This window comes from Crocodylus siamensis, chromosome 12 (assembly GCF_052110815.1).
Source record: "Crocodylus siamensis isolate JL-2025a chromosome 12, ASM5211081v1, whole genome shotgun sequence".
Classification (NCBI taxonomy): Eukaryota; Metazoa; Chordata; order Crocodylia; family Crocodylidae; genus Crocodylus; species Crocodylus siamensis.
Window position 1 is genome coordinate 20470651 of NC_143406.1, and position 142719 is coordinate 20613369.

A 142719-nucleotide genomic window follows, 5' to 3' on the forward strand; every position below is an offset into this window, starting at 1 on the left:
CATATTAACTGAACTTGGGACTAACCAGCTGAATCAGAGGGATGAAATGATTGGATATGTTAATGAAAGGTGATAAAGGAGACAAATGGACAATGCTTAAAGTAAGACACCGGAAAAAGACCAAATTAAGAGGCATGCTTGTAATGGGACTGTTGAACAAAGGAATATGCTGACAGCATTAAATATGAACAGTATGCTGACTGCAGACAGACCGATCCAAAAGCATGGAGTCATCAAAGGAGTCAAGTTAAAGAAAAGCATAAAAGGGTGAAGCAAGGAAGTTAAGCGTGCTGTCATCATTGTCATCATCATTTACATCATGAATCCAGCTTTCAACACCTGTTTGGATCATCCCAACCAATGACGCACCCTTTGCTTCAGGAACTGAGTGGCCGTCTTTTCTGAGCCAAAGTAACATCTGGAATTGGGTGAGATCATTGTACTGTGTTTTCTCTCTCTGAATATAGAAACTGCTGGGATAATACTTGTAGTACTAATAAAGTAAGACTTTGATTTTAGGACACTGAGTTGTCTGTGTTTCTATTTTACATTCCATTTAAGAGTTAATTGTGCTTTAAGAATCCCTAAGCACTATCTGCTGATCAGTGGTGTGAATAGGGGGAGTGAGGGGCACCAGCAGAGCTGGGGGGGAGGGGCAGTGGGGGCCTTTGATTTTTATCATGGATTTGGGGTTTTTTATGTGGGAATTTGTGACTTTTTACCAGAGAAAACCAGGATCCTTGGTGATCAGCGGGGTTATGGTGCCAAGAGGAGGGGAATTAAAAATCCTCTTACACTTGGACAACATGTTGTGCATGGTGAGGGATGAGGTGTTGCTGGAGAGGGTGATGAAGCATGGGAATGAGTTTGGGGAGGTATCTGGGGTGAGGGTGAATGTGGAGAAGAGTGTTGTCTTGGTGGTAGGGAATTGGGGGGACTTGGGGAAATTCGGATTGTGGGTGGAAAGATTTCATAGATTTTATAGACATTTGGGCTGGAAGGGACCCCGGAGGATCATTGAGTCCAGCCCCCTGCCCCAGGGGCAGGAAGTCAGCAGGGATCATAGGATTCCAGCAAGATAAGCATCCAAATGTGTCTTGAAGGCATTCAAAGCGGGTGCTTGAACTGCCTCCGGCAGCAGCCTATTTCAAACCTTGGGGGCTCGGACAGTGAAGAAGTTCTTTTTCATGTCCAGCCTGCATCGGACACAGCGGAGTTTGTGACCGTTTGACCTTGTCATCCCTTGGGGCACCCTGGTGAACAGACATTCCCCCAGATCCTGATGACCACCCCTGATAAATGTATATCAGATCACCCCTGAGCCTGAGCTTTTCCAGGCTGACAAGCCCCATGGCTCTGAACCTCTCATCATAAGGTCTGTTTTCCTGACCTCTGATCATGCGCATGGCTCTCCTCTGCACCCTCTCAAGCTTCTCCACATCCTTCTTGAATTGTGGAGCCCAAAACTGGACGCAGTACTCCAGCTGCAGCCTCACCAAGGCCGAGTACAATGGGAGAATGATGTCCTGGGATTTGCCTGAGAAGCATATCTGGATGCAAGCCAGTGTTTTGCTCACTTTAATAGCAGCAGCATCACACTGAAGGCTCATGTTCATCTTGTGGTCAACCATGACCCCCAAGTCCCTTTCATCTGTAGCGCTAGCCAGCGTAGCACTGCCGAGCCTATAAGTATTCTGCAGGTTTTTTCTCCCAAGGTAGAGAACCTTGCATTTATCAGTGTTAAACACCATCCAGTTCTTGTCCGCCCATTTCCTGAGCCTGTCAAGATCTGCCTGGATCACTCTCCTGTCCTCAGGTGTGGATGCTTTACCCCAGAGTTTGGTGTCATCGGCAAACTTGGCCAGTCTGCTTCTGACACCAATGTCCACATCATTGATGAAGATGTTAAATAGTATAGGACCTAGGACAGAGCCCTGAGGGACACTGGTCACAGCGCACCAAGATGATTGGCTCCCATTGACCACCACCCTCTGGGTCCTACCACGGAGCCAATTCCCCAGCCAAAGGATCGTGGTAAGGTCGAGGCCACAGTTGGCCAGTTTAGCTAAGAGGTGATCATGGGATACCAGATCCAAGGCTTTTTTAAAGTCAAGATATATGACATCGATCTCTTCCCCCTTGTCCAGGTGATAGGTCACCTGGTCATAAAAGGAAATGAGATTGGTCAAGCAAGACCTACCCGCAACAAACCCATGCTGGGTATCCCTCAGGATATTGCCATCAGCTAGTCTGTTAAAGATGGCCTCTTTGATAATCAAAGAGAGGGTGGAGAGGGAGGAACTTAAGGTACTGGGTGTATGGATGAATACCCAGGGGAAAGGGAAGTGCGCATGGGAGGTATTGGAGGGGAGGGTGAAACAGACGGTAGGGTTGTGGGGCTTATAGTTTCATAGTTTCATAGTTTCTAGGGTCGGAAGGAACCTGAGCAGATCATCGAGTCCGACCCCCTGCCATGGCAGGAAAGAGTACTGGGTTCAAACGACCCCAGCAAGATGTACATCTAGCCTCCTCTTAAAGACCCCCAGGGTAGGAGCCAGCACCACTTCTCTTGGAAGTTGGTTCCAGATCCTAGCCACCCTGACCGTGAAGTAGCACCTCCTGATGTCTAATCTGAATTTACCCTCTGCCAGCTTGTGACTATTATTTCTAGTCACTCCTGGTAGTACTTGGGGGAACAGGGACTCCCCCAGTGCCTGCTGGTCCCCTCTGACTAGTTTGTAACAGGCCACTAGATCCCACCTCAGCCTTCTCTTGTGGAGGCTGAACAGGCTCAGGTCCTGTAGCCTCCCCTCATAGAGCCTGCCCTGCTGTCCCTTGATCATGCGAGTGGCCCTCCTCTGGACCCTCTCCATGCTGTTCACATCCCTCTTGAAATGCGGCGCCCAGAATTGAACGCAGTACTCCAGCTGCAGCCTGACCAGTGCCGCATAGAGGGGGAGGATCACCTCCTTGGACCTGCTTGAGATGCATCTGTGGATGCATGAAAAGGTATGGTTGGCCTTCCTGACTGCATTCCCACACTGTCGGCCCATGTTCATCTTGGCATCAATGATGACTCCAAGATCCTTTTCTGCCTCTGTACTGATGAGAAGGGAGTTCCCCAGCCTGTAGGTATGCTGCTGGTTCTTCCTCCCCAGGCGCAGCACCTTGCACTTGTCAGTGTTGAAACCCATCCTGTTCTCATCTGCCCACCCCAGTAACCTGTCTAGGTCTGATTGCAGCCTATTCCTCCCTTCTAACGTGCCCACATCCCCCCACATCTTTGTGTCGTCAGCAAATTTGAACAGGGTGCTTTTTACACCCTCATCTAAGTCACTAATGAAGATGTTGAACAGTGCAGGCCCGAGGACCAAGCCCTAGGGGACCCCACTGCCCACATCACTCTAGGTTGAAAATGCCCCATCTACCACCACTCTCTGGGTGCAGCCCTCCAGCCAGTTGGCGACCCATTTGACTGTGTAGGTGTTGACACCACAGTTGCCCAGTTTTTTAATGAGAATGGGGTGAAAGACAGTGTTGAAGGCCTTCCAAAAGTCCAGAAAGACTACATCCACTGCTATCCCTGCATCTAAGGATTTGGTGACCTGGTCGTAGAAGGCCACCTGGTTGGTCTGACAGGACCTGCCTCTAATGAACCTGTGTTGGTTGCCCCTAAGCATAATCTCCTCCGCTGGGCCCTCATGGACATGTGCCAGGATAATTCTCTCAAAAGCTTTCCCAGGATCGAGGTAAGACTAACTGGCCTATAGTTTCCCGGGTCCTCCTTCCTCCCTTTTTTGAAGATGGGAATCATGTTGGCTCTCTTCCAGTCCTCTGACACCACACCAGAGTACCATGAGTGCTTGTAAAGCCGTACCAGGGGTCCTGCAATGACCTCAGCTAATTCCCTCAGCACTCTGAGGTAGAGATCGTCCAGACCAGCTGATTTAAATACATCCAGTCCCTCCAGAAGTTCCCTGAGTAGATCCTCACTGACCCTTGGCCTAGGTGCACCTTCCCTGGGGCCTGAGGTGGGTCCAGTGCGGGGGCTGATCCAGTCTTTGCTCAGGAAAATGGAGGCAAAGAAATTGTTAAATAGGTTAGCTTTGTCGTCTGGTGTGACGACCAAATTACGTAGCATGTCTTGCAGGGGCCCCACGTTATCCGGAACCTTCTTTTTGTCCCTTATGTATTTAAAAGAGGACTTCTTGTTGTCCTTGATCCAGGAAGTTAGTCTCAGTTCCATCCCTGCCTTGGCCTCCCTGACCGCCCCCCTGCAGCCCCGAGCAAGCGCAGTATAGTCCTCCCTGGTGATGGCCCCTCCCTTCCATTGGGTGTATGCCTCTCTTTTTGCTAGGAGATGTTCCCGGATGCTTTTGGTGAGTCATGGGGGTTTTGCACCCTCCTGCTCTTTTTGATTCATGTTGGGATTACCTCCCTTTGGGTTTGGAGGATCATCTCCTTAAGGAGCCACCACTCTTCTTGGACATCCGGCTCCCCTCTCTTCCAGGACCTTAGTGCTTCCCCGACTATTCTCTTTAGCTCATTGAAGTTTGCCCTCCTGAAATCTAGGACTGCTGCCTTGCTGCAGGCCTTTGCCACCTTGCGCTGGATGGTGAATTCCAGCAGGCAATGATCGCTGTCACCCAGGTGGTCGAGCACCTGCAGCCCCCTCACCAGGTCATCACCCATGGCCAGCACCAGGTCCAACAAGGTGTCTCCCCTGGTGGGGCTGTGCACCTCCTGGGTTAGATGGAGGTCCTGCATTCTGGCTAGGAACCTACAGGAGCGGTCAGACCTGGCTGACTGCTCTTCCCAGCAGATGTCTGGAAAGTTCAGGTCACCCATGATGACCACGTCCTTTGACCTAACTACCTCTGTGAGCTGACTTAAGAATTCCTGGTCTAGCTCTTCCCCTTGGTTGGGTGGTCTGTAGTAGACCCCCACCATTAAGTCTCTTTCCCCTTGACTGCCTTGTATTCTAATGCACAGCACTTCCGAGTGCCCTTCCTCTGACTCTGCTACCTGGTGAGGATGTGTATTCCTCCTTAATGTAGAGCACCACACCCCTGCCTTTCCTCCCTGTCCTATCCCTCCTGTACAGCCTGTAGCCCTTGATATTCACTGCCCAGTCATGTGTTGGGTCCCACCACATTTCAGTGAGCCCCACTATGTCTGGGCTGGTGTCAGCTAGCAGGAGGGTAAGTTCCTCCTGCTTGTTTCCCATACTACGTGTGTCTGTGTAGAGGCATCTGAGGCCTCCTGAAGATGTGTGCACTGGCCTCTTAATCTCAGCATTACCCTGGCCCCTGTTGCTTACCTGTGTATATGTTCCGCTTGCCAGTCTAGGCTGGGCTGTACTTGTGGGAGCTGCTTGGTTTAGCGGTCCAAGGCTTCCTCCGCCCTCGTCTTTGCCTTCCCCCAACGAGCCTAGTTTAAAGCCCACCGGAGGAGATCCACCAACCTACAAGAGAACACACTCTTACCTTTAGGGGAAAGATGGAGCCCATCTCATCTGAGCATGTCTCTTGTCGTGATGTGCAGGTCATTGTCAAGGAAGCCAAAGCCCGCCCCAAGACACCATTCCCGAAGCTGCCAGTTGGTTTCTGTGATGCATGTCTCATGTCATGTTCCACGTCCACTCACTGGTAGAACAGAAGAGAATACCACCTGTGTACCTACCTCCTTCAGCACGCCCCCCAGATCATGGCAGTCCGCCATCAGGTGAACAGGGCTTCTCTTGGCTGCATCATTAGTACCCACATGGATTAGGACCATGGGGTAGTAATTGGTGGGCTGGATCACGGCTTGGATCATCCCCATCACGTCCTGAATCTTTACTTTGGGTAGGAAGTAGACCTTGTGTGTCGAGGGGTCCTGGTGACAGATGGGGCCCTCTGTACTTCTCAGGATGGAGTGACTTATGATGATCACTCGATGCTTTCTCCTCCGGGACTGCTTAGCTCCTTCGGCCTGTTTGGAGCATGGAGAGTGTGGAGTTGCCTCCTCTCTGGTTGCCTCCTCTCCTTCTTTCTCCTTTAGTGTTGCCAGGGCCTCGTACCTGTTCTCCAGCCGGACTGGAGGAAGTGGTACTGTTGTGTTGCGGGCAGCCCTGGTTCTGGAGGTGACCGTCTGCCACTCTGCAGTGGAGGGCACTTCCCGAGGTGCTTCTTCCTTGGGTGTGTGGCCCTGCAGGGAAAGGAAATAGCCATCAATTTTGTCCTCCACCTCTCTGATTCCCCTCAGCCTGCTAACCTCCTCCTGGAGCTCCCTCACCTACACCTCCAGGACCCTAAGGTGGGTGCCTGCAGGACAGGTGGGGGGGCCCCAATACCTGCCCCTCCGGGCCTTGCTGGGCAACCCCCGCAGGCCAGGGGGTGGGGGGACACCAGCCACCCCATGGGCTCTGTCTGGGTGGAGGCCTCAGACAAGCCCCAGGTAGACTGCACCCCCCGGCAGGGGCCCTGGCAGCACTCCACATTGACACCATCGTAGGAGTTGCTGTTTATTTATAGTTTAGTGCAGTGCCTTCACCCTGCCCTAGCAGGAGTCTCCCTCCTGGCCCTTCCTGCTCTGTTCGCGCGGCGCGGCTCAGGAGCACGGCTCCCTACTGGCTCAGCTAAGAGGGATCTGGGGGGCTTCCCCACCGGACCTGGCTCAGCTGTGTCCAGTCCCTCTGCCCACTTAGCTTAGGGGGATCAGCTGATGCTGCCCCCGCTGCTGGCTCCACTGCTGCTGCATCCGCCTCAGGTCAGGTAATGGGGCACACGTGTGTGCGGGACACACGTGTGCCTGGATCCCTCCTCTCCTCCCTGCTTCTGGCTCCTGAGTGTTATCATCTAGGGGGAAGGTGAAGGTTATCAAACAGTGCTTGTTGCCAATGATTTTGTACATGGGTACGGTGTACTCCTCATCCTGGCTACAGGCCTGGTGAGTGGGCTTTGTGCCTTTTCTTTTTTGAGGTGGGGGAGCGGGGCGGGGGAAGACAAAAAAGGATGGAGTTGTGTAAGGAGGAAGGTTGTGGGGGATGGGGTTTCCCTAACATAGTTTTTATGTTCATTTCTTGAAAATGGTGGTGAAGGAAGTGCAGGGGGGCACCGTGGATGGTTTTGAATTTCTGTAGGTTTTTTGGGGGAAGACTATTAAGAAGGTTGGGGCTGTTTGGGAGTAGGTGAAGAGGGGTGTGGGCCTGGCAGATGTTGCTCCCTTATGCGCAACTGGGAAATTTTGTTACGGGGCAGGGTTTGGCAGGGCTGTGTAACTATCTTATAGTTTTTAGCAAAGACTTTATATTATTTTTCCTTTTCTGTATAACTGCCGCACAGCACTCTCACATTTATGTAACCTTGAAGTCGACTGTTAATCAAAATGAACGCTTTGTACTTTTCTCCACTGGCATTAAGCTACACATGTGCATTCTGTAAATTTCATTTCTTATCTAGAAGTGTCATTTCTGCAGAAATCAAACTTATGTAGAAAGTCTGCCTAGCAATAATTATGTAAAAGAAAATTATCCTATCTCTATATACGATAGTTAGTGTCATAGAGGCAGTCCAACAAACATCTATAAAAGAAGCAAAAAAGCAGGAAGCAGCAGAGACGACAACTGGAAAACTCTGTGGGCCTGATCACCCCGCAGACCGGTTCTCAGCCTCCCCGCCTGGGCGTATCCCAGCGAAGATAAAGGCCTCAGAAATCCGACAACTGACAACGATTCACCGTGTTACAGTATTGCTTTGTATTTCCCATTCATGAGCCGTTGACCAGTTCTGGGACTTAAGGAGTCGGCAGCCGCACCTAGCTTTGGACTAGTTCCACTGTTCGAACGCAAGGGCTGGCTCTGGAACCTCGTGAACCAACGGACACCCTATAGATTAAGAGACACTAACAACTTACTCTAAGTCGTCTACTTGTGCCAACTCGGCGAACCTCGAGGGCGGCTAAGAGCTACCTCAATTCCGCCCCACAAGCTGCGCGCTCGCACAACTCCGCAAAGCCCGCGGCTCCCCTAAGCGGTGCCAGAGCCGCTAGCCCGGCATTTCGCCACAGGCTGGGCCTCGAAGGGCTGGGGGCTCTAAGAGGTGGGGCGTTGAAATCAGAGCAGGTAAGTAGGGTGTGGAAAGGGGTGGTGGAGAAGGAATGGAAAGGAGAACATGAGGAACTGGTGTTGAGGGCAGTGTGGAACATCTTGCCAGTGCAACAGGTGCTCTATTGTTGGGGGCTGTTGCAGTGCCTGAAGTGCCCAAGGGAGCTTTGTGATGAGCCCAAGTCAGTGCCACAAGTGCTGTAGGACTGTTTTTATGTTCAACGGGTGTGGGGACAAGTAGCAATGTATTTGAAAGATATGGGAAGGGGAATGGGGGTCAAGTTTGAAAAAGTCTTATACGGGTTATCAGAGGGGATGGATGGGATGCGGGGGTTAAGGGTGTTGACCACATGTATGAAAGCACTATGGAAGGTATGCTGCTGTTAGTGCTAAAGGGGTTGTGTTTTTCCACACTGGAGTGCTTGCAGTTATAGAGGTAGGGACAGGGACAAGAGTGAAAAAGGGGATGCAAGGCTGCGGCAAGGGCTGGACTTCAAGGGGTTGGCTTTGGTTAAGTCAGGTAGGTATTGGTTAAGCTGTGGTAAGGCACCTGTGCAGGAGTGGGTGGGTGAGGATTTTGCATGTGGGATATGGAGGGTAGGAGTTATTGCACCTCACATTTTGTTTTTGGCATATGTACCATATGACTGAAGATGTATGTAAAGAAACATGATTTATTTTGTTGTTGGGATATCACCACTGTGTCTGATTCTGGCTATTTTATATGTTTAAGTGGTAAGTGATTTTAGTTATCATGTTTGTGCTATGTAATCCTTGACAGCTGTCTGTTGTAACTTGCTCTGGGAGGCCTCTGTTGCAGTCATTTTTAGAGTGCCTGGATGTGTTTTCTAATTAAAAAAAATAAAAATCTCTGTTGCTCCCACCTCACACGTCCTGCAATCCCCTGGGTAGAGTGTGTATTTAGATTTAAACTGAGGGCCACACGGTGCTCCTCCCCTTTGCTCTTTGGGGATGAGGATAAGGGAATCCCAGGGGGAAGGAGGATCTGGGAGTCACAGACAGGGCCGCGGCAGAGCTGAGTGCGGATGGCGTTCCATTATCCCCGTGCACCTCCCCCTGGGCCTGCGGCTGGCGTGGGCGCTGGGTACCGTGGGGGCTGCTCCGGACTGGAGGCTGAGGGGCGCTGGGACCAGAGGCGCTGTCTTGCGAGAATCCCGCTCCCAAGCCGCCCTCCCCGCAGCAGCCGCTGGCGCAGGGACGAGTGGTTCGGCCTCCAGGAGGGGGCGGGGCGGGGCGGGCGCAGGAAAGCGGAAGCGAGCGGCTTGCGGAGCCGCTGGCTATGATGGGCGGCCAGGCCGGCGGCCCAGGGCGGCGAGGCCGAGGTAGCTGCGGTCATGCGCGGCGCGGGGTCGGGGCTCGGGCTCGGGCTCTTCTTGCTGCAGCTTTTTTCGCTCCGCGCCGCTCGCAGCGGCTGGACCAGTGGCCGCGCCGGTGAGTGCCCGCCCGGGCCGGCTGGGTCCCTTGCTCGCCGCCGCGGGGCCTGGAGCCCACAGCCCGCGCGCCGGAGCAGGCAGCCAGAGGCCGTGCGGGCCGTGCGCCCCGTTGGCCGTTGGGGGCACGTCTCGTGGGGGGCGAGGGCGACCGGACCGGCGGGCTGCGGGCAGGTCCCCTCGGCCACGGGGCGGGGCGGGGCGTCTCGGCTGGTACCAGCGGGCCGGGCCGGCCGGGAGCTCCGGCCGAAGCGGCTTCTTCAGGGCTGGCTGCGGCTTCCCTGGCGGCTTGGTGCAGCGGGAGCCCGGGCCGCCGGGGAGGTGCAGCCTGCTGCGTGGGCTGGGGGCCGAGCGCGGCTCTGGCGGGCCTTGGCCCCGCGCTCGCCTCGGCGTGGGGCTGTCTGGAGAGACACCAGCACGGCACCGAGTGTGGGCCGGGCGGTCGCGAGCCGTGGCAGGAGAGGTGATGTTAACCTTTCTGTGTGCCGGGGCTGACACTGCTGCCTCGCCTGCTTCCAGCTCTTGGGGCCAGTCCTTTCCTCTTGATTTGCAGTGCCTGCTCCCATATTGTGCCATCCCTGGAAGTGTGTGTAATTCTGGACATTGATTCCTTTGTGACCAGTCGCTTCCATAACATTTCTGTGAGTCTTAGTGTAACTTGGTAAAGGAAACTATTTGTGTCACTTGCCTATTGCCCTTTTAATCCTTGTACGTGTCTTCTCCCCTCCCAGTTCTTGCATGTGCTAGCAAATTCTCTAATGCAGGCAGCAGAATTTGTCCACTAAATAGGTTAGACTGAATGCCCAGCCCAGGCAGATTATTCAGATTGCAGATAGCTCTAATTAACGCAAGCTCCAAATTATTTACATAAAGTACAGTCTCCTTACACTTACAGATAGGACTATATGACATAGTTGCCTACAATATTAGGGAACTGGATTCAGTGACCCTGGAGGTCACTTTTAGTCCCTTGTTCAGAGAACTGCAGATTTCTTCCAATGTAAGAAGACTGTGTGAGAGCAGTCTTCTAGTTTGATGCTTACTTTCAGCTCTCCATCTAATGCTGTCTAGCAAACTTAAAAAAACCGAAAAACCAAGAAACAGTGGCCCCTAGCTATCTAGGAAGGAGCACTTCCTAGATGCCAAGACCAAGCATCAGTTAAAGCTTTGAGTAGTAACATGGTGAGCATGGAGCATGGAGCAGCATGGTGAGCAAGTCATGCTTTTTTACCTTTAACCGTTCATAGGGATGGATGTAGGACAAAAGGGGTGTTAGTACCTAGCCCAAAGAGCACTAAGCTTGAAGTGGTCCAACTAACAGCTTTTTATCCCGGTGGATAAGAAGTTATAAAGTGATTTATATAGGCTAGTTCCTACTGAAAGAACCAATTAGTTGGTCTGTGCCAGTTTCTTTGGGGTGGAGATAGGATGGAACTGAGTCTTTTCATATTTGTTCTTACTGCTTTCTGTCAAAACTTGTGTATTCTTAAGAAGTTGAAACAGAATAGAGTACTTGGATCTTCTTCGCTGGTCTGTCCATGTTAAAGAGACAGCTGTTGGCTCCACTAAAAGCAGTTTTCTGCCTTGAACTCCCACTGATTATTCTTTCAGCAGAATTTGCATGGTAGCTCTAGCCCAGTGGTCACCAACCAGTGGATCTTGATTGACCAGTCAATCTTGGAGCCTCTTGAAGTTGATCTGAAGCTGGGGTGTGCTGAGCATGCATGTGCGTGCACCCTACCCCCAGCCCAGCAGGTCAGTCCATGGGGGAGGGAAGGGGCAGGGACCAGATTGAGGCCCCCCACGGTGAGGGACAGAGCCCCACAGAGTGGGGGTATGGGTGGAGGGGGTGCTACAGGCACCTGAAAATTCACTGTAGCCCCCCACATAGCCTCCCCTCCCAGTGCCACCACCGTTTGGAACGCAACACACCCCAGCTCCTTGCTGTGAACAGTGCAGCACTGTCTTTCTTTTCCTCTGCCCCCCCACACTGGGATTTCCATGGGGGGAGGGTGGGCTGGGGCTGGAAGGCAGTGCTGCACTCTTCACCACAGGGAGCTGGGCTGTGCTGCATTCAGGCTGGGTGGTGGTACCTGGAGAGAGGGCTGTGGGGGGTGCTACAGCAAATTTGGGAGGCCTGCAGTCCCCCTGTAGCCCTGCTCCCAGTGCTGCCACAGCCCAGCCTGCAGCCAGCCTGGCTGGCATGTGGCTCCAGGGGTCCCCCATGCCTGTGCCTCCCCATCCTCATGCTGCCCAGATAAGCCACTTGCAGCTCCATCACGTGCTCTGGCTGTGTAAGGCCTGCCACTGCTCCAGCCCCACTTTCTTCCTTACTGCCTTGGGGGGTGGGGGGGGAGCAGGGCCTGGAAGATCAAGGCATTGAGTGAGGAAGTGAGGCTAGGGCTGGGGCCTTGATCTGCCCTGCCCCCACCCCCATGCTCCTTTCCCCTCCCTCCCCCACCCCTTCCCCCACAGACTTACCTGTTGGGGGGCATGCCCCCAAATATTTTTTTCTCTCCCTGCCTTGATCTGCCCCTCTTCCCCCCCCAGATTTACCTGCTGGGTAGCGGGTGTTGGCACACAGTAGATCTTGGGTTGCTTTTAAATGCCAAAGGTGATCTCCTACTTAAAAAGGTTGGAGACCACTGCTCTAACCTTTATGACCACCCTGCCTCTCTCTACCCCTACCCCACATATTTATGTTTAAACTTGGTTAATCTTTGACAGCTATTCTTCCCTCTGCTGAGCTATTTCCTCATTGCTTGCGCTCTGTGATTCAGCTTTGGTTTTGCATTTTGACAACACCTTAATGAAGCTGCAATTCTTTGGCACGTGGTGTTTGCTTTCAGTATGTTACTGATACCTGTATAGGGCACAGAGGTTACCTCAGCATTAAAACATGAAACTGGAGAACAGGCCTTGTTCTGAGAGCCAGTGGGGAATTTCTTAGGACCCAATAAGAGAGCTTTTACAGATGGATTCTTCTGTTTATGGGGCCAGTATTTCTGGAAAGTAACTCCTTAAGGCACTGTGATTTTTTAGCAGTTCATATCTGTTGCTCTCTGTCAGAAGTTACAGCCATCATGGCACTGAATGTCTGGACTCGGTCTGACCTTTGGATTCTGTCTCAGTGATCTAAAGGGGGAATGGTAGGTCTTAGGCAACCTCCATTCCTCCATACTCTTATCTAGATGTGTAGTTGCAGGACTCTGTACAAGCAGATTCACCTCTGACTAGACCTCTTACATGTGCACCAAGATCCAGAGGATCAATAGTTGCCTACAGAAATAACTAAACAACCCACTAGAAAGCAGCATGTTTTTCCTGAGCCAGACCAGCTCTGGGTGACTACCCTGTTTTTTGTCCCACCATTCACTGATGAACTGCGGGGGAGAATTGCCCTTGTCACTACTGTATCCCACTTAACTGGGCTAGGAGGTGGGAAGGATCTTGCTGCCCTATAAACTTTTCACTCTTTCCAGCTGCTTCTATAAATAACCCTAAGTTCACTCTAGTTTTGCTGAAAACAGTGCAAATGGTTTACTCTTTTCTTTTTGTCCTCTTTATCTCTCTTTTGAATGCCTTTTGCTTGGTCTTTTGCTCACAGTCCACAGCTAGGCAGATTCTGAGCTGGACTGTACATAAAGCTAGACTACATGAAAACATGCTTTTATTTCAGTTATCTCAATCTTAGGGTGACCATATATCCAGTTTGGCCAGGACAGTCCCAGATTTCATAGGCTATCCTGGTTAGTTAGTGAAAATTCAAACAAAAGTCCTGGATTGGAGCAACCCCCCTAGCACTGCCCAGCCCAGCTCCTCCTGAGAAACAGGCTGGAGGTGGGGAGGGGGCTGCTGGGCTGAGCACCACTCTTCCTTCTGGGGTGGGGATCAGTTGGGTTGCAGCTGGGGGAGAGCAGTGTGGGCAGCTCATGTATCCCCATTCAGCTCATGTGCACCCATTCACAGTCCAGCAAAGTCAGAGCGAGGAAGCAGCTGCCATTGTGGGGCTTCATTGGGAGGGGAAGCGGAAGGAGGCAGGGCAGCTCGGACCCCTGCCCTGAGGGGAGATGCGTTCCTTCCCTATCTTCCAGCCCCCCCAGATGCTGGGACCCATATTTGAGGTGGTGGCTCTGGGCTTTGAGGTCCGGGCTTTGAGCTCCAGACTTTGTGCTGCGACTGGCTCTGTCCCGCTGTGTGTGTGTGTTGTGGTAGGTGGTGGGGGGTGTGGAGAAGACAAGCTGGAGAGGTGGGGAGATCTGGGGAGCAGGGAAACAGGGAGGAGGACTGATAGGAGGAGAGAGGAGGTGAGGGAGGAGAAGAGTGAATGGGGGCATGAGGAAATAGACATGGAAAGAAACCAAAGGGGGAGCTGGGTTCGGGTGGGGGCACTATAGCGGGGGGTCAGAGGGAGGCAAGAACAGGCTGCCTAGGTTCAGCCTCTCACTGACATGATGGTCAAGCAACTGATGTGCATGGATTGCGCCATGTACTATACAGCAACCTGGTTTTGGAGCAGCTGCAAATGCAGAGACAGACGTATATACACCAAACTCATACTTCCCACTGAAAAGGTCAACTTTCTGCCTGCTGAGGTGCAGCCTTCTGCTCCTGATCTTGTGCCTAGCAAAGCAAGCCCCAGTCACTTCTTTCCTGACCCTGACCTTGTTTACCCCATTTCCCCACGGGCAGAGATCCTCCCCCTGAGCTGGCCAGTAGCGGGGTGGTAGAGGGGCATGATGGGGGGAAGAGGGGGGAACAGTGTCTCAGATTTCCTTAAAAAACAATATGGTCACTCTAGTCAATCTCCACCCAACCACCATTCCCTCTCTGCTTCTGGCTTCATTCACCTGTTGCATCTTATCATTAACCAAAACTGTGGGCACTTCAGGGCAAAGATTGGTTTATCTTGTATCTGTAGAGTACGTGGCACACCTAAGTGCTCCCCACCCCAGGATCTACAGTATTACTGTAATAGTCATCTTAACATGAAGCCCTTGACAGGTGGGCTTTGTCTATGTTCTGGTTGCGCTAGCTTAATTTTTATTGTATTTAAAATTTGATGTAGTAGAACCATAGAAAAATTGAGCTAGAAGGGTTGCCAGGAGGTCGTATCTAGTTCAGTCCCCTGCTTCAGGTCGGTTCATCCTTGCCCGAGCCGTTCCTAGACAAGTATTTATCTAATTTGCTCTTAAAAACTTTCAAAAGATGAAGATTCCACAGCTACTCCAGCTAATTTGTTCCAATGTTCATAGTGAAAGTTCTTCCTAATATCCAACCTAAATTCCTGTTATTTCTTGTTCTGTGACCTGCAGTCACAGAGAACAGAGTATTATCAAATCCCTCCCTGCCCCTCGACCCCTGATGTTGTCTGAGTGGGATAGAGGAGGCTGGGGCCAGCACCTAGGCTGCCCTCAGCAGAGATCCGGGTGTGTGGAGCCTGGCCGGCAGCTGGATCATGGCTCTGGCTGGCTAGGCTCCAGTTTCAGGCGGTGCATACTGCCACTACATGTGCCACCCCACTTTTTTCTGTCATGGGTTTTTTGATACTGGGATCTCCCACTGCACTACAAATTAGCGGTGCGGCAGATGAGTCTGCATGTGTGGCAGATGGGTCTGCAGCACCGCAAACTGCACTTGCACATTCATCTAGTTGCACCCATTTAGGACCTTAGATCTAAATCAGCACCTTGAATTGTACCTAGAAAGCTACTGGAAGCCAGTAGGTTGCTGTCACACCAGGTCACAGGCACCCACATCTAGGACTATGTGGGGACTGTGGTACCATTTGGGGTCAGGAGGAGTGAGGAGAATCCAGCGAAAAGCCAGGTCAGGAAGCCAGGAGAGCAATCCAAAAAGTAGGATCTAGGAACAAGCCAAGGTAGGAAGCCAGAATGGCCAGCAAAGTAGTTTCAGATCAATCCAAGCCCTCTTGTTCAGATACTTCCTCTTTTGGGTCAGGGGTTTATATGGGGTAAATGAAAGGTCAGATGACCCCCAACAGGGCTAATCTGGTGACTGGGATTGGATGGAGGGTTAGATCCTACTGGAGGCTTCACATCAGCTTTACCCAGCTTGGGTAGCTAGCCATAAGGTGGCAGGCTAAGATGAGCTGTGGTGCTGTCAGGCCAAGGCCCCTTGTTTGAGGCTGCAGATGGACAGCTGCTGTGTTTTGCACTAGCTACAGTTTCCAGGCAGTCCCATGCATAGTGCATTGCAGTAATCTAGGCCTGAGGTTACAATGGTGGCCAGATCTGAACCAGAAAGGGTCACAGCCTTCCTATATGAAGTCACTGAAAGGTACTCTTAGCCACAGCTGTCACTTGAAGTGCTGGTGCAGCAAAGGATCCAAGGTTATTCCAAAGCTGCAAACCTAAGTGATAAGGGAAAGCTGAACCCCATCAATGATAAGTGTCCTCATCTTTTCTAAGAATGTTTTTTTCCAACTAAGTTGGTCTAATAAAAGATATCGCATCTACCCAAAGAAGCTTGCCTGCTCACTTCCTGAGCGAGGGGGCTGAACACCTAGCTTGCAAGACTCCAGCTGAACTTGGTGGGAGATGCTAGTATATGCTAGGCCAGGGGTGGGCAAAATGTGGCCCACAGGCCAAATGTAGGCTGCCAGGCCATTCTATCCGGCCTGCGGGGCCCCTAAAAAATTTAGAAAATTAATATTTATCTGCCTCTGGCTACCTGTCATGCGGCCCTCAATGGCTTTCCAAAACCCAGTATGCAGCCCTCTGCCTGAAATAAATGCCCTCCCCTGCTCTAGGCTCTGTCCATAGTCTATCCCCTTCCCCTGTGACCCTTAGGTCATCAAGTTCCTGAACCTTGAACTCACTCTGCAAGACCAGATTAAGCCAGCCTACTACTTATCCTTAGGTATAGCCTCCGGAAGATTTGGCTCTGAATAGGAAGGTAGGTGACTGTGCTGCTCTTTGCTGATGTGCTGCCTGACAAACAGGGCTACAGCATCCCTTTATTAAGTTGCTTGCGTCAGGGCTGAGAATTAGGTGAAGCAAGGGCTCCTTTCCAGTGACATCAAAGTGCCTCCACATAATTTTTGGTATGAATAGGATTATCCTTGCTGGATGCTGCCTGTGTGGCCCCTAACCTGCTAACTCTGCTCTCACTCTTCCAGACCTGCTCTACAGCTCTGAGTATTTCTCCCAGAGTGCTCAGAAGCTGTCCTTCTACAGCTGGTATGGGAATGCCAAGCTCTTCCAATTTCATGTGCCAGAGGACACTGTTCTGCTGCGCTGGCTTCTTCAGGCATCCAAAGGGAATGAACCTGAGTGCAGCAACACAGAAATCACTATGTATGTATGACTTGGTATCTGTGGGCAGCAGGGCCCAGTTATGATGCTGTTCTATGGGAACGTGAACTGATCTTTCCTGACCTCCTGACTCTTAATGTTGCATGGGTGTAACTTTAAAAAAACTTAAAGTAGATAATTTTTAAACATATTAGAAACACATTTCTAATTTGCTCCTTACCAGAGAGTCTTGGGCATTGAGTATTGGCTCTAATATCAAGATGAAAGTGACATAAGACTACCTGAGCACTACACAGTGAAGGCTGCTGCCCCACTGTCCCAAAGTGACAGTGCTTCCCGCCCTCCTTTTGTCTGCAAGTACCTCAGGCCTGTGGGTAAGGCTGACTACTTTGTGTAGTGCCAGTTACCCTGCATAGCATCTCAAGGGAACTTGGAGAATGGAAACAGTGATTGAAGGCCTAGACAAATTCTTTTTTGAGTGACAGGACAGATTGAATGTGGTACCTCAGGAAGGAGATGAATATAAAGACACGTGGTAAACATAAAAAATGAGTGGGGGGATTTGGAGCTTTTTTCCTCCTCTTTTAACAAGACAAGAAGAAATAGGCAAGGGGAGTGTTTACATGTGCAATTAATGTGAAGCAGTGAACTCCAGAATTTATTGCTCCTGGGTGTACTGTTGGAATGTGTGCCTGGGAGCAATACATTTTAGAGTTTATTGCTGTTTGAATGTGTACTCGGGAATGCAGCATGTTGAGCTTGAGCAGAGCAGCTCTGGCTGACAGGGGGACCTGGAGGTCAGCCTGACAGTCCGGGGTGGCTCCCCACCAGCTCATGCTGCAGATAGGCTGGCTGGGGCGCAAGGATGCTTCAGTACAGAGCTAGCCAGCAGGCAGCCTCTACACTGAAGCACCCTCATGCCCCAGCCAGCCAGGGCAGCATCTACACATGTGCTGCTGTGTAGTAAATTAGTTTACTTCAGCCTAATAGGGATGCACATGTAGATGTTGAGATGTTTAATGCATAGCTAATTAGCATACTGTTCATTAAACATCTCGTGTAGACATACCCAAGCAATGTCATTTAAAGTAGGGGTGGACAATTATTTTGACTGGAGGGCCAGTTAATGAGTTTTGGTGAGCTGTCAAGGGCCAAAAAAGTAGCTCCGTCCCTTGACAGGTGCCCTGCCCCCTGGTCACCATTTTGGGACCGGGTGTCCTGCCCCACCCCTGAGCTTTGCAACTTGAAGTTCTTCCCCTTGCCCCCCAAAGTACTCCTTGTGAGGGGGGGAGAGTTTGTCGTCTTAGGATCAGAAAAAAACCAAATCATATACTAAAAGACCAATGCATGGGTTCAGCAACCAAGGTCTTTATTGAGTGACGCACATAGATCAAGGGGGGAAAAACAATGCTCTATCTAAAATCATTCATACTCGCGCGCGCACACATGCACACCTTTTGACATGATGAGTTTATGGGAGGGACTCCAGTAGTTTTCACCCAAGCTGATGTGGATGACATACAGCGTCGTTGGGGCCCAGTCTTCACTGTCCTTTTATACTTAGTTTAGGCAGACATTGTTGCAGTGCCTCTAACAATGTACTTAGCCAGTCACCTTGTTGCTGTTGAGCTGGCTCTAGCCATACCTCATGGCTTAGATATGCAGATGGAAAGAAGGATGGTAAGGAGTTAGTCTGATTTACAACATCCTGAGACGGGGGAGACAGTGTCTCTGCTTTGCTCCTTATCTTCTTGTAGATTGTTTGTTTGTTCTTCTCAAGGCTGCTTTCTCATCCAAAATTAATTCTTAACACTAAAAATCAAACATCTACTATAACATATTTTAATTTGATTAAAAAATGTATTTTTGCCCTGATTTACATGCGTTTGTACAGTGTATAGAGAAGTGCCGGCATAATAGCTCCAAATAAAGTTACTCTTGTATATTTGGATGTGTGGGGGCATGTGGGTGGGGTGCAGTGTGTGGGTGGCTGTGGGGTTTGTGGGAGGGTATGGGGAAGTGTGGGTCTAGGGTGGGCGGTGTGGATATGGGGTTTGTGGGAGGTGTGGGTGTCCATGTGGAGGCCTTCCCCTTTCCCCCCCCACCAAATGGTACACAGCCACCACAGTGCTGGCAGCACCAGGTGGTGGATCCACAGGGTGCTCAAAGCCTGTGTAGGTGGAGCCCCCCAGTGGCATGTGACTTCAGCCACTTTCAGGAGCTGCAGGTGGCAGCAGGGCCAGGCCAGCCCGGCTTTATCGCATGGCATTCTCTACAGCTCGTGCAGCTCCTGGGACCCAGCAAGAGCCATACACTATGAGGAGAGAGCCCTGCACGATGGAGCTGGTGGCCTGGCCTTGCTCTCTGCCACCATGTGCAACTCCCAGGACTCCACAAGGGAGCAGGGCCAAAGTGGCCCTAGTTCTGTCATGTGTGGCTCCTGCCCCACCACTTCTGGTAGAGTTCCAGGAGCTGCACATAGTGCCAGTGAGTGGGCAAAGCTGCTGGCTCTATCAAAGCTCCAAGAGCACCAGCCATAACCCTCCTCACCACCACCCTGACAACAAGCAGTGGTATCAGCACCAGCATGAAGAGTCTCATCCACCCCCATTTCACTTCCCATGCTGAGCCTTCCAGTGCCAGAGGATCTTGGGATCTGGATCTGAGTGCCATAGCAAGGGAAATTCTGGGGAAGGAGGGGGAATCATCTCAGTTTGTGTTCCACACCCCTCAAGTTTCACCTAGAGCCAGGTCTCCTTCCCCAGAAGGCACTTCAGAGGAGGTTGAGGTAGAGGTTGTGGAGGCAAGTGGCTCAGGTATGTCCGTGCCTTCTGTTGTTGTGCCTCTGCCTGCTGAGGAGGGGGAAAAGGCAGCATCCGCACATGCACCTTCACCCCAAAAGCGAGCAGGTAGGGTGGTCTGGAATAATTCTGAGGTGGCACATGGTCCCATGTATGTTATCTGCTTGCACTGCTGAGCCAAAACCGGCTGGAGCAAGGGAACAAAACATATGAGCATCACAGGGATGCTGATTTATCTCTGCAGGCACCACCCCGTTGCCATTGTTCTGCCCCAGTCTGCCACCAGTGAGAGCATGGCCAAAGAGAAGTCCCCCCCTTCTCCAAAACCCCTGTCCCCGCATTTAGAGGCAGGCCATCCTGGTACAGCAGGGGAAAGGCGGACAGAAACCAGGGTACGTTGCAAGTGTCAGCAGTATCACCCAAAGCATTGGGGAGATGCTTGCTGTGGATGTCTGGCCCTTCTCCTTAGTTCCTTAGCTGAGTGGCCAGAGTTCAGGTGGCTCATGGCGCTGGTGGCCCCATTGTACCAAGCAGGATAGTGGGTGCCCTCCTTGTATGAGGCATGCAAAGAGTACTTGAGGGAGGAACTGTGTAAGGCAGGTCTGCAGGTGGCCTTACACTTCACTTCGGACATCTGGAGCAGCCGGGGTGGAGATCATGCCTACCTTTCCCTCACAGGGCACTAGTGTGACCAGTCAGGCCGTTGGTGTGCTCTCCTTCATGCTGAGGTGATGGATGAGTGCCATGTGGCAACCAAGATCTTGGGGGCCGTGAAACACTTGGTGCAGGGGTGGCTCATTTGGTGGGGTGAGCTCACCCACAGGTTCATGGTCGCCAACAATGAGGCCAATATAGTCAAGGCGGTCCGTGATGCCAACTTCATTGGCATGTGCTGTGTGGCACAGAATTTCCACTTCATTATCAGGGACATCTTGGAAGGGGACAGGGCTGCCGGTGCTGGTGCCAGCACCACTAGCAGCTCATTTCCGAATGCAAGACGGTGGCAGGCTGCTTCCACTGGAACATCAAGGTGGGCAAGATGCTGCAAGACAAACAAACAGAGCTGTACATCCCACAACACAAAATCACGCAGGATGTGGAGACTCGGTGGAACTCCACATACAGGATGCTGGAGATGCTGGTGGAACAACAGAAGGCCATTCATGAGGTGGCTTCACTCAGGGAGATTGGGATCAGTGGCCCCCTTAACAGAGCTGAGTGGGATACCATCTCCCAGACCTTGGTGGTCCCCAAGCTCTTCCTCAAGGCCACAAAGACCCTCAGCGCTGGCGATTGTCCTTCTTAGCCAGGTGATCCCTATAGTGAGGGAACTTCAGAGCCAAATGGAGAGCTTCCAGGGGATCAGCATTCCTGGCTGGGGCAAACCGCTGTCACCAGATGTCCGAGCACTAGTGAGACGGCTGAAGGAGGGCATCAGGAAATGGCTTGATTCCTTGCAGTCCAGTACAGTCCACGTGCTGGCCACCATCTGTGACCTGAGGATGAAGGGCAGTGTATGCAGCAGCCAAAGCCTAAGACAGTGAGCAGAGGTGCTAGTGAAGAGTCAGGGAGGCAGAATGGTGGAGGCAGGGGGACGTGGAAGAGGGGGAATCCACTGTCCCATGGTAGCACACCATCCACCAGCCAGTCTCCTCCTTTGCCACAGGTGCTGCTAATGTGGGCCAAGGGCATGGCTTCCTTGCTAGAGTCCAGAGGCACCAAACCCCATCACCAGGCAGGTAGTGCTGAGTCCTTGGTGGCTGCCTATTTTGCCAAGAATGTGGAGCCACTGCTGTGTGACCCTTTGACCTACTGGGCAAGCTGCAGCCAGATGTGGCTGGATCTGGCCACAGTTGCCTGCAAATACCTGTCCTGTCCACCAACCACTGTTCTGAGCGAGAGTGAGTTCAGCATTGCTAGGGATGTAGTTACGCCCCACTGCACCTGCTTGGATCCTGGTTTGGTGGAGCAGCTGGTGTTCCTGATGGTGAACCTCCTGCTGCTGGGGTTCTGCAAGCTCCAGGTGCAGATGGAGTGAATGCCACCCTCCTCATTCCATCTGCACCTATTTTTTTCAATTTTTGAACGCCCCTCTCTCAGAGCTGGAGGGGACATCACCAGCCAGCAGGGGAAGAACATGTCTCTTCTTGGCTTCTGTGCCAGGACAAATTTGGAGGTAGGGACTGAGGCTACGGGGAAGAAGGAGGCCCGAGGTCCTGGCCATGACCGCTAAAACTGTACTCTGCCAGGGTCAGGGAGGCCTGGTGGAACTGTTGGTAGCACAGCAGCCCCAGGAAATGCCAGGACTGAGGATCACCCTGGTGAAAGTCAGGTAGAAGGTGCCATAACCTCCAGTCCTCACAAGCATGCACACAGTCCTGGCTGGGGAAAGCCCAGACCTGTCATGTCTTTGACAGGCTTGAGGCTTGCTAGTTGTAGTGGAGTTGTGAGGCTCCAGGTGAGCTCAGCTTAGCTGCCTGGGAGGCCAGCTTTTGGGTTGAAAAAGCCTTTGTCAGGCTGAGGAAGCACCTGCAGTTGTGGGGTGTGTGTGCTGTTTCTGGATGGAAGGAATAGTGAAGAAGCCAGAAGCTGGCATGCAATGCGGGTAAGAAAGCCAGTCAGTGAAAATGGAAATGGAGGTGTCGGGGTGAGGGACAGGCTGGGGTGGGCGGGGTGAAGGGGGATGTAGCAGCGGAGAGGTACCTGGGGAGTCAGATGTCCAGCAGGTCGTAGTATGTCAGAATTCCAATATCTATATTGAGTTCATGAGTTTCTGTTCCTAGGTGGCCGATGGAGTGAAGTTCATAGGCTTGGCACATCTAAGCCCTCTGGCAGCTGCTGGAGAAGAAGCTCTGGTAGGAAGGGAAAGAAAGGCTCTAGTCTGTGACAGTTTGGCTGCCTAAGATGCTGCTGGTACTACTGTGCTGCTTACTAAGTTATTACCTGTTGTTATTTAAAGTGGTGGACCAGGATGAGGCTGCAGGGGAGGAGACCTCATTGGGGCACACTACTGTGTTGTGTAGAGACCCCAGTGCCAGTGAGGGCACACCTTAACACACACACAGACGCACAGTGTCACCCATGTCATGAGTTTTGGTTGTCAGCAGCCTGAAGTGCAGTTTCCCAGAACCCCCTGCACCTATCTCCTTGAAACCTGGCAAGCTTTGTGGCCTCAGTAGGGGCTCCCCTCCCTGCTCTTGTCATTTGAATCAGGCATGAAACAACAAAGTTATAGGCAGTTTCATGATTCCCCATTATAGCCTATGGGCAAAACAGCATAGAAACTGCAAAACAGTTTTGACAAAATGAAACGGGGCAGCAATTTCAAAACAAAACTCAAAACAAAACAGTGTCCCATTGAAACAGAATAGTGCCTGGTTTGCACAGCCCTACTGGGCGGGCGCAGCCCCATGCAGAGTGCAGCAGGGACAGCATGGGCTGGGTCATTTACAATGAATTGGTGGCCACCTGCCTGTAGGGCAAGTGTTATTGTCTGGTGAGTTGAATCTGGCCTGCGGCCTGTCTTTTTCCCACCCCTGCATTAAAGGGTAACGGGGAGTCTTGGATCTGAGGAAAGGCACTTGATGCCCAGAAGCTTGTCCAACAGCTTGCGCAACCATACAGTTGGTCCAGTTAAAGATAGCCCCAATATCCTCACCTCTCATAAATTTCCAGGACTACCACAGTTATAACACTCCAACGCTACTTTTAGAAGGTGGCAAATTCAACATTGATCAAAAGAAATGCTCTTTTTTTGCATAATATAATTGCCATAGTTTTGCTGAGGCTAAAAACAATAAGATGGAAGGAGGGGTTGGGCTCTGTGCTAGATAACAAGTATACGTGGAGCTATTGTCCCTTCCATCACAATAAGCCTCTCACTTTATTGCTCAGACCTCCCTCTGTTATGCGTAGAATGAAACTGTACGGGGACAGATTATCTGGTATCTGCCTTCTACAGGCTGTTTTGTGTCTTCCTCTGAAGGATCTAATAACAACTAGTATCAGAGACTGGATGCCAGACTAAATAATTTGCAGGCTTGAACCACTCTGGCAATCCCTAACTTTTTGTGTGATTTCTTATGTTTTATCAGTTGCCACTGTGTTAAGACCTACCCTTGAGAATCCTGCTCAGTACTTACTGTCACAGAGCACTAAGATGCGCCTGCTCTTTTCAGGGCAGAAACTGCCTAGAGACAGGGCCCTAAGAGCCAGGCAGAACTACCCCACAGGTGCAGGCTGCTGTGGCAGCAGGCTAATGAGGGAATTAGTTGGCACCTGTACCTGGTCAGCTGACTGGAAGAAGGCAGGGCCCTGGGCACATAAAGGCCTCAGGGCTGGGACTGGAGGTAATTAGTGCTCTGGCAGCAGTCATGGGGGAAGGAGTTCATGCAGAAAAGTTCCATGGAGAGGATTGGTTGCCTGTTCTGCTGCTGAAATAAGACTAATGGGCTCTAGGAGCATCTAAAGTACCTGGAGATAGGAGGTACATATTGCTGAGGCAGAAACTGGCCCTTTTAAAGGTGCAGAATGTGGCTTCTGGTGTCATTGTTATTGTTAGGTTATAGCCCAGGGCTTATATTTCTGTTTGTTTAAGCCAGTGGACCAGGCTGAGGCCATTGGAGAGGAAGAGACCTCATTGGGGCACACTACACTGTGGAGAGCCCAGTGCCAGAGTGGGTGTGCAGACAGGGCCAGAGAAAGCCCAGCACCAGAGAGGGCACACTGATGGAGGCCAAGGGCTCAGTGATGGCAGGAGGCCAAGCTAGCCTAAGTCCTTCAAGGGACAACATTTGAGTACCATCTGCAAGACATGGGGTGTGGTAAAGGGGTGGTTTTGGAGCTACGCATCTTGGGGTGTCCCACGAGGTATTTACTTAGAGCTGGACCCAGCAAGGGCTCTAAGAACTCACAGGGTTTAATAGGGTCCACCAGGACCATGACTGTGGAGCAACTTGAGGGCAGCTTCCTTATCTATTATCTTAACCATCAAGACGTGGCAGGCAGGATTTGAAGGCGCCTGCAAGGCGAAGCTGGCATGGTCACAGGGCCCTAGGGGTATCATGGTTGTCTCTAGGGACCTTACACCGTGACGCTTACTATGTTTGCTCTCCACTGACTGAGCTGCTTGTTTGCACTTCCTCAGGCTCCATGGTGTCTAGAGAGGAAAGTAATTGTGCTTTTGTGTAGGTCTCTCCTGCACAATTGCTGCTTTAATTATTTTCCTGGTCATTAAGAATTTCCTACTTCCCCTTTCCCACAAGGGTTTGCTAGTGGATCAAGAGTGTGGTGGGCAATGGTAACCTCTGGAGTCCAGTTCTACCCATGCTGGAATTGTAGTGATGGTTCCATCATCTCAGAAGCAGGTTGTTGTCTCCAGTATGCTTCTCTGGTTAAACCTGTCCAACCTGGATTTTTTTTCCAATACTCATGCTGTGTTAGAGTGAAGTTGTAACCTTTTACCTGCAGCCTTCTCTGTTTTTTCTTGCAGCTACTTCCGCTATGGAGCCCCTCCCATTATCAACCCACTGCATACTCAGTTTCCTGCTAACATGACTGTCCATCCTTCATACAACCAAACCATAGCGTTGAATGTCACTACGCAGAACAGCACCTTTGTGAATATCACTACCCCAGCTGCTGGAGACTGGTTCATTGTTGCACACCTGCCTGAGACTGAAGGCAAGATCAAAGTGAAGGTAATGGCTATCTAGGCTCCCTTCTGCAGGATCTGCCCCTCTTGCACCTTATGCCCAGGGTTTGGGTGAGGAACAAGCCCTTGGTTGTTTTGTGATGGAGAAAGCTGTTAACATTTTGCTGATGGTTTGTCTTGCACTACCCTTGAGGCTGGTCATGGAATAACAAGGTCAAAGTTGGGGCAGTTTAACTCATGCACAGCTAACAGATAATGAGTAACAGCTGCTGAGCAGTGCTGAGCTCCCTTCCCCTTTTGAATCTGCTGCAGCTGCATGTTTGTCCATACTGTTTGCTGAGATAACAGATAGTTTAGAACAGTGGTGCCCTTTTGGCCCCATGGGCCAGATGAGTGGCACAGGGCCTGTCTGCAGGTTGGAATGGGCCTTGGGGCATAGCACCACACTCTCCCTGCCCTGCATACCAGGATTGGGGCCTGGCACTGTCTCCTCCTGCCCCCTGTGTGCCAGGATTGGGTCCTGGTGGCCCATCACTGGCCTCTCCCTGTCCCCCCACACTGGGATTGGTCCTTGGGGCCTGATGCCACCCCTGCCCAGCTCATGCGGTTCCCCATGGATATTTGGCAGCAGGGGAGCAGCGCCACCCATGGGGAGCGCTGCAGGATGACATGGCACTGTGGGCTGGATTTAGCCCATGGGCCAGAGATTGAGCACCCCTGGTCTAGAAAGAAGGGAATTCAGGTGGATATAATATGGCCTTCAGGAAAGCATTTGTTACAGTGCTATAGGCAAATTACTATCTAAAATGGAGAAGATAGGGATTAATAGAAGAATTGTGATTTGGGAAAGAGAAAGTTTCAGGCTAGAAGGAGGTTGCTGATGGAAGTTTCCTCCAAGGATCAGTCTTTGGACTCGTATCCTTAAATATTGTCATTAATGGCATTGGTATGGAAAGTAGAAATATGTTAGTGAAACTCATTAAAGTAATGAAGTTGGGTTACATTGACAATTCAGAGGAGGATTAGGATGTTGTACAGGGTGAACTGAATGACCTTGAGAACTAGAGTAACAGAAATGGGATGAAATTCAGTATTACAAATGAAGGTTGTGCACTTAGTAAGTAATAAAAACATCTGCCATAATATGGAAGCTCCTCAGATGTATATGACTAAGGAGGAGAATACTTGGGTATACTAATTGATCACAGGGTCACTGCAAGCCAACAGTCTGATGCAGTTGTAAAAAGCAAATATATTTTAGCATGTGTTAAGTTAGATATTTTTATTAGAAATTGTTAGTGTCACTGACAAGATAATTGGTAGTGGTAGAGTGTCACTAAAAAAATTAGTGCTGCTATATAAGGCCATGGTGAGTTCTCATCTGGAGTAAGTTGTACCCTTCTGGTCACTCTTGTTCAGAAAAATAAACTAAAACTGGAACAGATACAAAGGAGGGTGTCAAGGATGTAGGGCCTATTTTACAAGCAGAAACTAGAAGAGGTTGGTTTGCTTAACATAACATAACTGTATGACAGGGGAAAATGAATGTCCCTGTTACCATCAGGGAGTGAAAGGAACTGTTTAAGGTAGTGGTGCGCAAGCTTTGACCCTGGTCAAAATGAGTAACGTGGGGCCAGTCCATGGGCCAGATCGAGCCCCACACATCAGCGTCAGGCAATGGTGCCTGGTACAGCTCCTTCCCATCTCTGGATGCTAGTATTAGGCCCCAGGGGGATGGCAGCATCTCAGAACACCCAGATTGGGCCCTGGAAGCCTGTCACCACCCCTTCCCACCTCTATATACTGGGATTGGTCCCCAAGAGTCTGGTACTGGCCCCTCCTACTCCCAAGCACCAGTACTGGGCCCTGAGGGCCTGGTGTTGTTCCTAGCTCCCCACAGCAGGATCAGGGCCTGGCACTGCCTGTGTTCAGCCCTGTGCGGTAGGATTGGGCCTCTGATCCAGTACACAGGGCCTGGGGTTCCATATGAGGCCATATATTTGGCAGCAGGGGGACACTTCTCCCCAACTGCCAAATTTCCAGACCTGTAGGAAGTCCTGCAGGCTGGATGATAAGGTGTTGCAGGCCAGATCTGGCCTGTAGCCTGGTGTCTGAACTAAGTCTAAGGCCACTGTCATCAAAGGACAAATGTATATAAACATAGCATGAATAAATTTAAGATGGTAATTAGAAGAAGTTTCATTCATATTGAAGATCTAAAGTAACCTTCTGATGTCTGCATGCCATGGTGTGCTCCCCTTGAGCAGGGGACAGACACAACAGGGCTACAGTGACCTGCAGCTGTGCTGTCCCCTCTCCTCATAGGGTAGGGGAGCAGAGCAGATAGCCACTGCAGCTCTGTAGCCCCTCTCTTCCCAGGGTTGCAGCTTTCCTCCACTTACCACACACATTCCCCAATTGCAGAATCTCCCAGCTTTGCAGGGGAGCACAGGGTTTCCTGGTTCCAGTGATGCCCTGAGCACCGACAGTACTTGGAGTTATGTTGGGAGTGATACAGAGCAGCCAGTGTTCAGAGACACTGGGGGTTGAAACCACTGCATTATAGGATGCTGGAGGACCCACCCACCTTACAGAAATCAGTTGGAACAGAATGGTACAAAATGGCACCTGCTCTGTTCAGGTATGTTTTTTATCACCTTTGGCAACATTTTATTGCACCTACACATCTGTACACTAGCCTTTTGAAATGTTTGAGAAATTTTTAAAAGCCACTTGAAACATTTCAAACATTGTATCTGTCCACACCCAGATTTATGAAAGGGACTAAGTGTTGTTTTAGTGGGGAATAGGATCATAGGAAAGTAGAGCTGGAAGGGACCTCAGGACAGTCAAGTCTAGTTGCCTGCTGAAGGCAGGACCATCCTTGATGAAGCCATCTCAGTCAAGTGTCTGCCTAACCCGCTCTTGAAAATTTTCAGGAACGGAGATTCCACAACCTATCTAGGTAGCTTGTTCTTTTACTTAACAACCCTTACAGTGAGGAAATCCTTCCTCATCTTCAACCTAAGTGTCTTTTCTTCCAGTTTGAGGCAGTTGCTCCTATTTTGTTTCCCTATGGCCATAGGTAATAGTCTCTTTTCATTCTCTTTATAATGGCCTCTCAGGTATTCAAAGACAATTTGAGACTCTTGCTTCTTTGTCCTGCCCTCTGTAGTCACAGAGAATAGTCTGCTATTCGAAACCTGTTACCACGTCCTACCTCAGTCTTCTCTTAAGTCTAAATAGTCTTAATTCTTTCAGCCTTTCTTCATAAGTCTGGTTTCCCAGGTCTCTAATCATTTTTATCAGTCAGCTGGACTCTTTCCAATCTGTCTATATCTTTCTTGAAGTAGCCCAAATTGGACACAGGGTTTGAGCTGAGACTTTACCAGTGCCAAATACAGTGGAAGAATCACTTCCCAGAATTTGCAAATGATACTCTTGTTAATACAATCCAGTTTGCTGTTGGTTTATTTTTTAAAATTTTCTTGCAGCAAGAGCATACCATTGGCTCTTATATAGATTGTAGTGAACTCCAAGGTCCTTTTCTGAAGTACTGCAGTCTTGTCAGTCCTTCCCCAGTCTATATTTGTGCATGCAACACAGGGACACCAGGACTAGTAAGTCAGCCAGCAGACATGCTTAAATGCATGTGTAGACATGCCCTAAGAATGCTAACATTGTGTGGCACTCTGTAGCACCTCAAAAGGATCTCAAGGCAGCCCAGGGTGTCATGGAGGCCATGAAATAAGGTGTTATTGCCTGTAATTGTGGTTTTCTGCTTCCCTTTTTCAAAAAAAATTGAGTTAAAAAAGATTGAATGTAATAAAAAACACTGTTATACTTTACCAAAATCTGTGTGGCTGAGTGGAGGTGCAGAGCTGTGTGTGTGGAGGAGCAGCTTGGACCCCATCACAAGAAACGGATTCCTCTTGTCAGAGTCTCAGATTCATTTGAGGCAGAAGCACTGTGAAGGGTGGAAGGATTTCCAGGTGCTGAGGGCGACTGTGTGGCAAACCAGTGGAAATGTGGGACCACTGCTCAGTGAATCCGGACGTCTGATCACCAACATCAAGGAGAAAACTAAAGTCCTGAACGAGTACTTCGTATCTGTATTCCACCAGTCTAAGAGCAATAGCCTGCAAAATGCAAATATGATGCAGAATAGTCACACTAGGGATGATCACCTACCAACAGTTAATGTAGAGCTGGTGAAAGAACAGCTAGAGAGGCTGGATATTTATAAGTCAGCAGGACCAGATGAACTCCATCTGGGAGTGCTGAATGAACTAGCCAAAGTCATCGCAGGACCACTGGTGAACCTCTTTGAGAATTTGTGGTACTCAGGAGAGGTCCCAGAAGACTGGAAGAGGGCCAGTGTTGTGCCCATCTTCAAGAAGGGGAGGAGGCAAAAGCCAGGGAACTACAGGCCAATCAGCCTGACCTCAATCCCAGGAAAAATCCTCAAAAAAATTTCTCAAAAAAAAATTGCTCAAGGAGTCCATATGCGATAAGCTAGTAGAAGGCAAAATTCTGAATGACAGCCAGCCTGGCTTTGTCGCAGGTAGGTTACATCTGAGTAACCTCATCTCTTTCTACAACTGGATTAACTCACCACCTAAATAAGAGAGATGAGGTCGATGTCATTTACTTGGACTTTAAGAAGGCCTTTGGCTTGGTGTCCCATGAGGCTCTCAAGGTGAAAGTAGAGGACTATGGGCTCAACAATTCAGCAGTCAGATGGGTGGGAAACTGGCTGTGGAATTGGACCCAGGAAGGTGGCCCCTGGGGTTTGGTACTTGGACCAGTGCTTTTCAAAATATACATCAGTGATCTGGATGTGGGGGTGAAGAGTACACTGGCAAAGTTTGCCGATGCCACTAGACTTTGGGGGAGTGTGGCCATGCCTCAGGGTAGGTTGATGATCCAGACAGATTACTTAAATGGGTGGACCAGAACCAAATGCTGTTCAACACTGAGAAGTGTAAAATGTTCCATCTGGGGAGGCAGAATCCACAACAAACTTACAGGCTCAGTGGTGCTATGCTAGCTAGGATCACAGCCAAAAGGGACCTGGGAGTCATAATTGACCATAAAATCAATATGGTCAGTGTGCTGCTACAGTTAGCAGAGTAAACAGTATGCTGGCATGCATCAACTGATGTATCTCAAGCAAAACTAAGGAAGTTATTTTCCTGCTTTACTCGGCATTGGTGACACTGCAGCTGGAGTACTGCCTCCACGCTTCAAGAAGGATGTGGAGAAGCTTGAGAGAGCCCAGAGAAGAGCCACTTGTATGATTTGAGGCCATGAAGAGCAAGTCTTACGAGGAAAGGCTGACAGATATGGGACTGTTTAGCCTAGAAAAGAGAAGAGTTTGGGGGGATTTGGTGGCAGTTTATATCAGGGGCAAATATGTCAGGGCAGAGTATCAGGGGCTAGGCAAACAACTGTTCACCAAAGTGCCCCAAGGGAAAACCAGGAGCAAATGGTCATAAACTCCTAGAAGATTTCAGACTGGATATAAGGAAAAACTTCTTTATGGTTCTTGTAACCAGACTCTGGAATAGATTCCCTGCGGGGGTGGTGCAAGGCACCTACCCTGGAGATCTTCAAACAGAGACTGACGCACAGCTTGCTAGTGTTATCTGATACCAGCATTCTTTCCTGCCCAGAGCAGGGAGGCTGGACCTGATGATCTCACAAGATCCCATCCAGCCCTAAACATCTGTGAATCTGTGGCCTTCTGCTTGTGGTGCCTGAGAGACTGGTTGCTCCAGGTTCTCCCAAGAGCTTGTTTGTTTGTTTGACAAAATGCTTTCCAGTGTAGGTCGTACAAAAAACAATGTCACCTCCCTACTAGGTAACCTGGGGGTCAGGCCCCAGGTTTATTTGGGGCAGAGGGTATAAATGAAGGGCTAGTCAAGTGCCGAGCAGTCTGTATAATCCCCTGCTTATGGTTCTGGGGAGGCTGGATGCTCTGCCTCTCCCTTTCCTTCCCCCCACCCTCCAAAAAAACCCAAAACAAAACAAAAACCCTGTAGCTTTTCAATTCCTGAACTCCATTTGGCAGTTTCACCTTCCTGGTGCAAACCCTGCAGTTGTGGGATCTCAGGTTCATTTGGGATGGGAAGCAGATTGGGAGCAGGGGTTGTCAGGTGCTGGTGGCACTTTGTGGCCCCCTGTGTATGGTACCTTGAGGGGTGGGTGCTCCAGGAAGCCTCCCAAGAATTCCCATGCTTTTCCAACCCCTGTCCAGGTTATTAGGAAAGACTTTCTTGCCCTCTGCTTCTGGGCTACCGCTGCCATTCTCCACCCAAACCACAGCCCATGCCTCAGTTTCCCTGTATGCCTCACCTGGACAGCCCATGTCTGTACTTATTTGTACATAATTGAACTGTATGTGGTGGTGCTCAGACTGGGAGTAACCAAATATGTTGTGGGGAGAAGGTTGGGGGCCTCTGCTTCATTCCCAGTGCTAGCTGTTTTGGGACTTCCCAGACTCTGCCTCATTCTGCATCTTTAAAAGGATTTCCCCTAGAAAGCTGTTCAAGTACCTTGTACTGTCACCAGTTGGCATGGAACTGTGCCTGTTCATTGGGTAGAACCTGCCTGGCAGGGCTAGCTTCAAGAGTGCAGACTAGAACAGGGGTCAGCAAATATTTGGTCCCAAGGGCCACATATGGAGTTTTGATGAGCTGCTGCATGCTGGGTCAGTAGCCTGCCCCCCACTCTGCAAGAGCTCACCAAACTTCACCAGCTTTCAAGGGGAAACCTGCCATTTCCTGCATTTTTCAATGGCAAACAGAAAACACGGATCTCTGCACATGATACTAAGAATATGGGACAAATGCTGTCCTTCAGTCATTCAGCCTGGGGCTGGGACTTGATGTTCCTATTTTGGGACTGTCCCGCCCAATTAGGGGTGGGTGGTCATCCTAGGCAGCCATGGGCTGGATCCAGTCAGTTGTCAGGCTGGATCCAGCCTGCCGGCTGTATTTTGACCACCCATAGATTAGAGTGTGAGGAACAATTAACAAGTTCACTCCACAATGAGCATGGAATTGACAAACATTCTCTTTTATTACGTGCTCATTATGCAATGGCTCTCTTTCCCCCGCCTACACACCCAACAATTACCAGGTGTTTACTAGGAACTACGTAACACCCCCCACCCCAGCACACACCTCCTGCACTAGGTGAGCCTGCGTTCCCCATTGTGGGTCCCTAGCAGGGAAGTGAAATTGATATGGAGGTCCTGTCTTGCCCCCCTCTCCTCCTCCTTAGGTGGTCTCTGTAAGCAGTAGATCTTTAGGCAGTAGGATCCTGCATTTATTCCAGAGCAGTCTTGTTGCCTTGAATCAGTTTGGCAGGAGTGAGGAGCAGTGCAGTTTGGGATGTCTGGGGATGTTTTTACATATGTTCCAGGAGTGGGAGGGGTACTTTAATTAAAATGGTTCCAAGAGCTGCTTTACTTAAAGCACCAGCACTGTCTTGTGTATCAGCATCTCTGCGATTTCAAAATGGCGGCAGGGGTCCATAATCTAAAGCTTGTTAGATGAGCATTAGTTAAAGCACCCCCACCACCATTTTGAAGCATGGGGACACTGATACACAAGATGTGGAAGTTAGCTGGAACACGCTAATTAATTGAGTCTGCTTGAGCATGCTAATTGCCTCTGCTCTGACATGCTGTAATTACAGTGCATCAGAGCAGCCTCTGGACACATGTACAGGCACCATGGATGACTGACCAGACACTAGGCACGGAATGCTCGCTGTCCACACCTAACATTGAATCAGTTCACCGAGGGCTGGCTCAAACCAGTACTTGATTTTTTCCCCCTGTGCTCTTGAAACATTCCAAGAAGTTTAAACCATTTTTATGTACCTCCAGACTTGGGCTTTAAAGGCACTTTTACATGTGCTCCGACACATTCTGATTAATCAAGTCTGCTACAGCATTCTGATTAGAATGCTCTAGCATGCTGCAGCATCTCATATATTCAGCATCCCTACATTTCAAAGTGGCAGTGGGGGCACTTTAACTAAAGCTTGTCATACAAGCTTTAGTTAAAGCACATCTACTGCCATTTTGAAATGTGGGATGCTCAATACACTAGCTGCTGTGGGTGTTTTAATTAGAGCAGCTTCTGAGACTGCCCCCCCCCACTCCCAGCATGTTTACAGATGCCCTAAAGTATATTTAGAATGTTCTAAGCATAACATCGGTCTATGCCCTTAGTTACACTCTCCATGGGCCACCAAAGATCAAACTCGCATTGCAAAATGGTCTTTGTATTGTGCTTCATGGTGTCTGCTCCTGATCTGAATTTTTGCTGCCTACAGGGTTTCTCCATTCCATGCACCTATACATTCCAGCCAGACATGTTTGTGCTGAGACTCGTCAACATGCCTATTCTGGAACCAGACACTCCTATGAAACAAACTATCGTCTCGCCTGTTCAGCCGCTACATGTCAAGTGAGTCTGTTTATGGCCCCAGGTCTATTCCCTTGTAGGCTTGAGGATCTGAGTTCTTATCAAAGTTACCTAGTACAGATATAGAATACTTATTGCCAGCATGGGCTAGCCCATGAATAGGGGTCCTGTGCCTCAGAGAAAGTATGAGTTTTGCTTCTGTAATAATTCCCCAGAAACAGAGGTATAGGGTTTGTGGGGTGGGAGTATCACATGAAGGCCTGTTCTCCTCATGGAAGGAGAAAGACACTCTCCTTTCTAATGCTCTTAGGAATACAATTGCAGGGGTATTTCTCAGAAACTTCTATTCCTAGCCAGGACTATAGCAGTGCATACCAGAGTTCCCTTGTGCTGAGGCTAGAAGCCCCTCTGGATCCATGGAGGGGTCCTATGTCTGCATTTTAGGGAAACAAATCTTTCTGGTCATTAGTGTCGTGGGCTTGTTGGTATGGTGTGGAGTGTATAACTAGCTCCTATTTTCTGCAGGATCTTCATCCCTCAATACACAGCCAGGATGCAATTTGAACTGCTGACTTGTGTGATGAATGGAACAACAGCATGCATTGTGCGGGTGATGTTGGGTTCAGTCACGTTGCCACAATCCTTCCAGAAAACTCTCCACTGCACAGCAAGAGTAGGCTGCAGCCTGATCCTTGACTCACCCCCATGGGAGAAGTGGCTGCAGATCATGGCAGAGAGTCTCAGCACTACCAACACCAGTGTCTTCTTAGAAATGATTGCCTCCTTCACAGGTGTGTCCCACCTCTGTCAGCCATAGAGGGAAGGGCTTCTGCACACTTTAGTCTACTCTGCCCTTCTTGGGTTTTTGCCAGCCTTTGAGTTTGTTTCCCATAGTCTACAAGCTTTGGCTCCCTGGCATGGCAAGGGGCACCCATGCACCTCAGAGGGCTGGGATCCACTTGCTGTTTATATTAAGCAGTTCCTGTTAAATGTCTGTAAGCACCATGTCTGAGTCCTTTTCTGCTGTGCAGTTATATGCAGGGCCTGCTGTCTCGGAGACCTCTTTTATACTGATAATTCTTTGGAAAGCTCAGGTTTTCTGAGTCACGGACTTCTTCCTAGGCAATTTGAGAGGCATTGACCAGCTTAGGGCAGCAGCGAGAGGTAGCATGAACATTTAAACAGAGGTGCTAGGATGATAATCATATGTGGGCTGTGTTTGGCTCTGCTATGAGCTGGCTGGCAGATTATTCTGGACAGACAGAGTGGATTGTAAGAGACAATATTGTGGGTGGGGCTGTCTGGACATGTCTTGAAGAGTGATTGTCCTCTGTCTCTGAGAAGCAGTGCCTCAGATCAAGTGTGGGACTGCTGTAGTGGGGGACTTGAATTGTTGCTCCTTGGGTTGTAGTGGGAAGAAATTCACCATGGTGGGTGGCTGGCTGCTGTGTGCCTAGGACTCTTTGTGTGACATTGGAAGATGAGTTCCATGTTGTAGAGCTCTGGTGACCCTTGGAAAGTTACTAGTTATATTTCAAAAAGCCTTTCTCTCTGCCAGACAAGAGTTCTGTGGGGATTCTGCCTGTTCCTGCTCCTGCAGCATATTTCAGTAAAAAACAGAGCTTCATTCGTGTGCTCGCAGGGTGGGGAAAGGAAGCAGCACCCCCGGCTGCTCTGTACATGAAGTGCTTTGGCTTCTGCAAATGCCTGACTGAGCTGAGCTATTGGCTTCTGCGAGAGCTGGGAGCATCTGAGTACCACATTTGCTGGGGTGCATTCCTAGGTCTGCCACTCACTTCAAGGCAGGGTTAACCCATTCTCCACTGCTTTATACAGTGCTTAGGACGCTGAGGAGCCCTGGGGCCTTCCGTACAAGGAGCAATTAGTAGGTGAGACGTTCTTGTGCTACTTTGAGGTACTGCCCATCCACAGATGCCTCCTACCCTTTGTGTGCTGTAAGTGTTTGTCAGAGTGTGGTATGTTGGTGCCCTATGTCTTAAACACTTGTCTGTAAGGCTGCATTGCATGTACTGCTTCTGCCTCCATGTTGAAGGCAGAAGGCATAGATGATAGCGTGTCTTCTTTCTTCAGAATGTTGGGGTGTAGAGGCACTGCCAGTCAAAAGGATTCTTCAAGAGATGTTATTGTCCTTGAAACAGCTAGAATAGTGCCTGAGTTCTGGCCCTGTCACTTGAAGGATGGGAGGCACTCCCGAAAGTGCCTACAGGGGAAGCACAAGACACTCAGATCTTAAAAAGTTGATGTATGTGTCCTTGAGTTGCAGCTCTCTCAGAACTAGAGGAGTGATTCACAACACAGGTAGTGGGGTCTGAGTGCTTCTAGTCTATGAGCATCCCCCACCCTATCCCCTTCCTCCAGGCCTGGCCTTCTTGCTTCAATGAACAGGTATGATCCAGAAACATATGCTTGCATTGTTTTAGAGCTGCACTGGTCCAAGATACTTTAACAGACCCCTCTTTTCCTGTTTGCATTGCAGCTTGCAAGCCAGAGAGCACCAGTTCTTTCCTTAACCTCTACAATATCCTGAATCAAAGCCAGAGCACACAGGCATTGGGTGGGAGGCCCAAAGGAGTCACAACAGGAATGATGAGAAGTGTCACTCTGCCTGCAGAAGATGCTGCATATAACTCATCCAACCAAGGGAGCTTCTGCCTCCAGAATCAGCCTATTATCCGAGAGGATCTGGATGTTGTGTCTGTGAGATTCCGACTCATAAATGGGCCCAGTATTCTTGTCCATTCTGAATTTCCCACCCTCCTCCTCCTCAACTTGAATACTGGCAAGGACAGTGGAGGGATCCTTGTAGTGAATCTGCTGCTTAACAAGGTACAGTGTGCTCTCTTGTAATTGTATCACCTTTGCTTGATGTAGTTTTGCTTCTCTGTTTCATCATGTACATGCTAGAGATTAGCAGTCTGGGGGTTGTGTATGCTGGCTCAATAAAAGGACAAGACAAGAGTGGCCGAGAGTGTGTGGGGTCCTAGTGGAACCTTCCTCTCCTCCTGCCAATTATTTTAAGAGTCTGCCTCAGCTGTCTCTAAAGCTTCCTGCCTAATGGTTTTGATTCTACTGGGGGGATAAAATTACTCTGAGTGGGAAGTAAGAACTCTTGCTCACATCACCAAGAGGAAGTGAATAAGCATGTCAGCAGATCACAGCTAGATCAACAAACAGGCAAAGGGAAAGAATTCAGTCTTCACTAAGTTCCTGTCTAGTTTACCAAGTTCCTGCACCATGGGGCTGCCCATCTTGAGCACGATAAAAATAAATCTAAACATGTCACAGGACCAGCTTATGTGGATTCTAGCTTTGACCTGCCTGAAAGCTGTTGGATGCTAGTGGCAGGAAGTTCTCTGGCTCAGAGCTCTCTGCTGCCTTGTAAATGAACAGCTGTGTGGCAGCTCTGTGGAATATATTGGAAATGGTGCCCAGGGAAGTGCCTCATTAGCTTGCTCTCCAAGGGGGGAACTTGGAATTTCAAAAAAGAGAGCACAGTCAGTGTGGCCCAAAACTAAACAACTAAGGGATATGAGGTAGGACATGGAATATCTTGGATATATAGCCACATAAAGAATTTAAGTGTGGCCAGAAGAGTGACACATTCACCTAGTCATGGGTGGGAACACTGGGAGGGGCTAAACTTCACTGAGTGCTGGACATTCATATTTACTTAGCTGCTTACAGGTTGACCAATGCTACTGGAATTGTTATTGGCTTTTGCTGCTTGAAATAGGTTGGCCTGGCCCAACTGGTATCTGCCTTAAGTGTGAGGTCATACCATCAGCACTGGGGGCAATGCTGTTTATGACAGCTGCCAGTCTAGATGTCATTCATGACTTCTACCATCTGAGACCCTAAGGCTTTGTTCTCCCAGCACCCCTGGCACTCAGAACAGAGCTGTTATCTCCTTTACAAGTGGCAAAGCTGAGGCATACAGTGGCTTGAGTGACTTAGGTTACACCAAAAACAGCCCAAGCTAAGAGCCAGTTTTGCCCCATACCTGCATAAATGTTCAGCATGCATGTAGTATGTTACTGCCTCCTGTAACACACAGTAGGTAATGGCTCCAGGCAGGCCAGGTATGCCTTTTTATCCAAGCACAGCAAGTGGGAGCATTCCTGTAGTCCTGTGACAGTCCTTTCTTAGACCCTGTCCTCCCAAAAGCAGTACTGGGTTGGTAGTTGGGTTTGAGCTGCAAGCTCCAATATCAAATGCTGCTTTTAGGGGCTGCAGAGAAATGCATGGTAGAGTTATGTCACAGACTGGGTATATGCAGGGAGGAGCCAGGTAATAACAGCAACACGGGGAAGGGAGGATGTGTGTATGTGTATATGTGTGTGTGTGTGTGTGTGTATGTGTATATGTATGTATGTATATGTATATGTTGGGAAGTGTTTGGGGGTTTGGATGTGCTCTTTCACACTGTATACATTGCATGTTATTTACAGACTTCCCTGAGCTTGGACAGTGTCAGCGTATTAGCTTGTGTGAGTGCTGCCTCTCCGGTATTGTCCCTCAATACCACACAGAGCTGCAGAACAGGTATGGGCACCACTTAGCTGACACCCAAGTCTGGCTTGGCCAGTCCTCCTCTGGCTCTTGCTTTTATGCCTTATGTGCTGTTAATGTCCTAGAAGCATAATCTGACAGTTGGCATGGGAACATGGGAGCCTTTTGGGTAGTTGGTTTCAGTTTGAGCTGCCCTGTTTGGAATTTGATACCCCAATTTTAATGGGTCCCCACTGGCAGGGAGCAGGATCTTGTTGCCACTGTCCAGCCTCCTTGCAGAGGAGGATTGTGTTCCTGTGCTGGAGCTCTCCAGTTCTCGAAGGCTGTACCCAAGGTGAGCACAGAAGGGCTGCTTGGCTTTGTAGGTTTTGCTGCATTGAGAACACCAGTGTAGTGACAACTTCTCTAAGCACTTGCCAGCCCAGATGTGATCAGGGTTCCATTGCATGGGGTTGTACAGCACAGACACTGCTGTGCTTTTAGTGCTGCAAGCACTGATGGGGCTGGCCAGCAGGAAATCTTAAATCATGCCTGAACACTACCTTAGGGAGGGTGGGAACATGAGGTATGGACCTTTCATGTTGCCCCCAGATCACAATAAGCATGTCAGGCATGTTGGATTCCCTGTCTTAGTCTTGCCTGAAGACCCAAGGCAGATTATTTCTTCAAAGGAGAAGAGGCTGTAGTGGGCAATGTCTCTCACTGATCCACAGCTCAAGGATTGGTCTCAGCCTAGAATTGCTGTTCATCTTTCTGCCCTTCTCCTTGAGTCCTGAGAGCTTATGGCCATCTTGTGGCATACCACTCATAACAAATACGCTGCAACTTTTATCCCAAATGCTTTTCCTACAGCTTTTGTCCAGGGTTACCTTTTGAATGTGACTGCATCCTCTATGGAAACAACACTGATTGTTCCATACCCTGAGACTGAGAACTGGTTCCTTTCCTTGCAGCTTCTATGCTCAGAGGGCCAGAGGTGAGTTTACTGTATGCTTCCCTGTGGGGGAGGGTGGAAACAGGCATGCTCCCCACTCCCCCAAGCAGGTAAGTTTGTGAGGGTAGGGGAAAGGGCCATGAGTGGAGGGGAGGAGTGAGAGGAGGAGAAAGGACTGTGTGGCTGGGGCCCCACTCACCTCAGCTTCTGCTGCAGCTGCTCTGGGAGCAACCGATGCCAATGGCTTGCAGCTGCTGGGCTGTACCTTGCCCCGATCCCTCCGGGGCTCCAATTCCCTTGGGGCACTGTGCCCTGAACCTCCTGGTGTTGTGTAGCCCAGCAGCTGTAAGCAGGTGGCATCTGCTGCTCCCAGGGCTGCAACAGGGGTGGGCAGCAGCCTGCAACAGGATGAGAACAGGCTGGGGCTACAGGCTGGGCCCAGCAGAGGCACCAGGCTTTTCCTGGCACTTGGGGTGGGCCGTGACAATGGGAGCGGGGCTGCTGCCACCACAAAATTCACTGTAGCCCTCCCCCCCTCAACCTGCCTTCCCAGCACCACTGCTGAGTAGAGCCTGGTGCTTTGTTTTAGCATCTCTGGGTGTGTGCACAAGTACTCAGTTGACTTAAAATAAGGCAGTTAACTAAGTTGACTTAAGCCAAGTCAGAGCGTATACACATACAAGTCCTTGACATGGTGGCAACCATCCTGTGAGTTAAGTTGACTTTAATGTGACTCCAGATAATACACCTCAGAAGTGTATTATCTTGTGCCACATTTAAATCGACTCTGCTCCACGTGTGTGTACACTCTGACGGTTAAGTTGACTTAAAGTTAAGTTGGCATAATTATCAGAAAATTAGTATGTGTGTACACACCCCTTCTGGCTAATGTAACTTAACCTACAGTCTGATCTGCTGTTGGCTCTATGGCAGAAGGACTAGCCCAGGGACAGACCTACAGAGCGCTCAGACCCTGAGGCTTCAGGCAATCAAAGGTGATTAAACAAATATCAGTAGGTACTGAGGAAATTTCTCATTCTCTCTCCATATCACCCTTGCAGACCGTGTCCAGCTGTTCATTGGTAAAGTGCTGAGTCACTATCCTGCCCATTTGCTTGGAATATAGCCAAATAGTCTGGTCCCAGTCATGTGTGTCCAAAAACAGGTTTTTTTCCCCACATCCCTGCTGGCCTATTCAGTAGTCACCTCCTGGATTGCCCTTCTCCTCTGGAATAGCACAATATTCTCTGAAACAATAAGAGGGAATCCAGTTCAGAAGGACACTAGGACCAAGAGATTGAGCTTTGCGGCCTGAAGCCCAGCTCTCAAATCCATATATAGGCTCTGTGCAGGTACAAAAATATCAGCCCTTGGAATAGGTAGAGGGAGAAGAGGCTGGCCCCTTTACTTCTGGGCCTGAGCCTGCTAGCTCTTCAGGCTCTGCAAAGGAGCTAGCTTGAGAACTAAGAACAAGTTGCTACAATCAGTATAGTGAACCTCTTGCTGAATACAGTGAGAGCCCTGCAGATGACACTAGGCAATCCTTGACCCAGTGTCAGCATATGCATATGAGCCCTCAGTTTATATAGGGGAGGATATCTGTAGCACTATAGGCCAGCTGGAGACCTAGGGCTGGAAAGGATCTCAGGACATCATCTAGTCCAACTTCCTTTTCTAGACAGGATAATTCCTGTCCAAACCATCCAAGCTCATTGTGGCAATCAGCAAAACCCAGAAGTATGGGATAAGCCAAGTACTCCTGCTCTGTAACCTGGGGGATCATCTGCACGAGACACTTCATTGCACAGTAGAGTAATTTACTGCACAGTAAAGCATCAGTCTACATGTACAGGTGCTTACTGCTCAGTAAATTAATCTATTGTACACTTAGTTTGCTACCTGCAAATGCAGCTAGTAAATTAACTGTACAGTAGTTACTGTTCAGTAGCACATGTGTAGATGCTGACCGGGAGCAAATTTGCTCTCGGTCAGCCCCACCACCAGGGAGCCATCCCCAGACTTGCCCCAGGAGCATGGGACTCAGAGTTTCTGCAGCCCCAGGGCTGGGATGGCTCTTTGCCTGACCCAGCCTGGTGTTTAGAACTCTACCGTGCCCCTAGGCCCTGTGCCACCTACTGCCTGCCTCTGACCATTGGGTTCTGCAGCAGCCTCATGGACTCTGGCAGTGGCCTCTGGGCCAGCCCCACATGTGTCCCTGTGCTGCAGGCATGTGCCCAGGCCTGGCAGCACCTGAACTCTCAGCCAGAACTCTCGAAAGCCATCAAGGGAGCCACACTGGCATCCTTCCTAACACCACGCTTCACGCCCTGGGACCCCAACTGGTCCCAGGAAGAGATCACAGACTTTGTTGCACTGTGGGACAGTGCCAAAGTCCACAACCAGTATGACCAGGCCAGGCACTCCAGTGCCTATATCTGTGAGGCCCTGGTAGGCTGCATGCAGGAGCATGGGCACAAGTGGCCAGCATGACAGTGCTGCATAAATGTCAAGTCCCTGCAGGCACAGTGGTTCCATGTCACTGATCACAACCACTGATTGGGGCTCCTTGCAGAAACATGCCTTTTATGTGGCAGCTGGACCACATCCTCACTACCTGGGGACCCTGGAAAGAGCTGGACTGTGTTCTTCAACATGGATGGCCTACCAGAGCCTCTGCCACAGCCTGGTAGAGATGACTTGTCTGCAGGGGAGGGCCCCTTGGTGCACCAGGTGCAGGTCCTGTCCAGTTTCCCACCCCAGGCCTCATCAAGCAGCACCAGGAGCCCAGGCCAGTAGTTGTCATGCCAGCTCTGGGTGCACAGGCCCACTCAAGAGGACAGCCTGGGGATGACACCATCCACTGTGACAAGCTCCAGCTGCTCCCTGGAAGGGACCACTGTCCAGGCAGCCATGAGCTGTGACCTTGCACCCCAAGACAGTGGCAGACGCCACACATCATCACCACCTGTGGGGACCGATTTTGAGCCAATGGGAATACCTGCCATGCTCATCTGGTAAGCTCCACACTGGGAGGAGGGCCAGGGGGGATGGCAGCAATGTGGCCACTTGGGTCTCCCGCCCACCCCCAGGCTGAACACCTGTACTCAGGGGCCCCACATGGGGACAGGGCCCTCCCCTCTCCTCCCTGCCTTGCCCCTGCCTCCCCTTCCCACCCTGCTTGGCCAAGCTCCCCCCTGACCCCTGGAGTTCCCTGCCACAGCACATAGGGAGGCAGGAGGCAGTACAGAACTTTATTGAGCAGCCAGTGCTCTCCCAGCTAGGCAGCCAGGGGCTTCTCACATGCAGAGAAACTCCTCAGTGCCTGTGGCAATCTCATCCTCAGTCACAGGCAACAGGGACTCAATACACAGGTAGAGGTACACCTCCAGGCAGCAACGCACGTTGCAGGGAAGCACATATTTGCCTGGGGCACCATCAAAGCCCAGGGTCCCATGCCAGTTCTCAGGTGCTCCTGGGGCACCATGGCAGTTAGGTTGGCGCCACAGGGGAAGACTGCCTGGCCTGAAGGAAAAGAAAGGGGAGTGCATCTGGAGCAGCCATGGCAGTTGCTGCTAGAAGCCAGCCCTGGCCTGCCATGGGAAGTAGGCAGGAAAGGCAGGCTGCAAGCACCAAGCAGGCTACCTGTGCCTGTGGAGGGACTGGGGACACAGGTGCTCAGTTGGCAGCTACCTGTGGCAGTGCCTGCCCAACCAACTTACCACGATCCCTGGCACCTACCTGTGTGTACATGATCCTTGATCTGAGGCTGGGCAATGCACAGCTCTAGTGCATGTTTTCTCATAAATATTGCAAACTCTCAAAAACAGCCTCTTTCTCATGGCTCTGCATGTCTAGCAGCTGCATGTGGAGGACAGGTACCAGCTGCTGCTGGGCATGCATCCTCAGGGTCACTGACACCCTCGGCCAGTGCCCTACATATGCAGCACCAGCTACAGAGGCAGGAGCAAGGTAGCCCTTCTGCTGAACTGGCTGATCACTATGCTAGAGGAGTGGTTGAGGGATTTGCAGGCCTGGCATGCTGCGGACATTGTGAGCAAATGGGAGAGGGTTGCACTTGAGCGGGACGGGGATTGGGAGGACCAGGCATTCTATGAGAGTCTTCTGGCCCTTAAAGAGAAGCACATTGCCCTCCTTGAGAGAATGTTGGAGGCTCAAGTTCAGGAGCAGCAGGCCACCATAGTGGCCAGGGCAGTGGAGGCCACAGAGGACCACCACCAGGTGCTAGATGCTATCTTGACTGTAGCAGTCAATCATCTTTGTGCTGCCTGCTGCCCAGCCCCTGGCCCCAGCTGTTAGCACCACTGTCCATCAGATTGTACTTTAAGTATCCCTAAGCACTATTAACCCTTAAATGGAATGTGAAATATGAATGCAGACAACTCAGTGTCCTAAAATCAAAGTTTCGGGCAACTTGGTGTCCTAATGTTGCCCTGTGGGGTCAGGCCAACTCAGGATCTGAATATTGTGCTGTTAGACAGCAGGGTGTGACACAATTCCACATATACAAACACACCAATCGGGTGCATACACACTCACACTACCAGCTCAGGCACATGCATATACAAACCAGCCTAAGCACATGCATACCTATCACCAGTTCAAGCACATACACTGTACACCCCAGAAGTTAGACACAGATCACTAATTCGTATATCATGCACACAGATAGATAGATAGATACACACACTCTCCCTCTCCCTCTCTCTCTCTCTCTCTCTCTCTCTCTCTCTCTCTCTCTCTCTCTCTCTCTCTCTGTCTCTCACACTAGCAACTCAGATACACGCATGTTCATGCACCTCTATCACCAGTTTAAGCCCATACACGCTACACACACCAAATTTAGACAGAATCAGTTACCAGTTACCAACACCTGCACATTCAATACACATATGTGGATTACTAATTCATATATCACACACGCACACTGATATCTATATATATATATATATGTGTGTGTATTCACTAATTTACACACCACCCACGTACACACACACACACAAGTGAGTTCCTAAGTTGGGTACTGTGATATGTATGTATGCGCTTGGTGTACTTGGAATAGCTGGAGAAAGGTTAATGTAAGAAAGTAAAAGTGTAGGGAGTGAAGGTTGCTGGAAATTAAAGTCACCAGGACCGGGATTACAACTGGTAGACTAGAGGGGCCTGGGCTGAAGCACTGAGGCTCGGGGTTAATTGATTAAAAGAAAATGCCCAAAACCTGCAGAATGGAAAAGCGATGCCAGCACAGAGGCTGGGACTGGAGCCAGAGCTACAGGGGAGCTGAAAAGGTAAATGGAGAGAGGGAAAATGGGACTAAGGGAAAGTGTGGGTGTTAAAGAGGGGCTCTGGGTGTGGGGAGCCAGAGGATGGCTCTGGGGCAGCTAGAGAAGTTGCAGGGAGCAGCAGTAGGTGCTGGAAACTGGAGAAAACTGCAGGACAGCTAAGAAGAGCTGGGAAGCTGCAGGGGGAGAGAGGATTACAGAAGGTGTGGGGGAAGCCTGAAAACAGAGACGGACAGCAGAAAATCACAGGAAAAACAGCAGGTGGCAGGGCAGCAGGAAAGCAGAGAAAGGCAGCAGAAAGTCACAGGGAAAAGACAGTAGGAATTGAGAGGAGATCAAGAAACTAGTGGAGAAGGGTGGGGGCTAGAGCTGAGAGAGAGAATTAGGCTGGAATTTAAGATAAGGAAGGGACTGGAATTCAGTAAAACATGACCCAACTCGGGGTTGCAAGTGACAGTGGTTTTATTGAACAGGGGAGATGGTGCCACAATGTCAAATTGGTTCCCTTGCACCCACACGCACGCACGCATGCACAATGGCAGCACAGGTTAGGGAGGCTTGGTGCAGGGGCTGAAGTCCACTGAAGTCCGGGGGGAGGGGGAGAGAGAGAGAGGGAGAGAGAGAGAGTCCAAATTGTAGGAGGAGTTGTGCAGGTATTATCTACCTATCCAGGCTGGAAAGAAGTCCTTGTCCAGTAGGTGTTGTCTAGAGAGGGGTCGCCCGCAGAGCCTCTGGGTGGATAGGTGGTATGGCATGGTGCTGGTCCAGATGGAGAGGGTGTCCCACTGGGTCTGTCTTCACTGCCCCTGTTTATAGGGGCAGACCTTGTGTGACCCTAGTGACAGGAGGCATGCCCAGGCAAGGGTCAGCCCCTGGCATACTGAGCATGTGTGCTCCATGCAGGGATGTGCAGTTTTGGGTGTCTGTAATGGTGAGAGTTGCTGGTTCTGCAGGGTCTTTTGTCTTTCAAATGCTGGTCTTGTCGCTGTTCCTGCGTGAGGTTTGTGGTTCCTGGATGAATCAGTGCAAGGTGATGGCCCATTTGTTACAGGCCATTCAGTAGAGGCCTGCTACCATTGTATTTCAGTCATTCCCAATCACTCTCATTCATCCAGGAACCAATTTGCATGGGAGGGATGTGTGACTCATGCAGTTGTGACACATGGGTTGCCCGGGCAGAGGACACAAGATGGAGACTTGACATTCAAAATGGGAACTTGACATGACTTTGGTTCACTTACAAACACAGGCCTAAACCATACAATATCCATATGAAACAATAAAAATCAATACAAAAATGATGATAATACAATATACAACAGTAAAAATCAATACAAAAATGATGATAATACAATATAAAATAGTGGATATCCAAAACCAAAAACTTGCTACCAAAATAGAAATGTTTAAAGCTTATCCTACATCTTAGCTTACTTATACTATAGGGAATAGAGAGGGAGAGAAAAAGTCAGAAATGGTTGGAGAAGGGGAGTGAATGCATTAAAAAAAAAAAACTGGGGCTTTTGCTACAATAAAATCAAAGTCTAACTTTATTAGTACAAGCATTATCTTAGTAGTTTCTATATTCAGAGAGAGAAAAACATTCAGTACAATAATCTCACCCAATCCCAGATGTTACTGTGCTCAACAGAAAGGATGGCTACTTAGTTTCTGGAAGCAAAGGGTATGTCATGGGCTGGAACAGTCCAGACAGAGTTGAAGGCTGGATTTATGACAACAACCAAAAACTTTCTTGCTCCACGCTTTTATGCTTTTCTTCAACTTCACTTCTTTGATGACTCTTTGCTTTTGGATTAGTGTCTCTGCAGTCAGCATATTGGCCATCTGTGACAAATCCCCTTGCTTCTGTACCCATCCCAGGTCTCCAGTAACTGGGGCCCCTGCCTGGGCTCCCTTCCTGCTGCTCACCTAGACTCCATGCAGCCCCTGCGCAGGAGCTGCCCACAGCAGAGCTAGCATAGCACATTGGCCCTGCTGGCTCTGGCCTCATGGTGGAGGAGGGGGAGCCAGCCACACAGGCAGAGCAGTGGCTGCCCTTGCCCCTTGGTGAAAACCCTGCTGAGAACTCACCACAGGGTCTACACTTGTTCCTGCGACCCATCCTGTAGGCACTTCCACCCCAGTATCCCTCACCCTGGGAGGGCACACGGAGCACAATGTACATAGTTTGCATGGGGAAGAGGGTGCTTTATTGATGGTGGGTGGTGTGGCTGGTGGTGGGGTCTGTGTTGAGGGAGTGGGGGGAAGGGGGTCTGTTCGAGAGAGAGGGTAGGAGGGAGTCTGTGTTTGTGGAGGGAAATAAAGACTTGCTGAAAACTGTCAACAGACAGTGTGGTGTTGGGGGTGCACGGTGGGCCTGGGGTCTGTGACCGGCTGGTCAGGGGGCCTATGGTGCGGGGTACAGAAGGAGGTGGTCCACCAGCACCTCTGTCACATGATGCCCTGGCCCTGCTGATGGGTGTGTGGTGTGCCCAGGGCCTCAGTGGGGGCAGGGGGGCGTTGCTGTCACTGCCGGCACTCCTGCTGCGTCTTCTGCCTGCCATGTCTCCTCCACCTAGACCTTGTGGAAAGAGCTCCCCCGGGCCTCACAGATGTTATGCAGCACACAGGCTGCAATGATGACCTGGGAGTTGGCCTCGGTGACCTCAAGACACACAGTCAGTGCACCAGCATCCCTTCAAGAGTAAATTGGATGCTTATCTTGCTGGGATCCTATGACCCCAGCTGACTTCCTGCCCTTTGGGCAGGGGGCTGGACTCGATGATCTCCCGAGGTCCCTTCCAGCCCTAATGTCTATGAAATCTATGAAATTCAGGCAGTGGAAGGCACACTCCAGCAGTGTGCAGGCCCAGCCCAGGCACCTGTTGAAATGTGCCTGGAAGGGGTCCAGCTGTCCGATGTAGGGTCAGATGAGCCAGGGCAGGAATGGGTAGGTGGGTCTCCAGTGGGGAGGGATGGAACCACTGCCTCACCCAGCTGGAGGACTGGGACACCTGATGCAAAGTGCCTGCTCTCCACCAGGGCTGGCATGGTGGAGTTCCAGAAAACATGGGCATCATGGGCACTGTCAACTCAGCCAGTGTTGATGTTAGTGAAGACATCTTGATTCATAGATTCATAGACAGTAGGGCTGGAAGGGACCTCGGGAGATCATCGAGTCCAGCCCCCTGCCCAAAGGGCAGGAAGTCAGCTGGGGTCATAGGATCCCAGCAAGATAAGCATCCAATTTACTCTTGAAGGTGTTCAATGTAGGTGCTTGAACCACCTCCGCTGGCAGACTGTTCCAGACCTTGGGGGCTCGGACAGTAAAGAAATTCTTCCTTATGTCCAGCCTGAAACGGTCTTGCAGGAGTTTGTGACCATTTGACCTCGTCATCCCTTGGGGCGCTCTGGTGAACAGACGTTCCCCCAGATCCTGGTGGTCACCCTTGATAAACTTGTAGGTGGCCATCAGATCACCTCTGAGCCTGCGCTTTTCCAGACTAAAGAGTCCCGTGGCTCTCAGCCTGTCATCGTAAGATCTGTTTTCCTGACCTCTGATCATGCGCGTGGCTCTCCTCTGGACTCTCTCAAGCTTTTCCACATCCTTTTTGAATTGTGGAGCCCAAAACTGGACGCAGTACTCCAGCTGCGGCCTCACCAAGGCCGAGTACAAGGGGAGAATGACGTCCCGGGATTTGCTCGAGAAGCATCTATGGATGCACACCAGCATTTTGGTCGCTTTACTAGCCGCAGCATCGCATTGGAGGCTCATGTTCATCTTGTGGTCAATGATGACCCCCAAGCCTCTTTCTTCTGTAGTGCTAACCAACGTAGCACTGCTGAGCCTATAAGGGTGCTGCAGGTTTTTCCTCCCAAGGTGGAGAACCTTGCATTTATCGGTGTTAAACACCATGAGGTTCTCATCTGCCCATTTGCTGAGCTTGTCCAGGTCAGCCTGGATCACCCGCCTATCTTCTGGCGTGGATGCTTTGCCCCAAAGTTTGGTGTCATCGGCGAACTTAGCCAGTCCACTCCTGACTCCAATGTCCACATCGTTAATGAAGATGTTGAACAGTATGGGTCCCAGGACAGAGCCTTGAGGGACCCCTCTGGTCACAGGGCACCATGATGAGTGACTGCCATCAATTACAACCCTCTGGGTCCGACCACGGAGCCAATTTCCCAGCCAGCGGATCATGGTGGAGCCAAGGCCACAACTGGGCAGTTTGGCCAAGAGGTGATCATGGGATACCAGATCAAAAGCTTTTTTGAAGTCAAGATATGTGACATCAATCTCTTCTCCCTTGTCCAGGTGATAGGTCACCTGGTCATAGAAGGAAATGAGATTGGTCAGACAAGACCTACCCGCAACAAACCCGTGCTGGCTATCCCTTAGGATGTTAGCCTGGGCCAGTCCCTCAAGGATGGCCTCCTTAATAAACTTTTCTAAGATCTTCCCCAGGATAGAAGTCAGGCTAATGGGCCTGTAGTTAGCCAGATCCACTCTCCTCCCTTTCTTGAAGATCGGCACCACATTGGCCTCCTTCCAGTCTTTGGGCACTACACCAGAGCGCCAGGAGTTTTCAAAGATCCGTGCCAGGGGCTGGGCTATGACGCTCACCAGGTCCTTGAGTACCCTGGGGTGCAGATTGTCAGGGCCAGCTGACTTGAAGGTATCCAGCTTCTCAAGGTGTTCCTTCACGAGGTCAGCATTGATGGAGGGTAGGGGATCCCCCTCACCCAGATTTCCCTGTCCCATAGCAGGCATGGGCATCCCGTGTGATTGATGAAAGACTGACGCAAAGTACCTATTTAATAGGTTGGCTTTTTCCTGGGCGTCAGTTGTCAGTTGCCCCATCTGGTTTAGCAGGGGTCCAACATTGCCCTTGCTTTTCCTCCGGCTCCCCACATATCTGAAAAAGGACTTTTTGTTGTCCTTGATGCCTGAAGCTAGTTGGAGTTCAGTTGCAGCCTTGGCTTTCCTGGTTTGCTCCCTGCAGGACAGGACCAGCGCGGAGTAATCCTCCTTGGAGGTGAATCCCATCCTCCATCCTTGATGGTCCATGACAACCTGAAACATGACCAAATGGAAGCCCCAGCAGCTGTAGTACAGGTGGTCATCACAGGGCAGGCAAGTGATGGGGATGTGGGTCCTGTCCAGGGGCCCAATTCACTTTGGGAAGCCCAAGGAATGGTTGTCATGGGTGATTTCAGCTACCCAGACATCTCCTAGGATGAGTGCTCAGCTAGATCTGATCACTCACAAAGCTTCCTCACTTATGTCAAGGAGCTCTATCTAACTCAGAATGTCTACGAGCTGACCAGGGCCAAGATACTCCTAGACTTGGTTCTGGCCAAAGGGGATGACCTAGTGAGCAACCTGCAGATTGAAGGGAAACTGGGTGACAGCGACCATGAGATGATCGCTTTCTCCATCCGCTGCAGACAGGGAAATCAGTCAGTAGGGTAGAAATCCCTGATTTTAGGGAAGCTGATTTCCACAAACTCAGAAGATTGGTTGGCGAGGCACTGCGGGACCATGGTCTGATGAGGAAGGGAATACAAGAAGAGTGGTTGTTCCTCAAGGAAGCAATTCTGAAAACTCAAAGAAAATCTATTCCCTCCCACAAGGAAGGCAGCAAAAGAGTTGGGAAACCTCCGTAGCATAACAGGAAAGTCATGGGCCTCCTGAAATTAAAGCCAGAAGCCTACAAAGGATGGAATTCAGCAACAACTATGAAAGAGTAATAGTCGGCAGCCACCCCCACCTGTAGGGAGCAGATCAGAACAGTGAAAGCACTAACCAAACATAAATTGGCAACTGGAATCAAAGGCAACGAAAATTCCTTCTTTAGATACACAGGAAGTTGCAAAAGGAACAAGGGAAGCATAGGGCCCCTGATAAAATGGGACGGTTTGTTAACCAACATGCAGGACAAAACCAAACTCCTGAATGAATATTTCACATGGGTGTTCCACCAGTCCAAGAATATTAGCCTGCTTGACAGGATACAGGATGACCTGGTGGGAGTGACCACCCATAGCTGACATAGATCTTGTGGGGGAGCACCTACAAAGGCTAAATATCTGTTAAGTCAGCTGGGCCAGATGAACTACGCCCAAGAGTGCTAAAAGAACTGGCTAACGTCACTGCATGACCAATAGCAAAGTTATCTGAAGACTCATGATGTACGGGAGAGGTCCCAAAAGCCTGGAAAAAAGCCAATGTGGTCCCTATCTTTAAGAAAGGGAGAAGGGAGGACCCAGGAAACTACAGGCCAATCAGTTTGACCTTAATCCCAGGTAAAACCCTGCAGCAGTGAACCTGGCCAAGCAGCCACACAGCACAGTGGGGCAGACAGGGTCGATACTGATCTGGGCCAGGCAGCTGTTGCTGTGGTGGTGAAGCACGGTGAGCATGGTGGCAAACAGAAGCCCACAGCATGGGTCATCACTATCAGGGCCTAGAAGTGGAGCAGCCATCGCATGAGAGGCTGAGAGGCATAGGACTCGTCAGCCTGGAAAAGAGAAGGCTCATGGGGGACTTGGTGGCAGCCTATAAGTATATAAGGGGTGTGCATCAGGAACTGAAGAACGTCTGTTCACCAAGGGACCCCAAAGGAAGACAAAGTCTAACTGTCACAAACTGCTGGAAGACCGTTTTATACTGGACATAAGGAAAAATTTCTTTGCTATCTGAGTCTCCAAAGTCTGGAATAGACTCCCCCAGAAGTGGTGCAAGCACCTACTTTGGACACCTTCGAGAAGTGCCTGGATGCTTATCTGGCTAGGGTCATCTGACCCCAACTGACTTCCTGCCCTTTGGGCAGGAGGCTGGAGCTGATGATCATGCAAGGTCCCTTCCAGCCCTAATGTCTATGAGATCTATGCTGGGCACAGGCTCTGGGAACAGAGCCACAGAGGTCTCCTAGCACACTGCAGCCTGCTCTGGGCCAAAAAGGCAGGTGGTCGGGGGGCTGCCTTTCAGAGAGTGCCCAGGTAGCTGTGGCCAGAGCCTCTAGCTCCCCCTGGCTGCTGCAGGGGGGCAGAGCAGGGCAGGAGGAGGCCTGGAGCAGGCTACTTCGATATGCAGCAAATAGTAGGTGTCACATCAGAACCACTGGCACAGCTGTTTGAGCGCTCATGGTGCTTGCATCAAGTCCTGGAGGACTGGAAAAGGGCCAGCGTGGTCCCTATTTTCAAGAACGGGAGAAAGGTAGGATCCGAGTAATTATAGCCCAGTCAGTCTCACCTCCAACCTTGGAAAGGTCTTTGAAAACATTATGAAGGATCATATCTGTAGGAGTCCAGCGGGAAAATAAAGCAGCAGGGAAACCAGCATAGATTCGTAGTAGGTAGATCATGTCTGACCAATCTGGTTTTGTTTTATGACAGGGTCACAAAATGCTTAGACACAGAAGTAGAGGTGGATGTCATTTTCTTGGATTTTAGCAAGGTCTTCAATACGGTATCTGATCCCATTCTCATAAATAAATTAAGAAGCTGTGATACAGATGTTTACACAGTCCGGTGGGTGGCAAATTGGCTTAGCAGTCCTACCCAGAGAGTGGTAGTAGACGGGTCGGTATTGACCTGGAAGAATGTAGGTAGTGGAGTCCCGCAGGGTTCAGTCCTTGGACCTGTACTCTTCAATATCTTCATCAGTGACTTGGATGTGGGTGTGAAGTGTACTCTGTCCAAGTTTGCAGACGACACTAAAATGGGGGGTGAAGTGCACGCTCCAGGGAGTAGGGAACAATTGTAGGCAGATCTGGGCAGGTTAGAAAAGTGGGCAGGACACGATAGGATGCAGTACAACAAGGAAAAGTGCAGAGTACTGCACCTAGGGCGCAAAAATATCCAACATACCTACTGGCTGGGAAGTGACCCTCTCAGCAGCACAGAAGTGGAAAGGGAACTTGGAGTCATAGTGGACTCCAAGATGAACATGAGTTATCAGTGTGATGAAATCATCAGCAAAGCTAACCGCACTTTATCATGCATCAGCAGATTCATGACAAATAGAACCAAGGAGGTGATACTACCCCTCTATGCGGCATTGGTCAGACCACGGTTGAAATACTGTATTCAGTTTTGGGCACCGTACTTCAAGAAGGATGTTGATAGACTCGAAAGGGTCAAGAGGAGGGCCACTCGTATGGTTAGGGGCTTACAGGACAGGCCCCATGAGGAGAGACTGAGGGACCTGTACCTCTTCAGCCTCTGCAAGAGAAGACTGAGAGGTGATCTTGTGGCTGCCTACAAATTCATTAGGGGGATGCAGCAAAATATCGGAGATGCTTTGTTCACCAGGGCACCTCTTGGGGTAAGAAGGAGCAATGGTCACTGTCACAAACTGACAGAGAGCAGATTTAGGCTAGATATCATGAAAGAACTTCTTCATGGTAAGGGTGGCCAAAATTTGGAATGGACTTCCAAGGGAGGTACTACTTTAGGGGTCTTTAAGGGAAGGCTGGATAGGCATCTGGCTGGAGTCATTTGACCCCAGTACTCTTTTCTACCTGGGCAGGGGGTCAGACTTGATGATCTGTTGAGGTCCCTTCTGCCCCCAGCATCTATGAATCTATGAACTTTTCCGGATGGCTGTATGTGTAGGCCCAGGGCTAGTTTACTGCACAGTAAATTACTGCACAGTAAACCCAAATAGCATTCATTGCACATGTAGATGCACCCTGGGAACAGCAAATAACTCCACACATCACTGCCCGGCCCACCCTAACTAGAAAGTCAGAACTCCCCTTTTGTAAACCTATCTTGTCTATAAGCTTACCCCAGTTCATGTCTTTCGCAACTAAGTTGGTTGTGGAATTTTCTTCATTCTTCTGCTGCTGAGCAGGGTGTTCTCCCAGTATACATCTGTTCTGGATTATAGAGCTCTTTTTGTGATCTCTCAACCATCTGTTGGGGAATGTGCTTCTGGACTTCCAACTGCTACTCTTTATGGATAAGTGCAGGCAGTCAAAAGGACTGAGGCTAAATTGATTCAGTCTTTGCAGGTTAGTTTAAGCTGCAAAGATTAAACCAATAAGTAAATGAATAGACATTCACTTTTGATTCAGGAAATGCAGCCACATGCCTGCAATGGCTCAAGCGAGAAGCTGGGGGTTGCTAGAGCACTGCTCTCTGGCATGCTTTCTGGCATGTAGCCATCATCAGCTGTATGTTCACTTCCTCTTCCTGCTGCCCTCAATGTTTCTGGGATTTGCAATCCACAGTCACAGCAACAGGACTCTGCTGGGTTGCTCATGCATACTCCTATATCACTCTAACCTGTGCTTATCCAACCTCTTCTTGAAAGCCTCCAAAGAAGCAGATTCAACAACTTCCGTAGGCAGTTTTATTCTACTTCCTCACTGTTGTAACAGGGAATCTAAACTAATATTACTGTGGTCTTCTCTCACTGCAGCCAATGTAATGAAGCAAAAGCCAAAGTGACTGTCTCCATGTACCTCACTCCCTGCTTCAATGACTGTGGAGCATATGGACAGTGCAGTCTTCTGAGAAGGCATGGCTACCTCTATGCTGGCTGCAGCTGTAAAGCTGGTGAGTGTCCTTGGGGGCCTGCTTCGTGGAAGGCCTGGCCTGCCTCCAGAATCCATCCTTCCATTTGTACAGTCTCTGACAAGAACACAGATGAGTCCTGGAACTTCTGTATTTAAAAAGTAGAGGATAAAATGGCAGCAGCCTTCTGAAAAGCCAGTGTGCTGAGACTTAAATCCCATGCTAGCGAGAAGCACTGGAACATCCCAGCAGCAGCAGGAACAGCTACCTGCAGCTTGAAACAATTAGAGAAGGGCCTGTGGCTGCAGCACTTGCTGCTCTGGATCAGCTTTTCTTCCCCTCAGTAGCATGCAGATCCTGTGACACAAGGAAAGCCATCTTCCTTAGCAGCACTAAAGAACCAGTATTGGGAGCACTTTGGAACCATTCTGTCAGGGAAGCCAGGGTTCTTTCTTGGAGATGTGCAGTGGCCCCCTCAATATGCTCCTGGAGTTGTTATTGAGCATGTATCCCACGCTATTACAGAGGGCTGGATTTATGATCATACTGGGTAAATGGTTCACTGGAGGTGGTGGGACAGCTCCTATTGCCTGCTCATTGAGCAAAGGGCTCCAAAATAGACACTGGTGCTAACAGGACACCACCTGTGACCCAGAGGACAAGCTGGTCACCCTCCTGTGGGGTAGTCCAAAACCTCTCCCACCTGCTGCAGTAATCAAGGGCAATTTATTTCTGGATGGTCTCTTGGGCTCCCAGCATGAGGCAGCCTGTGTGCCATTCCTTGGTTGGGGAAACTCAGGCGATGTCCTGCAAGGCTTGAATGTCATCAGTGTGTGTGAACTGCTAATGGAGAAAGAACTGTCTTACCCCAGGATTGATGTCTTCTGGAGGGGTCGTTTCAGATCAATAGCTGAGAAAAACGTGAACTTCATTGTACAGATGCTGGCACCTCCTCTCCCCATGGACAGCACAGAGTAGGACCTGCTTCTCTGCTACCTTGGTCTAGATCAGCTGCTTTTATGTTGCTGTGAGTGAGAGCAGACTTATGGGCACCTGTACATGTGCAGTGAGGCTGCTCTAACGTACTGTTATTACAGCACATTAGAGCAGACTTGATTAATTGAGTTTGCTGGAGCATGGTAATTACCGTGCCCCAGGAGACTCCAGTGTCTTGTGTATCAGCATCCCCACACTGAAAAATGCCGGCGGGGCACTTTAACAAAAGCTCATTCAACAAGCTTTAGTTAAAGTGCCCCCACCACCATTTTTCAGTGCAGGGACACTGATACACGAGACGCTGCAGGCTTAGAGTGGCTCTTGGTATCACTGTAATTAAAGTGCCTCTCCCCCCCACCCCCCCGAGCAGATGTATAAATGCCCAAAACTCTTTGTTTCCCCAGGGAGGCATTAGTTTCTGAGAAGCATAAAGGGGTATAGGCTGTAGCCATGTTGAACTAAGGACATAGGCAGACAAAATAGTTTAGGAAAAATGCTGAATCATGCTGAGGTTGACACAGCCTTCTGCTGAGTCACCAATAGAGACTGAGGTCTTGGCTATCCCGGCTCCTTGTTTGAAGCATGGCCAGACATCAAGGTTCAACTTACAGTAGAACATCATGCATTTGGGTGTTTTACCTCAACTTATTTTACCTGCTGCCTGCCCTGTGCAGCAGCCTTGTCCTTTCAGCCTGCAGAGCCAGTCTTGGCATGTATGGAGCAGGGAGCAGTAACACCAAGCTGAGATAACAGAGCCACAAGGAAGACCTGATTGTATGTCTCCTTTAGTAACACTGTCTCTGCCTTTGTCTCTGCACTTTGCAGCAGTACTCCGTGGGAGGCAAAGGAGGTAGTTACAGTGAAAAATAATTAATCTGAGGGCATGCAGGGTGGCAAAGTTAGAGTCTGCACCTTCTTGCTTTCAAGGAGCTGAGTCACAAACAGCACAGGGAGAATCCAGAGTGATTTTTTTGTGGGGAGACCTTATATGCTGAACAGCTGCAACAGAGTTGAGTGGTGACTAGTTCCTGCCATTGTTCCAACAATTTTACAGAACCAGTAAGACAAAAACATGTCCCTGTAGCCTTCATTCTCACACTACCACCTGTGTTATTTTATTTCCCCGAAGGTATCCAGGTTGGGATATTACACAGGTGGGCTTTTGTCTATTCTCTCAGATCAAGATAAGCCCTTCCAAATATCTTCTATAAACATTTGAGTGGATCAGAATTTACAGGACCCCTCTTTACTTTCCAGGACTGTCCTCTGGTGAATTCACAGTAAAACTAAGAAACCCTGGAGTGTGTTCATTCTTGATCTATCCATGAGTATTTCCCTGCAGCAGCTGTTCTGTAGAGGGGTAGCCATCCACACCATGAGATCTGCATGCAGTCAGAACTACCCAGCATTGTGAGTTTCAGTCTTCAAATGCTCAAAGCAAAATGCTGGAAAAGCTGCTGCAGTCTGAGATGGTGTAGGAGGGGGAGAGGGGTTCCAAGAAATACTCAGTGGATCATTTCAAGTAGGAACTAACGTGAACAAAAAAAAAGTAGCGGCTGGGCCCAAATTCCAGTCAGCCACATCTTAGTTGTGCCATATTGTTTTTTATCCTGGTTTCCCCACTGTGTAGAAGTCTTCCTCCTTTGCACCTTTCCCCCAGTTAAGAACAGCATGCTCCAATCAGCTGATCACTATGCATTGGAAATATTGCCTAATGAATTGGGAATACACATTGTAAATCATCAGAAATACAAAGTGAACATCTACCTACCTATTGCATTCCATTTAAAGCCATGCTAAATGGCCCCGCAGTCTGGAAATGTCTCTAGGACAAGAGTTAGGTTCTCTTGTGATATTCCTGAATTCTGGAAAAATGAGCCAATGTGGGATAAATTGTGGACTCCATCCTTTCTGAGGCATGCCACATTTGCTGCGTATTCTGAGAACACAAGTATGGCTGGATGAAGATTTCAAATCATGTAAACTAGGACTCAGTAGTTAATGGTTACTGGGTACTAACTGTAAAATTTCTGCTCCTTAGGAAATGCTTATGCTGTAGACTTGGTCCTTAAAGCAAATTAATAGCCCTTGGAGAACGGAAGGTTCTATGCACAAAGTCTCATGTTGGGACATACTTAGTTGGCTAATGTCTGTTGGAAACTTTAAGGCTGCAGCAGAGGGAGTCTTTCCTCACAGCAGTAGTCCTCCCATCCCCTGCCAAAGGGAGCTGCTGCTGCAGAGCTTGGGGCTTCAGGAGTTGGGGAATAGACTGAGAGGTACTGCAGGGAAGAGGAGACCTAAGGGAAGATATGGAACTAGTTTCACCTTGGTTGAGTTTGCTTTGCTAAGCAGTCCTCAAAGCAGCTCTCAGTGTTACAGTAAGCCAGAGAGATGTGGCAGCAGTTTCAGATGCACCATTCAACCTCTCTGTCATATGCCAGGTTGGAGTGGATGGAGCTGCACAGATGATGCTAATGCCCAATCCGAGGGCACACAGAAGCTGGCTACTCTCTTGCTTACACTCAGTAACCTCATGTTCCTGCCAGCTATTGTTGTGGCTGTTTATCGCTACTACTTGGTGGAGGCCTCCATCTACATCTACACCATGTTCTTCTCCACGGTAGGCTTTGTCAGATCATTATATCACCCATCAGTAGGGGGTGTGAAGTGTTGGCCCCGGGGAAAAGTACTCCACTCCCCTCTTTGAAGTACCAGAATCCTGAAGGCTGCAGCTCTGTACCTCACTGAAAAAGAAGTTCAGTGGGAGAGCGTTTCCTTCCCATTGCCTCACAGGACTTCCAAGAACACTTGCTGAACACTTGTTGGATATGGACAGGATCCTCTAGTGAAGAGCAAGCCTTTAAAATAGTCCTATGCATCCCTGTGCCAGCATCGATGCAACTCAACCCAAAACACAGCATAGGCAATATCCTTATCAGCCTGGCCATGCCTGAGTCAGATATACAACGCAGTTTGACATTGGCCAGTGGGAACCAGAGCAGAGCCACTCCAGAGCTTAGGGTAATTTATTCAGGGTATAATTATCCTCTTTCTTGGCAAGATCAAGATGTGCTGCTCTTTCACTAGGACACTATCCAGATACAAATCAGTTATGCTTCTGTGCGAGAGATGTGTTGCATTCAGCAATAGCTTACACTCTGTCTTGGCTATATGAGCCTGTATTCCAGTGGAAGGGGCGATAGCTCTAACAGTGGAACTATGTGCTGTTGGGGGCCTTGCCTTCCTCTTAGCATATTCAAAGTATGATACTTCCCGTACTGGGATGGTACCTCCACTCTAGCACAGCAGAGACATCATCAGACAAATCTGGGGTTTGGTCACAGGTGTTATTAATTTTTATCATGCTGAGTACAGTAAACCCAACACACAGTGGGACAACTGGCCTTGTGTGGCAGAGACACTAAACCAGACTAGCTGATGCAGCAGACTATTTCCATGGAAATAGTTTGGGGAGGGATGCTAATGGATGTTCCCATTATATCTTGACCCAATGCAGTTTCCAAAGGGTAAGAGGCTGCCCATAATCACTCCCATCCTTTCACACTTTGGTCCTACCAGTGACCTGCAGAATAATCCCAAGACTGAATCAAAGGCTTTTTATTGTGTGATTTCTTTTGTTGCTTGATTTTTTTTCCTGTTTTTCACTCAAAAGATTCCCCAGTTGCCTTTGTCTTCTTTCAGCTGAAAAATTTTAGCAAGCTCTTGTGGGGACCTGAACAGTGATCTGCTTTGGGGTGGACTTCTGAGCATGCATAAAAACAAACATTTCCTCCCCTCTTCCTTTAACGTGCTTTTCAACCACAAACATGAGTCCAGGACAGAGGCTTTATATGGCTAAGGACTGAACAGTGCATCTCCTTGAGATGCTGTCTCTGTAGAGCTGTAGTTCCACATTTCAAGCTTTTCCTATTTCTTTCCCCAAGCACCCTTTCCAAGGAGTCTGGCTACGGCAGGCTGATCTTTACTGTGTTCTTTTCTTATCTCCTGGCTCTAGTTCTACCATGCATGTGACCAACCAGGAGTTGCTGTGATGTGTATCATGGATTACGACACATTGCAGTACTGTGATTTCCTGGGCTCCGTGGTTTCTGTCTGGGTGACAATCCTGTGTATGTCTCAAATGAAGAAGATCTTTAAATATGTAAGTAGCTTGTATTTAGTGCACTAAAATACCTCTACACTGCAAAGGTAGTCAGGAAAGCCCAGAAGTAAGATGGTTCTACCTTGTGTTATTAATTCCATGCTGCAGTGGCCATTTGCACATGGTTCCTACAGCCTGGAATCATGGATTCTTCAGTTTCATTATCCTCTGTTCTCCCTACCTGTCTATCCAAGGCCAACTTCATAGAAAAGATGCATCAGACTGATTTTTTTTTAAAGCAGCACAACACTTAATACAATCAGTGCACTAAGGCTGCCTAATGCTAGCATTCCTGAGAACTGGGCCATGCAGCATGCAGGCTGTATCACTATAGGGCAGGAGTTGGCAACATTCTCAGGCCACAGTTTGCAACCCAGTTTCCACTGAGCAACTACTCCCCTGCTGCAGTCCCAGCCATTCCTGCTCTGTGCTTCCCCCATGCCCTTCATCTGCCTACTGCAGCCTCTGCCAAAAAATATGCCACCAAAAAGCGTGGTGAGTGACAATTTGGAGCAGCCAATTCAGCTGTGATAGTAAGCAGAAGCGACAGTGGGGGTCTAAGAGAGTGGCCGTCTACACAGAGCAGGGATGGCTGGGTGGCAGCCGGTGATTGGCTTTACGTTAGTAAAGTGCTGAACATAGAACAAACCATACAGCAGGGCAGCTGCCAGGGACTGGCATGCCGTTAGTAAAATGGGCTGGATCCAATCTCCATGCAGGCCATATCTGGCACATGGGCCATAGATTGCCACCCTCTGCTGTTGGGGGTTAGCTATTTTGTATTTACATTTCTAGAGAAGCTGAGAGATTTCAATTTCTTTAATTGATGGGTCCTAAATTGTACAGTTCAGCAGGTGTGTCACTGTATCTGGGACCTAATCCAAAGTCACATAGTCCATGAAATTTATGAGCTTTGACTCAGGTCTTTGGATATCTAAGCAGCAATGACTTACTGAAGGCCAAAGTCTCTTGGCATCACAAGCTCCATATCCTGCTAATTTCTCCTCTGTTCTCTTTGACATGCATTGATATTAGAGGACCTTGGGGTTTACCAGTTATAAATATCCAAAACTGATGGTTCTGGTACTGGGCTTCATTTCTGTCAAGGCAGCCTAAAGTTCCCAACATAGATCTGCTCATGGGGCTGGCTGGCTGTCTTCTGTCAAAGTGCCATAGCTCCCATCTTTTTGGGATGTCAGCAGCAGAATGTGCTTCTGGGCTAATGAAGAACAGCGGCCGCTTTGTCCTAGTCATGGTTCCCTGTCCTCAGACTGAGTTTGGTCCATGAGGGCCTTGTCACTGTTGCCCTAGCAGAGCTGTGATGGAAAACAGGACCCTTCCCGCATAGGACTCTGCTCGGGGGTGGTTGGAGTCCTTCAAACTTAACAACTCCTTAGAAATGGATAAAGTAGATCAACACCCAGTAGATTGTATTTACACAGCAGTCACTGAAGAAAGGGAAAACAAGTTTTATAATGAGCTCAGTGCTGCCCCAGCTACACTGCACTTATCATAGACAAGTAGGGCTGGAAAGGACCTCCAGAGGTCATCTAATCTAGTAAGCAGAAGCTTACTACAGGGGTTCCCTGCCTGAGGCAGAATCTTCCGTATCCAAACCATCCTAGACAATCCATAATCTAAACTCTACAAAAGACCACCATCAGCCCTGACACAACACAAACCTAACACCCTGAGCTGCCACAGGTAATGCAGGGGAATCATGGTAGCCAACATCTTGCTTCTATGAAATGTTGTCAGTATACACTCAAGAGATTCCTACTAGCGGGCTATGTTCCCTGCTACAGAAAAAAGCAAAAACCCCCACAGTCCATACCAGTCTGACATTGAGGGAAAATTTCTTCCTGACCCCAAATATGCTGATCAGTCTGACCCTGAATGGAGAGTCATGACCCTCTATCCAGGAACCTCTGGCTTGGTTTGAGGAGGAACATTGGCACACCCCAGTCAAAGTCCCCAGTCTTGGCTTTAGTCATCACCCAGTACTTCTGATGGAGGCTTAAAGAAACCCTGACAGATATAGCAGAAAGGGAGTTGCGGGGGCAACCAGTAAAACCCAGAAGTATAGGAAATACCCATAGTAGAACATAAGCGTAGCTACACCTATATCATCGCTGACCAGTAGCTTCTTGAATGCTTCCAGTGATCGAGAGTCCACAACTTCCCTAGGCAGCCTATACCACTGCATCATTATTCTAACAGTGAAGAAGTTTTCAGATATCCACTCTAAACTAAATTTGCTGCAACTTCAAGCCATTGGTCTGTGTCCTCCCTGAGCAAGAAAGAAAAGGCGCTTTCCCTCTTCTTTATGGCAGCCCTTCAAGTATTTAAAAACTGCCATCATGCCCCCCCTTGTACCTGAACTGGCAAGTTTCAATGGATTAGGCAGGTATACATATACGGGGCTGACACTGCCCTCACAGTCTTAGTGGAATCAGGGATTGCCCCTCATCACACCCCAGTTGACACCTATGCCAACACAACTCTGTAATGTGGCCCTGGCCTTTGAGAGCCAAAGCATGGTGGAACCGTGCTGCATGGGTCCATCTGAATTTCTCAGTACCACTGCCTGTTTTGCCTTTTGATGTTCCCATTCTTCCATTTGTCAACATGGTCTGGGAGCTGTTTCAGATGTACTGTTTCAGAGTCACATAGGAGGAGCCATCTGGAATGTGAAGCTTCTGCCTTCCCAGGCCAAAATGTCCTTTTTTATGCAGCACTAGGCTATCCTGTTCCAGGGCTCCCTGTCTCCCAGAATTTCTCAGCAAGGGTGTTGTGTTTGAAAATAATGATGCTGAGATCGACGAGGTTGAATGACAATGCAGTATTCAGTGCTCTAAGATATATTAGCGGGTGCTTTCCTGATGTTAGCATTGTTGTCTTATCTTGACCAGATTCTCTTTGTCCTGGGGACCTTGTTTATAGCCATGTCCCTGCAACTGGACCGCAGAGGCGTGTGGAACATGATGGGCCCCTGCCTCTTTGCCCTCGTTGTCATGATCGCAGCATGGGTAAGTGGCCACCATGGGTAATTAGAGCCACTCTGAGAGTCGTTTTGATTAAAGCACCCGCCACATCTCATATATTAGCATCCCTGCACTTCAAAATGGTGGCGGGGACACTTTAACGTAAGTTCCTCAAACAAGCTTTAGTTAAAGCATTCCCGCCACCATTTTAAAGTGCAGGGATGCTAATACATGAGATACGGGGCTGCTGGAGGTGCACTAATTAGCACGCTCCAGCAGACTTGATAAATCAAGTCTACTCTGATGCGCTGTGATTACAGCACATCAGAGCAGCCTCCCTGCACATCTACAGGCACCCCTAGATCTGCTTTAAGAGCATAATTGTGCAGGCTATGTCTATATGGGCTCAGTGATGAACATGGGTCTGTTCATAGATTCATAGATTGTAAGGGGCTGGAAGAGACTTTGCAAGATCATCAGGTCCAGCCCCCCTGCACTAGGCAGGAAATACAACTGGGGTCAGGTGACTATCCAGTCTCCTCTTGAAGATTTCCAGGGTAGGTGATTGCACCACCTCTGGAGGAAGTTTATTCCACAGTCTGGATACCTTAACTGTGAAGTTTTTCCTAGTGTTAATCCTGAAATGGTCTTCCAGGAGTTTGTGGCCATTACTCCTGGTTTTCCCCAAAGGTGCCCTGATGAACAGTTGTTTGCTGAACCCTTGACGTAGTCCTCTGATGTAGCAATAAGCTTCTACCAAGTCCCCTCTCAGCCTTCTCTTTCTTAGGCTAAAGAGGCTCAAATCCTCCAGCCTTTCCTCATATGGCTTGGCTTGCAAGTTTCTGATCATAGAAGTGGCTCTTCTCTGGACTCTCTTAAGCTTTGGTAACCCTTCTCTATTTTTGTGCCTTCAGGTTTACTACAGCGTGAAGCGGCAGCACTGTTACCCTTCCTCATGGAAGCGCTGGGTTTTCTACCTCTTTCCAGGGATGACCTTGACTCTTGTAGCCCTCTCAATATATGCATTTATGGAAACTACTGACAACTACTACTACACACACAGCCTCTGGCACATCCTGGTGGCCAGTAGCGTGGCATTCCTGCTTCCACCACGAGACAAACACAAGAAGCCCTGGGCCTGGTCACAGAAGCTCATCTGCCGCTACCAGATCTGCCAGAATGACCGTGAGGAGCTCTACACGGTGACCTGAGTCAGGCATGAAGGGCACCAGGCCAGTGGGTTGAAGAGTTTGCTTAGTAAGCAAACCTGCCTACAAGGCATGCTTACAGCTCTGCTAATGTGCTCATTTGTTAGCAAGGGCAGCACAGTAGCAGAAGCTGGCCTCTGAGGCAAGAGCATGAACTGGTGTCCCCCCCTGCCAATATGGTGGCTTCTAATCATTATAAACAAAGGAACAGCCTTCTTTTGCACAACTTTAACAATATAGAAGATGCATTCCTCTCCTGCCATGCCAGTTTGTGGTGCATGGCACAGCAAGTGCTTTGGCACAGTGCTCCTGCCACTCCTAGTATAGTCTCCAGCACAATGTCGGGTCATTCTTCCTGGAGTATGATTACACCTTGATTTACTGTGAGAATGACAAGTATCTAAGCTCAGACCAGCAGGGTGTCATGTTACTGTGTTCCACTGGGGAAGTGGAAACATCCTCAAAGGGTTTTCCCTAGCTGTTAGCTCCATCATCTAGATCATGTGGGTGAAAGGTGAAATGTTCCTCTTGTGCGAGTAGTGCTGATGCTGAGGGTACCAAGGAGGGGGTGACTCAGGCTAGGCCCAAGTACGTTGGGCTTCATTGCAGGTAGGGGGTAAAGTCCAATGATGACACCATACCATATATGGCAGTGCCAACATACAGCGGAATCCTTGGCCATGTCTACACAAGACACTGACTGCACAGTAGCCTGTGACTGCTGTGCTGTAGTATCACATGGTGGAAACTGACACGACACTACTGCGCAGTAGTTTCAGACTACTGTGCAGTCAGCTTTACAAAAAAGCCAGCCATTGGTGCGACTGTGCAGTAACTCAAGTTACTGCGCAGTCGTTAAGTACTTGTTTATACAAGTAGATGGCTGCACAGTCAGCAGTAGATGACTGTGCAGTCAGCATCTTGTGTGGACATGGCCTTTGAGAATAACATTTAGAGCAGAGCTGGGAAATAAGATTGACTCAGATCTCCAAGTGGGGAGGGGTTCAGGTGCCGGGTTTGATGCTAGAAAGGTTTTTAACTGAGCTTCTGTTTGTTCCTTCTCTGTGAACTCTGGTGGAGCCTGGCATCTGCCATCATACCCATTCTTTCTGGGTGACCATGTTTAGGCATTTTTTTCCTTGTCCCTTGCTTCCTAGGTCTTGCTGACAGCACAGAAGAGAAAAATGGTCAGGACTCCTGTGAAGAAGCATAAAGGTAGCGTTGGGATGACAAATGAGTTAGGCTGCTCTCATTGAGCATGGCTCTATACATACACCTCTTGCAGTATCAGGAACAGAAACTGTTGGGTGCTATTGTAAGTCCAGCTACTGCATTTTGGCTTCAGTGCTGGTGTTAGACATGCAGTCCTGTGATTGTGCAAGGCTCACAGGGCCTGGGAATCCCAAGGTTTAGAGCTAGCACCAAATACTATGGAATACTCAGGTAGCCTGGTTATTTTTGGGTTTGAAACTATCACTCGGTGCTTCTAGACTGTAGGTACCTTCTAATATGAGCCCTGTTCCTCATACAGAGCATTATTAAATCAACCTTTGTATGCATATTTAACTATGTACATACACACTGTTCAGCTCTATCATGAGTACCAATCATTGGCTCTCCAGTCTTTCAGCTGTATCTGTGAGCCTAGCTGGTTGATTGCCTGGTTTGGGCATGTGTGTGCACAGCTAGCATCTTGGTCTCATTGGTGCAGCTGCCCCAAGAAATTTGGGAACAAGTGACTTTAGGACCTTTTATCAAGTACTCCATGTCTGTGGGTCCGTCATGTGTTATACTGGGCATGTCTGCAAATGCAATTAATGCAACTGAATATTCTCTGGTTCAATCTGAGCTGGAGTAAACTATTCCTGATGTCACTTATACATGTGTTTAAACAGATGGTGCAAGTTGCTGCTGATGAGGTTTCAACTGAAACTCCTATATCTTAACAACTTGCTCTAACCAGAAAGCCAAAGACTAGGCATTGACTAGAGCACTTCAAACCTCTCTTACTGAAGCTAGCCTACTGGGCAGACAAGGGAGAAGCTACATGGGGTCAAAATAAGAACAAGGCATATGAAAGATGGCTCTGTGAGATTACTTCTCCTTTGGAAAGTCAGGCTTTTGGGCTCTGGTCTTGGGCTCTGCTCTCAACTGGGGCAGAAACTATACCAGTGCTGTTTATAGAATCAATTTTATAAGGCAGGGTGCCATGGGTCAGCATCAGGAAGAGGACTGGAGAGTACTCTAGCTAGTGCCTGGGCTGTGGCATGGTAGTTCTAGCGCTTTGCTGGGAAGCAGACGGCATAGATTTAGACCCCTCTGGGTGAGGGAAGCCTAGAAGCTGGATCTCCTATTTCCTGGGCAGCTGTCTTAGAAACAAATGCATCAGGGTAAAAGAGGTGGTGTTGGTCTAAGGTGATAGACAAACACTACCCAAAGAATCTTGTCTGCCTCAGGATGAAAGAGTCATCTTCCATCTGACTTCTGGCAAGAAGAGCAGACATCATTGTAAAGAAAGAACTGCAATACAGCAAAAAGATACATGAGAGGAAAACCAGTAGAGCAGACTGCACAGTATCTTTGAGCAAATAGTCTCTGTGCATGCTGAGTATAGAACCTCCACAAACACAACTGCGAGAGCAAAGTTGCAACAGCACCTATTTGTGCGAGTAGTTTTGAGCTGTAGGAATTGGAGCCAGTATCTGCATGTCTAGCCTGGTTGAGGCATTATTGAATTCAGTGTTGTATTTGCTGTTCTTCCTTCAGAAAAGGTAGTTGTTTCTTTTCTTGTAGATATCTGGTAGAATATTATATTTTGCATGTATGCACTAGGGAATCTGACTGCTGTTTAAGGCATCAAGCATCCTATAAAATTCTCAGTTGCACAACTTAAAAACCACATCTGAGAGATGGAAAAAGAGTACATGCTTAGGACATATTCCCTAGTTTAAAAGAAATAGGATTATTTTGTTTCTGAAAAACAGCCCAGCTACTTATACTTTAATGCTTTAGCCTTCTAGCAGATAATCCAGCTCCCAGCTAATTCAGAGTTTCCACAAACTGATCTGCAGGGTCACCAATATGGGTTTGACTCAGGTAGACTCAGAAATGTGCAAGCTGAGTTACTCTCTGCCTTTCTTCAAACCCTGAAGTAAAACCAGAGCAGAATATTTCATATTGGCTGCCATATTTTTCTACAGATATATTTTTCAAATGGACATACAGAGGAGTGTGTAACACTTAATGTACCTGCATAAAAGTGGTAGGAAAAATGGTTCTCTGTTGGTGGCTATAGAAAAACACTTATTTCCTCAGTGCTACAAGTAATCAGAGAATCCAAGAGAAAATGCTGAGTGGTAACACTAAGTGGTAACCTTAAGTTCCAGACTACATGAAGACAGGATTTTTATACTGTTCCAAATCCAGCTAATTTTCCACATGGTATTTCTGTTTTGCTGCTATAGGTTTGGGGCTGTCTGTGATTGTCCTGTTAGGCTCCTGTAGAAATGCCATCATTAGTAATTTTGTACTTCTCTACATAAAATTTCACATACTCCCAAGATTTCTCAAAATCCAGTTTTTAGCACTTTCTCTTCAGTTTTTACAAGTTAATTGTAAACTGAGCACTTGGCCTTTGGGGGACTGTAATGGAGTATTTGCAACCCTTTTGTACACGCAGGGTGCATCTACATGTTCTTCTTAATGCTCAGCAGTAAGCTCCGGAGCCTATCGCTGTGGAGCTTATTGCTGCCAGACGCATGTCTGCACACGTGCCTGGGATTGCAGCATGTTGAGCCGGAGCAGAGCAGCCCCAGCTGGTAGGGGACCCCGGGGCTGTTCCTCCCAGCTTAGTGTGCTGCAGGAGGACGGGCTGCAGCACAAGGGTGCTTCAGTGCACGGCTAGCCAGCAGGCAGCCACGTCACTGAAGTACCCTCATGCCCTAGCTAGCAGGGCAGAATCTACACATGCTCTGCTGCAGAGTAAATTAGTTTACTCCAGCCTAACGGGGCGGGGGGGAACCTGTGGATACCAAGGTGTTTATTGGTCACATCTACACGAGACACTGTGCAGTAATGACTAATATAAACAAGAACTAAATGACTATGCAGTAACTGGAGTTGCTGCTTAGTAGCATCACTGAACAGCTTTTAGGTGATGCTGTTACACAGTAGCTCATTACTACTGTGCAGTAGCATCACATCACACTTCCTGCCATGTAACTTTACTGTGCAGTAGTAATGAGCTATTGTGCAGTCAGCATCTCGTGTAGACATGGCCACTGTGCAGGTAATTAGTTTACTGCACCATAAACATCTCATGTAGATGCACCCACAGTGCTGCAGTTAGAGCTAAGGACGTTCTGGGGGAACGTCCGTTCACCAGAGCGCCCCAAGGGATGACGAGGTTGAACAGTCACAAACTCCTGCAAGACTGTTTCAGGCTGGACATAAGGAAGAATTTCTTTACTGTCCGAGCCCCCAAGGTCTGGAACAGTCTGCCAGTGGAGGTGGTTCAAGCACCTACATTGAACACCTTCAGGAGTAAATTGGATGCTTATCTTGCTGGGATCCTATGACCCCAGCTGACTTCCTGCCCTTTGGGCAGGGGGCTGGACTCGATGATCTCCCGAGGTCCCTTCCAGCCCTAATGTCTATGAAATCTATGAAATCTAAGTGCCGCACATTAACTAGTTGGAGCAATAATACTCTAATTTATACCTTTTTCTTGTAGTTTTAAATGCTGTGAAACATTGAGCTTTGAGAGGGGATGGGATAATTCTCTGTAATTTTATGAGTCTTATTCTTCATCAACAACACTATGATTAGAAGATTAAATAATTTTAGTGGGAAAAAAATATATTTTGTCAATTACCTCAAGTAGAATTTAAGTAAATTGCCAGTATTTTAAGGTATGTTTGGGGAGAGTATTTTCTTGGCTGTCTTTCTGTGATTTAATTTTTATTTTATATGGTGAATTTTAAAGCTTATTGTTTTATAACTTAATAAATATAATTGTACTTGAAGGGGTGTGATCTGCATTGCACTTTCTTGGCATTGGATTTTGTATATCTAGGGTAGGGCAGGAAATTGAATAAAAAGCAAAATGAAGTTCTGCAGTCTATCAGTCTCTTCTATGTTTCTCAGCACAGGAAATTGCAATATAAATGTTCCCCTTCACACTAGTACAGTGGTTCTCAACTAGAGTGCTACAAGATCCCACCTGAGTCAGTGCCAGATTTAGGCTTAAGCTATTTAAGATACAGATTAGGGCCTCACAATATGAGGAGCCTCTAAATATGAAAAAGAACTGGATATTTTCATTCTAATATGACAAAAACATACATATATATGGTAGGGCTGTGTGAAATTTCGCCTGGTGTTTCATTTCGAAGCATCTCAAGCTCAAAACAATGAAATCAAAATGAAACAAAAGCCTTCAAAATGAAACATTCTGAGTTTCAAAGCCAGGCTTACTTGGCTTCAGTGCCAGTCCCAGCCAGCAGCAGCAGCTTCCTGTCACCTGGCAGGCAGATCGGGGGTTTATCCACACCCCTGGGAGAGCTGTGTGGGCTGTGCCAGACTCCTCCCGGGGGTCTGGGTGGGCTGCCAATCTGCCTGCCAGATGACAGAAGATTGCTGCTGCCTGCTGGGCCCAGCTGGTAGCACTTATCTTCCTAGCCCTGGCTGCTGCTGGCCCCAGGCAGCAGCACCAGCCTCTTTTGTCATCCGGCAGCCAGATCAGGGGCCCACGCCTCCAAGAGCAGTCTGGCACAGCCCCTGCAGTCCTCCTGAGGGTGCAAGCAAGCCCCCGATCTGCCTGCTGGATGACAGGAGGCTGGTGCTGCAGCACTGATCTTCGTGGCGTTGGGTGCAGAATAGCAGGCAGGCTGTGAGCATGAGACTGCCCTCATCACAGTGCCCACTCTTGTGTCAAGGTGCAGAGGTATGCTGAGTTGTCTCACCTCTTTCTCCTTGACCCAAGGGGTCACCCAAACCCTCCCTCTCTGCTTTGGGGCTCTTGTGGACCCTCTGAAACGGCACAAAATAAAGGAAAAAAGAAAGGAACAGCTGGGGCACAGGGCTTCAGCTCACCCCACTCACAGGTCTGGCATCTGTGGTCCTCAGGATCCCTCAACACTGTCTTCCTTGGCCTGGCTGTGCAGTCGAGCCAGGAAGATGCCTCTTTTAATGGAGCTGGGACCCACTCCTGTGGGTCTCCATTTGGCTCCTTGTCGGGCTGCCGACACAGCCCGTGCGCAGCCCAGGGAGCAGCCTTGCCTCCTGTCTCCAGTGTTGCTGCTCTCCTCTTCATTCCTTCGCTGCCGGCTTTTAAATTAGCCAGGTGGTGGTTTTTGATGATGTCATTGGCTGGCACCACTCCCAGCCAGCAATGAAAGTGGCTGACAAACTGCGCGGGTGGTTCATCTTGGCATGGCTTCATTCTTTCTGAAAATGGTAAGTACACCCCATTTTCAGGGCTTTTAATTTCTTTCTTCAAGCAAGCAGGTCAGCCTTGTCTTGAGACCTGCTGTGGGAGGGTGCCCCAGGGCCTCTGCTTGTGTCCTCCTGGGACACAACCTACCCCCCCCAATGCCTTGGGGCACTTCAAGTCTTTGGCTCAGTCTCCTACCTTGTATCCTTTGTTTTTTTGTTGCCTGGTTTACTATATCTGGCGGTCTGTCTTCAGCCTCGCACCTATATAAAAAAATCTACTATGGTGTTATTTTTTTCTGGGGCGATGTAGTATTTGAAATTTGAAAGGTTATAGGGCCAGGGCCCACCTGGTTATTCAGATGTTATCAGTTTTGGCCCTGTTCAACCACTGTAGGGGTGCGTGATCTGTTATAAGCTTGAACTCCCTCCCCAATAGTAATGGAAACAAACGCTCTATGACCCATCAAATCACTAAACATTCCCTCTCTGTAGTAGTGTACCATGTCTCCATGGGGAGCAGCTTACGACTTGCATAGGCCATGGGTCTTTCGATTCCAGCATCTTCTTGGGTCAGGACAGCCCCTATGGCTGTCTCTGAGGCATCTGTCTGTAAGACAAAAGGTTTGTGAAAATTGTGTGTGTATATTACTGTGTCTTCACATAATGCCTTCTTTAGGAGCTTGAAATTGTGCCTCATCTCTGTGGTCCATCTTATGGCTCCCATTCTTCGCTCTTTCAGAGCTTCTGTGAGCAGTGCCACCAATTCTGAAAAACAGGGCATGAACTGCTGGTAATAATTGGTCAACCCCAGGAAGGACCATAGTTTTCTGTGGTTTGGAGGCATTGTAGAGTTGTGAATAGTTTCTACTTTATCCGCTGGTGGCCTGATGGTACCCTGCTGTACTAGGAAGCCCAGGTACTTCGTCTGTCTCTGGGCCAGCGCGCACTTCAGCACGTTTGCTGTCATCCCTGTGTCTTGTAGTTCCGAGGGTAGGGCTCGTAGCACTTTCTGATGTTGGGCCCACGTCCAGATGAAAATGACAATATCATCAATATAGGCCACGGTGTAGATGGCATGTGGTGCCAGGATCCGATTCATTAAGTATTGAAACATCACCGCCAGCCTGTGGAGTCCAAATGGCATTTGCATGAGCTCATATAGGCCTCATGGGGTTTCATAGATTTCATAGACATTAGGGCTGGAAGGGACCTCGGGAGATCATCGAGTCCAGCCCCCTGCCCAAAGGGCAGGAAGTCAGCTGGGGTCATAGGATCCCAGCAAGATAAGCATCCAATTTACTCTTGAAGGTGTTCAATGTAGGTGCTTGAACCACCTCCGCTGGCAGACTGTTCCAGACCTTGGGGGCTCAGACAGTAAAGACATTCTTCCTTATGTCCAGCCTGAAACGGTCTTGCAGGAGTTTGTGACCGTTCGACCTCGTCATCCCTTGGGGCGCTCTGGTGAACAAACGTTCCCCCAGATCCTGGTGGTCACCCTTGATAAATTTATAGGGTCCCAAATACTGTCTTCACTTGGTCTCCTTTGACTACAGGTATCTGCCAGTACCCCTTAGCTAAATCGAGCATTGTGATATAGTATGCATTCCCTATATGCTCCACTAGCTCGGCTACATGAAGCATCAGGAAGGCATTGAAGACTGCCACTTTGTTAAAGCAATGGTAGTCCACACACAGGTGGAGGGATCCATCTGGTTTTGAGACAGGGACCAGGGGGCTCTGCCAAGGGCTCCTTGATGGCTATATCACCCTTTGCTCTAACATTTTCTTAATTTCCTTGTGCATCTCCCCAAAAAGGTGATGGGGCACTGACTGCCACCTTTTCTGTACTATCATTCCCAGAGGGGTGTTTATTGTATGGCGCACTCTCCTGGCCCATCCAGGTTCTTTGTGGAAGACGTCTTTGAAGTTACGTACCAGCATCTTCATTTCAGCCTTCTGAAGGACTAAGAGTTCCTCACTTATCTGGACTCAGTCTTTTGGTCATGCCATGGACTCCTCTCTAGCTAGTCCCTGCAGTCCTAAGTCCTCTGCTTCGCCCTCCATAAACATGGTTCCATCCTTCGGGCTTGATCCATTCTTGTAGGAGGTTTATGTGCTAGATCTGTCTTTCCTGCTGATGCCCCAGCCTGTGGACCTTGTAATCCACCAGGTTAGCTCTGTGAATCACCTCAAAGGGGCCTTTTCACTGTGTTAAGAGCTTATTTGTGGATGTTGGCAGGAGTACCAGAACCCTCTGGCCAGGCCTGAACTCCCTTTCCTTTGTGTGCGACTCATACCTAGTCTTCTGGCACTGTTGCACTTCCTGGAAGTTGTCCCTGGCCAAGTTCTGCACCAGCTGTATGTGTTGTCAGAATTCCCTCTGGTAGATGCCAGGGGCCCTCGCATTCCCCGCATCCTGCTCTTATCCTTCCCATAGCACCTGCAGCAGCCCCCAGGGCCATTTTCCCAAGACCAACTCGAATAGCAAGTACCTCGATGAGTTCTGTGGGGTGCTGTGGGTAGCAAACAAAATTAAATGGAGTAGTAAGTCCCATTTCCGGGGATCACCCTGTATACACCATCGCAACATCCTCTTTATAGTACCATTGATATTTATGGACTAAATATAGACATTGGATTTATGACACATTATAACTTGCCTGACCTCTGACTTCCCAGGTACTTCTCCACTATTCACCCCCCTTGTCTCCCCCTCACCCAGCCTGTCTCTCACCCATTGACTCTTCAGTCTACTTTTTCACTGACTGCCTGTCTTGTATGTATACCAGCCCAGCCTCTGGCTTTTTTACTTTTCATTCCATCCAGGAAGAGCACACATCAACTGCTGAAACTTCCTTAGCCTGACAAAGGGTTTTTGAACCTGAAAGCTTGCTTAAATATAGTTCTCCAACTATTTAGATAAAAGATATCAGATTCACCCAAAGAACCTTGTCTGCCTAGTACCATTGAGGCACTCCACGAAGCTGTTGGTCTGTGGGTGGTACACAGAAGTCCTTAGGTGTTTTATCCACAATGTATGACATACAACCTGTAATACTCCTGACATAAAATTTTGCCCTGGTCAGTCAAGATTTCTTTGGGTATTCCCACCCATATGATCCATTTTATTAACTCTCAGCAATTTGCAGGGCCCAGAGTGAGACAGCCTCCAGATTGCATAATCAATGAACACCAGTACATAGTGGTGCTCTGTGCTACTCCAGGGTAGGGGCCTCCTTACCTCCATTGCTATCCATGAGAATGGCACATAGATAACAGGTAATGCCTGAAGCGGGGCCCGAGTTGAGCGGTCCTCCCGCATCCTCTGACATTCTGAGCATGCCACACACTGGCGGGCAATGTCTTGCCCCAGTCCTGGGCAAAAAAACCCAGCAGGCCACTCTGGCTATAGTTTTGTCCTGGCCCAGGTGTCCTCCTGTAGGGTTCACTTGCACCAACTGCCATACCAGCTGGTGGAACTGAGTGGGTACTACCAACTGGACCTCTTCTTGCCCCACCTGCCGCCCCCTCTGGGCCCAGTAAAGTAACTGGCCCCTGACCTCATACTGTGGGGTTCTGGCATCAATCTCTGGCTGGTCGCTCCTTGTTTCGGGGATTTGAGCCTGGATTGCTCAGAGTTCTTCATCTTCTTATTGTGCTTCCCTGAACTGTGGCATTCCATGACTCAAAGTCAGACCCACTGGCTTTCAACCCTTTCCGTCTCCCCATGCAGGCAGGCCATCTTGATGGACAGTGCCCTGTTATTCATTTGGGGTGGAATGAGATCCACTTGCACCAATGACTGGGCACACCCTGAGTCCAATGTGGCCTTAATGGGGCTGTTATGATGGGACAGCCCCATATGGCACCGTCTCCCCTGGAGGCATAATTGCAGTCCTTCAGTTCGCCAACATCTGTTTCCTTTAATTTTTCTGCATGTCGTTTCGGGGAACTATCAGGTGTCCAGCGTTCCATGGAGCTTCTTGGGCACTCCTGTGAAAAGTGTCCTGTTCTCCCTTACGGGAAACAGATCCTCTCTCTTGGCCTGCTCCTGATAGGGTTCCGCCTCCTCTTGGCCTCACGTGCATGAGTGTTTCCTGAGTTCAGTGCCGGCTTCTCTTGACTATATACTGTCTCGGATGTGGCAAAGTTCACAGCCAGTTTTAAGGCTTCCTCATAGTTGGCCAGTGAGTGCTGACAGACCCATCATTGAGTGCATTCATTGAAGTCATTCTGAAATTGTTCCTGTGGCAGAAAGCCACCTTGGTTTCTCCCCAAAATCTCTACCCTGTGACAATGTGATTAGATGGGCCAGCACAGAGGATTCACACCTCAGCCTGTCTCTTTAGGTAACCTGAGCTGTCTGCATTCCTGAGGGAGGGGGGAACCTGCTCCCTCTGCCTACGTGACTGGCATCCGCCACCTGGGTGAGGGGCATCTACCTGGGGAGCTGGAATCTGCCTGGTAACAGGTGATGTATTTCAAATTGGTTGGCTGACAGCCAACTGCGGCTGACTTCCACTGGACTAGGTGAATGAGGTCACAGGGGCTATATAGGTTGTGGGGGGGAAGGAGGCTCTCTTCGGCCATGAGGTGAAGCAGCAGCAAAGCAGGGGAGACAGAGAAGCCTTGCCATCTGAACCTAGCTCTCTCTCTCACCCCAAGACTCCAGAGGGGAAACTCAACCAGCCTCTGGAAGATGCTTGTGAGTAGGCTACTCAATCGGATTAGATATTTAGCTGACAGTAACACAGATGCGTAATCAAAAGGCTACCTCAGCCACACTGTTTGCTCTTTAGGATTTCTAAGATATTGCTCAACCCTGTGCCCTAGTTTACCCTACCCCTTGTAATCAATAAAGTTCTCCTTTTTGACTGGTGTGGGAGACTTATTGAGGGGTGGGTCTAAATTATGCCTAAGAGACCCCTTAGGTCTGCGGACTAAGGGAGACTTTACTTTTTTGCCCCCTTGACTTGGGGAAGTGCCCCAAGTGCCTGTACCGGGTCGAGTACCCGTTGGACTATTAGGCCTGTGTTTCCCCGAGGACACAGGGCCGAAACAGTACCTTCTCGGGGTGGTGGCAGCGACGTTACCCGCAGACTAGTGAGTGTGCTCCAGGAGAGGGGTCAGCCAAGCATAAGGCATCCCTAGGGAGGCATTCGGAACCTGGCAGGTGGTTGGGCGCAGGGAGGTGGGCGGCTCAATGCCCCCACTGGCCCGCCACAGTTCCAAGAGTATTTGGTCAGCCAGCGTGTCTCGGTTGTTTTTTGTCAGGGGTCTTCTTGCCCCAGAACTGTTTCTGATAGTACTCTGAGTTGAACTTGAGCCTGTATAAGATGGTGGCTTTAACTTGCTCGTAATTCCTGGCTTCATCCTGGGCCAAGGCTGATATGCTACCTACGATGAGTGCCTCTAGCTGGCTGACCCAATACCCTTTCTTCAACCCTGTCATAAAGGCGTACCTCTTGAATGCCTCAGCGTATGCTTCTGGGTTGTCATCCCGAGTCATTTTGGGTATTTTGAAAGCAGTTAGACTGTGGCACAGCCAATCTTGTTGCTGGTCCATCAACTGTTGCTGTGTGTCTATTATTTGGGTAAGGGCCTACAGGTTCTGGCTCAGGAGATTGGGAGGGGTCATAACGGCTGGCTACATTGTGCTGTCATTGAATTCCAGCAAGTCCCTTTGCAGGTTGCTGGCCAGTGCACCATTTTGTGCCCACCTGTCCTTGTATAGGCACTCTCTAAGTGGCTTCATAGCACACACGTGGCACTGGCCACAGGGTGTGTCCCTGGGGCCTAGGCATTGGGTCATGTTTGCCCCCAAGGGAAGCCCTGACACTTTCCTGCCATGTCTTGATCTTCTTTTCTTCAATGGTGGAGCTCCTTCTCGTAGGTTTTCACATACCAGGTACTGTCCTTAGTAGGCATTCTTGGGACTCCCCCTTCCCTACACCCCAGCCATGCGCCAGCCCTCAGGACGGCCGGATGATGGGTTGCTGGCCTGTCCCTTGATGTTGTCACCTATGCTGTCTCTCCCCGCCCATCCCTTCACCAAGGAAGACTGCGAGCATGAGACTGCCCTTGTCACGGTGCCCACTCTTCTCTTGAGGCATAGAGGTATGCTGAGTTGCCTCACCTCTTTCCCCTTGACCCAAGGGGTCACCCAAAGCCTCCCTCTGCTTTGGGGCTCTTGTGGACCCTCTGAAACAACAGCACAAAAAAAAAAGGAAAAAAGAAAGGAATAGCTGAGGCACGGGGCTTCAGCCCACCCCACTCACAGGTCAAGCATCTGTGGTCCTCAGGATCCCTTAAGGCTGTCCTCCTTGGCCCAGCTGCCCAGTCGAGCTGGGGAGATGCCTCTTAATGGAGCCGGGACCCCTCCTGTGGGTCTCCATTTGGCTCCAACATTGCTGCTCTCCTCTCCTCTCCATTTCCTCACCACCAGCTTTTAAATTAGCCGGGTAGCATTTTTTGATGATGTCATCAGCTGGTGCCACTCCCAGCCAGCAATAAAAGTGGCTGATGAACTGCATGGGAGGTTCATCTTGGCATGGCTCTGTTCTTTCTGAAAATGGTAAGTACACCATCTTCAGGGCTTTTTATTTCTTTCTTTGAGCGGGTTAGCCCTGTCTCAGGTCCCACCATGGGAGGATGCCCCAGGGTCTCCACTTGTGTTCCCCTGGGACAGAAATGAAACTTGCAACGAAACACTGTTCTATCAAAACGTTGAAATAGAAGTTGAAGCAGAAAGATGCTGTTTCACACAGCCCTAATATATGGCTCCACAGTTATTCATATTGAGTTCATAAATTTGTGCAGAAATAACAATAACAATAATTCATCCTAAATTTTCATGGAAGTCCATTTTCACGGATTTCATGGATTATTTTTATCATATGGGGCCTCTTAAGCTGGACATAGTTTAGGGCCTCGGCATGTCAGCTCTGATCTGAGTGCTGCTACTGCCACTGTGGCCAGGTAAAAGTGCCCCATGTACACTGTACACAGCCAGACAGGGAAAGGTGGTGGCAAAAATCCACTTTCCTGCCTCATCAGGGTTCTCTGATAAACCTAAAGCAGGCAGGAGAGACAGATTATGTAATAGCTCTTCCCATCTGGTCTCCCCACACACTTCCCCAAACCAGAGGTGGCAGGAGTGGTGATGCATGGGGGTGCACATGTACCCTTTGAGAGCGCTGGTGCACCCTCTGTCAGCCAGCTTTCCTGGGCAGGGAGAGAGCACCGGCTGGGGAGTGGGGGCTCACCTGGAAGTGCCAGTGCTGTCCCAGAAGTGTTACTTGCAGGTTGGCGGGATCGGCTGTGCCCCCCCCCAATTGGAGACAGGAGAACCCCCCCAGTTGATGTCTGGCCACTGAGGGGAAGGTGCCCCCCCCGACTCAAAAGGCACCAGTCACCCATGAGTGGCAGGACAGATCAGCTACAGATAGAAGTGAGAGTTGGGCAAGTACTCTGGTGCTCCTTTCTCTATTGACTGCAGGCTTGCTCACATGTTTAGGGTTAAATCTATCATGAGATCAGGAAGGTCTTTTCCACTCAGATCTATGTTTTTTTTCTCCTTACCCTATTCTGTAGACTGGAGCATGGTTGGTTATCTTAGCTCACCGGGACATATCTTACGTGGCAAATTCAGGAATAGTTTGAGGTTTAGAGTGTCTTCCACAGAGACGTCTGTCCTGAAACTTTGGTCTGTTCCTTGGGACAAGTAGGGGAACAGTGGGGAGAAACTTGGGGCTCTGGTGACTCCCTATGGATGAGTCTGTGACAGTGGTGTAGACAAGAATTTGTGCCTGGTTATCATTTTCCTGAATCATGGTTCTTTTCCCTGGCTTTTTCCCCCGGCAACTGTAAGAGAGGGACCATATTTTGGAGACAGAGTTTTTTTTCCCCTTTTGTTCCAGAGGTTAGAAAGAGACAGAAAAGGGTACATCCAGTAAAAAGAATCTGTGGATATAGCAGTGGTGACTCTTTTGATTGGGGTAAGATTTTGTTTTTTGACTTTCTGGGTGGATTACACATGGAGATCAGGTTTTGTTCCTGATGTCTGGACTCTGTTGGCTTGCTGAGTGTTTGTTTGGTGGACTGTGTGTGTTTGGGGTATGTGCTCTTAGAAGCTACGTGTCCTGGGTGACTGGCACCTCCTGAGTCGGGGGGCACCAGATCGCAGATGGGGTGGGGGGGTGGGGGAGAATCCCTCAGCAGCCAATTGCCAAGCCAGCAGCAGTGCACTTCCAGTTTCACAGCTGATGCTTCTCAGGAGGAGATTGGCCATGCACCCACTGCGCATCACCAGTCTAGGACTGATTGGTGCTTGTGCCTAACAAGAGCATTAACAAGGGGTGGAGCCAGTCCAGGCCCTGCAGGATATAAAAGGAGACCTCCCCCCATGCAAGTGTGTGGACAGAGGGAGCAAACGGGGCAAGCAGTTTGCAGCCAGTTCTCAGGTCAGTTTGCTGCTCCCTCTCCTGACTTCCCCCCTCCCCCCCTGCCCCTTGAGGGGAGAGCCTTTAGGCTTGGTGAGAGGAAGCAGGGAAAAAGGAACCTTTAGGAGCAAGCAGCAGTAAACAAGACAGCTTCAAGTTCACCAGGGAAGGTGTGTGTGGAAGAAGGGCAGTAAGAAAGAAGAGGCAGATTAAGAGACCCAGGGAAATAGCTGGAGGGTGTCATAATGCCAGAGCCACTGCTACTGTCTTTGCTTGCAGCTGTGAGGTCTTTGTCCAGGCAGAACTGCTCACCATCAAGGCTTCCACCCAGGTCCATGTTTGACTCTGTGGGGACTGCAGCTTACAGGTTTCTTTAAGTGATGGCCAGGTCAGAGGGTGCCTGTGGTGTGAACAGTGCATCCTGGTTGTGTTTCTCAGGGAACAGGCAAGAGAGTTACAGGAAGAGGTGGTGAAGCATCCTCCACCATGAGGAGTTCATTGATTCAGTGCTGGAGGAGACCTCTGGGGTTGTGGAGGAAGAACTGCCAAAGGCAATGCTAGAGAAGGGAGAGGACATGAACTCCCAGGAAGTTGGAAGCTTGTGACCTCTGGAGCAAACTGAAATCTTTACCTCCACCTACAGCAGTTCATGAGCTAGATATGAGCCCTAGCAACAGAGGGCAAAGAGCATATTCCATTGGTGGAGAAGGACAAGCCAGGCCTCCTCAAGGTGCGAAGGATCAAAGCCAGCACAACCAAGAAGCAGCAACAGTGGTGGTGGTTGGAGACTTCCTTCTGTGGGGGATGGACGGAGCCATCTGCTGACCTGACTGTTATCTTGGGAAGTGTACTGCTTGCTTGGAGCCTGGTTCTGAGATGTCATGGAGCGATTACCAAGACTCATCCAGCCCTCTGACTAGTACCCCATGCTGCTCATTCATGTGGGCACCAATAATACTGCCAGGGGACACCCTGAGCAGATCAAAAGTGACTACAGAACTCTGGGTGCAAGGGTGAAGGGGACAGGGTCTCATTTGATGTTCTCTTCTATTTTTCCAGTCAAGGGAAAGAGCCAAGGGCAAGACTAGGTGCATCCTGCAGATAGTGCCTGGCTGCACAGGTAGCGATGCCAGCAGGGCCTTGGCTTCTTTGACTATAGGATGATGTTCCAAAAACAAGGATTGCTGGGAAGAGACAGGTCTACCTGATGAAGAGAGGGAAGAGCATCTTTGCAGACAGGCTCACTAACCTAGTGATGAAGGCTTTAAATTAGGTTTGCCAGGGAATGGAGACCAAAGCCCTGAAGTAAGTGGGAAAGCAGGAGACCTGGAGGAAGAGCAAGCAGGAAGGGGCAACAAGGGAGGTATTCTCATACTTCCTCAGAAATCAGGGCAATCAACTGGTTACCTTAGGTGCCTATATACAAATGCATGTAGCAGGAAGAATTGGACAGCAGGAATGACTTACACAGTTATAGAGCTATGACATGATTGAAATAACAAAGATTTGGTGGGAGCTCACATGACTGGAACACTGTCATGGATGGGTACAAACTGTTCAGGAAGGACAGGCAGGGAAGAAGAGGAGGAGAAGTTGCACTTTATGTAAAAGAGCCAAATGATAGCTCAGAGCTCCAGTATGAAATTGGAGGTGCGCCTGTTGAGAGTCTCTGGCTTAAGGTTAGAGGGGAGAGCAACAAGGGTGATGTTGTGGTGGGGATCTGCTATAGACCACCAAACCAGGAGGAAGTGGTAGATGAGGTTTTCTTCAAACACCTAGCAGAAGTTTCCCAATCACAGGCCCTGGTTTTCATGGCGGACTTCAATCACCCTGACATCTGCTGGGAGGGCAATACAGCAGGTCACAGGCAATTCAGGAAGTTTTTGGAGAGTGCTGAGGACAACTTCCTGGTGCATATGCTGGAGCAGCCAACTAGGGGCCATGCTGTTCTTGATCTGCTGCTCATAAACAGGGATGAATTGGTGGGGAATGTAGTAGTGGATGGCAACTTGGCTAGCAGTGACCACAAGATGATTGAGTTCAGGAACCTGAGGAAAGGAAGGATGGAGAGCAACAGAATAAGGACCCTGGACTTCATAAAAGCACACTTTGACTCACTCAGAGAACTCATGGGCAGAATCCCTGGGAAGCCAATGTGAGGGGGACAAAAGTCCAGGAGAACTGGCTGTACTTTAAAAAAGCCTTACTGAGAGTGCAGGAACAAACCATCCCAATGTGGAGGAAGACTAGCAAGTAAGGCAGAAAACTGGGTTGGCTTAGCAGGAAACTCTTTAGTAAACTAAATCACAAAAAGGAAGCTTGTAAGTGGAAACTTGGACAAATGCCTAGGGAGGAGTATAAGAGCCTTGCTTGGGCATGCATGGATTAAATCAGGAAGGCCAAAGTGCAGTTGGAGTTGCAGCTAGCAAGGGATGTAAAGGGTAACAAGAAAGGTTTCTAAACATATGTGAGTAACCTAGTGACAGAGGATGCAGAAAAGGCTGAAGTACTCAATGCCTTTTTCATTTCAGTCTGCACAAGGAAGTTCAGTTCCCAGACTACTACATGGGGCAGCATAGTTTGGGGAGGAAGGGAACAGCCAACAGTGGAGAAAGAACAAGTTAGGGACTGTTTAGAAAAGATGGATATATACAAGTCCATGGGGCTAGATGGGATACACCTGAGGATGCTGAGGGAGTTGGCTGATATGATTACATAGCTGCTGGCCATCATCTTTGAAAATTCATGGCGATCAAGAGAGGTACCAGACAAAGTTCCCTCCAAGCTGCGTGCATGTGTGGCCGTGTACAACTTAATACTGTGCTGCACACTAACTTATTAATGCTCCCCAGCCCTGAGGCCATGTACCTCCTCCGGAGGCAAGAGAGGGGTGGGGGCTGGGGCTGGGGGCTGCCACCAGAAAACTGCTCCACTCTCCAGACTTGAGGCTATGTGCCTTCTCACTCTCAGAGGTGAGGCGGGGGCTGGCGGGGGCTCCACTGGCTCCCAGGAACTGCCTCTCTCCCCAGCCCTGAGTCCATGTGCCTCCTTACTCCTGCAGCAGGGACACATGCAGAGCTTGGCTTCCCTAGATCTCAGATTAAATGCTGCAGGCAGCAGCGGCTTGAGGCAGCTAAGAGCGTACCCTGACATTTTACTCCTCTTTAGACAGCACGCTACTTTCCCTGCAACAGTGTTTCCACAGCCCGATGCACCACGGTTGGATTGACTTTGGTTACCTGCAGCAGAGAAAGGTGCATAGGGCAGAGCAGGATGGTGCAGAATCTAGGTCTGCATTAGAGGAAAAGGAGCAGGTGCAAGGAATAGTTCCTAACCATGATGTAATTTGGGGGTGCTGGTTACAGCTGTGTTGGTCTAAGGACATAGGCAGACAAGGTGCTTTGGGTAAATTATATCACCCTTAAATCAATCACCATTCACCCTTTTGCATACGTTCATCTCAGATTCTGTTACCAATTACTTGTTGTTTTTCACATTCCAGTCTGTTTTTCAGTTCTAGGCTGTGCCATCTTCCACATTCCTAAGACTTTACCTCATTCACAATACACAGAGTTACACAGACTCACTTGCTGCTTTTCTCAGAAAATGGTTGACACAATTAAAAAGGTTACTAGCATAAGCAAATGGCTGGCTTAGCTACCATTCTGCCTTGTGGTTAGCAGCTCTTGCTAGGCCACAGGTTATAGCCTTGTATTCAGCTGCAAATCCAGTGCTCCATGTGGTGCCTCCAGTCAGCACTGTGAATACCGTTCCATCCCCCTTGACTGGGGCACCCCCCAACTCACCTGCCATGACTTGATGTTACTGGATGAAAGAAGGGGTTCAGTGGTGTTCCTCTTCCTGGGGAAGTAATCACATTCGTGCTGCGATGTTCCTTGGTGCCCCACCTCCCCTACCCCCCATCCACTCACCAACTGTTTGGATGGTCCACCTGTTGCTTGGCCGATCTCTGAGAGCCCCTCTTTGCTATGGGGGTCTGGCATCTGGTGCCAACAACTGACCGGTCATCTAGCTGTTATTAGCACTGAAGCCGCAGGCCCTGATCCCAAGGGACTGTGCTTCTTGGTTGTTCGGCATCTTCTCTCCTTTCTGCGGGAAAGGGACGCTCCCAATAAACTCTCAGGTAGCTGGACTGGGGATAATCCATCCCCAGCCTATGCCTAGCACTGCCTCCCTTGCCTCAGTAGAAGGGCAGTGTCTGCCCGGCTGCTCTTACCAGCCTTTGGAGCCACTAGGAACGCCTGACCTGTGTGCCCCCTCCTGGCCTTCACTTCCTCCCCACCTCTCCTCTCTGCCAGTTTCCAGCAGGGCTTTTAAATGTCCTGTCGTGGCATTGTCAGCTGCTGCAATCAGCTGGGCACCACCCCGCCCATGGATTAGTTGTTTGAAGAGCCAGAGTAATGCCAGTTCGTGTGGTCATGGCTCCAACTCCATCTCTGGTCCCACTCCCAGAGGTGAGTATACTGGGGTGTGGGGGTGCTTGTTTATTTGCCGCAGGGGTGCTCAGGGCTACCCCCAGCCTCCTTGGTGCCTGTGGGGACTTCTCACCACCACAGACCTCTCCCCTTAAGCTGCCTTGTGGCGTCTTGACATCTTGTATGACCTCCTGAATTGCCTGATGTTCCCTTTTGTGTGCTTGGCATGCCTTCTCGGCTGGCTCTTCCAAACTGATATATCTAGAGAGAAAATCCTCCATGAGGTTATCCTTGCTGGGGTGGTGCATTACCATGAGCTTGAAAGGTTGAAGAGCGAATGCCCAGCAGGTAATGCAGATATTTTCACTTTGGTTTTTGATTAACCACTGCAGAGGGGCATGGCCTGTCACCACCAGGAACTCCCGGCCCATCATATAATATTTCAAATATTCTATCACCCAAGGTATGGCTAGACACTCCCTCTTTATTGTGGCATACCTGGTCTTGGCTTGGCTGAGTTTGCGGCTTGCAAAGGTGACCGGATGCTCATCTTCCCTCTATCTTTTCAGTAGAATGGCCCCTAGGCTGCTTCTGGATGCATCAGTCTGCAAAATAAAAGGGGTAGAGAAGTCAGGAGTATGTACCACCACATTATGACACATAGCCTCCCTCAGATCCTCAAAGCTTCTTTTCATCTCCGACATCCACTTAAGAGTCCCTGACAACCGTTCTTTGAGTGCATTAGTGAGGGTTGTGGTGAGTTCCACAAAGTGTGGTATGAACCTCTGATAATAGTTGAGGAGCCCCAAAAAGCAACGGAGTTGCTGACGGTTGCATGGTTCTTGAAACCGTCGTATTGCCTCCACCTTGTCTGCCAGGCGTTGGATGGTTCCCCATCCTACACAAAACCCCAGGTACTTGGTTTCTGTACCTGCCAATTTACATTATTTTGGACTGGTGGTTATCCCAGCCACTTGAAGCTCTCCCAGGACCACTGTCAGGGCATCAAGGTGCTGGGGACAATCTGAGGTGAAGATTTCATAGATTTCTTAGACATCAGGGCTGGAAGGGACCTCAGGAGATCGAGTCCAGCCCCCTGCCCAAAGGGCAGGAAGTCAGCTGGGGTCATAGGATCCCAGCAAGATAAACATCCAATTTACTCTTGAAGGTGTTCAATGTAGGTGCTTGAACCACCTCCGCTGGCAGACTGTTCCAGACCTTGGAGGCTCAGACAATAAAGAAATTCTTCCTTATGTCCAGCCTGAAATGGCCTTGCAGGAGTTTGTGACCGTTCGACCTAGTCATCCCCTGGGGCACTCTGGCGAACAAACATTCCCCCAGATCCTGGTGGTCACCCCTGATAAACTTATAGGTGGCCATCAGATCACCCCTGAGCCTACGCTTTTCCAGGCTAAAGAGTCCCATGTCTCTCAGCCTATCATCGTAAGATCTGTTTTCCTGACCTCTGATCACACCTGTGGCTCTCCTCTGGACTCTCTCAAGCTTCTCCACATCCTTTTTGAATTGTGGAGCCCAAAACTGGACGCAGTACTCCAGCTGTGGCCTCACCAAGGCCGAGTACAAGGGGAGAATGACATCCCGGGATTTGCTCGAGAAGCATCATTGGATGCAAGCCAGCGTTTTGGTCGCTTTATTAGCCACAGCATCGCATTGCAGGCTCATGTTCATCTTGTGGTCAATGATGACCCCCCAAGTCTCTTTCTTCTGTAGTGCTATCCAACAGCACTGCCGAGCCTATAAGGATGCTGCAGGTTTTACCTCTCAAGGTGGAGAACCTTGTATTTTTCGGTGTTAAACACCATCAGGTTCTCGTCTGCCCATTTGCTGAGCTTGTCCAGGTCAGCCTGGATCACCCGCCTATCTTCTGGTGTGGATGCTTTGCCCCAAAGTTTGGTCGTCGGCGAACTTGGCCAGTCCACTCCTGACTCCAGTGTCCACATCATTAATGAAAATGTTGAACGGTATGGGTCCAAGGACAGAGCCTTGAGGGACCCCACTGGTCACAGGGCACCACGATGAGTGACTGCCATCAATTACAACCCTCTGGGTCCGACCACGGAGCCAATTTCTCAGCCAGTGGATCATGGTGGAGCCAAGGCCACAACTGGGCAGTTTGGCCAAGAGGTGATCATGGGATACCAGATCAAAAGCTTTTTTGAAGTCAAGATATATGACATCAATCTCTTCTCCCTCGTCCAGGTGATAGGTCACCTGGTCATAGAAGGAAATGAGATTGGTCAAACAAGACCTACCCGCAACAAACCCGTGCTGGCTATCCCTTAGAACGTTAGCCTGGGCCAGTCCATCAAGGATGGCCTCCTTAATAAACTTTTCTAAGATCTTTCCCAGGATAGAAGTCAGGCTAATGGGCCTGTAGTTAGCCGGATCCACTCTCCTCCCTTTCTTGAAGATCGGCACCACATTGGCCTTCTTCCAGTCTTCGGGCACTACATCAGAGCACCAGGAGTTTTCAAAGATCCGTGCCAGGGGCTGGGCTATGACGCTCGCCAGCTCCTTGAGTACCCTGGGGTGCAGATTGTCAGGGCTGGCTGACTTGAAGGTATCCAGCTTCTCAAGATGTTCCTTCACGAGGTTCAGCATTTATGGAGGGTAGGGGATGCCCATCACCCGGATCTCCCTGTCCCATAGCAGGCATGGGCGTCCCATGGGACTGATGAAAGACTGACGCAAAGTACCTATTTAATAGGTTGGCTTTTTCCTGGGCGTCAGTTGCCAGTTGACCCATCTGGTTTAGCAGGGGTCCAACGTTGCCCTTGCTTTTCCTCCGGCTCCTCACATATCTGAAAAAGGACTTTTTGTTGTCCTTGATGCTTGAAGCTAGTTGGAGTTCAGTTGCAGCCTTGGCTTTCCTGGTTTGCTCCCTGCAGGACCGGACCAGTGCAGAATAATCCTCCTTGGAGGTGAATCCCGTCCTCCATCCTTTGTAGGCTTTCCTTTTTAGCCGTAGGAGGTCCACTAGGTCCCTGGAGAGCCAGGAGGGCTGCTGTGCCTTCTTGCTGCCTTTCCTCTGTGTTGGAATAGATTTAGCTTGTGCACTGAGGATCGCTTCCTTGAGAAGCAGCCACTCTTCTTGAACTCCCGTCTCCCTGGGGTCATGGTCCCTAAGGGCCTGACCGACAAGCCTCTTGAGCTTGTCAAAGTCGGCTTTTCTGAAGTCATGGACTTGTGTTGCTGACTGACTTGTCAGCTTTACGGCGGATGGTGAAGGTGATCAGCTCGTGGTCGCTGTCACCCAGCTTCCCATCAATCACTAGGTCGCCGATTTAGGTCGTGCCCCATAGCCAGTACCAGGTCGAGCAGCGCTTTGCCTCTCATTGGCCCATAGACTTCTTGACTCAGGTAAAGGTCATCCATGCACAAGAGAAAGCTTTGCGACCACTTGGATTTTGCTGAGTGATCCTCCCACGAGATGTCCGGGTAATTGAAGTCACCCATGACAACCAAGGTCCTGGAGCAAGCGGCCTCAGTCAGTTCCCGGGCGAACTCCTGGTCAAGCTCGGGACTTTGAGTGGGAGGTGTGTAGTAGACTCCCACCGTTGTGTCCCCTGTGCCGTATTCCCCATGAATTTTTACCCAGAGGGTCTCTAGCTGTCCATGCTGGTCACCAACATCAGTCTCCCCGGGACACGCTGGTTAGCGCAGGGCTCCAGCTCCATTTCCGGTCCCACTCCCTGAGGTGAATATACTGGGGTGTGGGGGGCTTGTTTATTTGCTGCAGGGGTGCTCAGGGCTACCCGCAGTCCCCTTGGTGCCTGTGGGGGCTTCTTGCCACCACACTCCCCAAGATCCAAATATAGTCACCCTAACAGATGATTATGTCATTGATGTAAGCCTCCGTGTATGCCACGTGTGGTGCAAGCAGGGTATCCATAAGTCTTTGAAAAGTGGCCGCTGCTCCATTCAGCCCAAAGGGCATCTGTACGAACTCAAACAGACCCCAAGGTGTTCCAAAAGCAGATTTGACACAGTCTGCTGCCCTCAGTGGGATTTGCCAGTACCCTTTGGCTAAGTCAATGGTGGATATATACCTTCGTTCTCTGATTCTCTCAATGAGGTGGGCAATATGAGGCATGGGAAATGCATTGAAGGTTGCTAGCGCATTTAATTTTCAAAAATCAATGCACAGGCAAAGCAACCCATCAAGTTTGGCCACCAGTATGATTGGACTGCGCCACAGACTTTGGGATGGCTGGATAATTCCCTACTTCCGCATCTTTTTTATCTCTTGTACTTCCTGTTGCAACTTCTCAGGTATAGTCCTCCATCTTAGTGCACCAGGCATAATGCTGTGTACCCACCTGGCTTCGAACGCCCACTCGCATGCTGCCTTGACGCGAATTGTAGAGGGTGCATGCTCTCTGGCTTTATGGATTCCCTGAGGTGGGCTTCGGTTTTCCCTGTGGCCTCCCCCAAACTCACCTACCATGTCTTTAAGTGTTACTTCAGTTGGGGAGGTACCTTGAAGGTTCCCTCAGGGATGACCACTCCACTTGCGGGATGTTCATGGGGCTCCACCTCCTCTACACCCCAACCTTACACCAACCTCTGGTGGGGTGCCAGGTCTATGTAGATGTTCCTTGTGCCTTATTGTATCCCACTTTTCTCTTTAGAGCAGGATAGTTAGCTGGTTCAGGCCCTATCCCTGGGGCTCCTTTGAGATGGTCTTCTCTATTCCTGCACTTGGCTCAGTTCCCCTGTCAAGCAGGGGTAAAGAAAACAAAATGAAGAAAAGAAGAAGAAAAAAAGAACCCCAAAAGGATCTTCCCATCCAGTGTCCTACCGGTCAGTTTTTCCCGCACTCCTGCCTGTGCTTGGCAGTACTCCCCCAACACTGGTCCTGCGGGGTCCCTCTTTCTTTTCTGCTCCCAGCCCAGGTCCCTGACCCAGTACCCGGAAGCGGCCAGGTGGAAAAACTTGTTTCCCTGGGGTTGGCTTCAGTCTATTCCTCGGGGTCACCGTCCTGGTTGCACTGCTGTTCAGCACCTCCACCACCGAACTTCCTCAGAGGTGCAAGGGGGAAGTTGCCCCTGGTGCTCCTCCCCTCCTGGGGCTCCACCTCAGCACCCCCGGTGCAAGGGAACCTTGCTTCTCCAGCTGTCACCCGTTGTCTGGGCGTTCCCCATTCGTGCCGGCTCCATCCATTGCTGGCGTGGAGAGCCTCTGCCTCCTCACTTGCTCTCTGCCTTACTGCTGGCACCCACTTTTATCCCTGCTGGCCGGTGTGTCCCTGTGACATCACCCACTGGCTTTAATTGCATAAAGGCGTGGCTTGTGAACCATGTGGGCTCTTCTCTTTGTCCTTCTGGCATCGCTCCTCCTACAGGTAAATAGTTATTTTGTGCTTCCATCTTTATTTCCATTTTTTTTCCCATGCTGTGCCCCGCAGGTGGGGCTTCCCAATCCCTTTTCTCAGTCTCCCCAAGACACACTGGTTAGCGCAGGGCTCCAGCTCCATTTCTGGTCCCACTCCCTGAGGTGAATATACTGGGGTGTGGGGGGCTTGTTTATTTGCTGCAGGGGTGCTCAGGGCTACCCCCAGTCCCCTTGGTGCCTGTGGGGGCTTCTTGCCACCAGTCCCCAAGATCCAAATATAGTCACCCTAACAGAGCCCATGATAGTGTAGGTATGGTTTGGGTTAGTTTTGCCCATGTGCATCACTTTACACTTACGTACATTGAATTCCATTTTCAATTTAGTTGCCCATGCTCAATTGTGCCAGATCTTTTGTAGTTCCTCAGTTTGCCTTGGAATAATCACCACTTTGAATAATTTTGTGTTGATGGCAAATTTTGCCACCTTGCTAATCATCCCTTTTCCCAGGTAGTTTCTGAATATGTTCAACAGCACTTGTCCTAGCACAGATCCATTGGAACCCTGCTGTTCATGTCTTTCTATCCCCAAAACTGGCCATATAGTCACACTTTGCTTTCTATGTTTGTGCCAATTTTTAATCCACAAGTGGACGTTCCTCACGATACCATGACTACCTTAGTTAAGAGCCTCTGATGGAGAACTTTGTCAAGGACATTTTGAAAGTCCAAATATACTATGTTAACTAGATTGCTCTAACCCACCCTACTGAGACCCTCAAAAACTCTAGTAAGCTGATGAAACATGACTTCTCTTTGACAGAGCCATGTTGATTCCTCCCTGGCAAGTCATGTTCATCCATGTGCTGAACATTTTTTTTTCCTTTGGTGTAGTCTTGTTTTTTAAAGTTAAAGCCTACTGTGGTAGATTTTCCTTTTCTCTGCCCTTCTACATGGATGTCAAACACAAATGTATTGTCATCACTATTGCAGAGAAGCTCTGTAACACTTACCCTTTGCACCAAATCTTGTGCACTAAGACTAGGTCAAGAATGACATTTCTCCTTGTAGATTACAGGATCAACTGGTCCAGGAAGCTGTAACTTCAAGAAACTCCATCTATGCATCCCAGTTAGCTGTTAGATTGACCGAGTCTCTGGATAGTTGAAGTCACCCATTATTACTGTGTTTTCTATTGTTGTAACCTCTCTCATCTTCCTTAGCATTTCTAGCTCTCTGCTGCTGTCCTGGTCTGGGAGTCAATAGAATATTCCCAGATGTACTTTTTTTCTACTGAAACCCAGAATTTCTATCTACTGAGATGCTATGGTACTTTTCTTCTTAATTGAAAAGTATACCTTATTTGTTTTCATGGAGTCTTTGATGTAGAATGAAACTCCCCTACCAGTATGGCCTATTCTATCATTCCTGTATAACTTGTATCCAGCATCCCATTGATCATCCAAGGGACCTACAAGATCATCAAATCTAGTCCCCTGCTATATTGGGCATATTGGGTTATTGGGCTCAAACAAGCTGAATGAGGTGCTTATCCAGCCTCCTCTTGAACACCTTCAAGGATGGTGACTGCACCATTTTTGCTGGGAGTGCGTTCCACATTCTAGTTACACTTACAGAAAAGACATTTTACCTTATGTCCAGTAGGGCTGTGAGAAATTTTACCGGCTGTTTCATTTCGATGCTGTTTCAACTCATTTCAAGCTTGAAACAGCAAAATCGAAATGAAATGAAGGCCCTCAAAACAGCCTTGAAATGAAATGAGGGCACTTGAAACATTTCAGAAGTTTTGAAACATTTTTACTTTTGAACCTGAAGCTGGGCTTGTCTGCAGGGAAATAGAAAGGAAGAGGGGGTGGGGAGGAGGGGGGAAGGACTGCCCTCATATTGACTGTGTAGCTGGCCAGGGACTGTGATCCTTCCCCGGGGTCCCTTCCAATCCCAGTTCTCTGGAGGAGGGATGGAAAAACAGTATAAAAGACAGCACTGTTTGAATTGGCCTGCTTTCTGCCTTTGGGTCTGACAGTTACTGAGCTATCTTCCAGCAGCTCAGGAGCGTTCGAAAATGAAGGCTACTGCTAGCATTGATTAGAATGATTTCCTACTTGCTAGCCTAGCCTAGCAAGAGGGATTCCAGAATACCTTTTTGTTTCTTCTAGATGCTTTTATTTTATTATTTTATTCATTGATTTATTCTTTTCAATTTCGTAATTATATTGGATATTACACTATAGAATTTAATTTATATAGGAAAGGAGATACATTTATATTTTATTTCTATACATTTATACCTTACGGCATAGACTACACACCTTAGAGAATTTATATAGGCGTGCAGATACATTTATGCCTTGTGGCCTAGAAGACTATATGCCCTACAGAATTTATATAGGAACATAGATATATTTATACATTGTGGAATATAATACCCATCTTACAGAATTTATACAGGAATGCGGATACATTTATACATTTGTATAGAAGTAAGACACTATGAAACACATGATGAACTGTGATGGAAACACAAATGGCAAACTTTCAGGGAGGGGTGGAAGAGAAGGTAGAGAGAAAGGGGTGAGTTCCCCCTGCCCTCCTTCCCCCCCCCCCCCCGCAAACTGAGACACAGACTCTTTCCTACAACTGGCAGGGATGAGGCTTCCACACAAGCAATAAGGAGAGGGGAGCAGTGCCAGTGCCACTGCCTGTGCCCAAGTTCACATCCCCTCCAGGAGCACCAGTCATAATGCCCCACCACCACCCCCATGACAACAAGCAACAACACCAGCATCAGCATGACAGTCTCTCCCACCCCCAGTTCATTTCACATGCTGAGCCTTCTAGTGACAGAGAAAGAGCTGGATCTGGATCTGAGTTCCATAGCAAGGGAAATTCTAGGGAAGAAGGGGGAATCAGCTGAGTTTCTGCTCCACATCCCTCTAGTTTCCTCTAGAGCCAGGTCTCCTTCCTCAACAGGCATTTCAGAGGAGGCTGAGGTAGAGGTTGTGGAGGCAAGTGGCTCAGCTGAGTCCACTCCTCCTGTTTCTGTGCCTCTGCCTGCTGAGGAGGGGGAAAGTGCAGCATCCACACAGATAAAATTCTGTTGCTCAACAGGGGAGCAGACTGGAAGGACCAGATTCCATTTGCATGTCTGTTTTGTAACAGTTTGAGGGAATTTTGTTGAATCCTGATACTCATGTAAGAATCTTTTTATTCATGTTTAAGAAATGAACATACAAGAAAACTGTGTCCAAAGGGAAAATGGGTTATGGGGCCACCCTACCTATTGGGGATGGTTGTCTTAGCAGTCAGTAAATTCTGGACAAGGTACAAGAATAGGAAATGTCAGTGAAATGTTACAGGGGTGGCTGTGAGATGGATGTACCTGCACCCCAGAAACAAATGGATTGTGTGGTCTGGGATCATTTTGAGTTGCCAAATGATCCCACGTAGGCAATCTGCCTGCACTGCTGAGCCAAAACCAGCCATGGGGGTGCTGATGCATCTCTGCAGGCATGACTACCTTGCCCTTGCTCCTCCTCAGCCTGGCACCAGCGAGAGGGTGCCGTAAGGGAAGTCCCTTTCTTGCTCCAAAGCCCCCTTCCCCCAAAGCAGAGGCAGGCCACCCTGGTACGGTGGGGGAAAGGCGGACAGAAAGCGGGGCATGTTGCAAGTGTGAGCAAGATCAGTCGGAGCATTGGGGAGATGGTTGCTGTGGATGGTCAGCCCTTCTTAACAGAGCTGAGTGGGATACCATCTCCCAGATTTTGGTGGTGCTCAAGCCCTTCCTCAAGGTCACAAAGACCCTCAGTGCTGGCGATGCCCTTCTTAGCCAGGTGATCCCCATAGTGAGAAAACTTCAGAGCCAAATGGAGAGCTTCCAGGGGATCAATATTCCTGGCTGGGGCAGGCTGCTGCCACCAGACATCCAAGCACTGGTGAGGTGGCTGAAGGAGGGCATCAGGAAATGGCTTGATTCCTTTATTATCCAGTACGGTCCACATGCTGGCCGCCATATGTGACCTGAGGGTGAAGGGCAGTGTATGCAGCAGCCAAAGCCTGAATCAGTGGATAGAGGTGCTAGTGAATAGAGTCAGGGAGGCAGAACAGCAGACGTGAGGGGGAATGGGGTAGTGGGGGATCCACTGTCCCCTGCTAGCATGCCATCCACGAACCAGTCTCCTCCACCATGGATGTTGCCAATGTGGGCCAAGGGCATGGCTTCCATGGTGGGGCCCAGAGGCATCAGACCCCACCATCAGGCAGGTAGGATGACAGAAATAGTAAAGAAGCCAGAGGCTGGCATGCAATGCAGGTAAGAAAGCCAGTCAGTGAAAATGGAAATGGAGACATCAGGGGGTGAGGGACAGGCTTTGGGGGCAGGAGGGGAGGGGATGGGGGATGTATCAGTGCAGGTAAAAGTGGAGAGGTACCTGGGGAGTCAGGTATCTGGCAGGTTGCAGTGTGTCATAAATTCAGTGTCTACAGTCCATGAGTTACTGTACCTAGGAGGCTGATGAAGTGAAGTTTATAGGCCTGGCTGTGAAAAGTGGTTTGTAAATTCACACAAGCCCTGAACCTTGCTAACCTAACCTCATCACCAGAAGCTGATTTCCTACAGCTCAAAACACAAAACCTGCCAACAACCTCCAGTACCCCACAAACTGCACACGGGAATCTATCAAAGACAAGAATACCCAACTACCTATGGGGGCACATTTCTCTCAAAAAACCAAACAAACCCCACACTCTGTCTTCAGTCTCTCAGGCCTGATCCTGAATGGGAATTTACAAACCACCTTTCACAGCCGGGCCTATGAACTTTACTTCATCAGCCTCCTAGGTAGTAGGTACTTCCCCCTTCTTCCCCCTCCCTCTCCTAACTTTCTGTTTCCCCTGCAGGCAAGCCCAGCCTGAGCTTCAAAACTAGAAATATTTCAAAACTTTTGAAACATTTCAAGTGCCCTCATTTCATTTCAAGGCTGTCTCAAAGCCCTTCTTTTCATTTCAATTTTACTGTTTCGAGCTCAAAACAAGTCAAAGCAGCGTCAAAATGAAACAGCTGATGAAATTTTACACAGCCCTAGTATATATTACCATGTCCTGGATTTTGCTCCCTGACAGTTGATCACTTCATTTACTGGAGACCCTTGTCAGAGCTGGTACGCTCAGTTGCTTGTCTAAATATCACCATTCCTAATCTGCTGTATACTCCCTGTTGCATGTCTTTCAACTCTAATCACTGACTCTTGTTTTTTTCAACTATCTCACAGCCACCCCTGTAACATTTCACTGACATTTCCGATTCTTGTACCTTGTCCAGAATTTACTGACTGCTAAGACAACCATCCCCTATAGGTAGGGTGGCCCCATAACCCGTTTTCCCTTTGGACACAGTTTTCTTGTATGTTCATTATTAAACATGAATAAAAAGATTCTTACATGAGTATCAGGATTCAACAAAATTCCCTCAAACTGTTACAAAACAGACATGCAAATGGAATCTGGTCCTTCCAGTCTGCTCCCCCATTGAGCAACAGAATTTATTAGAGATGCACAGATACATCAGTCCCATATAGTATCAGCATCGATATAAGGAAAATTGACAGTATCAGCAATGGGCTCTTTTTGGCTGATGTGGCCAATAATGTCACCAATTAATGCTCTGTGTGTGCGCACAACCACAGTGCAGTATGGAGGCGGCTAGTACAGGCTGGCAGCATGGAGAGTGGCAGGGTCCAGCTGGTAAATATTGTGAGGGAAGGGGCATGGAGGGGGCAGGGACACATCAAGAACCCCGCAGTGATGGAGGGAATGGGGCTGGACAGGGCAGGCACTGCACAGCCAGGGCAGGGTGCAGGATGGAGCTGCGAGTGGCTTGTCTGGGGGGCAAGGGTGAGGGTGTGGCTCCCGCCACTGCATGCACCCCAGGAGGGCTTGGGTGGCATATACTTGTGGCTGTGCACACAGTGTTAGGGTAGCTTGTTATATGTAATGCTTTGAAGCCACACCTGCTTATAGTATTGTTTATATTTTAGCTTTATTTAATCATTGCTTAAGCTTTGTTCTTATTAACCTTTTGTTTTTTATTATTAGCTGGCTTTGAGTTGTTTTTGTAGAGCTCATAGGTGCTCATTATATTATATCTTTCTTTTTTATCACTGAGAAAAGTTCTTTTAACATAACCATAGCAATGGCCTTGTTACCTGCTCCAATTAAGTGAACTTGGCACTACCAGCTGAATCAAAGGATGAAAGAACTGGATATATTAATGAAAGGTGATAAGGGAGACCAATGGACAACACCCAGAGTAAGGCACTGGAAAAAGACTAAATTAAGAGGTGTGCTTTGAATGGTCCTGTTAGACAAAGGAATATGCTGACAGAATAAAAGATGTATAGTATGCTGACTGCGGATAGACTAATCTGAAAGCAAATTCATTAAAGAAGTGAAGTTGAAGAAAAGCATAAAAGTGGGGAGCAAGAAAGTTCATGTCATCATCATAAATCCAGGTTTTGACACCTGTCTGGACCATTCCAGCCCATGACGTACCCTTTGCTTCAGGAACTAAATGGGAATCTTTCTGGTTGACTAAGTAACATCTGGGATTGGTTGAGATTATTGTACTGAATGTTTGTCTCTCTCTGAATGTAGAAACTGCTAAGATAATACTTGTACTAAAAAAGTTAGACTTTGATTTTAAGACACTGAGTTGTCTACATTTTGATTTTAGGACACCGAGTTGTCCGAGACTTTGATTTTAAGACACTGAGTTGTCTGCATTTAAGTGAAAGTTTGATATTAGGACACAGAGTTGTCTGCATTTGTATTTCACATCCATTTTAAGAGTTAATTGTGTTTTATTGATCCCTAAGCGCTGTCTGGTGGACAGTGGTGCTAACAGCGGGGTGAGGGTGGACTGCTGCTGCGAGCTGGGGCTGGGGCAGTGCCAGGCACTTCCCTGTGGCAGGCTGTACTGGGCTGTGCTTGGGATGGATGGCAGTGGCGCTGGGAGGGGATGCTGAGGGAGCTACAGCTAATTTTGGCGTGGCTGCAACCCCCCCTCCCGTAGCCTTTCCAGCACCACTGCTGCTTGCCCCAGCCCCAGCCCCAGCCTGCAGCAGCAACCTGCCCTTGCCTTTCCCCATGTGCAGATCCAGGGGAACCATAGGCAGCACATAGGGGAGGCCCAGGGGGACACGTACGCCCCCTCTAAAGTTGGCCCTCCCTGGCCAGGGAGCACCAACTGGTGCCCCCCCCCCCCCCCCCGAAGGCACTTCTGCCAGTGGCAGCGATCAGCCATTGGGAGATTCCCTTCCCCCTCCCCCTCCCCCCCCCCCCTCCATCAGTGATCTGGTTTGCCACTGGCACTTTTGCTGGCAGTGGCAATCGGCTGCTAGGGTCCAGAGCTAGAAGGCACCAGTCACCGATAGGGGCACCACCCCATGCCCTCCTGGGGTGTGTGCAATGGCCCCCTCCCCCACACCCTCCACATAAGCCACCCATGGCTCCATCCTGTGCCCTACCCAGGCTCTGCAGCACCACTCCTTCCCTCAGTGTGGGGAACTTGATGTGCCCTGGCCCCCACGCCCCTTCCCTCACCCCTTCCCCCACAACAGACTTACCACCTAAATGCTATTCTCCAAGCTGCCAATTGGATTGGTATCAGCCGATATGGCTCATTACAAATCAGCCATTGGTATTGGCTCAAAAATATCTTTATTTATGCACCACTAATTTCTTTTTTTTAAGGAAAATTTTTCATGTCCCAAGTCAAATCATCGAAATCAATTCCAAATCCATGAGTCATTCAAGAACCATATGTGGCCCTGCTATCAGCAAGCATCCTCCACACCTGCCTGGAGCTTCAGATGCTTCCAAATCCTTTGGCAGGCATCCTACATGCAGCCCCAAGCCCAGAGGTTTGGGGTTCAGATGCCCCCGAGTTTCACTTGCCCTCAGCTGTCTGGCACAGAAGCAAGCTGGGAAGTAGTCTCCCATTTCCATAAAGTCAGCGTGTAGCTGAGATCCTTCCATTAGAAGTGAAAATAGGAGGCTAACTATGCATTACCTTGGTATGATAAACAATAGACCTCATAGTTTCATAGTTTCTAGGGTCGGAAGGGACCTGAGTAGATCATCTAGTCCGACCCCCCGCCATGGCAGGAAATAATACTGGGGTCAAATGACCCCAGCAAGATGTTCATCCAACCTCCTCTTAAAAACCCCCAGGGTAGGAGCCAGGACCACTTCTCTTGGAAGTTGGTTCCAGATCCTAGCCTGCCCTGACCGTGAAGTAGTGCTTCCTGATATCTAGCCTAAACCTGCCCTCTGCCAGCTTGTGACCGTTATTCCTGGTCACTCCTGGCAGTGCACGGGGGAACAGGGACTCCCCCAATGCCCGCTGATCCCCCCTGACTAGTTTATAACAGGCCACTAGATCCCCCCTCAGCCTTCTCTTGTGGAGGCTGAACAGGTTCAGGTCCCGTAGCCTCTCCTCATAGGGCCTGCCCTGCTGCCCCCTGATCATGCAAGTGGCCCTCCTCTGGACCCTCTCCATGCTGTCCACATCCCTCTTGAAGTGCGGCGCCCAGAACTGGACACAGTACTCCAGCTGCGGCCTGACCAGTGCTGCATAGAGGGGGAGGATCACCTCCCTGGACCTGCTCGAGATGCATCTGTGGATGCATGACAAGGTACGGTTGGCCTTCCTGACTGCCTCCCCACACTGCCGGCCCATGTTCATCTTGGAGTCAATTATGACTCCAAGATCCTTTTCCGCCTCCGTGCTGACAAGAGGGGAGTTCCCTAACCTGTAGGTATGGTGCCGGTTGTTCCTCCCCAGGTGCATCACCTTGCACTTGTCTGTGTTGAATCCCATCCTATTCACATCTGCCCACCCTTGTAGCCTGTCTAGGTCTGATTGAAGCCTGATGCTTCCTTCTAGTGTGCCCACGTCCCCCCACATCTTAGTGTCATCAGCAAATTTGAACAGGGTGCTTTTTACCCCCTCATCCAAATCACTGATGAAGATGTTGAACAGTGCGGGCCTGAGGACCGAGCCCTGCGGAACCCCACTGCCCACGTCCTTCCAGGTTGAGAAGGACCCATCCACTACCACCCTCTGGGTGCGGCCCTCCAGCCAGTTGGCGACCCAATTGACTGTGTGGGTGTCGACACCACAGTCCCCCAGTTTCTTAATGAGAACGGGGTGAGAGACAGTGTTGAAAGCCTTCCGGAAGTCCAGGAAGACTATGTCCACTGCTACCCCTGCATCTAATGATCTGGTAATCTGATCATAGAAGGCCACCAGGTTGGTCTGACAGGACCTGCCACTGATGAACCCGTGTTGGTTGCCCCTAAGCATGCAGTCCCCTGCTGGTCCCTCATGGATGTGTGCCAGAATAATTTTCTCAAACAGCTTGCCTAGGATCGAGGTAAGACTAACTGGCCTATAGTTTCCTGGGTCCTCCTTCCTCCCCTTTTTGAAGATGGGAACCACGTTGGCCCTCTTCCAGTCCTCCAGCACCACACCAGAGCACCACGAGTGCTCATAGAGCCATGCCAGGGGTCCTGCAATGACCTCGGCCAATTCTTTAAGACTCTAGGGTGGAGATCGTCAGGCCGGCTGACTTAAACACGTCCAGCCCCTCCAGAAGCCCCCTAACTAGTTCCACGCTAACCTTTGGCCCAGGTGTGCCTCCCCTGGGGCCCGAGGGGGGCCCAGCAGGGAGGTGGCTGTTCTGGTCCCTACTTAGGAAGACAGAGGCAAAGAAATCGTTAAACATGTTAGCTTTGTCGTCTGGTGTGACGACCAAATTTCCCAAATTTCCTGCAAGGGCCCCACGTTACCTGGGACCTTCTTTTTGCCCCCTATGCATTTAAAAAAGGACTTCTTATTGTCCTTAATCTGAGAAGCTAGTCCTAATTCCATCTTTGCCTTGGCCTTCCTAACTGCCCCCCTACAACCCCAAGCGACTGCAGAATAGTCATCCCTGGTGATGACCCCTTCCTTCCATTGGGTATAAGCCTCCTTTTTAGCAAGGAGACATTCCCGGATGCTTTTGGTGAGCCATGGAGGCTTGTGTGCTCTCCTGCTCCCTTTGATCCTCATTGGGATTACCTTCCTTTGTGCTTGGAGGATCGCCTCCTTAAGGAGCAACCACTCTCCTTGGACACCTGGCTCCCCTCCCCTCTGGGACCTCAGCGCATCCCCAGCTATCCTCCTTAGCTCGCTGAAGTTTGCCCTCCTAAAGTCTAGGGCTGCTGCCTTACTGCATGCCTTTGCCACCTTGCGCTGGATGGTAAATTCCAGCAGGCGATGATTTCTGTCGCCCAGGTGGTCGAGCACCCGCAGCCCCCTCACCAGGTCATCACCTGTGGCCAGCACTAGGTCCAACAAGGCGTCCCCCCTGGTGGGGCTGTGCACCTCCTGGGTTAGATGGAGGTCCTGCACTCTGTCTAAGAACCTACGTGAGCAGTCAGACCTGGCTGACTGCTCCTCCCAGCAGATATCCGGGAAGTTCAGGTCCCCCATGACTACCACATCTTTAGCCTTCACTACCTCTGTGAGCTGACCTAAGAATTCCTGGTCAAGCTCTTCTCCCTGGTTGGGAGGTCTGTAGTAGACCCCCACCATTAAATCTCTCACCTCTCGACTGCCTTGTACTCTAACCCAAAGCACCTCAGAGTGCCCCTCCTCTGACACCTTGCTAATTAACGAGGATGTGTATTCCTCCTTGATATAGAGTGCCATGCCCCCACCTCTCCTTCCTATCCTGTCCCTCCTGTACAGCCTATAGCCCTTGACATTCACCGCCCAGTCATGAGTAGAGTCCCACCACGTTTCCATGATCCCCACTATGTCCGGGCTGGTGTCAGCCATCAGGAGGGTGAGTTCCTCCTGCTTGTTACCCATGCTACGAGCATTTGTGTAGAGGCATTTGAGGCCTCCCGTGGATGTGTGTACTGCCCCCCTAGTCCCAGCATTGCCCTGGCCCCCATTGCTTACCTTTTTGCTCGTTTCGCTCGTTCATCTGGGCTGGGCTGTAGTTGTAGGTGTTGTTTGGTCTGGCAGTCTGATGCTTCCTCCGCCCTCATCTTCCCCTTCCCCCGACGAGCCTAGTTTAAAGCCTGGCGGAGGAGGTCCACCAACCTAGAAGAGAACACATGCTTACCTTTAGGGGAAAGGTGGAGCCCATCCCATCCAAGCATGTCTCTCATCGTGATGTGCTGGTCATGGCTGAGGAAGCCAAAGTTCACCTCGAAGCACCATTCCTGTAGCCGCCAGTTGGTCTCCGCGATGCATGTTTCATGCCATCTCCCTCGTCCACTCACTGGCAGGATAGAAGAGAAAACCACCTGTGCACCCATTTCTCTCAGCACACGCCCCAGAATGTGGTAGTCCTTCTGTTACCTGTCAGCTCCATGTTCTTGGGGAACCCTGACACAGGACACAGACTGTCTGACTCACAAAGAATCGCACCCCCCAAACAGAAGCTGATTAAGATGCAGTGAGAGACACACCTAAAATCCTCCAGATAAGGATGACAAAAGTGCAACAAGTGCCCTAGGTCTCATTTGCATCTGAGATGGGAACAGATAACCATTCATTTACATGAGAGATGGAGAACAGAAAACCTGAAGCAGAGACCGCAGTGAATTCTGGGATCAGCAAAGCAGGGAAGCACTGCATGATGGGGAAGCTGTGTTCCCAATGCTGATCAACCCCACACCCAGCTCAGCATTCATCAGACCAGTTCTAATCTGGATTTACAAAGGACTTTTCTCCCCCCACCCTCCCCCACACCTCTAAGCAAAAGTAAGTTTATTGGGCATCTCGGGCCGTACATTCCCCGGTCCCAATATGGGAGACCTATGTAAACATAATTGGCTACAACTCGGTTGCCGGGTTAGGGAATGCTGAGGCAATAGACTGAGTCAGAGGGGGTATGGGCAACATTTGAACAATGGTACAGGGTTCATCACAACGTCCAGCCTGTTAGAGCCCTGTCCACAAGTGTTGTCATACTTTTCCCGAGACGACTGGTGGAAGTCCTCTCCACAACAGGTTATGAACACTCCAATAATTGCCTTAAGTCTGTTAAAAGACTGGAAAAGTAAGATCTGGAAAAGTCATGCTAAGCTGAGGCTTGTTCATAGCAAATAAAAATCCAAAACCCTGATGCTGCAATCTATTGTTTCTGAAGACACCAAGAGAGATCCCATCAAGTATATCTGCTATCAAGCTGGCTCCAAGTAGTTGTTTCCTGAGTATCAATCAAGTTCCTGAGATGTTCCACCCAGATAACCCCTTGTCAATAGAAAAGACAATTTGATTTACAATATTGAGAATGCTTGAAAGAAACTGAACTGAGGGTATAACAATCTGTAAAAGAAGCAGCAGTGTGTGTGCTGACACCACTTGCTTTCTTCTGGAGAGGCTGCAGGAGGAAGATCATCTGCCTTCAAGGATCATGCTGAGAACTTTGACCTGTCGGCTTTGCAACCCGAGTGCCTTGGACTGGTGAGATCCCAGCTCTCTCTCTCTCTCTTTTCTCTTCTCTCTCTCTAAGCATACATTTCTGAACTTGAACTGTATTAGTTAAGCTTGAGCTAAGTTTCCCCAAATACTTAGTGAAACCAGGGTATACGGTGACTGTTTGTGTTTGTTTTTCCTTTGCATGTCTATCACTACTAGTGCCAATATATATTTCATCTACTTGGCAATAAATAACTTTTATAGTCAAACTGGTGGTAACTGGGTATATTTTGCCTTCTTTACTTCTCTTTCCCCACTTGCTCTGTAGCAACGCCCCTCTTACCTAAGCTAAAGATCCCTGTGAAGCCCAGAAATACTGTGGGGTCTGCTCATCAAGAGACTAAAAGATTGGGACGTGCTGAGTTTGAAACGCATAAGGGGATCAGCTTGTACAGGCTGATTGACCCAGTTTGGCTCAGACGTGCCCTAATGAACTGAATGCTGGCCCATGAGGGTGTCATCTGGACACCCAGCCGGATTCAGAGGTATTCTGTTTAATTGTGTGCTTGTGTCTGACTGTGGTTATTGTTGCTCTGATGAACTGATTCCTGGCATATGAGAGTGTCAGCCTGTCCATGCTGATCAACCCGGCCAGGTCAGGCGTGTCACGTTAATCTCTGTGTGTTTGTGTGTATGACTGAACTGAGTCCTGCAAGATAGCTCCATTGTGGGGGGAAGGCTTGCAGAAGGGAGAGATACAGCTCCATACAGAAACACAAGTAACACAAGCAGCACATTGATAGAATTACCAAAACCCTAGCCCTAATAAATGAGCACACCCCAAAGTAGCGGGCAAATCTGGTAACACTTCATCAGGCGATCGGGGTGCTCCTGGCCGCATCATTAGTGTCCACGTGGACTAGGACCATGGGGTAATAATCAGTGGGCCGGATTATGGTCTGGAGCATCCCTTTCATGTCCTGAATCCTCGCTGTGGGTAGGCAGTAGACCTCACGTGCCAAGGGGTCCTGGCGACAGATTGGGCCCTCTTGTACCTCTCAGGATGGAGTCGCCAATGACGACCACGTGATGCTTCCTCCTCCTGGCCTGCTTGTCTCCTTCAGCTTGCTCGGGACGCGGTGAGCGTGGAGTTGCCTCCGCCCTGGTTTCATCCTCTCCTTCCTCCTCCTCCAGGGCTGCCAGGGCCTTGTACCTGTTCTCCAGCCGGACTGGAGGAACTGGTGCTGCTGCGGTACGAGCAGCCCTGCCACGGGAGGTGACCGTCTGCCACTTAATAGTGCAGGGCACTTCTTGAGGTGCATCCTCCTTGGTCGTACAACCCTGCAGGGAAAGAAAATACCTGTCAATTTCCTCCTCTGCCTCTCGGATTCCCCTCAGCCTGCTAACCTCCTCCTGGAGCTCCCTCACCTGCGCCTCCAGGGCCCTAAGGCGGGCGCCTGCAGGACAGGTGTGGGGGTCCCCAGTCCCTGCCCCCCCAGGCCCTGCTGGGCAGCTCCCACAGGCCAGGGGGGTGAGGGACGCCAGCCACCCCATGGGCTCTGTCTGGGTGGAGGCCTCAGACAAGCCCCGGGAAGGCCGCACCCCCCAGGCAGGGGCCCTGGTAGCTCTCCGTGTCGAAACCATTGTAGGAGTCGCTGCCTGTTGCTAGCTGGATGCGGTGCCTCTGCCCTGCGCTTGCAGGAGTCAGCCTCCAGGCCCCTCCTGCTCGCCCTCCGGCGTGAATGCTGACGCAAACGCCAGCGCGCTCTTACAGAACGTGCCTGTTTGCGCGCTGTGTTCGTGTGGCTCGGGAGTACGGCTCCCTACCGGCTCAGCTAAGAGGGATCCAGGGGGCTTCCCCTCTGGATCCAGCTCAGCTGCGTCGGTCCCTCTGCCCCACTTACCTTAGGGGGATCAGCTGCTGCTGCCCCCACTGCTGCTCCACTCGCCTCTGCTCCAGGTCCAGCAAGGGGGCACACGTGTGTAAGACACGCGTGTGCCTGATGCATAAAGCGGTTCGTTTCTCTGGAGGCCCGCAAAAAATCACAGACACACATACATTAAACGGCACAAAGGTGGCATTTGTTTGCAAACAAAGGTCAGAGCAGAGTCAGGTACTCAGATTACTCTGACCCCTCATTGGTATTCGCAAGCGAAATTTATCTTCTCTCTCCTGGGCACGTGTGCAGAAACAGGAACTCTTACAGCTTACTTCCGTTTCATACAAGCATACACGTAAGTTACATCACTACATACATCACATGTATAATATAATTAACTACTTAAGTATGCAGGGTGGAGAAGTAAATATGCATCAGCTAATTAAGCATGCTCAGAAACTACAACAGGTCACCAAAAGTTTACTCCCCCCCCCCCCCCCCCCCTTCAAGGACACAGATAATTGAATTTTGGCTCCTGCAATCCGCATGAGAAAGACTTAAGGCAGGTGAGGGGGAGAAACTACAATTAGCATAAGAAAGGCTGTAGCAAGGCTGGGAAAGAAAAAGTCCTTGGCAGTATTTCTTTCTTATCAGGTGCAAGATGCAAGATGCGCATTTCTAACAATATTCTATTTCTAACATGCCTGTGTCCTTCCTTGCCGCGCTGCTCCTGGCTCCCGATTGCTGGAAGCTATGTCAAACCATGGCTTTTAAAAGCCATGGTTTGAATTTCCCTTCGCTGCTCTACCTACCAATCAGGCGCTCCAGTTTCACCAGAAGTGCCTGCCGGCTATCCTGCCCCCCTGCGCTCCCATGCTGCGGGGGCTCAGCACCTCTGGAGCCCGCTCCCCAAGGGTTAACCCCGGGGGACAGTGATTCAATTTGGTGATTTAAATCGCTGTCCTGAATACATTTGGCCGAATCTGATTTGGAGATTTGGCAGCAGCCAAATCTTCAAATCAGCCAGGCCCATCTCCTGCATCCCAGCAATAGCTGCCCTGCCTGCCCCAGCTTCCAGCACTTGTTAAAAAAAAAAGCCCCGACTCAGCAGGTGCTGCCAGGCAGGGGGGCGATCCCTGCTGCCCCCCACTGCCCCTGTCCCCCCCCACCTCATGGTTGCCTGGCCCACCACAGCTCTGACCCTTTAAAAATCCCCAAGAGACACCGCTGCAGGAACAGTGAGTCCTGGGGCTTTTCTCTGTTTTGTTTTGTTTTTTTTATTAGAAGGCCAGAGCTGCGGCAGGCAGGGCACCCATGGGGAGACTGGGGGGGATCAGAGAGCTCGTGCAGAGCCCCCCACACAGTGGGGGGCAGCGGGGATCGCCCCCCGACACCCGACAGTACCCAGTGAGTGGGGCTTTTCTTTAAAGCAGTGGTCTCCATTGGAGTGCGGGAAGAAAATATTAGAACTTCTATTTATATTTATTTTTTATCTAAAAAATAAGAAAGAAATTAAGTTTTACTAATATTTAATATACGGATTGACATGGGCGCCGTCATTCAGTCCATATGTCAGACGTTCACGTGCCACATACACTACACAAGGTATCCTGAAGGAAGAGTGGGAGTTTCACAACGCGGAGGGGTTGGTAGTGGCACCCTCACTTGTTTGTTCACTTTCAGCGTATTGCGACGTATTGCAGTTTACGTGTGCCTGGTTAAGTGGATTTACAGATTATATTATCTAGTTTTAACTAAACTAACCCTCATAAAATGGACAAGTGGCTTAAAAAGATTCCTGCAAAGAAACCGCGGATTGAAGATAATGCTAATAATGTGAGCACAAGCAAACAAGAAAGTGGCAGAGCTGACACTTCTCCTACTCCTAGTATGAGCTCTTCATCAGCCACATTATGAGGTGAAAACAATGATGATCTAATCAGATCTGACAAGAAGTCAGTCAAAAAAAATTGAAATTATCAAGAAGACTATTTGAAATATGGATTTACATCCACTATTGTTAACAATGAACCTCGCCCTAAGTGTATATTGTGCCATGAAATATTAGCTAATTACAGTATGAAGGCATTATGATTAGCAAGACATTTAAAAACTAAGCATCCAGAACATGAAGACAAACCTCTACAATTTTTTCAGCGATGTTTGAAGTCATGTGATACTCAATCCAGTACTTTACAAAATTTCACTAAAACTTAATGATAAATGTTTAGAAGCCTCTTTTGAGGTTCCTTACTTAAGCGAAAGACAAAAAGCCACATACCATTGGGGAAACACTTGTTCTTCCTGCCACGGTAAAAATGGCTGAAATAATACACGGAAAACAATATAGCGACAAACTAAAATGCATTCCTTTGTCAGCAAATACTGTTGGAAGACACATAGACAACGTTGCTGAAGATTTGAAGAAACAAGTATTAGAACAAATTACACAGTGTTGGAGGTTTGCTATACAGTTGGATGAAAGTACAGATGTTTCTAACATGTCTCAGCTTATGGTAGTTGCAAGATTCTGTTTCAATAATGAAATACACGAAGAACTACTTTTTTTGTGAGCCACTAAAGGAAAGATGTACCAGAGAAGATATATTTTCAACAGTAAATGACTTCTTTAATAAAAACAATGTTTTATGGAAAAACTGTGTAAGTATAAGCACTGATGGAGCAGCTGCTTTGACTGGAATGAAAAAGGGATTCTGGGGTACAGTTACAGAGATAGCACCACACGTGAAATTCATTCACTGCATCATTCATAGGCAAGCTATTGCAGCAAAGAAGTTGGAGCCAGAAGTGTACAAAGTGCTACAGGATGTTATCAATGTGGTTAATTTTATAAAAACAAGACCTTTAAATAGTAGAATCTTTACAATACTTGGTAATGAGATGGGGAGTGACCTTGAAAATCTTTTGTACCACACAAAGGTTCGCTGGTTATCTCGTGGCAAAGTGCTTATTAGAGTTGTCGAACTTAAATATGAGTTACGCATTTTTCTTTTACAAAAGGACAAGTGTTCCAAATTTGCTGACCTTTTCTGTGATGACAAGTGGCTGTCAGTAGCATGCTACCTAACAGATATTTAAAAAAAAATAAACACACTCAATCTGTCCCTTTAAGGTAAAGGTGACGTTTTAACAATGAGTGAGAAAGTAACTGCTTTTCGAAAGAAACTCGTGCTATGGAGAGAGCATTTTGAAAACAGATGTTTGCAAATGTTTTCATCGTTATGTGATTTTGTTGCCAAAAACGATGTAAGTGTGTCACCTATAACAACTGTCATATCTGCACACTTAAAAAACTTGGAAACAGAATTTTCTAACCTGTTTAAAAATCTTCCAAATGAAGAGTTTCAGTGGGTTTTGAACCCATTTGTTAAAAATATAAAAATGCAACACCACCTGATTTGTTTGCAAGAACAACTGATTGACATCAGGGAAGACAGAAATTTACTAGCCGAATTTCAACAAAAACCAAATTTCAACAATTATTTGCATAATTGGTGGATGGGATTGAAAAATGAGTTATCATGATTTAGTAAGCGCAGTCAACGATGCACTTCTTCCATTTGGATCTACGTATCTTTGTGAGGTATCTTTTTCAGCTGTGACAGCCATTAAAGCCAAGTATCAAAACAAACTGAACTTAGAACCAGACCTTCGAATCACTGTCACACAGTATTAAACCAAGATTTAAAAAAATAATAAAGCATATTCAATCACATTGCTCTCACTAAAACAATTATTATTAATAACATTTTTTTAATGAGCGCAAAAAGGGTTTTTGTACTGTTAATAACATAAAAAAATATATATTGCTTATTTCATCTTTTTCTCATCCTTTTTTAATTTCTATTTTTGTGTATGTTTAATAATGTACATAATATATTAGTACAGTAGTACATGTGTATAATTTATAAATAAATAAATATACCTATATTGGGGGTGCATGCTCAAAAATTTTTTACTGATAGGGGTGCACCATCAAAAAAGTTTGGACACCACTGCTTTAAAGCACGGGGAGCTGGACCAGGTTGGGGAGCCGTGGCCGGGGGGTGGGGGGGCAGGGCAGGGCCTGGGGAGCAGGCATGGGATGGGGCCTGGCAGGGGTCCTCCCATGGTCCCCTCCCCATTCTCCCAGCCCCCGCTCCCCACCCCTACTTACCACCTTGGAGTCAGCTGCAGCTCGTGGCTGCAGCCACATGGGTGACTGCCTGTATCATCAAAGCTCTCCAAATCTTTTCTGAAGATTCAGAGAGCTTTGCATCAATTCAGACCTTTTCATCGGTCCCTGATTTGATTCAGAGATTCGCCCATCGTATCGGGCTAAATCTCCTCCAGATCAAATCACCACCTGAAGCTTTGCATAGCCCTAGTAAACAACCACTATACCCTGGGGCTCTGCTTACCTGGAGTGGTCAGGAAGCAGTGAACCACTCTTTTTCCTTATACAACTCTGATCCAGTTAGTCTGTAACTGCTTCTTACTAAGGAGTCCAAGACTCCAAACCCCTGGGACTTCATGAACCAGTCAGGCTGTGACCAGTTGACATCTACCCCTCAAAATAGCTCCATTAATTTCTCTTAATCTCACCCTTCCATCTCATTTGAGATGTGTAACTCTGCCTATATACAGGTTTGATCATGTAATCTACTATACAAGTTCTAAAATATGTGTGCCCTTATTTGGTAGGCAGGTTCAAAAGACGTTCTGTGCCTATTCCCTGATTTGTGTCCTAAAAAAATAAATGAAAGGACTAAGGAGGGCCAAATCTTTATGTCACTAGACCTGCCTCCCCAATTTTTTTCCTGGAAAACAGGTGCATGGGAGTTGCCAGGCAGTCAGAGCTCACTGTGACCTAACCAGGACCAGCAATAGGGTGGCTCACAAGATTTGTTTACTTGTTTCTCTGCTTTTTAAAGGGGGACAGTCAGGAGAGACTCCAGACTGAGAGGGCTTTCTCACTAAGATTGGTAAATCCTCACTAGTAAAAACAGATGAAGCTGTGTTAGTCTGAAGTCCTGTAGGAGGCAGGGTGGATTTGCACCCAAGAGCAAGCACGAGAGAGAACTATATGCACTGAGGTTCGTCTTACGTTATACGAGTGTCTGACTTTTACTAGTGTGATCTAGAGCTGAAACCCTAGAGTAGTTACTGCTCAGAGCAGCAGTGGCAAACCCCAAATGATGGCTATTCTGAGGCCCTGGAGACCCTGGCTGTGCTTCCCAGATGGTGCCAGGCAGCTCACCTTGGTAGTTACCCCTGAGCAGCTCAGTGGCAATACCAGGGATCCCAGTGGCACTTTCAGGGAAGTGGCAAGCCATTCACTTTACCCAGCACTACAATGGGTGACTCACCTCCACCCCTTTGGCTGGGCACATAGCAACTCCCAAAGGAAGAGTTTTCAAATAAAGACTGCAACTGAAAAAACCCAGGATGTTGGACACTTTATTTAATATTTTAAAGTGTTTAACACTTGGGATAATTAATTGTTACAAAATTGCTTGCGAGTGTGGAAGTTGTTCTTTCAGGACTCCTACTAAAGGTTGATTTTCCCAGTTTCTGGGTGAGTGCTTGACACAACCCCCTCCCCCAGTTTGGACCCAACCCTCATTATAGCCCCAGGACCTGGCTAGAGGGTTACAGACAGAAAGAGGAAGAAAAGGGCCAGACTACCCTGGGGCCTGAGAGAAATGCCCCAGGTCAAGGACATGCACAGATGGCAACATGGCTTCCCTGGCGAGATGCCATTTCTGCATTAGGCCTTGGAGACAGGTGGCTCACATCTCTTTTCCACGGCAGTTTATTTACCCCACTGTGCATGGGGCAGGGGCTCACTGCTGTGCACAGCTGCGCGTGCCCCGCGCCAAGGCTGGCAATGCGAGAGCGACGGCCACGATCCAGGCCCGTGCCACCCAGCCTCAGCAGCTCAGGCCCAGAGACCCATGAGGCCAGAGCCCGATCCGGTAGCTGCGCGGCCCCTGAGCCGCAGCCAGGCGGGACGGGGCTGCCAGCCCCCAACGCTGGCACAGCAGCAGTAGGAGAGGCGGGTGCTTCCGAAGAGCTGCGCGGCCCTGCAGACGCGCGAAGCCGCCGAGCGCGGGGGCCGGCCTCGGTCCGCCTCTCCGCGCCCGCAGCCAATCCCCGCGCGCCCCGGGAGGGAGGACGGGCTAGATGACGCCAGCGTGTCCAGCCAATGCGGGGAAAGAGTAGTGGGGACGTGTGGCAGCTCGCTTGTCTTCCGCTTCCGGTGGGCGCGCGGGACGGCTTGGGTTGCGCGTGGCCGGCAGCGCGATGCCGCTGCACAGGCATCCGCCGCGTCTGTGGGAGGCGCTGAAGCTGACGCAGGGGATCTACGCCCGGCTGCCGCCGCATTACCTGCGCCAGCTGCGGGACCCCACCCCGCCCGCGCCCGTGCACTGGCGCCCGCTGGGCCTCGCGTTCCGGCGGAACCCGCGCACGGGGCTGCGCGAGCGCGTGCAGGACGTGCCCATCCCCGTCTACTACCCGCCCGCGTCCCAGCGCGGCCTGTGGGGCGGGGAGGGCTGGGTCTGCGGCTACCGCTACTCCGGCGACGACAAGGTGAGCGCGGGCCTGGCGCGGCTCCTCCCAGCGCCCGCTGCGCCCCTGGCCTCAGGCGCGGGTCCCGGCAGCGCGACCCGGCTTTGTCGCTCCTGCCGCTCGCTGTCCTGCAGACCTGCTCCCCTTGCGATGGTGCCTGGAGACTCCCCAGGGCATGTCCCTGAGAAGGGAAGCCGGGCGGGTGTTTCCCGAGACATGCAGGATCGGGCCCCAGCCCCGGGAACGGCTGGAGAGTGTGGGCGTCTTGGACTCTGCTGTCTCCTACCGCAGCTGAAACATCCGCAGAAACTCCGCTCCTCTTGGGGGCCACAGATGTCTTTACCATTTACTGTGCCGCAAGCACCCACGTCTGCTTGCTTCCCCCCCAGTGCTGCCCTACAATTTGTTATGGCAGCACAAAGTTGCCTGTTTGCACCCTAAGTTGTTTTGCTTTGCCAGTAGCAGCAGTTGTCTTGGGTGAGATTTTTGGTGTGCTTGTGCTAACATCCTCCCACAGCTCTGGTCTGCCATGGCTCTTGCCAGGTAGAGTCTTTCAAACCCTTAGAAATAACACTTCCCCCCACCTTGTGCAGGCAGGTAACAGAGACCTCAACATGTGTTCAGGGGCTATGGTAGCCAAATTGTAATCAAAAGACAGCAACAGAGGAAGAGAGATGAAATATTAAGCCTTAGCAAAAGTGAGACTTATTATGGAGTCATCGCAGTGAGTGCTCAGTGAGCACTAAGGCAGTGACAATAATGACAGATTTTGCCATCAGGAGGTTAGAAAAGGGTCTTTGTGAATAAAATGTACAAAGCAACGACTTTTAATCTGAAGCAGCATCTGGAAGTGGGACAGTGAAATCAGTTCTTGTCAGTTTCACAATAGTGCCCTAGGAATAATATTCTTGGTGTGAGCAGCAAGTAGGGCGACGTTGGTACCCTTTCTCCTTGGCTCTTCCTGTGATGCATTGTAATGCATTGTTGCATTGATGCATTGTTTTATCATGGGCCGTCTCAGAAAGGATGTAGCTGAATTTCAGAAGGCTAACCAAAATGATCAGGGGTATGGAGCAGCAGCCATACCAAGGGAAGCTAAAAAGGCTGGGACTCTTCAGTTTGGAAAAGAGAATGCTGGAATAAGGGGCACTCACCAAAATTACCAGGAAACAGCCTTAAACCTAACAAGAGAGCTTTGCTGTTGGATTTTTTTTTTTATACAGCACAGTTAATTTGTGGAACCTAGGAGGCTGTAGAGGCAGATTGTCTTATCTTATACCAAGTCATGGATGATAAATCTATTAATAGCTGTTAAATGGAACAGTCAAGGATGTATCCTCTGGCATATCTAAAACAAGGATGGTGGATACCAGGAAAAATAATAGGCAGGGGATAGATCACTCTAGATCAGCAGTTCCCAGTCTGGTACGTGTACCACCAGTGGTATGCAGACAACCTGTCAGTGGTATGTGTTAACAGATTTATTATAATTACTGTATATGACGAAAGTTTGCTTGTGGTACTTAAGGTTGTATCGTTTTAAATTGGCGGTGCGCAATCTGTCAGAGTGTGGGAACCACTGCTCTAGATTATACCCAGTTGATATCCTCTCCCTCTTGCCACAGTTAGAGAGAGGGTTCTGGACCATTAATCTCAACCACTATTGCACTACTCGTGGAGAACCATTTACTGAGTTTTGGCAAGCTGTTGAGGGCCGCAAGGGTAGCCCCACCCTTTGACAGATGTCCCACCCCCTGCTCACCATCTGGGGACCAGAAGTCCCACCCCCTAACCCCTGACCTTTGCCAGCAGAAGCCCCTCCTCTTGCCCCTGGAAGTACTCCTGTCAGCAAGGGGGTTTGCCATTTTGGAACCAGAAAAATACCAAATTATATTCTAAAAATCAAACCTCTACTACAACGTTCATGAATTTGATTTCAAAAAATATTTTTGTCCTGATTTACATGCGTTTGTGTAGTGTACGTAGAAGTGATTGTATAATAGCTTAAAATGAAGTCTTACTCTTGTATATTGTGGGGGGGTATGGGTGGGTGGGTATAGGTTTGTTATAGGGTGTGGGGGAGGGTGTAGGCATGTCTGGGGGTTTGTGGCATTGGCAGGGCATGGGTGTGTGTATGTGGGGTGGGGAAGCATGTGGGTGTGTATGTGTGTGGTGTGGGTGGGTAAGGGGTTTGTGGGGGGTTGTAAGTGTCGGGGGAGGGTTGCTGGGGTGTGGTGGGACTTGACGTATGGAGGAGGAGGGTTTGCCCACTGCCCTCCCATTGCAGGCAGAGCCCCCACTATTGCTCCTCCAAGCCTGGGTGCTGTGCTCTTCGCCTCGGGGCAGTAGCATGGACCCTGTGCTTCTGCTCACCACCATTCTTCCCCCCCCCCCATACCCCCCTCCAGCTCACTGCTTTGACACCACATCCCAGCTACACGGCAGAGGCTGCAGGACACAGCAGGAGCCGGAGCTAGCCTGTACTGCATGGAGCCAGCCAAAAGTTGTGGGGGCCAGGCCAGCTTTTGCCAAGTCCTGTGGCCCAGCATTGCAGCTGAGAATCACGTGGTGCCAGAGCAGCAGGCACTGGCAGGCAGGAAGGCAGGAGCAGGCAAGGGGGTATGGCAGTGAGCAGGCACGTGGAGGGCAGCAACAGCTGGCCTGGAGTGTGGAGCCAGTGCTGGTGGGGGCTGAGGGCAGGGTGGCAGGAGCTCAGGACCCAGACTGGCCGGGGCTTTATGGAGCCAGGCTGGGCTGTGCCATCAAGGGAAGGGAAGAGCTGACCCAGTTCCATAGAGCCCTTGCCAGCCAGTGCCCAGTGCTCCTGCTGCCTTGCCCTGGGTCCCCACCAGTGCTGGCCCTGGTGTAACAGGGCAGTCCCTATGTTCCCACCCAGCTGTGGCTCTGCGCCTGCTCACTGCCACACCCACTTCCGCCATTTCCCCGCTTTCCTGCCCCCCATAGCTGCTGCTCTAGCACCACATTTCCCGGCTGCAGTGCTGGCATCACAGGACTCGGAAGGAGCTGGCCCAGCCCTAAGGACTGGGGTGATTGCCTGCGGTCCTCCCCTGGCTCCCTGTCCCCCTCCCCCATCTGAATTTCCCTGTCTGGTGGAGGGAGGTGGGAAGAGGCTTCTGGCTTGGGGGGAGGGTGGTTGCACTTGGGAGGGCCTTGCTGGTGCAGCTGCCAGGTCCTGCCACCTCCTGCTTCCTACTGCCCCTGTTGTCTTGTCGTCTTTGACAGGTAGCCAGGGGCAGATAAATACTAATTTTCTAAAATGTTTAGTGTCCCCACGGGGTGGACACAGTGGCCTGGCGTTACTGCTGTATTTTGCCCACCCGTGCTGTATAGCCAAACCATGTGCTTCCACCTTTTGGCAGTACAACAGTAGAGTTATTGGTAGAGGTATTTAGTATCTATTAGAGGTGCACCAATACTTCGGTCTGATATTGGATTGACAACAATATGAAGAAAATTGACTATATTGGAAATTGGCCTGATGTGGTCAATAAATGCTTGCGCAAGTGCGTAGCTGCTGCGCAGCGTGTAGGCAGAGAGGACCACAGCTTGGAGAGCTGCATCCAGCTGGTGAGTCTTTTGTGGTGTAAGGGGAGGGGGGAGGAAAGGGTCATTGGAGGAGGCAGATCAAGGCCCCCATGGTGAGGGAGAGAGTAGGGCTGAGGTAGGGCAGGGCGCAGGATGGAGCTGCAGCTCGTCCGGGGTGCACAGAGGGGCAGGGGTGGCTCCTGCTGTTGCTTGCACCTGGGGAGAGCATGAGGGGGAGGGGGAGTTGTATGCCCCTGGATCTGCACAGGGCAGGCTGCAGCTGCAGGCTCGGGCTGGGGCTGCGTTGGACTCTTCCCAGCACATTTGGAGGGGGGTTTGGGGGGGTGGCTGCAGCCCCCTCATAGCCCCTCTCCCAGCACTGCTACTGTCTGCCCCGAGCACAGCTCAGCCCTCACTGGGAAGATCCCAGCTCTCCCCCAGGCCCCAGCCCATGGCTGCAGCCTGCCCAATGCAGATCTGGGAGCACATGCCTGCCCCCATGTCCTCCTGGGCTCTGTGCAGCAGTGGGAGCCACCGCCTCCCTCCCTGCACCCCCCAGATGAGCTGTGGCTCCGTCCCGTGCCCCACCCCACCCCACCCCACCCTGGCTGTGCAGCACCTGCCCCAGCTCTACTCCCTCCCTCACCATGGCAGCCTTGATCTGTACCCCCCCTCACCCCTTCCCTCCCCTCTCCCCTTCCACCACAACAAACTTACCAGCTGCATGCAGCTCTTTAAGCTGCGGGGCTGCGTATTGGAAATCGGATTTGTATCAGCCACTATGCCTCCTTAAAAATCAGCTTTTGGTATCAGCCCCCAAAATCTCTATTGGTGCACCCCTAGTATCTATTCTGATTTGTACAGCATTTTCAAAATCACCTCTGAAACTCAGCTCATGGAGTCTAGAATTGATGGCACACCGACCAGAATGAGCCCAGCTCAATCCCTGCGTGAGATTCCAGGGCTGCCAGCTAGAACAAATACCGTTTTTTAAAGTTACTTGTTAACTTAGGAAATCCCAGAACCATGCTGACCCAGCACCGACAAACTCCATTTTGAAATTCTGTCAATTCTACATTGGCTTTTCAGAGCATCAGAGAATTTTCTTGCTCAGATTGCATCTGCCAAATTCTACTGTCCTCAACATGACATGTTTTTGGCTGGCTCTTCCATACCTTCCCACCGCTGGGGATTTTTCCTGAAATTGGTGGTGTGCTTCCTGCCAAAAGTTTTAACAGGGTTTTGTCGGTCTGTACATAGTCTCTTGCTGAGTATGACAACTTTGCCCACAATGGATGTATTTACTACAATTTTGTTTGTCTCCATTAGCTTTCCAACAGACTAATGAAGATTTGGAAGCCACAGCTGTTTGAACGGGAGTTCTACAGTGAGATCCTTGACAGGAAATTAACCATTACAGTCACAATGAGAACACTGGACTTGATTGATGCGGCCTATGGATTTGATTTCTACATTCTCAAGGTAAATTCATGCGTTTTCCTAACTCAGTTAAGCACTAGTGTAGGCATCTGAACTTGGCCCATCTGAGGCCCACTTCTGCCCCTTGCTATCACAGGACTCCATTCATATTGCATAAGTGGAGATGTCTGTAGACACCGTATTGTTTAAGTTAAATAAACTTAAAGGGCTCAGGCTGTAATGTTCCACTCTGATCTCAGCAGGCTTGTGTAAATATTATGTAGTAGGGTTAGAGGAATTGGAACTCTTGGTAGAAGTGATATTGTTTATTAGAGCAACTAGATATTTGCAAAAAAAGTCTTTATTTGCAAGCTTTCAGGCAAACTCACCCTTCTTCAGGTACAGGAGAATGCAAGGATTGTAAAAGCTGAAGGTGTAAGATCTGGTTCATTTTGTGCATGTTAGGCTCAGATATAAGTTGGAGCAGGTCTTCTCTAGCATTTTACAACACGTTCAGCTCTCCTATGAAATACAGTTTTTCTTCCACCTAGGAGAAATTTTACAACACTTGCATTCTCCTATCTGTGCCTGAAGAAAGGTGAGTGTTAAGTTTAATATAGATCTAAAATGTTATTTAAAACCATAGGGGCATCAACAACCTCTGTGGACAGATTATTCTTCTGCAGAGTCATCAAGCAGTCTGAAGCACAGAAACAGAGAAGTGCCATACTGTGTCAGACCCGAGGTCCATCTAGGTTGGTATCCTGCATCTCAGTAGTAGACAGTAGATTCTGATGGAAAGAGTATTAAAGCAGGGCATTTTCAGAATAACTCCGTCTCTGTCCTTCCTCCCCCTATAGCTTCTGGCATTCAGCATTTTCCCTTTGCCTACTTTTTAAATTTTCTTCCTGGTCATCACCACACTATTGCTTATATAAAATGAAAATTAACAATAGATGGTAGAAGGAGGACTGATGTTTTCAGAGAATTTGGTCTGTTGAAGACCTCCATCCATCAGCACAAAATGATTGAACTTGATTCTTCCAGACTTCAAAGGCTGATATGTGCTCAAAGCTGGGGATGGATTTAAAACGAACAATGCTGCTACGGCTTGCACGGAAGGATCCTAATCTGCATCCAAGTGATCCAACCAGAAGAGAAGCTATTTATAACAAGTACCGCGTATGTAGTCTACTTATAATCCATTCTCTTTTCCGTATGTCTACCAAAGCTTGTCCCTTCTTAAGTCACAATGGGGTGGACACTTAGAGAGAAATTAAGAAGAAAAGAAGTTCCTTATTTGGCCAGGAAAAAATTTGTGGGGTCTGCATTGTGGCAGGAAGCCACCTTTGTTTCTCCCCAAAATCTGTGCTCAGTGACGATTTGATTAGGATGGGCCCAGCAGAGGAGACACACCTTTACCCTATCTCTTTAGGTAACCTGAGACAGATACATTCCTGAGGGAGGGGGGAAACCTGTTCCCTTTGCCTACATGACTAGTATCAGCTACCTGAGTGAGGGGCATCTACCTTGTGGGCTAGAGCCTGCCCAGCAACTAGTGATGTATTTCAAATTGGTTGGCTGACAGCCAACAGGTGCTGGCCTCCATTGGACCAAGTGAATGAGGTCACAGTGACTATATAGGTTAAGACTGCCCAGGAAGGGGGAGCAGCAGCCATGCAGGAGACTCAGACTCAGAGAGGCACTTTACCATCTGAAACTGGCTCTCTCCCCTATAACTCATGAGCTAGGAATGGCCTGCCTCCAGAGGGAATCTCCAACACCCTCTGGATGATGCTTGTGAGTAAGCTACTTGAGATCTGGTTAGATATATAGCTGGCAGTAACTCAGATGCATGTTCAAAAGGCTACCTCAGCCAGACTTGTTTTGCCCTATGGGATTTCTATGATATTGTTCTATCTTGTACCCTATTCTCACCCTCCCCCCTGTAATCAATAAAGTTCTCCTTTGTGACCGGTGTAGGAGACTTATTGAAGGGTGGGTCTAAATTATGCCTAAGAGGCCCCTTACGTCTACGGACTAAGAGGGACTTTCCTTTTTGGCCCCCGACTTGGGGAAGTGCCCCAAGTACTTGTACTGGGTTGAGTACTCATTGGACTATTAGGCCTGTGTTTCCCTGCGGACACAGGGCTGAGAGAGTCCCTTCTGGGGGTGGTGGCAGCTTACGTTACCCCCAGACTAGTGAGTGTGCTCTAGGAAGTGGGTCAGCCGGACGCGAGGCACCCCTAGGAAAGCACTGGGAGCCTGGAAGGTGGTCAGCTGCAGTGAGGTGGGTGGCTCAACACAGGAGCGCCCCCTGCTGGCCCGCCACATGCATTCTGACTGCATCCCCAAGCACTTGGAAGGGCATAGTCTCTCCTTTTTGATGATATGCATTGCTGATCAGCTGGCTTAAAATGATCACTCTGACTTGGTCTCTGTGTCATTTTAATGGCAGCTGAGCAGATGCTGCACCCTTTCCTTGGGTATATGTAAATCTTGCTAGTACTTAGTGCTGTCCAGGTTTTGGAGATGCACCTCTTGATGGCCATCAGCAAAGAGTTAATATTAACATAACTAGTTCCCAAAGCTGGCCCAAGATACAGAAACTGACCAAGAAAAAGCCGTGCTAATTTGTATGCTTAAAAGAGCAAAGACATGTTTGGTAAATGGAAAAAAACTAAATTGGGAGAACTAGACTTCTTTGCCAATCACCAGAAGTAGAAGGTGCATATGACAAGCATCTAATTTTTTTTTGACTACTCTTCTATTCTTAATAGCTCACTACAGTTGCCCAACACGATTCCACTTAGTGTTTTGCCATGTTAGTCAGTAGCAGAGTTTGTATTATTAGGGTCTTCCTTTTTTTACCAAGGAATTTGTGATCCCAGAAGAGGAGGCTGAATGGGTTGGGCTAAGTTTGGAAGAAGCTGTAGAAAAACAGAGGCTTCTTGAGAAGAAGGTAAGTCCTAAACACAAATTAGTCATGTGAGAGCACTGTGGTGCCCCCCTCATTCTTCTTTTTGAAACGTGCAGTTGGTGCATATTCAACTACTTTAGCTTGTGTAGTGCTGTTGATACGCTGACAGGGGGAGGCTGTTATAAAAGGTCAGCTGAGAGCAGCTTGGTGCACAGACAATACTTGCAAGAAGTTAGCTCAGTGAGAATGACCTCCCATGAGTTTTCAGTATTTGCTCCTCAACTCTCAGATCCAGATCCTGGACATCTAGAAATCCTTATATAGAACTGTTAGCCCTAGCTGAATGTGTGTGGCTAGATCAGTTCTGTGGCCTTGCTTCCTTCTAGAGACATTCTTCACTACAGTCTCCTATCCATGACACAAGGATCAGTATGGGCTTCCTCAGCTAGTTCTGCAGGGTGCTCTGGATTCAGGAATTTGAATTCTTTTCTGGCCCATGTGATGGTCAGTCAGCTTCCTTCAGTGTCACTACAAGGATGGAATGGCTATGACATGATTGCTCACAAATAACTAGAGGGGGTTGCATGCTTTAAGCTGAGCCGTACGGACAGGAAGAACACTGTTAAGCTTGCTTAGTGATGTTGGAACAGCAGCAGGGGGCACTAGAGATTCTTCTGCCTACAGCAGCTCTGTATGGATAGGTTGTGAAAGAAGGGGTAATGGGGACCAAACTGCTTCATTCACCTTTTTAATTCCACAGCACTTCTATATTCCTTCAGGTCCCTGCTGCTTGCCTATATCTAACCTCTGGTGTCTGCCCCTCCCTTTAACACCACCACCACTTCCAGTCTCTCCACTTGCAATTACCTCTTCTCTCTCCAGACTGGGGAGAGTTCTCATGCCCAGCATGGGATTGCTTTTGGGTAGGCCTGTTGTACGGTTACTACTCTTTTTCTTCCGGGGAGAATATTGCTCAGGGTGTGAACCTGTGAAACTGTTGGAATGCAACCAAGGTGAGATGCACAACGGCTTGTACTGTAAAATGTCAGTGGGTGCTACCAACTTGGTTCTCTGATCTGTAGGCAGAAACAGCTGGAGCAAGCTGATGGCTCTGCTAAGTAGATGCCAGGGTTTTGTGTTCCTACCTTCCCACATCCAGCTTTCTGATTTTTCTTCCAAATAAATATGGCTCAGCTATGCCCAAAACATTCCCTGCACTTTTGGAACTGATCAGCATGCAAAAGTTTTCATGTTGCATTAAACCGGTCCAAACCAGTCCAAACCGGTTTAAACTTATTGGTATAAGTTGAGCATTGCTTTTCTTAGCCAACAAAACAATTGTTTCCCCTGTCCCACCAGTGGTTATTTGATCCTCTGTTTTCCTGCAGCCCTGAGTGACTACATGCAGACTGAAACTATCTTTATTTGCCTAATATGTTCCACTGTTCACTGTCAAAATGGCATAGTGGTGTCTGCATTTTACCCAATCCTTTCTTCCTTCTGCTCAGCTTTGATTATTTTTATTAACCAATTCTACCCTATCTCTTTCAGGACTCCATCCCCCTCTTTAAAGTGTATACAGAAGAACTGGTTCAGCAGCTAAGAGAACAGAATGATTCTGAAGTGAAAAGATCTTAGCCAGGATCAGCTCCCTGTTGCAGCTTGGAGCTTGGAAGCCTTTTGCAACTGTTAGTCTCAGCATGTCTCTTAGTCTCCCTAGTCACACTCATCATGGAGGGTGAGCTGCTGCAAAAGAGCACGATCCAAGGATCACTTATTGGTAAAGAAAGCAAAACGAAACTTGAATTCAACAAGTGAGTTATCCCTGTTGGCGAAGGACAGAACTTCTTGCCTGTGGTGTCCTGTCACACTCTCTTTGCCCATCACCAGAAGTAGTGTCTAATGTGGTACCTTCTGCCTTGCGGAATTCCTCTTGCTGCTTGAACTCGGAGCTAATCCAGATACTGTGAACTGGATTTAGGGTGCACAGTGAGTTGTGCATCTGCAAGATTTCAATAAATATCTCCGCATCTGATACCGTTATTGCTGACTGCTTTTATTTGGTCTGTGTGTCACAGAACATAAGCTTTACTACAGGTCTCTAGCCACCTCATCCACCTTGAGTACACTGAAGACTAGTGTGTGACAAGGGTACATATCTGCCAGAGGAAGCACTGTGTTCTTTTGTAGCTGTGTTAAAGCTGCCCCATAGTTTAAGTTGCATTTTAGAGTCCTGATGTAAAGGTTTAAATTTATTTATGAAAATCTCAGAGACATGTCTAATACACAAGCACTATTTGAACTGGTCAGAGTGGGTTTGCTGAAAACTATATTGATGTTGAAAGAACAGTAAGTTTTAAAAATCACCTTGTTCTTTGAATTGTCTCCTTTGCTGTCCAACTTAACATGAATACTGATTTTAGCAGTGTTATATTACAGGTTTACTCCCAACACATGGAATGTGTGATAGGCCCACATAGTTTCTAGGGTCAGAAGGGACCTGAGCAGATCATCTAGTCCAGCCCCCTGCCATGGCAGGAAAGACTACTGGGGTCAAACGACCTCATCAAGGTGTACATCTAGCTTCTTAAAGACCCCCAGGGTAGGAGCCAGCACCACTTCTCTTGGAAGTTGGTTCCAGATCCTAGCTGCCCTGACCGTGAAGTAGTGCCTCCTGATATCTAGCCTAAATCTACCCTCTGCCAGCTTGTGACTGTTATTCACTATAGCTGCTGTGATATCATAAAATGTTCAGGGTTTAGAATAGCGGGTGGTTGGGTGGGTGTTTGTTGCTGCCTGGTTCAAAAAAGGGAGGAAGGAGGACCCAGGAAACTATAGGCCAGTTAGTCTTACCTCAATCCTGGATAAGCTTTTTGAGAGAATTATCCTGGTGCATGTCCATGAGGGACCCGCAGGGGAGGTTAGGCTTAGGGGCAACCAACATGGGTTCATTAGAGGCAGGTCCTGTCAGACCAACCTGGTGGCCTTCTACAACCACGGCACCAAACCCTTAGATGCAGGGATAGCAGTGGCCATAGTCTTTGGCCTTTCAGAAGCCTTTCGACACTGTTTCTCAACCCGTTCTGATTAAAAAACTAGAGGACTGTGATGTCAACACCTACACAGTGAAATGACTTAGTAACTGGCTGGAGGGTCACACCCAAAGAGTGGTACTGGATGGGTCATTTTTGACCTGGAGGGATGTGGGCAGTGGGGTCCCCCAGGGCTCGGTCCTTGGACACACTGTTCAACAGTGATGTCCTGTTCAACATCTTCATCAGTGACTTGGATGAGGGGGTTAAAAGCACCCTGTTCAAATTTGCTGATGACACTAAGATGTGGGGGGATGTGGGCATGTTAAAAGGGAGGAATAGGCTGCAATCAGACCTAGACAGGTTACAGGGGTGGGCGGATGAGAACAGGATGGGTTTCAACACTGACAAGTGCAAGGTGCTGCGCCTGGGGAGGAAGAACCAGCAGCATACCTACAGGCTGGGGAACTCCCTTCTCGTCAGTGCAGAGGCAGAAAAGGATCTTGGAGTTATTATTGATGCCAAAATGAACATGGGCCAGCAGTGTGGGGATGCAATCAGGAAGGCCAACGGTACCTTGTCATGCATCCACAGATGCATCTCAAGCAGGTCCAAGGAGGTGATTCTTCCCCTCTATGCAACACTGGTCAGGCCGCAGTTGGAGTGCTGCGTCCAGTTCTGGGCGCCGCACTTCAAGAGGGATGTGGACAGCATGGAGAGGGTCCAGAGGAGGCCACTCGCATGATCAGGGGACAGCAGGGCAGGCCCTATGAGGAGAGGCTACAGGAACCTATTCAGCCTCCACAAGAGAAGGCTGAGAGGGGATCTAGTGGCCTGTTACAAACTAGTCAGAGGGGATCAACAGGCATTGGGGGAGTCCCTGTTCCTCTGAGCACTGCCAGGAGTGACCAGGAATAACGGTCACAAGCTGGCAGAGGGTAGATTCAGATTAGACATCAGGAGGTGCTACTTCACTGTCAGGGCGGCTAGGATCTGAAATCAACTTCCAAGTGAAGTGGTGCTGGCTCTTACCCTGGGGGGGGTCTTTAAGAGGAGCCTAGACGAACACCTTGCTAGGGTCATTTGACCCCAGTACTTTTTCCTGCCATGGCAGAGGGTCAGACTCAATGATCTGCTCAGGTCCCTTCTGACCCTACCAACTATGAAACGATAAAGTGAGCAAAACTCAGGGTTTCATCCATAGATGCTGCTCAAGTAACTCTCAGAATATCATCCTCCTGCTACACTTGGCCACGGTGAGGCTGCAGCTAGAATACTGCTTCCAATTCTGGGCTCCACAATTTAAAAAGGATGTGGAAAAGCTTGAGAAAGTCCAGAGGAGAGCCACGTGCATGATCAGAGGGCAGGAGAAAAGGCTTTATGATGACAGGCTGAGAGCCATGGGACTCTTCAGCCTGGAAAACCTCAGGCTCAGGGGTGACTTAGTAGCTGCCTATAAATATATATGGGGTGTACATCTGGATCTGGGGGAATGCCTGTTCACCAGCGCACCGCAAGGGATGACAAGATCAAACAATCACAAACTCCTCCAAGACTGTTTTAGGCTGGACATAAGGAAAAACTTCTTTACTGTCTGAGCTCCCAAGGCCTGGAATAGACAGCCTCCAGAGGTGGTGCAAGTACCTGCTCTGGAAACTTTTGGACATCTATCTTGCTGAGATCCTTTGACCCTAGCTAACTTCCTGCCCCTGGGGCAGGGAGCTCGACTCGATGATCTTCCAAGGTCCCTTCCAGCCCTAATGTCTATGAAATCTTATACAGACTTGTGTTATATAGACTTATAATTAAGTTTGATTCCTTATTTTGAGAAAGCAGATAGTGCACAGAAGGCAAGTGATCATGCACTCTCTCTGCCTCTTTCCCCATGGCTGGGGGGAATGCCCACCTCCTCATTCAAGATCCTCCCTAGGTCCCTCTATTTCTGTGGCTGGGCCTTCTGGTTTGTGCAAAAGTACCAAATTCTGAGCCTGATGCTACACCAGGAGGAGGGCAAGGCTTTCTTCTCACCCTCCTCCTTGGTTCCTGGCCAGGCCACAAATGCAGCTGAGCCTATTTTCAATAGGACACTACACAGTATAAAGCATATCATTGAGGGGACTCATGTTCATTGAGCAACAGTCCCCTCGCTCAACTGTTGCTGTAAATAAGCATGTAGAGAAATGCACAATGAATGCGTACTAAAGTAAATATGTACATTATTAAGAATGATGAATTATTAAGAATTATGAATTGCCTTTACACATTTTAATATTTGAATTGTTTATGGCCACTAGTACTGTTAGGACATCTCTTCCGTCTACTTGAATTGTTGCACAAATTCTGCAGGTCCATCTTTCCCTCCTCCTGGTTACTGGTCACAGTACTGCTGAGGCTTCTCTTCTGTCTACTATTTGAATTGCAGAAGCTTTCTTCACAGGCTTTGGCCTGAGCATCAGCTCAAGTATGGTAAGAGTTGCACAAGTTCTGCAGATCCATTTAATATTTTTCTAGAATCTCCTTCTTGTTGCTGGCCCAGTTTGCTAATGAGTGTATTATGGAATTGTAATTAGAGGACTGTTGCTGACCACAAAAGTGGAGGTTTTCTTTTTGGTTGCTGGCCAAGACCTCCAACAAATTCCCTCCTGGGGTCCAGGTAGTAGGCCCATGCCTGCAGGCTCTTTGCCCCACTCACCCACCTCTGCCTTACACATCTCTGTTACACCCTTGTAACTTTTGAATCATTGCTGGCCACAAAGGAAACTGAGCTTTCTTCACTGGCTTTGGCCCAAGCAGCAGTTCGAGTAGCACAAGTTCTGCAGGCCCATTTCATATCATTCTTCTCACCCTCCTCCTGACTACTGGCCATGTCCCAAAAAATTCAGACCGGGGTGCATGTCTTCTGACACTCACCCATCACTCTGTCTCCTTAAGGCTTCTGTCTCCTGGAGTTTCTTCTCTGACTTGTGGAAGGAAAGAAGATGTTAAATAAATAAGGATAACAGGAAGTAGTATAACAGAAGAGGGGATTTTCAGTAATACCATGACTCCAGAAAAAACAGGCCTGTGTGAAGTGGCTAGTATTCAGATTTGGATTCAGCCGATTCAGGGATGTTGCAAGGCACTAAGGTGCCTGCTCCTATAAGAGCAGAAACTTCCTGGGGAGAGCGTCCTAAGAGCCAGGCAGAAGCCCACAGGTTCAGGCTACTATGGCAACAGGCCAATGAGTAAATTAGCCTACACTACACCCAGCCAGCTGACTGGGAGAGGCAGGGCCCTGGGCAAATATAAACCCCAAGGCTGGCAGTAGAGTGGTAGTCCTCTGTCTGTAGCTGAGGGGAAAGGCACTTTTGGAGAAGAAGCTCATGAGAGATGCTTGGCAGTTTGTTCTACCCCAGGTAGGGTTAAGGGGCTCTGGGAGCTCACCTGAGACTCTGGCTTGCAAGGCACTTTGTGCTGGGACAAGCTAGATGTTTTAGAGGGATGGAGCACACCTGGATCCGCTTATGTTATAGCCCAGGGGCTCAGATTTTAGTTGCTGTTTGACTGGTGGATTAGGCTGAGGCTACTGGGGAAGAAGGAGGCCTCATTGGGGGACCTGCTACAGTATGGGGACCCTGGTGCCAGTGTGGGGTGCAGACAGGGCTGTGGAAAGCCCAGTGAGAACAAAGGGCCAAGTTAGAGCAAGGCCCAGGAGAGACAACATCAATACCATCTGTGAGGCTTGGGGTATGGTAAAGGAGTGCTTTGGAGCAAATCATCTAGCCAATAAGGCTGAGGATGTCCTGTGAAACATCCATTTTGAAGTGGGACTCCAAGGGGTCCCACAGGGTTCAGGGGGGGTCCAGCAAGACTGTACAGACAATAAGATCAAGGGCAGCCTCCCTATGTTAAAAGTACCAGCAAGCTGTGGTGGGCAAGAAAGAGGGTGCCTGTTTGGCAAGACTGGCACTGTCTAGGAGCCCTAGAGGTATCATGGCCATCCCTGGGGATCCCATTCCATGACAAGGGAATAGTGATTCAATTTGGTGATTCAGATCACTGTCCCAAATCGATTCAGCCAAATCTGATTTGGAGATTCAGCTGCTACCTAATCAGCCAAATCTTCGAATTGCACAGGCCCCAGCCCCAACAATGGCTGCCCCACCTGCCCCAGCTCCTGGCACTCTGGGGGGGGGACACCCACTCACCAGTTCCTGCCTAATGGGGGACAATCCCCATTGCCCCATGCTGCATAGGGGGGGGGTTGCCATGAGCCCCCCATGCCCTCTCCTGCTCTCCCAGCCCACCCCCCATTGCTGCCCCACCCACCCAGCTTCTGGCCCTTTAAAACAAAAACCAAAAAAAGTCTGCACTCACCAGTTCCTGTCTGGCGGTGGGGGGAGATCCCTACTACCCCCGACTTCCATGCTGCTTGGGGGCTCTGCACAAGCCCCTGGAGTCCCTGAGGCTGCTCCAGGAGCTGGTGAGTTCAGGGTTTTGGGGGAGGGGGGTGTACCTGCCTCTGCTCTACAGTCCGTTCCCATGCCACCTTCACCCAGTCTGTGGCTGGTGATCATTTCTAAAAGGCAGTCCTGCACCCTGGTCACCTCTCTTCCTGGTCTGGAGCAGCCTACAGAGCATGGTGCCAGCATGCTGTCATTCTGTTGCTAGAGCCTCTGTCCACCACACCATGGCTGCTCCATCCCTTGGCTCTGGAAGCAATTTCCACTGCTCCAGACTCATTCTGGCCACTCTGCTCACTGCATTGCCCTGCTGCAGTGGCTGTTGCCTGGTCCAGGTCAGTTGTGGCCCTGCTGCCCCACCTTAGCCTGACCAGGTGGCCGTGCCATGCAAACTGCAGCATCTCGGGCCCCCTGCCACCATGCTGCTGTTGTTGTCCAGACCCTGGAAAAGGCATTAACAATGTGCACTTGGATGCCACCACCAGTGCCATCCATGTGGTCCTGGGCCTGCAGCCCCACCACCTCTGGGCCCGCCCAGCCAGGACAGGCAGCTGCACATCATCCAGTCCACCTGGGATGATGAGCAGTGGCTGTAGTTGGATGACTCAGGCCACCTTCCAGGACTTCCCTGACTAGCCCTCCCTGCACCTGGAGCATCAGGGCACCATCCCACACCCAGATGGCCATTGCCCTGCTCAGGCTGGCCACACCTGCCAGCCTACTCTATCAGCCACTTCTTCAGAGTGGGCAAAGTGATTTCTGAGAGAGCCATTCTGGAGGTGTGCAGCATCTTCCAGGATATGCTGGGGCATACCATGCTCCAGGCTCACAACCTGCTGGAGGTGGTCATGGGGTTCCATACCCTGGGCTTCACCCAGTGTATGGGGGCCCTGGATGGGACCCACATCCCTGTCACCTGCCCACCTTGCAGTGATTGCCCCTACTACATTTGGAAGGGCTTCCATTCCATTTTGCTCCAGGCTGTCATCAACCACCATAATACCTTCACCAACATGTGCACCAGCTGAGCAGGTAGTGCCTGTGATGACCATTTGTTTCACAACTCTGCCCTGACAAACTTGGTGGAGAGTGGGTGCTTCATGCCATGGATGCCAGCCCTCTAGCTGGGCACAATGGCAGTCTGGCCCCTCCTCACTGGGGACCCCACCTATCCACTCCTCCCCTGGCTCATGAAGCCTTACACACCAGCTGGACCCCCTACCAGGTGCACTTCAGCTGGTACTGGGGCTGGACTCATGCATGCTGGTGGAGTGCACCTTTTAGCTACCTGAAGAGAGTCTGACACACCTCTACCACCTGCCTCAAGGTTGCTGAGGCCAACATCCCCCAGGGTACTGTTGCAGCCTGTGTGCTGCATAACATTCATGGGGTCCAGAGGAAGGTCTGTAAGGTCTCGGTGCAGGAGGCATAGCAAACAGGGCATCCCTGGCACCAGGAGTCCCAGAAGCTGTGACAGTGGTGGGTTGTCCCATCCCGCCCCCATCAAGGCCCCAGACAAGCTGCTCACCTTCCAACAGGGGCCAGGGCACTGGCTGTGAGAGGTGCTGGTGGACCACTGCCTCCTGCACTCCCCACTGTAGGTTGTCTATATTGCTGGCCATAGACTCCAGCCCCACTGTGCATCCCCAGCACCACACTCACTGCAGACAGTTCTCAAAAAAGCACTTTATTCACTTGTGCAAACTCAGATCCCCATACCCCACTCCCTCCCTAACAACAGAGCCTCTCCCCACAGAGCTCATCCACCACCCACTCTTCCTACCACCAATAAAGCACCCTCTTCCCCCTGAAGACTATGTCAAGTGGAATGTTTCATAGTGTGTGCCTTCCTGGGGATCCATAGGATGGAGGCACCTAGGTGGCAGAGTCCATGCACAGGAACCCAGCACCCCAGCCTCTGGCTGTACGCCTATGGGTGCTCATGCTGCAGCAAGGCTGGCAAGTGGTGGGGGGCTAACCTGGCATAGGCAGCTCCCTCTCCTGCAGCCAGTGGGATAGGCGAACAGACCTATGCATAGTCTTGGTCCTGCTGGAGCCAGCTTCTGCTCCAGGGCTACATGGAGTCAGGGTGAGTGGTGGGGCTGGGCCTAGACAGGAGGGCTGGCTGGTGGGGCACATGGCCAGTGGAGATACCACTGAACCTCAGCCCAGGCCTACAGCAAAGCCTACTTCTGGGTGGTGGGTGGCTGCCACAGGGCAGGCAGGGCTAGGGACAGAGGCAGCGCAGCAGGTGGCATGAAGGTGACTGCCAGGACAGTATCTAGCACCCAGCAGTCCTCCTTGGTGGCCTCCACTGTCCTCGTCACCAGGACAGCCTTCCACTCCTGGGCCTCCTGGTGCCTCTTCTTGAGGGCCAGGAGCCTGATACAGAACTCCTGGTCTGCCTGGTCCCTCATCACCTCACATGCATCGCTCTACCTCACAAGTGTCCCTCTCCCACTTGTGGGTGTCCCTCTCCTGCTTGCAGGCAAATCCTCCACATGCCTTGTCCAGAAGTCTGGTCCTGGATCCTGTGCTGCCAGTACTGGTGTGTAAACAGGGCTCTAAGACTTCTGATGACTCAGAAGGTGCATCCCAGCTGCCAACTGATACCTCTCCCCCGTGTACAGCTGCAGGTCCTACAGAGCTAGGATAAAGAGGTTGTTTGTGAGCATCTGCACCATTTCTGAGCTAATGTGTACTGCCCAGCCTCAGATTAGGGGTTGTGCGTATACAGTGCTCATGGACCACAGCAAGTTGAGTGGGCAGACCCTGGCACAGGTGGCCACTGGCCAAGCCTGCTGTTCCCCAGTTACTCCACAGGGGCAGGTGGACTGTGAACATGGCATGGGACCCTGAGCTTTGACAGTGCGGAGGGCAAGCCCATACCACCTCCTGGAGACCTACCTGTGGTTGTGGTACACATCCCTGCCTTCATAGCCAACGACAACATCGCTGCCAGCATTAACACGTTCCTTCCTTGGACCATGCCTGCCTAGGTGGGGGGTGGACCCAGGACCGAAGGAGTGCGACCAGGCAGGGAGAGGCGGGGGCAGGGAGGGTTCTTCCCCCAGTGCATGGCTTACCAGGTGGGTATGGCAAGTGTGTTCAGCAGCCCAAGTCAGTCCTTGCTGGCAGCAAGGATGTGCAGCTCACAGCAGTGTCTTGGAGTGCACAGCATGGTATCCAGCTGCCCAGGAAGCCCCCTCCAGGGAGGACCTGGAGCTTCTGAGGGTTGGCAGTGCCATGCCCAGCTCAGCCTCTTGGGTGGGGCTGTGCACCCAGATCTGGCAAGGCAGGCACTGGCTTGGGCTCCTGGAGCTGCGGGATGAGGCCTGTGGCAGGAAGCATAGTGGGACAGACTTCTGGTGGCCTGAGGGGCCCTCCCCAGTACCAGGTTGCAGCAGAGGCTTGGGCAGGCCGCTTGTGCTTGAGTAGATGGCACGGCTCCAGTCAGGGTCCTGATCCACAGGAACGTCATCCAGCTGCCACATAAAGGTCATGGAATTGCAGGCACCCCCTGTCCAGCAGCTGTGGTCAGTGACAGTGACCTATTGTGCCAGCAAGGCTTTAACCTTTATGTGGCACTGGCACACCCACTGGTTGTGCCTGCACTCCTGCATGCAGCCTCATAGACAGGCCCTCATAGATGTGTGCAGCAGAGAACTCACTTTGTGCAAACTGGCTCAGGACCTTAGTTTCATAGTTTCTAGGGTCAGAAGGGACCTGAGCAGATCATCGAGTCCGACCTCCTGCCATGGCAGGGAAGAGTACTGGGGTCAAACGACTCCAGCAAGGTGTTCATCTAGCCTCTTCTTAAAGACCCTCAGGGTAGGAGCCAGCACCACTTCTCTTGGAAGTTGGTTCCAGATCCTAGCCACCCTGACAGTGAAGTAGCGCCTTCTGATATCTAGCCTAAATCTACCCTCTGCCAGCTTGTGACCGTTATTCCTGGTCACTCCTGGTGGTGCTCAGGGGAACAGGGACTTCCCCAGTGCCTGCTGATCCCCCCTGAATAGTTTGTAACAGGCCACTAGATCCCCTCTCAGCCTTCTCTTGTGGAGGCTGAACAGGTTCAGGTCCCGCAGCCTCTCCTCATAAGGCCTGCCCTGCTGTCCCCTGATCATACAAGTGGCCTCCTCTGGACCCTCTCCATGTTGTCCACATCCCTCCTGAAGTGCGGCGCCCAGAACTGGATACAGTACTCCAGCTGTGGCCTGACCAGTGCCGCACAGAGGGGGAGGATCACCTCCTTGGACCTTGATACATGACAGGGTGCGGTTGGCCTTCCTGACTGCATCCCCACACTGCCGGCTCATGTTCTTTTTGGCATCAATGATGACTCCAAGATCCTTTTCTGCCTCTGCACTGATGAGAAGGGAGTTCCCCAGCTTGTAGGTATGGTGCTGGTTCTTCCTCCCCAGGTGCATCACCTTGCACTTCTCGGTGTTGAATACCATCCTATTCTCATTCGCCCACCCTTGTAACCTGTCTTAGACTGTAATTCTCCCTGCATTCTAGAAAACCCATAGGGCCCAAGCCCACTTCCCTGACCCAAAGCATTTGGAAGGAAATGGAGACCTTTACTTCTGAAAGAAGATTAAAGGAGCTTGTTTGGTTTAGCATAGCAAAACACAGACTGAGTCACCCTGTACAAATACATTCATGTATTGAATACTAGAGACGGTGATGAGCTTTTTAAGCTGAAAAATAGTATTGGCACAATCAAACGGCTACCAATTACTGAAAACATATATAGGAAATTAAAAGATTTTTTTTTTTTTTAAGCCTGCTCCCCAGAGAAGGTGCATGGGGTCACATCTGTTGTGCCCCCAGGATCCAAAGACCTGGACCTGGTTCCCCCAGTGAAGAGCCAGGAGGTAGGCACCAGGCCAAGAGAGAGGGCAGGTGAGTGTAGGGACACTCGTAGGGGGCTGAGGGACTCTGTGTGTGTGTGTGTGTGTGTGTGTGTGTGTGTGTGTGTGTGTGGGCGTGTGTTGGCATGTGCATGTGAGGCCATGCCAGGAAGGCTGCACCAGCTGAGTAGAGTCTAGGAGGGGAAGGCCCCTTCCCCCCTGGGTCCCTACTTAGCTGAGCCACCCAGGAAGCCCTGCAACTGGAGTTGTACAAACAGAGTGCGCAAACAGGCATAGCCCAATTAAAGAATGGCAGTTTGCATGGGAGTTTGCATGGAGGGGCACACAGAAGGCACCCAGAGGGCTGGTCCAAACAAGTGGCCTGAGCCCAGAGGCCCAATGAGTAGCTGCTGCTGAGACCAGGTAAGTACAAGAAGTACCTCACAGCCATGGCAGTGACCCGCCATGCCCAGCAGCTTCAGCTTCTCCACACTGAGACCTCCACCCAGACAGAGCCTGAAGCCCTGGCCCTGGACTGTGGGGGCTGCCTGGCAAGGCAGTGGCTGCTGACACCTGAGCATGGGATCGCCCCCCCTTGTGGGATGTTCTCCTTAGTGGAGTCCCTGGAGAGCTGTGTGTGGGAGCTTGAGGAGGAGGCACACCAGCTAAGCACCATCAGGCCCCATGAAGATTATATTGACAACTACTGCCAGGCCCTATTCCAGGGAAATAGAGGAGAGAGGAAGAATGTGGAGGAGAAGGGGGAAGAGGTGACCACAAAGAAGACTGGCCACAAAGACCCATCCAGAGCTACCTGGGAAACAGTTATCTCCAGCTCCAGAGCACACAGAGCTAGGGCCACTCCTCCCCGGGCACTGTATAACAGGTATGCTCCCCTCACTACGCATGAGAAGACTCCTGCAGAGATGTTGGAGAAGGAGGAGATAAGTATTCAGGAAGTAAGTATTCCCACCCCTAGAAGGAGCCCCTGGGTGGTGGTGGGGTGGGGACTCTCTCCTCAGGGATACGGAGGGACCTATCTGCTGTCCGGACGCCTTAGCCCAAGAGGACTGCTGTCTCCCTAAGGCTCACATCCAAGACATTGCAGAGAGGATCCCCAGGCTCATTCATTCCTCTATTACCCCATGCTCCTCATCCACATAGGCACAAACAACACAGCCAGGGGTAACCCTGACCAGGTCATGAGTAACTACAGGGCTCTGGGGGCTGGTCTCAAGGGACTAGGGGCTGAAGTAGTTTTCTCTTCTGTGCTCCTTGTTGCAGGCCGCAGACCCAGGAGGGAAGGCTGTGTAGAAGAAGCTAACAGACACCTCAGATGGTGGTGTTACCATGAGGGGTTCATTTTCTTCAACTACAGCATGCACTGCAGAGAAAGAGGACTCCTAGGATGAGATGGAATTCACCTCACGTGGATGGGTAAGGCCCTGTTCTCAGCCAGGATGGCTGGTCTACTGAACAGAGCTTTAAATTGACTTTGCTGTGGGATGGGGAAACTCCAAGCATATCTAGGTACTGGTACACAGCAAAGCTCCCTTGTGGAGGATACTAGCACAACTGTTTTTTGAAAATTCTAACCAAACAGTTCTCTCTCAGCATCTCAGGAAATTTAGGGTGTCAGTTGGGGGCCTCAGCTGCCTGTACACCAATTCTAGGAGCATGGGGAACAAGCAGGAGGACCTAACTCCCTGTTCCCTAGTGGGCAATATGACCTGGTAGGGATCACGGAGATCTGGCGGGACTCTTCACATGATTGGAGTGTAGCTGTAGATTGCTACACCCTGCACAGAAGGGACAGAATAGGGAGAAAAGGCAGAGGGTTGAGAGAGCAGTACATCTCTCTGGAGGCTGACATTGGCTCCAGAGATAAGCAGCTTGAAACCCTGTGGGTCAAGTTATTGGGCGGGGGGGGTGGTGAGGTGAGAGAAATCTAACTGTAGGAATTTACTACAGGTCATCAAACCAAGAGGAGGAGCTGTATCTGGCATTCTCTCAAGAACTGACAGAGGCGGCATGCACAAGGGACTTTGTTGTCATGCGTGACTTCAATTACCCACACATAGATTAGGAGGAACACTTGACTAGGTCAAATTGTTCACACAGTTTCCTTACTCTGACTGAGAAGCTCTTCCTGACCCAGGAAGTGCAAGGGCCAACCAGAGGTAACACTCTCCTAGACTTGGTCTTGGCTAAGGGAGATGATCTGGTGTGTGGCTTGAAAACTGAGGGTAACCCGGGTGACAGCAACCATGAAATTATCAGGTTCACTGTCTCCTGCAAGGTTGACAAATCAACCAGCAGGATTTAAGTCCTGGGCTCCAAAAATTCTGACCTTGACAGGCTCAAGGCATTAGTAGGGGAGGTGATGTGGGACCAGGAAAGCAAGCCAAATGGGGTGCATGAAGAGTGGTCATTGCCCAAGGATACAATCCTCAAAGCACAAAAGAAAACAATTCCTGCAAAGAGGAAAGGCAGCAGAAGGGCTGGCAAGCCCTTCCGGTTTAATAGGGACATTATAGTCTTCTTTAAAAAGAGGTGTATCCACAATGGAACCTAGGGATGGTCCTCAAGGAGGACTATACTTTAGTGGCCAGCACTTGGAGAGAAATGATCAGGAAAGCCAAGGCGGCGACAGAGTTTAGGTTAGCTATGGGAGTCAAGGACAATGAGAAGTCCTTCTTTAGATATGTAGGCAGTAGAAGGAAAACAAATGGAAGTGTGGGACCCCTGCTTAACACCTCAGGACAACTGGTAACTGACATTCAGGAAAAAACTGAACTTTTGAATGCCTACTTTGCTTCGGTATTTCACTGGACCAAGAGGAAAGTCAAGTGAGATAAGGCTTATAGGGGACATGCCAGAAGTGACAGCCTCACTACTTTGGATTCTGAGTGGGTGCAATACCAACTAGAAAAGCTAGACATTTATAAGTCAATGGGACTGGATGGACTCCATCTGAGAGTGCTGAAGGAGCTGGCTGAGGTCATCATGGAAACCCTAGCAAAGCTCTTTCAGAATTCATGGCACATGGGGGAAATCCCTGAAGATTGAAAGAGGGCCAACGTTATGCCCATCTTCAAGAAGGGGAAGAGGGAGGACCCGGGGCAACTATAGGTCAATCAGCCTAACAACTCTCCCAGGGAAAATCCTGGAAAAGCTCGTTAAAGAATCTATGTGTGATATGCTCACAAAAGGTAAGATTCTGAATGACAACTAGCATGGCTTTTTTGTGGGTAGGTCTTGTCTTACCAATTGCATCTCCTTCTATGACCAGATCTCTCACCATCTGGACACAGGAGATGTGGTAGACTTTATATACCTAGACTTCCAAAAGGTTTTTGATCTAGTATCCCATGATATCCTTATGAGAAAAATGGAAAATTGTGGGTTCAGCTGCTCAATGGTTTAGCAGGTGGGAAACTGGCTACAGGGTAGGGCCCACAGAGTTCTTATGAACAGATCTGTGTTGTCCTAGCACAAAGTGGCCAGTGGTGTCCCTCAGGGGTCTGTGCTTTTCAGATTCTTTATCAATGATTTAGATGGGAAGTGAAAAGTTCACTGGTCAAGTTCATGGATGACACCAAGTTATGGGGCAGTGTGGTCATGTCAGAAGATAGGTTGCAGATACAGGTGGACCTGAACAGGCTCAAGAGTTGGGCAGACCAGAACCAGATGAAATTTAACACTTCTAAGTGTAAGGTGCTGCATCGGGGGGCAAACAACCCTCAACATACATACAGGCTCGGTAGTGACAGCTTGACTTGCACCACAGCTGAAAACAACACTCTGGTGTGTATCAACCAATGCATCTCACGTAAAACTAAGGAAGTGATATTCCTGCTGTACTCAGCGCTGGTGAGACCACAGTTGGAGTACTGCATCCAGTTCTGGGTGCCGCACTTCAATAAGGACCTGGAAAAACTTGAGAGGGTCCAGAAAAGAGCCACCCATAGGATCAGGGACTTGCAAGGCAAGCCATACAAGGAAAGGCTGAGGGACCTGGGCCTCTTTAGCCTAAAGAAGGAGGAGTATAAGGGTATTACATGGACATGTGGGGAGAAAATTAGGAAGGCCAAGGCATGATTTGAGATGCAATTGGCAAAGGATATAAGAGGTAATAAAAAGGGATTCTATAAGTATGTCAAAAGTAGAAGGAAGACTAAAGAAATCATAGATTTCTTATGGAATGCAGAATGCAGAAGTTATGGAAGATGCAAAGGAGGCTGAAGAGGTTAATGCCTTTTTTACTTCAGCCTCACAAGTAAGGACAGGTACAAGATGATGAGTGTAGTTGGCAGCAAATATAGGGAAGAAGACAAAAAGCCTAGAATAGAACAGGTTAGAGTTTACTCAGAGAAGCTAGATGCTTTCAAACTGGAAGGGCCAGATAGAAGTCTCTTTGAGAACTCACAGAGGTTGGATGAGATCCCAGGTGATTGGTAAGGGACAAATATAATGCCTGCCTTTAAGAAAAGGAAGAAGGAGAATCTTGGGAATTACGGACTAGTCAGTCTGACCTTGATACCCAGAAAGATCATGGAGCAAGCCCTCAAGAAATCTGTTGTGAAGCACTGAAAGAACAAAGTGATCAAGAAAAGCCAGCACAAATTCATCAAGAGCAAGTCATGCCTGACTACCCTGATATCCTTCTGTGGTAAGGTGACAGACTCTGTGGCTGGATGGGGAGAGCAATGGATGTGATCAGAGGTGGATCCAGGAGTGGTGCATTTGCACCCCCTCTCTGATTCCGGTCCACCAAAAGTTTAAAACCAATTCCCTGGCAGTGGCAGTAGCATTTCTATTCAGACAATAGTGAAGGAGTCAGCTGACCTTCTAAACTCTATCACCTGTTTTTACCCATGGAATGTTTTAAGGTTCATGGATTCATAGATACTAGGGCTGGAAGGGACCTTGGAAGATCATCGAGTCCAGGCCCCCACCCAATGGCAGGAAGTCAGCTGGGGTCATAGGATCCCAGCAAGATAAGCATCCAATTTACTCTTGAAGGTGTTCAATGTAGGTGCTTGAACCACCTCCAATGGCAGGCTATTCCAGACCTTGGGGGCTCGGACAGTAAAGAAATTCTTCCTTATGTCCAGCCTGAAACGGTCTTGCAGGAGTTTATGACCATTCGACCTCGTCATCCCTTGGGGCGCTCTGGTGAACAAATGTTCCCCCAGATACTGGTGGTCACCCCTGATAAACTTATAGGTGGCCATCAGATCACCCCTGAGCCTGCACTTTTCCAGGCTAGAGAGTCCCATAGCTCTCATAAGATCTGTTTTCCTGACCTCTGATCATGTGTGTGGCTCTTCTCTGGATTCTCTCAAGTTTCTCCACATCCTTTTTGAATTGTTGGGCCCAAAACTGGATGCAGTACTCCAGCTGTGGCTTCACCAAGGCCAAGCACAAGGAGAGAATGACACCCTGGGATTTGTTCAAGAAGCATCTGTGGATGCAAGCCAGCGTTTTGCTCACTGTACTAGCCACAGCATCATGTTGAAGGCTCATGTTTATTTTGTGGTCAATCATGACCCACAAGTCCCTTTCATCCATAGTGCTAGCCAGCATAGCACTGCCGAGCCTATAAGCTTGCTGCAAGCTTCACCCCCTGACAACTCTATTTCCATTTTCACTGACTGGCTTTCTTGCCTGCATTGCATGTCAGCTTCTGGCTTCTTTACTATGCCTTCCATCCAAGAACAGCACACCCACCAACTACAGGTGCTTCCTCAGCCTCACAAAGGGTTTTTCAACCCAAACGCTGGCCTCCCAGGCAGCTAAACTGAGTTCACTGGGAGCCTCACAATTCCACTGCAGCCACCAAGCCTCAGGCCTGTCAAAGACTTGTCAAGTCTGGGCTTTCCTCATGTGTGCATATGTGTGGAAGCTGGAAGTTATGGTGCCTCCTACCCATCTTTCACCAGGGGCATCCTCAGTCCTAGCGTTTATGGGGCTGCTGTGCTGCCAGCAATCCCACCAGGACTCCCTGACCCTGGCAGAGTGCAGTTTTAGTGGTCTTGCCCAGGACCTGGGGCCTTCTTCTTCCCCATAGCCCCAGCCATACCTCCAAGTTTGTTCTGGCACAGGAGCTCAGCACGGACATGTTCTTCCCCTGCTGGCTGGCGATGCAGTGAGTGCCCCCTCCAACTCTGTGAGTGGGGCAGTGACTGGTTTAAAAAAATCAAATGTAAATAGGTGCAGATGGAGTGAGGAAGGTGGCACTCAGTCCATCTGCACGTGGAGCTTGGGGAACCCCAGCAGTGGGAGGTTCACCTTGAAGAACAACAGCTGCTTCACCAAACCAGGATCCAAGCAGGTGTGGTGCAGATGCCAAGCAGCACCCCCAGCAATGCTGAACAGCTTCTCACTTGGAACACTGGTTGGTGAACAGGACAGGTGTTCATGGGCAACTGCAGACAGATCCTACCACATCTGGCTGCAGCTTGCCCAGTAGGCCAAGGGGTCACAGTCCAGTGTCTCTATGACCTCAATGAGATAGGTAGCCACCAAAGCCTCAGCACTACCTGCCTGAGGCTGGGGTCTGGTGCCTGTGGATGTCAGTATTGAAGCCATGCCCTTGGCCAACATTGGTAGCAGCTGGCATGGAGCAGAATGGCTGGTGCTGGTGCTGGTGCTGGGAGTGCTGTCACAGGAAAGTGGATCCCACTCTTCTACATCCCCTCGCCTCTGCCCTTCTGCCTCCCTGACTCTGTTCACCAACATCTGCGTCCAGTGATTGAGGGTTTCTGTGCTGCCAGTGCACATGCTCCCCTTCACCCTTGGGTCACACATGCCCACCAGCATGGAGACTGTACTGGACCGCCAACCTTCAGTGCCTGCAGATCTAGTGACAGCGGCCTGCCCCAGCCAGAAACATTGATTCCTGGAACTTTTCCATTTGCTTCTTCAGTTCCCTCACTGTGGGAATCACCTGGCTAAGGAGGACATGACCAGCACTGAGGGTCTTGGTGACCTTGAGGAAGGGCTTGCGGACCACCAAGATCTGGGAGATGGTACTTGACTCAGCTCTGTTCTGGGGGCCACTGATCCCAGTCTGCCTGAGCAAAACCATCTTCTGGAAGGCCTTCTGTTGCTTCACCAGCCTTTCCAGCATCAGGTACGTGAAGTTCCACTGAGTCTCCACATCCTGCATGATTTTCTGCTGTGGGATGCTCAGCTCTGCCAGTTTGTCCTGCAGCATCTTGCCCCTCTTGATGCTGCGGTGGAAGTAGCTTGCCACCTTCCTGCATTTTGAAATGAGCTGGGTGGTAGTGATGGCACCATCACAGGCAGCCCTGTCCCCTTCCAAGGCTTCCCTTACTATGAGATGCAGCCTGCTTGCCTGTGGCGCCTCTAGCGAACACTATGAGTACAACCCCTTGGTCAGGGTCCCCCAATTCTTCTGCCATGACTTCTTGTTACCTGAAGAGAAGGAGGGGGTTCAGTGGTGTTCTTCTTCCCCTATCGACCCAAAGACGGGCTACTCACAGCAGTGCCATGGTGTTCCTCAGGGCTCCACCTCCCCTACACCCTGTCCACTCACCAACCTCTGCGGTGTTCCGCTCATTGCTCTGCTGTTCCCTGTAAGCCCCTTTACAATGAGGGTTGGGCATCAGCTTTGGCAATGTTAATGCATCTGGAGCCTCAGACCCTAATCCCAAAGGACTGAGCTCCCATTGTTTGGCATCCTTCTCCCTCTGAGGGACAGGGATGCTTCTATAAACTTTGAAATTGATGCGGCTGGGGATTATCCATCCCCAGCCTAATGCTGGACACTGCTCCCCCTTCCTTCAATGCAGGGGCAGTGTCCATAGGACTGCTGCTACCAGCCTCCAGACCCACTGCCTGCCCGGTGTGCTCCCAGCTGGCTCTCTCCCTCTCCCCACACTGGCTTCCAGTGGGATTTTAAAATTTCCCACAGCGGTGGCATTAGCTGCCACAATCAGCTGGCCGCCACCCCGCCCAGGAAGCAAATGCTTAAAAAGCTGGCGCAACACCGGCTCGTGTGGTTCCTGCTCCACTCCTGCTTGTCCCAGTGGTAAGTTTGCTGGAGTACAGGGGGCTTGCTCATTCCCCCTGGGAATGCCCAGAGCTGCCCCCAGCATCCTCAGTGCCTGTGCGGGCTTCTCGCTGCCACATTACCACACAGCAGATGCCAAGAAAGTTGACATCACTGATGGCCTTGACCATATTGGCCTCATTGTTGGTGACCATGAACCTGAAGGTGAGCTCGCTCTGCCCAATGAGCCACCCCTGTACCATGAGGTTCATGGCCACCATTGTTACCAGATTTGCCCGCTACTTTGGGGTGTGCTCATTTATTAGGGCTAGGGTCTTGGTAATTCTATCAATGTGCTGCTTGTGTTACTTGTGTTTCTGTATGGAGCTGTATCTCTCCCTTCTGCGAGCCCTCACCCCCCAATGGAGCTATCTTGCAGGACTCAGTTCAGTGGGGCTGGGTTCCTCCAGTCCCCAAATCAGTCATACACACAAACACACACAGATTAACGTGACACGCCTGACCTGGCCAGGTTGATCAGCATGGACAGGCTGACACCCTCATATGCCAAGAATCAGTTCATCAGAGCAACAATAACCACAGTCAGACACAAGCACACAATTAAACAGAATACCTCTGAATCCGGCTGGGTGTCCAGATGACACCCTCATGGGCCAGCATTCAGTTCATTAGGGCACATCTGAGCCAAACTGGGTCAATCAGCCTGTACAAGCTGATCCCCTTATGTGTTTCAAACTCAGCACGTCCCAATCTTTTAGTCTCTTGATGAGCAGACCCCACAGTATTTCTGGGCTTCACAGGGATCTTTAGCTTAGGTAAGAGGGGCGTTGCTACAGAGCAAGTGGGGAAAGAGAAGTAAAGAAGGCAAAATATACCCAGTTACCACCAGTTTGACTATAAAAGTTATTTATTGCTAAGTAGATGAAATATATATTGGCACTAGTAGTGATAGACATGCAAAGGAAAAACAAACACAACCAGTCACAGTATACCCTGGTTTCACTAAGTATTTGGGGAAACTTAGCTCAAGCTTAACTAATACAGTTCAAGTTCAGAAATGTATGCTTAGAGAGAGAGAAGAGAAAAGAGAGAGAGAGAGAGCTGGGATCTCACCAGTCCAAGGCACTCGGGTTGCAAAGCTGACAGGTCAAAGTTCTCAGCATGATCCTTGAAGGCAGATGATCTTCCTTCTGCAGCCTCTCCAGAAGAAAGCGGGTGGTGTCAGCACACACACTGCTGCTTCTTTTACAGATTGTTATACCCTCAGTTCAGTTTCTTTCAAGCATTCTCAATATTGTAAATCAAATTGTCTTTTCTATTGACAAGGGGTGGAACATCTCAGGAACTTGATTGATACTCAGGAAACAACTACTTGGAGCCAGCTTGATAGCAGATATACTTGATGGGATCTCTCTTGGTGTCTTCAGAAACAATAGATTGCAGCATCAGGGTTTTGGATTTTTATTTGCTATGAACAAGCCTCAGCTTAGCATGACTTTTCCAGATCTTACTTTTCCAGTCTTTTAACAGACTTAAGGCAATTATTGGAGTGTTCATAACCTGTTGTGGAGAGGACTTCCACCAGTCGTCTCGGGAAAAGTATGACAACACTTGTGGACAGGGCTCTAACGGGCTGGACGCTGTGATGAACCCTGTACCATTGTTCAAATGTTGCCCATACCCCCTCTGACTCGGTCTATTGCCTCAGCATTCCCTAACCCGGCAACCGAGTTGTAGCCAATTATGTTTACATAGGTCTCCCATATTGGGACCAGGGAATGTACGGCCCGAGATGCCCAATAAACTTACTTTTGCTTAGAGGTGTGGGGGAGGGTGGGGGGAGAAAAGTCCTTTGTAAATCCAGATTAGAACTGGTCTGTTGAATGCTGAGCTGGGTGTGGGGTTGATCAGCATTGGGAACACAGCTTCCCCATCATGCAGTGCTTCCCTGCTTTGCTGATCCCAGAATTCACTGCGGTCTCTGCTTCAGGTTTTCTGTTCTCCATCTCTCATGTAAATGAATGGTTATCTGTTCCCATCTCAGATGCAAATGAGACCTAGGGCACTTGTTGCACTTTTGTCATCCCTATCTGGAGGGTTTTAGGTGTGTCTCTCACTGCATCTTAATCAGCTTCTGTTTGGGGGGTGCGATTCTTTGTGAGTCAGACAGTCTGTGTCCTGTGTCAGGGTTCCCCAAGAACATGGAGCGGACAGGTAACACCATTATCTCCCTTGCCATGTAGGACTCATCCAGCACCTTGGCTTGAAGGAGAGCCCACTGATGGCTAGACTGGTCACACCAGTGCCCCGTGAGGGAGAGGTAGGCGTTATCACCACCCTGGCTGCTCCTGATGTTGGAGGTGAAGTGCAAGACTACCTGTGGCCTTGCCTTGTATAGCTCCTTCCTCAAGTACTCACTGCATGCCTCATACAGGAAGGGCGCCACTGTTCTGCTAAAGGTGGTGTGTGCAGGCACTTGGTAAGATGAAGCCATGAATGCCATGAGCCACCAGAACCCTGGCCACTCAACTAAGAAGAGGGGCTGGTGATCCAGAGCCAGCATCTCCCCAAAGCTCTGTGTGATCTTGCTTGCCTTTGCAATACGCTCCCTATGTCTGCAGCTTTCTCCCACCACTCCAGGGTGTCCTGCCTCTGCCCTGAGGGGAATGGGGCTTTGGAGTGACTGTGGGACTTCCCTTTGGACACGCTTGCACTGCCAGGTTGAGGAGGAAGAAGGACAAGGGGGTGCTGCCTCCTGAGATGCAGCAGCATTGCTGTAGTGATAACGTGTTTCATCTCCTTGCTCTGGCTGATCTGCCTTTGGCTTTGCTGGCAGATAGCAAACCTGGGATCATCTGCCACCTCAAAATGATCCCACACTGCACTACTCCCCCACTTCTCAGTTGAGGGTGGGGATCCTGCCTTATCCCCCTCTTCAGCAGGCTGAGGCACAACAGCACAAGGAGCTGACTCAGCTGCGCTACTTGTCTAAGCCTCCAGAACCTCAACCTACTCTGAGGTGCTTTTCTGTGCTGGAAAATGTGTCTGTGTGTGTAACTAATAATAGAATATATGTCTTCTTCTCTGGTATATGACTAACTATGTCTGACTTCTTCTGTGTTGTGTTTTGTTTACTGTTTGTTCTGTGCTGTTCTGTAGTGTGCCTAAAATATCTATTCTCTTCTTCTTCGATTCACAGATTTATAGAGTCGGAAGGGACCTCAGTGGGCCATCTAGTCTGACCCCTGCCCCTGGCAGGCAATAAAAGAGTCACTAATCCTGAGGTCATGTGATCCCAACCAGGTGCCTCTCCATTCTTCTCCTGAAGACCCCCAAGGATGGGGTGAGCACCACCTCCCTTCGGAGCCCATTCTAGATTCTGGCAGCCCTAACCGTGAAGAACTTTCTCCTAATGTCCAGCCTAAACTTTCTCTCTAGTAGCTTATGGCCATTGCTCCTTGTTGTTCCAGGGGGTGCCCTGGTGAACAGATCATCGCCTACTTCATATTGCTCTCCCCTCATGATTTTGTATGCAGCCTCAAGGTCCCCTCTTAGCCTTCTCTTGGAGGGGCTGAAGAAGTTAAGGTCCCTTAGCCTTTCCTCGTAGGGCCTTCCCTGAAGGCCTCTAATCAGGCAAGTGTCTCTTCTTTGGACACTCTCCAGGTTGTCTACATCCCACCTGAACTGCGGCATCCAGAACTGGACATAGCACTCCAGCTGTGGTTTGACCAGTGCTGCATAGAGGGGGAGAATCACTTCCCTGGACTTGTTTGTGAAGCACCTACTAATGCACCTTCTTCTTCTTCTTCTATGACTCCCTGACTTGTGTGAATCTGTATCTGAGTGCTGTGTTGTCTGTAGTTTGATTTAGGTAATGGTATGATTATTGATTATTAATAACTACATATAATTTGGTGTCTTTTTCTGCAATTCTCTCCCTGACTTCTGTGATGTGAATCTGGATGTGTGATGACTTCTTCTTCTTCTTCTTTGGTATTGCGTTTTGTTTACTGCTCTGTGTTGTTGTGTAGTGTGATTTAGGTAAAAGTAAGGTTATTAATATATATAATTTGGTGTCTTCTTCTGTGACTCTCTCTCTCTGACTTCTGTGATGTGAATCTGAATCTCTGGCTTCTTCTTTTGTGTTGTGTTTTGTTTACTGGTCTGTGTTGTTCTGTAGTGTACTCAAAAATCTATTCTCTTCTTTTTCTTCTTCTATGACTGAGTGTCTGACTTCTGTGTTGTATTAATGTGACTTCTTCTGTGTTGTTTTTAGTCTGTATGTAACTGACTATAACTAATAATATTAATAACTATATATAATCTAATTTTCCTCTTCTATGGATGTCTGATAACTTCTTCTATGATGTATGTGTGTGAGTGTGTGTAATGTGTGCTTCCTTGCACAGTGATGGATCACACTGCCAGGGAAAACACAGCTTTCTTTTTTAAAAGTTTTGGGAAAAAAACAAGAACAAATATAAATTGAAAGAAATTAATTGGATAAGGATAAGTAAAGTAGAGGGATTCTACTTAGTGAGCTAAGATAAGCTATATCCTATCCAATCCTTTCTAAGAACAAAAAGTAGCAGGTGACTGACTAGGAAGCCAAGCCAGTCCAGTACCTTACAGACGCTGTTGATCACCGAAGCAGAACCAGCTCACAAAAGGCACAGAAAGCCTGCAGACTGAGGCTTATATGATGTTTCTATGGCCCTCCTCCAGACACTGTAATTGGAAGGGGACTCAGGGAGAGATCATAGTCACTGGCCAGCTAGAGATGTCAATCCTCCCCTCCCCCCCCCGCTTCCCCTCCCTCTTCTCAGTTTCTGTTTCCTTGAAAGAACACCTCCAAATCTCTGAATCTTTTCCAAATCTCTTCTGAATTGATTTAGAGGCTCAATTTAAAAAGCTTTAAGCTTCTCCTGATTCAATTTCGATTTAGAGGTTCTGCCTCCAAATTGGGCCAAATCTTCTCCAAATCAAATCATGGACTGAAGCTTTGTAGAGCCCCTACTAAACACCCAGTGCCCAAAGGAATCTGTTACTTTGCTATTAGAAACAGCTTACAACCTTCCTGGGAAAGCCCTATTGCAGTATCTATTCAACTCATGACACTCAGAGTGCATACACAGAATGGCTTCATCATGTTGTTTAGTGTCTATGTCCCTACTCTTCAAGCTAGTGACAAAGGCAAGAATATTTTCTACCAACAACTTGAAGAACAGAATGAGAAAAGCCAAGCCAGTGACCAGGGACCCAGTAAGCAGGGGCTGCAAACAGGTTAAGCAGTTTTCAGGCAGTTCTCAGGCCAGGTCCTAGGCCAGTTCATGCTCCCTTCGTCCCTCCCTCCACCTCCACCCCTGCACTTTTTGAGGGGCAAGCCTTTCAGCTTGGTGTGAGAAATTAGGAAAAAAGGAATCCTTTGGGGCCTTACTCTAGAGTTTGCAATGTTGTAGTCTCACCATGTTGCCACAAACCCCCAGTTGGATACAGTTTACAG

The 142719-nt window shown here is 49.5% G+C and overlaps 2 protein-coding genes across 3 annotated transcripts; both read left to right on the forward strand.

Moving 5' to 3' along the window:
* Positions 1–9339: 9339 nt before the first annotated feature.
* Positions 9340–68457, forward strand: PGAP6 (post-GPI attachment to proteins 6). 2 transcript variants are annotated; one of them, XM_090023274.1, is made up of 14 exons: positions 9461–9538; positions 10091–10178; positions 16679–16856; positions 25107–25314; positions 33618–33751; positions 34235–34500; positions 36207–36556; positions 38179–38272; positions 39092–39215; positions 53904–54040; positions 57436–57614; positions 59010–59156; positions 62069–62185; positions 63055–68457. In XM_090023274.1, the coding sequence occupies exons 4-14, from the start codon at positions 25168–25170 to the stop codon at positions 63349–63351; spliced, it is 1992 nt and encodes a 663-aa protein (XP_089879400.1). In that variant the 5' UTR covers positions 9461–9538; positions 10091–10178; positions 16679–16856; positions 25107–25167; the 3' UTR covers positions 63352–68457. The 2 variants fall into 2 exon arrangements, with proteins under 2 accessions (XP_089879399.1, XP_089879400.1); XM_090023273.1 differs by lacking the exon at positions 10091–10178 and having other exon boundaries at positions 9340–9538.
* Positions 68458–108622: 40165 nt separating this feature from the next.
* On the forward strand, positions 108623–118880 carry MRPL28 (mitochondrial ribosomal protein L28). Its single transcript, XM_090024454.1, has 5 exons — positions 108623–108981; positions 113836–113988; positions 114973–115107; positions 116801–116887; positions 118397–118880. The coding sequence occupies exons 1-5, from the start codon at positions 108694–108696 to the stop codon at positions 118481–118483; spliced, it is 750 nt and encodes a 249-aa protein (XP_089880580.1). The 5' UTR covers positions 108623–108693; the 3' UTR covers positions 118484–118880.
* The last annotated feature ends 23839 nt before the right edge of the window (positions 118881–142719 follow it).

What these genes read in the sequence shown, in the direction of transcription:
- MRPL28 (XM_090024454.1), top strand. Translation starts at nt 108,694, where the DNA reads ATGCCGCTGCACAGGCATCCGCCGCGTCTGTGGGAGGCGCTGAAGCTG. An exon ending in GCTACTCCGGCGACGACAAG is followed by an intron (nt 108,982 to 113,835) that starts GTGAGCGCGGGC and finishes TGTCTCCATTAG; the next exon opens with CTTTCCAACAGACTAATGAA. An exon ending in TTGATTTCTACATTCTCAAG is followed by an intron (nt 113,989 to 114,972) that starts GTAAATTCATGC and finishes TGATTCTTCCAG; the next exon opens with ACTTCAAAGGCTGATATGTG.
- PGAP6 (XM_090023273.1), top strand. Translation starts at nt 9,442, where the DNA reads ATGCGCGGCGCGGGGTCGGGGCTCGGGCTCGGGCTCTTCTTGCTGCAG. An exon ending in AATGATTGCCTCCTTCACAG is followed by an intron (nt 34,501 to 36,206) that starts GTGTGTCCCACC and finishes TTTGCATTGCAG; the next exon opens with CTTGCAAGCCAGAGAGCACC. An exon ending in CTATGCTCAGAGGGCCAGAG is followed by an intron (nt 39,216 to 53,903) that starts GTGAGTTTACTG and finishes CTCTCACTGCAG; the next exon opens with CCAATGTAATGAAGCAAAAG.